The sequence below is a fragment of the Mustela lutreola genome, chromosome 7, assembly GCF_030435805.1.
Source record: "Mustela lutreola isolate mMusLut2 chromosome 7, mMusLut2.pri, whole genome shotgun sequence".
NCBI lineage: Eukaryota > Metazoa > Chordata > Mammalia > Carnivora > Mustelidae > Mustela > Mustela lutreola.
Window position 1 is genome coordinate 143,845,872 of NC_081296.1, and position 144,179 is coordinate 143,990,050.

Genomic DNA, 144,179 nt, shown 5'->3' on the forward strand with positions numbered 1-144,179 from the left:
TTCGACTGGCTTGTTCCTTGTCCGGGAGGCCACTGAGTCCAGAGTCCGGAGTCCGGCAGCCTGGTGGGGGGCAGGGGGCAGCTGGGACCCCAGGGCGCCTGCCCACTCCTCACGGCTCCGAGCAGATAACCTCCCGCAGCAAGGGGACCTACCCAAGATCTCACAGCAAGGGCGTGTTTGCCCCCCTGTTAGTTTGCTTAGATATTTGCCATCACTCCTTGAATGCACCCCAATTCTTTAAGGAAGCCGTTCCATCCAGATATGAGGCTCGGGGACAGGACCAAGGTCATCAGGTGCCCGGGCTCCGGATTCCTTAATTAGAGACAAAAGGCTCTTGGGAAAGTCTTTGCCGGGTCCTGGATGACTGCTCTCCAGGCAAGGTCCTTGGTCTGGAAAGGCGGCTGGCGGTTGAGGGACAAGCACGGTGTTGTCCAAATGGGGGATCCCAGAACACGCCCGTCTCCCAGAGGAGTTCTGTCCAGTTCGCAGATGGGGTGAGGCCAAGAGAACCCAGACTTCTGGTCTGGGTGGGTGTGAGCGCGTACCCTTCTCTCCCCTCACTTATGCAAGGAAAAGCCGCCAAGGGGCATTGAAACTCAGCCGTGCCTTCACCCCTCGGCCCGCTTGGGGACCCACGAGGGGAGTCCATTCTGGCAGAGGCCTGCTCGGGTTACATTCCAGCAAAACCATCTTGGCACCCGGAGAGGGGGTTGTTGGAGGGGCGGGGGCGGCGCCGGTGGGCAGGAGGAGGCGGCCTGCCCTCTGTCTGCTTGCCCAGACCCACCAGCCCGCAGTCAGAGAACGTCTCTGGCTGGACTCGGACGCAGTGGCAGCCAGTGCACCCCAGAGGTCTCCAGAAGCTGCCCTGCCCCAAATTTCGCCACCTAAGATGTTCAGCAAGGTCAGCTCAGGGCAGAGGCACCCGTGGAAACCGCTGTCCTCATGTTTTCCCAGGCAGAGGCCTCTCTCCTGTGCCTGCCACATTCGAGCAGCCACCTGTCATGTGGGAAGAAATCCTGGGCCCCAGAATGGAGACTAGATGGAGTGTTCCTTCTGTGCCAGATTTCTTTCCTGTTGACTGAGCGACGTGGCCCTGCCCTCTGGTGCCCACGATCACTGCTGTGACAGGTGCCAAGGAGGAAAAGCATGGGGCACGTGGGCGCAGTCGTCAGGGAAAGCCTGGTCTGATCTGGGGCCCCTGGGGGCCTCCCGGGGGAAGAGGCATCTCAGTTGCTCTCCTGCATCAGTTGCTACTGAGCAGGAGAAAGCAGCAGGTGGGGAAGGTGTGCGGGGGAGGAACTGCGTGGACAAGCATGCCGGGAGGGAAGGGCATGGACCGGGGGAGGCTAGGGCCCGCCGAGCAGTGAGTGGGAACTGGTGGGGTGGGCTGACTCAGACAGGCCTCCAGGCCTCAGAAAAGACTTGGGGCCTTCTGTGAAGATGGGGTCAGAGGGTAGGGGCCCTGAGGGTTAAGCCAGAGCCTGGCTTGGTGGAATTAAGGGTATTTGCTGTCGTTCTGGCAACTGAGTGGAGAGAGGCTTCGAGGAGGCAGGTCTGGGAGGGGACGGGAGAGCTTCAGGGCGCCTTAGAGTTGCCCAGGCAAGAGGCAGAAGAGACAAGCCATGGGGGAGGAGTGACAACAGGCCTCCTGCCTTCCTGGCCTGGGGGACCAGGCCAGGGTCGCGGGGGGTGCGGTCAGGAAACAGAAGGATCCTGGGGGATGCCAGGTTTCTTCCTGGAGCCCCTGTCAGCAGTGGAGGAAGACATGTCGGGGGGCCCCTGAAGTCCAGAATGTTCTCTTCTTGACAATGGCACCTGCAGTCACCAGGTTGGGCGCGCTTGGCCAGCTCCTGTGGGAAGCCCAGCGGAGCCCAGAGGCAGGGGAGCCAGTGCAGCCACCCCACCGTGCGGCGCCCCCCGCAGTAGCCCTGCGCCTCTCCCTGCACCGTGCCGGTCACCAGACATCCTGGTCAAATGCACGTTCTCACTCTGCAGGTCTGGGGAAGGTCCCAGAATCCACAGGCTCACAGACCGTGGCTGCAGGTCCACAACTAACCCAGGAGCAAGGGGTTATGGAGACTCTGCCTGGGCTCTGGCTCAGAGACTTGATGGCCCTGTGCCTGGGGGAGGACCTCTTGCCTGTCCCCCCTTGAAGGCAGGATCCCGGCATCTCTCCCTCCCTGCCGTCCTCGGCTCCCCCGAGGAATCCTGGTGTCGTTGACTTGCTCAGGACCACGTTCTCTCGGACCCCGGATGGCATCTGCCATTTTCCGGCTCACCGGCTCCAGGATCCAGTGGTTTCCGCCGGGCCACCTCAAGGGCACGGCCTGGCCCTGCTGCAGGGAAGCTAAGCTGGAAGGGCCCAAGGGGTGGCCCGGGGGACACCCACGTGGCATTCAGCTTTGTGTGGGACTAGAGCCCAGAGAGCCGCGGGTGGGAGCGCACGATGAAGGGACCTTAGCAGAGGCCCTGGGGAGGGACCGGCACGTTCGTTTCCGAGGGAGGCCACCATGAAAACCACAAACCGGGCAGCTCGACCCAACAGAAATGTAATCAGTCACAGTGCCGGACGCTGGAAGTCCAAAGTCAGGGTGTCAGCCGGACCGTGCTCTGACGGCTCTAGGATAGAACACTTCCTCGCCTCTTCTGGTTCATGCGGGTCCTGGGGGTCACGACCGTCCTTGGCTTGTGACGGCGCGACCCCAGCTCTGTACCCCCGGTCATGTGGGCCTCTCCACTGCGGTGTGTCTGTGTCCTCAGATGGCCACCTTACTGGGACATCAGGCGTAACTGACTAGGGTCCATCTTCCTGACCTTGCCTCCATCCGCAAATACCCGATTTCCAAGGAAGCCTCCTGTTGCCAGGTACCTGGTTCAGGACTTGAACGTACCTTTCGAGGGGACACAGTTCAACGCACAACGACGGGGGAATCCCAAGAGAGTGTGTACAGCGAGGCCAGAGCCAGCGGCCTCCCAGCGCTGCCCAGTGCGGTGGCCCCCTGGGCCTGCACACCCCCCGTCGGCTCCCCGCGTGTGAGGAGGGATGAGCTGTCGCCCCCTCGGCGGCCTCCCCGGGCCGCTCGGCACTGAGGTCTCTGCCTGTAAACCGGGCTCCATTGGCTGTAAACTGTTTGTAAGGTTTTAAATAAACAGCCCTGGTCCTTCTGAAGTCTGGTGGCTTACCGCGCAGCCCGGGCTTTGGCAGCTGTCGGCAAACTCCGCGGGCCCAGACTCTGCAAGCAAACCGATGGGCAGAGCCACCCACAGCGGCCGGCAAGGAGGCTCCCGCGGCCACAGGCCACACCGGGGCACCTCCCACCGCCCCGCGGGGGCCCGGCGGCCCTGGAGGCCCGGGAGAGGTGGGCTCGTCTCTGGCTCACATGCTGTCTGCAGGGTGGGAACTCGGCACACTCTCTCCCCGTCTGCCTCAGTTTCCCCAGCGGAGGGGTGGGGTACAGGGAGGTGCGGCTCAGCTTTAGGCCGGGATACTTCAGTGGGAAGATTTCACCCCCTGAGGCAGGCTGGGCCCCGGGAACAGGTCCCTCCCTTTACCACAGTGGAAGTTGGGGGACCTTGGTTCCCCCGTGGGAAAGACAGACAGATGGCCCATTCATCCTCGTGGCCTCCAGCGGCCATTGCTTCACCGCCTGGCCAGCGGGCAAAAGGCAGCCTCGGCAGGGGGTTAACCGGGCCCCCAAAAGGTGGATTTTCAATGAGTGAGAGCAGCGGCCCGTATTTCAAGGTGGGGAGATTTCACAAGAGGGATCTGGATTTCGAGCTGCTCCTTGGAAAGCCCACGTGGCAGCGTGCAGCCCACACTGCCTTCGGGAAGGGAGGCCGCTGGCACTCACTCCGGGGCTTCTGTCTCCTTCTAGCATGCTCCAAGGTGGTGAGCTGGCCCTTGTGCCTGATATTTAGCCAGCGGGAAAATCAGAGTTAAAAAGGCCAAGTGTTTAAAAAAGAGCAGTGAGACCTATGCGGAATTTAAGAAACAAAACAGATGAACATAGGGGACGGGAAGGAAAAATAAAATAAGATGAAAATTGAGAGGGAGGCAAACCAGAAGAGACTGTTAACTAGGGCTGCTGGGGGGAAGGGGGCGGGTGACATGGTAACTGGGTGACAGGCGCTAGGGAGGGCACATGATTCCATGAGCCCTGCGGTGTCGCATGCAACCAATGAATCACTAAATTCTACTTCTGAAACCAGTAATACAGACATACATACACACACAAACACACAAGTATCAGATGTGTTAGTGCGTTGGAAGTTTGATAGTTCTGCTTTCTTTCAGAACACTCACAGTCACCTGATCTATGGATATTTGTTGAATATAATTATTTGCTTTGCCTGAAGAGATTTTAGAGTTTGCATTATAAAAATAACTGACTCCAAGAAAATAAAGCTCAATAACACTGAAAAAAGGGAAAAAAAAAAAAAAAGCAGTGAGACATGAGGGATGGCCTAGAGATGTGCGGGGCTCATTGGACTCCTTAGCATCCGCCTGGCCCACCCAGACCTCCTGGATTATAGTCCACCAGTGCTTTCCTCAGAGAAAAGCTTCTGGAAGTTTCCACCAAAGCGCACCAACTAACATGACTACTTGCCTAGAGGTTAGAGCACGAGCGCCAGACTCTTCCAGAGCTGGAATCCCAGCATGGCGCTCCTGAGCTGTGAAGCCTGGGGAAGCCCTGTAGCCTCCCTCAGCCTCAGGACCCTCATCTGGAAATAGAGCTCCTGCTGGGAAACGAAAGGTTAAGGGAGGATGATGCGTGAAAAATGATTAGTGTGCTAATTGGAATCTAGGTTTATTGTTGTCATGGTTGCTTCTCCTGCTGCTGTTGGTGGTGGGTGTCTCGTGTCTCAGGTTCATTCTCCCAGAAACAGACTCTGAGGCCAGGAGGTGCAGAGGTTTGTTTGTGGGAGAGGAAGGACCCCAGGACACACCGTCAGGGAGCTGGGAGTATGGGACAAGGACGGGAAGGTAGCCGAGCAAGCGGATGTGGACGAGCTTATCACCACTGTGGGCAACGGCCCCCAGGCCTGCTGGGGCCTCTGGAGCCAATGCAGCCCACATACCTCAGAGCTGACCTGCCTCGAGCTTACACGCCTCAGAGCCCGTACACCTCAGAGCTTATGTACCACAAAGCCCGCACACCTCAGAGCCTACACACCTCAGAGCTGATATACATCGGAGCTTACACACCTCAGAGCCTATGCATTCTCTGAGAGTATATACCTTAGCCCACGCACATCAGAGCCCACACACCACAGAGCCCACACACCTCAGAACTCACACCCCTCAGAGCTCACACACTGCAGAGCTCACACACCTCAGAACCCACACACCTCAGAGCTCACACATCTCAGAGCCCACACACCACAGAGCCCACACACCTCAGAACTCACACCCCTCAGAGCTCACACACTGCAGAGCTCACACACCTCAGAACCCACACCCCTCCGAGCTCACACATCTCAGAGCTCACACACCTCAGAGCCCACACACCTCAGAGCTATCCATCTACCGTGCCCCCTACCCCTATGAACATGGAAGCTGCAGCCCTGGTACACCAGCTATAGTCACTCATTGGCTAAGGGCTGTCGGCAGAGGCTGGTCACCTCCTGGCCCCCAGGCCAGCACCGGGTAGGAGGAGTGAGCTCCAGCAGCCACAGAAATGCTGGTGTCAGCATTTGGGAGATAAGTGGTAAGACCTGAGGTCCTCTGGGTGAGGAGATGTGGGCAGGCCACCAAGGGAGTCAGCCAGAGCTCATGTTTCTCTTTTACATGGATGAAAAATCTGCATTTGATTCCATGATATGTCCATGTCTGTTTTAAGACAGAAATACACTGGAAAAATAAGATGATAGATAAACAGACAGACATTGGACCTTAAGAATTGACTAAAAGTAATATTATAAGAATGTGCTTCATGTTTACACTGCAATTCTTTGTACTCCCTAGCACGTGAACACACACACACACACACACTTACATGCTGAGATGGCCAGGACCCCATTGGTGAAATCAAACATTCGCGACTTCACTCAAACCTCACAATAATCCTGTGCATGAAACACATATTATCCCCATTTTACAGATGAGGAAATCAAGGCCCAGGGTGACGAGTGACTTGCTTGGACCTAGTCTGATAAGTAGATGAGAAGCACTGGAAGGTGGCCCTTCAGCGGTGAGACCCCCTGGAGCACAAGCTTCAGAGGGGCTCCCTATGCACTCTACGCAGGGACATAGCCCAGAGGACCAGAGGTCTCCTGGAAGTGAGGGGGTGGGGTAGAATCAGACTTGCATTTCGGCAAGATCACTGTGGCAACGTGCAGAGGAGTCTGGAAAGGAGGAAGCGAGAGCAGGAGAGCAGTGGTGAGGCTGCTGAGGTGGGCCCTGGTGGGGCTGAGCAGAAGCTCTAAGAGAAGAACTGGCAGGGTCAGGGCTCCCTGGGAGGCAGGTGAGGGGATAGGGAGGGAGGTGACAAGCATGACTCCCAGGTTTCTGGTTTGGACGACTGGGTGGAAGGTGGTACCTTTTACTAAGACAGGACGCAAAGGGCAAGGAGTGACTTCAGAGAGCCCGAGAAGATGATCTGTTCTCAATGAGATGATATTGAGGGCCATCCGAGGGGGAGTCAGGGGATGGACGGATATGCCAGAGCAGAAGTGAGCACGACCAGTCCGGACTGGAGATTTCGATCTGGGGAGCCATCTGCACCTACAGCCATCAAGGCCATGGGACTAGAAGGTGTCACCCAGAGAGAATGAGGAGAGGGGAGGAGGGGGAGCAGCACCCAGGGCAGAGCTCAGAGAACGCTCACATCAGAAGAAGAGCCAGTGCAGGAGACCGAGCTGCGGTCACAGAGGCCAAGGGAGAACATCTGAGAAAGGAAGACATGGCGGCCAAGGGCAGAATGGTAGGAGCCTGCCGCCTCCCTGGGGCGGGCTCACAGGAGGCGCTCTAAGAAGACTTTCCTGATTGAAGGCGCACACGAATGAATGGCATTTCCTTAGCTCCTTGCAGCTTGCAAAGTTCCACCACCGCTCTGGACCCTCGTGACCCTCGTAAGAGGTGAGCGAGGCTGACCCCATGCTACAGGTCGAAAGTCTGAGCCGTCAAAAACTTTGGCAGTGGGCGGAGAACTGAACTTGTAGGTTCTTCATGGGGTAATTTCTCTCCCCTGGCTCCCCATGGCTCTGTCTGGCCCTCAGGGCAACTAATTGGTGCCCTGGGGTTAAGCGCTTTCCCAGAGCCCCCCTGTACCCCTCCCACTGCCTCTCAAAGCCCTAAACACCAGGCTGGTTGCCTGCACCAAGCAGGGATATTTGGTGCGTGAGAGTTGATTGGTTTTTGACAAATCCAGCTTGGCCTCTTTTTAGCACCTACTCATCCCCCAGGGGCTGGAAACCTGATATTTTAATGATTTGCTCCAGACCCTTTGGGGGTGGGGCAGAGATTCCATGAGGCCAAATTCGGTGGAGGCAGGCCTGGGAGATGTAATTAGCAGGTGAGGACTCACTGGGCTGGGAAATAAGGTACAGTCCGCGCACAGTGGGTTGTGTCATGCACCTATCTCCGTTCCAGCAGGAGCAACTCTGGGTCCCCCAGAAGCGGAGGGACAGCTTTCCCAGGCCAGCGGGGAGAGAGACTTCAGGAGAGGTCGCTCATCTGTCTGGTGACCCAACAAATATTTCCGTCTGTCCCTGTTTGGTCCCAATGAAGTTCCACCTCTTTGTTTTATAAATGGAGAAACTGAGATCCAGTGCAGATACAAGTCTCATGCCAGGTCACACAGTGAGTTAATGATATCATTATCATCCTCACCATTGTCCTTGTCATCTCCACCACCACCACCATCATCATCACCACTAACACAAGCACCATCACCATTATTGCCATCACTGCCATCAACATAATCACTATCATTACCATTATCGCCACCATGATCATCTCCACCACCACCATCATCACCGTCACCATATACCGTCATCACTACCACCATCATTACCATCACCCTCATCTCCATCATTACCAACATCACCACCACTACCATCAACAAAATCACTATCATTACCACCATCACCACCACCACCATCATCACCACCAGCACCACCACCACCATCATCATCACCACCACTGCCATCAACATAATTGCTATCATTACCATTATCACCACCATGATCACAACCACCATGACCACCACCACCATCACCACTGCCATCAACATGATCACTATCATTACTACCGTTACCACCATGATCACAAAGACTACCATCATCACCACCACCATCAGACCATCACCACCACCACCACCATCACTGCCATCACCATCATTACCACTACCACCATTACCACCACCATCAAACAGGCCTCTTACTGAGTCCCATCAGTGTCCTGAAGACGATTACACATCAGCTGCCCATTAGGCCCCACCTAAAGTGAGAGGAAGTGGTACTGCTCTTAGCTTCAGCCCCATTATTCCTTTCCCTGAAAGGAAATTCAGACCTTAGAGGCATGAACACCAGAGTAGTTAGGAATCACCAGGCCAGACTGGAGATTGATTGCTGGTCCATGGCATGGCAAGGCATGGCAAGGCCACTGGATGTCCCCTGGATGTCATCATTGTCATGGCCTCGCCTCCTCATAACTGCTTCCTGGAAGGCCCCCGTGCTGGGCATGGAGTGTGCTGGAGATTCTCTCTCCCTCTGCCCCTCCAGGGTGTGTGTCTGGCCCTGTGCTAAGAAACAGAAGAATCGGACTGTGGTGTGGCCATGGTGACTTTGGTGCGAGAAGGTCATACAGCTGCTAAGTGGCACGATCCGGGTTCAAACCCAGTCCTGCCGGACTCTCCTCAAGACTTAACCCACGGCTGCGAAAGCCAATGAAATAAATGGGGATGTGCTAGTAAATACCTTCCCTGCATCTCTTAAGTCTTTGAGCTGGAGGGAGGTGGAGGACGGGGGAAGGAAGGAGCGGGAGCCAGGTGACGGCTGCGCTGGGCCCACTGAGGAGCCAAGTGAAGACGGTGCAAAGCAGGGAGTAGAGAAGGACGGGAGGACCAAGCCACCTGAGGCCTGGGCGCGGTCTGAGCTCTTTTTGTCCCACAGCGGCACAGGACAGGACTGGCAGGACAGGAAGGCCGAAGATGGGGCTGCCACCTAGGGGGCATGAGAAAGGTCCAGGCAGGCCAGGAGGAGAGGCAGAAGCCGGACACGCAGAGATGGCCAGGAGAGAAAATTCTAAGGGAGAGGCGAGCAAAAGGGAGGAGGAGGAAGGGGGCCTGACATTTCTAGAGGAGAAAAGCAGGTGCAGCAGCCCAGCAAAGAAAAGCAGAGGGAACGAGTCCACTGCGCCCGGGCTCGGCTTGGGGAAAGCCAGGCAGCGTCGGGAAAATCAGTGCGGTCTTAGTCAGAGCGGGAGCGACGACTCAGGATCCGCTCTGCACATTCGGCATTATTCATTCATTGAATTAATTCTTACTGAAAACCTCCAGTTTCGGGCTCTGGACCACACACCCAGGGAGGCAATGATGGTTCGTAATGGTCCTGGCAACGCGGGAGTGCGGACTGACGCCATCCCGAGCACCAGGGATGATGGTGAAGTGGTTCCTCACCTTGTTCCTCTGATAAGATCCAGGATGCCCCTCGCCACCTTGTGCGCTTGCTCGCGTTCTCTCTCTCTCTCTCTCGGAAGGAAGGAAGGAAGGAAGGAAGGGAGGGAAGAAAAGATTATTCGGAAGGTCTGCATGCTCTCTATGGCTGTCACCCTGCGTGGTTCCAAGAGCATGAGGATTAGGGAGGAGGGAGGAAGGTCTGGTCTGGGCATTCCCTGAAGAGGGCAGAGGAAACACTCATCACAGCCGCAGCCCCTAAAATCTGACCAATCTGGGAGTCTGGGCTGCATCTCCACATTCCGCTGGGGGATTAGGGTTTTAGCCGCCAACTCTGCTGACAGGCCACTCCTTCTTCCAGATGCCTCTCTCTGGAGCCCCTTAGGTGGAGTCCGGCATGCAGGCTCGAGCATGTGAGGTCCCAGTGCCCTAATCTCCACGAGGACAGCCGCACTGGCAGTGTTCCCTTCAGGATGTGCTCTCCTAGGCAAGCTCCTGAGTATGTGATTCCCCAGCCTCCCCTCTTTCAGTCCACGGCCCCCTTGCCATATCCTCTTCCTCACCCCCCACGCCCCCCAACACTACTGGTTTGCCATTTGCAGCCTGACACTTTGAAATGCAGGTCCAACTTCAGCTGGCTTTGACCAGAAAATATCCACCCATCACAGCTGCACCTTGGGAAGGGGAATGAAATTCGCAAATCCTCCTCCAAGAACCTCCCAGCAAGGAAGAAGGCTGCCTTTGCTTGAGTGACAAGCGAAGGGACACAGATGACTTCAAGTCATCCAAGGGCCCTCATGCCTGGCAGAGTGACTCTGACAACACAGGCAGCACAGGGTACCTTCCCCACCACCATTATCACCACCACCACCATCACCACTACCACCACCATCACCACCACTGCCATCAATATAATCATTATCACCACCAGGACCACCACGACCAGCACCATCATGGCTGCCGTCAACATGATCATTAACATTACCACCATCACCTCCAACTCTTTGGTCCAGGTGTGCTGTTTGCCTCTGTGCACCACCCCCCACAGCTGGACTGGCATCACCTCCATGGCAGGAGCCACCAACCCCAGCAGGATCCATTGTACAGATGTTCAGCAACCAAATAAGATACGGTTGATTATTATACTTACCAGTTATTTAATAAAGATATTCATCGTCAAATAACCATTAAATCATTCCAAGTTCCAATTAAACATAAAAATCAAGCAACCTAACTTTTGAAACGTGTGGATGGAGCTTTGGGATCTGCTCCTTCATTCTACCTTCTAAGTCGTTCGACAGACTGTGGCCGCCCCAGGTGAATCAGAGATGATCCAGAGCTCGGCCCTGAGTGGCTCACAGCAGGGCTTCAGGAATGCAGAGTGAGACTGATAACATGTGCAGATGTACATGGTACACAAACCCAGGAGACAGTTCCACCAAGATGAGGAATCCAGGAAGGCTTCCTAGAGAAGGGATGGCCTTGAATGCCGGGAAAAAAGTGGGCCACATGGAGAGAGAAGGTAGTTCAGCAGAGCAGGAGCGGGGAGATTGAGGCCATGACAGCGGGAGTGTTGTCGGGAGGCTGGAGTATATAGGTTTGCTTGTTTGGGGTCTGGTGGGGACAACGACCAACCCATTCATAATTCACGGACCAAACTGGGCAGAGGAGCTGGGCAGTTTGCTGGAGGAGGCGGCCACACTCTCGGAAGGCTAACTAGGAGGTAGTGAGACAAGGGAGGGACGAGCGAGGGAGTCAGGCAGAAAGTGGCACAAGGCTGGAGGCATGTTCGGATCAAGATGGGAAGTTCGGGTCAGGGTGGGGGTGCGGTGGGGGGTGGCTGCCGAGGACACGGAATTCCTAGGGCTGGATCAGACCGACCACCAGTGCAGTGGCCAAGAAGGTAAGTGCCATCCCTCCCGGCCCCGGGAACGCAGCGCACATGGGAGGCCATCGGCAGATGGTGGCTGGAGTGTTGGGGACGCGACCCTCCAGAAACACCGAGACATTGGCGAAAGGGTTTTCTAACGGACCCCACCATGAGGAGCCTCCCGGCCGGACCCAGCTTAGCCTTCCCTCTCCCCTCCTTTCCCGGGGCTCTAAGGCTGCCATCCTATCAGCCATCAGTTTCTTTTTTTCATTCATTCGTTCACTCACTGATCATTATCCTCCGCCCTTCCGGCGCTTCAGACAGGCCGTCCGTTTAATTTCATAAAACTAAACAGCGCGCTCGTTTCTCTCAGGACGCGTGATATGTTCTGGGGAATGTTTTTCAGAGCGGTGAAAAATTTAATTTTTTCCCCCAGCATCGAGATGTGTCAAACATAATTTATGCCTGGACATAATTCATCCCTAAAGATAAATACTGAAACCCAAGAGAGGAGAGACGGCTGCAGAATTTCCAGGGGCAGGCGGGTAGGAAAGGGGGTCTCCCTTCCTGATCCCACCGCCGGAGAGGTGAAAAAAGTGTAAACGAAACGAAAGTCAAGTAGCTAACTCCAGGTCTGTTCCCAGTCTCCTCCCAGAACCACGGCAGACTTTTTTTTTTTTTTTTTTTTTTAACGGGCCTCTTTTGTGTCTGTTGAACTGTTGCTCTGTCTTGCATAAAATCTCTCGCAATAGAAGTCCTCAATTAAAGTCACCTGCTGGTCTTCGTCAGCTGAGCTTGACGCTGTCAAATCACACAGAGCTCCTTAAGCCAATACAAGTCATTAAGGAGGAGGTGAATTAGAGATCCGACGTGGCGGACAGGAGCCATCCATAATCAATTGATATCTTCCTCTGCTGGAGGCGGGGTCTCGGGGAGCCCCCTCCCCACTGGCCTCCTCTGCAGGGGCCGCTACCCCTGGATCTAATTAGGCTGAGGCTCAGCAGGTCCGAGGCTGCGCTGAAAGGCCATCAGTAGGCGAGCCCATTAATAACTCGCCGGTGCCCTGCGGATTGTAATTGTCAGGCTGCAATTTACAGTAATCCTCCAATGCAAAAGCCTAAACCGCTGCAGCTGATTGGAAATTCATACACCCATTTGAAAGAGAAAAACACAAGATGCACGGGTTAAAAGGGCAAAGCATGCAAGTGTGTCTGCTGAGTGACAGACATTTTAGTACTAGCCTGGGACCATATTTTAAAAGGTCACTGAAAACTCTTGGCTTGGGCCCTCTGACAAACAATGAACGTTCCATATATTTATTTGCCATCTCTTTGTTTTTACAGCAAGCAGAATAAATGAGTTAAATGACGTTGTGCGGGCCTGCTTATTGTCAGCACAGGTTATAAGTCACTATTAAACTCCATCAAATCAAACCAAACCCGGTCAAGGCAATGAGACTAAAAGTTATTTGCATTCCTTCTGTCATAAAAAATCATATCCCCTTACTCAAGACTTTCGTTTCTTTATTAAATGCAGCCACAAGAGTATTTCAGGTCTGGCAATATAAGCTGAGGAAAGCCTTCTCGGTATAACTCAGTGTAACAGCTTAGACCCGACCCACTAAAAAGTCCCAGTTGAGCGTATCTGGGCACTCCATCAAGACATACATATTACTTTTAAATAAGATTAGCCTTTATATTTTGCTGCTTAAGTTAAAACTTTTCATGTCATTCTCTACTTTTATGTAAACTCCAACATAATTCTGTTTTAGCAAAATACTTCAAACAAATTAAAAACCTCAAGTCGAACGTGTCCTTAACAAAAACTTTCTTAATGGCATCGCAATGTGTTTGCTGACACTAAAACACTTTTAAATAAGATGGATTTTTCCCTCCATTTCCCTGCATTTGTAATTACGGCTGCGCGGAGTACGCCTTCGGTTACAATGGCAAAAGCAGCTATCTGTACTCCAAATACTATTCGACCAATAGCTTACCAGTGACCCACTGTGTGTCCTTCCCCATCTGCCTCCTGTTGGGTTCTCTGTTAGTTGTGAAATGGAAAGTGATCAACGGGGACTTCGCGGGGGGGGGGGGGGTACCGGGAAGCCACAGGGTAGGCGGGAAGGAGGGGGTCGTGGCCCCAAATGGATCTCGTGTGGGAAATCAGAGTTGTTGATCACAGTGTCTTTGGGAGGAGATCAGAATCAAAGTCAACGCCTGGACCCTGCATCCATTCCTAATCCAAAAAAGATGTTGTGGCCATTAATAGGAGTGCGGGGATTTGGAAAGGCAACTATTTTGAAAAGTGAACTGTAAGCAGTTTCAGTGCCTGCTCGGGTCGCGGATCAAATCAGAGGGGACGGCAGATTTGCCTGTGGTGTCTTCACGTTTGCAGGCGCTCGGGGACTTGGTAAGATCTTCAGACCGAAGTACAACTGCAGACTTGGAGTTCTTGGCACATCTGTGGGAGTACTCTTCACCAGGGTCCTTCCTGCCTGCCTGAGGCTTCCGGGCAAGCCCCAGACTTTCCACACATAATCTCGTCGAGGCCAACAAGATCCTTCCGAGACAGGTGGCAATTACCCTTCCCATCTGCCAGCCATTGAAGGGAAAGCTCAGAAGTACAAAGAGTATCTAAGGTCACACTTGTGGTGTTGCAGGCAGAATTCCAAGATGGCCCTGAGAACCCCCACCCCTCAGCGTACATGCTGTGGGCAGCACGATGGGATGTCACTGTCATACTTAGGTTATGTTATATGACAAAGGCGAAATGACTGTGCAGATGTAATTAAGGTCCCTAATCAGTTGACCCTAAAAGAATCAAAGGGCACATTATTCTAGGTGGGCCTGACCTAATCAGGTGAGCTTTTAAACAATAATAACCCCAAACAAAAAATGGATCCAAGTCTTCCCTGAAAAGAGACTGAAGTGGGAAAGAAGCTCTCCTATCCGCCTTGCAGAAGCAAGCTCCCAGAAGTTCTGCACCTGAAAGAAATGAATTCTGCCAACAACCATGTGAGCTTGGAAGGATCTCAGGCCCAGATGACACCTTGATCGTGGCCTTGAGGCCCTGAGCAGGGAACCCAGCTAAGCTGAGCCTAAAGAAACCTGGGGGTAACAAATGCATACTGTTCTGGGGCCATCAAATATATGTCAACCTGTTACCCAGCCATGGAAAACGAGTCCAAATGGCTCCTAATGCACTCGGGGCCTCCTGGCCACCAACCTAGGAGACACGCTCCAACATCCACACCGTGGCCATATTTCTACCCCATGTGTATGTCCTTTCTAATACCTGCAGTCCAGACATGGAATATAAGCTTACTTTTAAGTCGCTGGTATCCTCCCATTTTCTAATCCTACAATATATTCTTAAATATACTAAAATCTGCTTCTTGATGTGGCCATTACTATGAAATTGTCTAAGGGCTGTCTTATAATACAAAAAGAGAGCCTATAATACCGTTTCCTTTTTCATTTCAAAGACCCACACACAGCAGTGTACTTGACACCAATATGAATTTTTCTTGGTGAGCCCATAAAAATTAGTACCTTATGAGAAAAGTCGTACCTTTAAAAACACCTGACTAAATAGATCATAAATGCAACACACAGCAAATTCCTACAGTAGATTCACTGGATTTACAACCATCAAACTATATTAAACTTACAATATCAAGATTTATCACCTATTAAATGGAGTCTCGTTTTAGTAATATCTTGCATTTGATCCCAAAGGATCTCAAATACCTTCAACCCTTTACCAGGGCACTCCACTGTAATTCATAACAAGGTAACAGAAACCCTCACTGTAAGGCCGCCGCTGCCACATTTGGGGTTTAGCTCACCTATCAAAGAAGGGTAGCCAGATCTGGGTTGGAAGGCAGTGGCTGCTTTATGGGAGTGCAGAAACGGTACCAAGATCCAGACCGGGGGTGGGCGGGGGGACAGTCCAGGGAACCACAGATGTATCGTGGGAGGGTCCCAACAGGCAGCCCCAGGGGATTTCAAACATTCGTTTTTGGCAGTAGAACCCTTCCTTCCAACACAATGTTGTAAGAGGCCAATAAATAAAACAGATAAACCTGCACTGGGTCTGGCCGAGGTGGGAAGGAGGAGACCCCAGCCCCCGCAGCCTCCTGCAGCACACGATGGGAGACCATTTCCACTCCCACGATTCCTCACACCGGCTACAAGTCAGGATCCACCTGGCCTCACCCCAGAGATTCTGGCTTTGTTATGATTCTAGCTCAGATATGCTGGTCTGGCCTTATGTCTGAGGAACCTGAGAGACCCCGAGCAGAAGAGATGTGCTTAAGGAAGTCAAGATTTAAAACTACAGCCCAGAAAAATATAGCCTGCTCGCAGAATGTGTGCAGGGATGTCATCCTCCGCGTTGAAACTGTAAATTTGGGTTAAAATACGAGTTAATTTTGAAGATTTATAGTGACCATTTACCTTAAATAATTTCTCAGAAAGATGCAGGGCTCTGCGATGAAGACAAAGAATACCGTGGTCTACTGAAAAGACCGCACATGTCCACGGCCTCGCGGACCAACTACTGTTGGTTCTATAGAGACATCCTGTAAGAACTTCTATGCATCCCTCAACACCCAGTTCGAGCACTACCCTCCTAGCAAACCATCCTCCCTGCCGCCCCCCCCCCCCCGGCCCAATAAACCATCCTTTAATCCTCCAGCCTTTTCCTACTGTGCCTGGTCAGCTCTTCATTGGAGAGGGCACTGGATTGGAATTACTTGGTTATACACACCTGTCACCACCGTAACTTGAGCCCTGAACACAGGCCCTGTGTTTTGTTCATTTTCAGGGATGTCTTCAGCATCTCCACTTTTCTCTGTTCATCTGGGAGAGCAGCAGTAGCACGTCCTTTTCCCTGAGACACAGGGAAGGTGCTCAGAAACAGGAAGCACTTAGTAAATGATATACATCACTATTACTTAAACTTGGCCACGCCACTCTGCCTTGCATTCAAATATTACCGTTTTATTATCTTCCAAGCAAATGCCATTCTCCGAAATAATCAGCTTTCTTTGATTGAGATCTGTCTCCCCCTCCACACTCCCACCCTCCTGGGATGTAAGTGTCTGTGGCCATGAATGTGAGGGACACTCACTTCACGGTGCCCAGAGGGCCCGGGCCACAGACGGTGCTGAATCAATCAATGTTCATGGATGGATGGAAGCACAAATGATGGGTCGAGCAAAAGAGCAAGAACATGAGCTCGGCTTCTAGGAATCTACAGTCTTAACCAGGCATGATTCAAATCTCTATTGCTTCTGCTCTGCAAATTAAATGTTTGTGGCTTTGAGTATCAACAGTTAGCAGATCCCGTGGACCAATTCCTTCACTGTAGAGGAGGAGACAGTGGCCGCAGGAGACTGATGGCTTGGCTGGGTAGTGACAGATCCAGGGCAGCGATTCTGTGGTGCCAGCTCCTGGACACTGGCCGCCTGGCTCCTCTGGGCACCCCTGGTACAGGAGGGTTAAAGCTGGCTTGCCCCAGGGGTGTGTCTGGGACTCAAGAATGCCAGATGCCTCGAAATGCTCAGACCACTAGCTGACAGTACCTCCCTTTTGTCAACAAAATTGGTTTTAGGGAGCCTTACTTCTGGAAAGCCTAGATTTTCTATTTATAAACACAACCTCAAGTTGGAATTCTAGCTTGTTAAGACGACTGATTCAGCCCTTTATTCCCAAATAGGTAAATATAAGTAAAAATAACTAACCACCAAACAAAACCCAAAGTGGCCTTATGGCTCTTAGGAGAACTTAAAGCTCAAACACACTTTCCCATAAAAGAAACTTCTGTCCCACTGTGTCTGCCCACATTGGAGCCCCGGGCTCTCAAAAGGAGAAAACAAAAAGTGCCACGCCCCACCCCCTCCACCCCCCACCCCCTCCACCCCCCACCCCCTCCACCCCCCACCCCCTCCACCCCCCACCCTCCTGCCGGCGCTACGAAGTGTAGCCCTACCCATTTATCATTGTCACAATGGCCCACTGGCCTCGGCCACAAAAGCCAGTGCCAATTTTAAGGATGTGACTCAAGTGGTACCTGCCTTCTCAAGCACCACTTACTCATCTAGGTTGGCCTCACATCAAAAACTTAGTAGCTGCTTAATAAATATATCCCAGACCAAGGAGAACCAATGTGCTCACTACAGCTGGTCTCGTTCCCCAGAGAGATGGCACAGATGCCACTACAGGCCAGGGTGGAGGCACCAGGGAGGTGGAGCAGCTGTGCACACTGGGATCTGTCCCCACACAACTCTGGTGGATTTGGCCATGGCCGGTCTTCCCCACGAGGACCCACTAGAATGTAACTTCCGGTAACAAGGGCAAAATCTTCATATGCTTCCTTGCCCTGCTCCCAGCGGAAGAGTGCCTGCATACAGAAGGTGCTGGATAAATGAGTGAGTGAACAGATGAACTGGAGGTCTACCAGAAATCCGGCTCAGAGTGGCGCAGCAGTCCGAGTAAAAAGGGGACAGAGCTGCTACAACATCCAACATCTGTTTAAACCGAATCTTCCAGAAAAGCGAGGCTCTGCCAGGTGTTTCTCTGCTGGGTCTTTAACTCTAAGTGAATCAAATGTGTCCAAAGGACCAAGAAGCCCAGCCCTCACCCAAGACTAGGACACAATATTTAGGAGACCCGGGTCTGGGGCACCTGGGTGGCTCAGTTGGTTAAATGGCGGATTATTGATTCTGGCTTGGGTCAGGATCTCAGAGTTGTGAGATCAAGACCTGTGTCGGGCTCCCTGAATCTCCTTGAGATTCTCTCTCCCTCCCCTTCTGTCCCTTCCCCCACTCATGCTCGCGGGCACACATGCTCACTCTAAAACGAATAAAATCTTAAAAAAGAGAGAGAGGGAGGGAGGGAGACCCAGGTCCTATTCTCCTTGGAGAAAACATGGTAAAAAGCAGGGATGTTCCCCCCGCCCCGACCCCGGATGGCGCTGGCTCCACTCCCCTACACCCACTTGCCTCCTGATCCCACACCTCATCTGTCTCCCGGAGAATCGTCTATGACGGCAGACCCAGAATAGCGCAGCCCTGAACTGAGATCAGTATCCACTGTAGCCCAGAAGCTTTTGGGACTCGAGCCACAGGGTGGTGGCTGCATTCCGGTAGCTCACAGACACCGGGAGAAGTGGTGGGAACCAAAGGATGGACACAGGCTGCGAGGCGGTGGGAAGGTGGCGTCCCGCGGGCTAGGTGCCCGGCTGTGTCGTGTTGCGGGAGCAGAGGAGGAGGTGGGAGCGCCGGGATAATTTTTAGGCAGGGTCACCTCCATCGAGAAAGGCCTCTCGAAAAGCTGCAGACTTGGGCTTAGAGGGAAGACCATGTCTATCAACCTGAAATGGGCAAGGTACACCCCTCCGAGGGAGGTGAATTTCACTACTCTGTGCCTCCTTTTCCTCATCTGAAAAGGGGGATCGCGGCAGTAACCATGAGCATTTATTATGGGCCCGTGATGTGCGGGGCACTGTGCCCAGCACTGTACATGAACTGTCACTGAATCCAAATGATGCCGAGGCAGGGACACGAGGCTAAGAGTGGCTAATGACTTACCCAAAGTCACACAATGCTGGAAATCAGGCAGGCTGACTCCGGTTCTCAGTATGAACCTCCACAAGGAGTCCATTTCCATACTTGTGGGGAGGATGAAGTAGCATAAAATGTGTACGACATTCGGCAACAACCAGGCACCAAGTTCATGTTCAGTAACCCTTGGCTGATTATCAGGGGCCCACAAGCCCTGTCCTTGAGGTCAACATGTTTTGCAACTCAGAATGTTTCAACAGAGTGAAAGGCAACTCAAAGAAAGGAAGAATATACTTGTAAATCACAAATCTGGTAAAAGGGCTTAATATCCAATATACACAGGGAACTCTCACAACTCACCGCCACCACCAAAAAACAAACAAACAAACAAATAAACAAAAACGCTCAAAAATTGACAAAGGACCTGAAGGGACATTTCTCCAAAGAAGACATACAATGGCCAAGAAGCACATGAAAAGATGTTCCATGTCACTGATAATTAGGAAAAGGCAAATCAAAACTACTGGTAAGATGCCACCTCTTACCCCTTAGCATAGAAATGACAGAAAACCAAGACACTGAAACAAGTGTCAGTGAGGCTGTGGAGAAACCGGAACCCACTCCACTGCCAAGCAGCACATCCAACGGTGCAGAAGGCTGGAAAGCAGGTTGCGGCTCCTCCAAAAGCCACAGACAGCATCCCTGTACGATCCCACAAGTCCACTTCTGGATACGGACACTGCAGCTGGCCTGAGAGCAGGCATTCGAGCAGGTATGTGTGTAGTAATATGCAAAGCAACGCTTGTCACAAAGCCGGAAGGGGGAAGCAACCCAGGCCTCCACCCGCGGCTAGATGGGCAAACAAAACGCGGTGCACGTGTATGCTGGCGTACGACTCAGCCTAAGGAAGGAAGGAAATTCCGACAGCTACTTCAGCATGGATGGACCTGGAGTGAATCAGTCAGCCAGATGCCAAAGGACAAATACTGCGTGCTCTTACTTCTATCAAGCACCTCGAGTCGTGGCATTCACAGAGACCGAAAGCAGAACAGTGGCAGGCAGGAGCTCGGGGAGGAAGGCGAGGGAAGTGTTTTGCAGATGCAAAGTTGCAGTCTGGGATGAAGAAAAAGTTCTGGGGACGGACGGCGGGGATGGCTGCCTGCGTAACATGGCCGTGTTTAACGCTACTAAACTGTTCGCTGAAAAATAGCCGAAATGTTAAGTTTCATGTCTAACTGACCACAAAACAAAAGAGGAAGAAAAAGATCGAAGGGTTCTCCCCACGTTGCCTTGCGAGCAGCTTAAAAAGCGAGCTTGTGGCTTGCCCAGCTACCCCGAGTGCACGCCCTTGCTCCCAGCGTCTTCGCAAGGACCCCAAGTCTGGCCGGCCGTGACCCGGCATCTTCCATCCCATCTAAGAGCATGCACTGTGTTCTGCATAAGGATCTGAAAAAAGAAAACACTCTGCTTCCATCTGGATTCTTTTCATGCCCATCATGACCAGCAAGCTGATCTGCCTGGCCCGGCTGCGTTCTCTGTCACCGGCCAGAGGAAGGCAGGGGCACGGTGGCAGGAAAGCACTGTGGCACCGACACGCGGCCCACACTATCCAGTGACTTCTGGGTCATAACGCCAGCACGCTCAAGACTGTGGTGCTGTACCAAATTCCTCAGGATTCAAATACACAGACTTTTTCTCCTTTAGTTTAGAGAAGCTGGAAGGGAGGAAAAGGAAGGGATTAATCGGGACTTGGAACAGAAGAAAACTGAAAACTTTTTTCTCCTTCTAAGAGACTTCTTACTAACCAATCTTGTTCCTACAGCCAAGTCCTTTCTATTAGTCCTCAATTTACTAAGTCACAAAAAGGCTGGGTCAAATCTTGGGAGACAGAATTCTTGCTTAACCAATAATATCAGGAATACATCCTAAAAACCTGGAAGCTGAGCATTCTGTCCACTCGATTTTAGAATAACCAAATTCACTTAAAGAATGTGTCAAATGTCTCATGTATAATCCAGGACCTGGAACGCATCAGTCAATGTGGCAAAATTTCAGAAAAACACACTTATTATTTAAATCTCAAAAAGAAAAAGGCAACCACTACTATACAACGCTACCAGTAAACGTGAAGGAAAACTCGGTCAGCAAAATTTTTATCGTATTAAAATGGGCATTTTCATACGACCATGGAGCTAGAACACGTGGAAGATCCTGTCTGCTACAACCACTTCGGTGTTATCACCCTCTTGAACAGAACCAAAATGGGAAAAGAAAAAGATAGAAGGACACGGAATGAACAGACCATAACTTTATTGGAGCTTGACTCTGCTACAATTATTACAAAACAAACAACTAAAGGTAATCAGGGCCCGTAAGGTGTAGGCTCCACGGTCCCGCAGCACAGTTACTGGAGGGATGGGTTACAGTACGTTCCTTAGAACAGCTGCAGCATGTGATGGGAAATAGGCTACTGTCAATCAAATTATGTTAGTTTTCCTTGATTTTAGTCATTTTCCTTCACTCTATTTACAGCAGAAAAGCCAGAAAGTTTACTCGCTTTTCATCTCTGTGTTTTTGCTGGGCAACCTGCTGATGCAGTGAATTCTGAGTGCATCTAGAAAATTTAAATTCTCTGTGGTGGTTGTCCAAAGAAAAATAGACCAGGGGGGAAAAAAAAAAAAAACAACACTTAATGATTGCAATATATTTACAAGTTAGTTCTGAAAGACCATTTTCACTGCTAGTGGAAACCACAACACTAGTCTCAATGCAAGTTCCCGTGAGATAACTCCTGGCGGCTCCGACAACTGGTAAATTTGCGTTAATACGCTTGGTCTTAAACATATCTTAAAAGCTTTTCATGTACAATATAAAATAAAGAAACTTATTTGGAAATAATTAAATTCCTGAAAAGTAATCAGTGGTTGAAAAAATATATCTACTGCAATGCAATTAAACTGACCATCTAGGTGGACCGCTGGGAACATGAGCTGGGCGAGGGCTCGGACGGACTCTCAGATGCGGTTTCAATAGAGATACCCAGGACTCAGGTTGGTGGCTTAGGTCCCGTGTGGATTAAATACTCTATGAGAGGAAGACGGAGAGATTGCCACTGGCTGGGCCCCCAGACAGCACCATGGGAGGGCTGGGTATGGGGCACTCTGGGCACCCCAGTCTCCATCATACTGGGAATGACCTAGAAGGGTGCGGTGCTGGGCGAAGGGCCATCTTTATGAGCCGCTGAGCAGCCTCGGGCCTCGCTAGTTAGGGAGGGAAGTCTGATCATTCTGAGGACAAGCTATTACAAAGAACGTTAAACTACTAGTAGTTTAAGAGATCATTACAGGAGTGTTAGAGATTATTCTAAATTTAATCACTTCACATGACGTAAAAGAAAGAAAAAATAAGTAACAAAACATTAAAAAAAACATAAGAGTTCGGTTAACAAATCTTTGTCATACTTTCACAAACAGTAAAAAATGCCACAGACAAAAATGACCTATTTAAGTTGTGCAAGGATATGACACATTGCAGGCATTATAATTATCTTTTTCAAATCCGGTAAATCAAAACAGCAGCGAGGCCAAACCACATTTTTTTCCTCTCCGTTAAGCATATTTTCCTTTGAATGAGGTAAAGCATGGTACCAAGTGCAATGCTTATCTGTGCTACACGAACAGAACAAAGGGGGACAAAGCTATTACACAACGCAGCATAGTTAGGACTATTGAAAGTATATTATAAAAGAAATAAAAAATCTTTACAATGAAGGTTCATGCCGATTAACCTCCACACAATCATCATAAGGAACTCCGGAGCTGCTTCTTCAAGACACACTTCCCCAGTCCTGCACACACGTGCCCGCGGCACCACCACACCTCCCACCAGCGGGGCCTCCGTATTACATTCGGTCTCACGTTGCAGTCACAGGAACAAAAGGATGACACAGGGGCGGAAAGGGGGCCACACAGAGTGATTTTCTTCCTTAGTTAATGGATGCAAAACATTTCAACAAGCTAGACTGGGGGAACTCTACAGCATTAAAAATCAGCAGCACAAAAGCGTTCATAACCATCTCGTATGTCTCAGAGTTTTTATTTTTTAACTTAGCAACCAGGGGATCACAGAATGCATCCAAGTGCGAGTCACAAATTAAAATTAGCTATCTTTCTCCAACAACAAAAAAAAATGAAATAGCTAAAGTTTGCCGTTGATAAAACATTTTGAATGGTAGCAGGAAATCTGAACCCCTGAGAATGTATGACCTAATCTTATCCAAGTCTGAACGTTTTCGTATTAACAAAAAATACTCTTCTTAAGATTACAAAATATATTGAGGCATTTTTCTCCCAACGGGAATTGTAACTGTGAAACAATCTGGTTTTGGTGCCAGGAGGCGAGAGAATCCCTTAACACTGGGATTGGTGCATTAGACGCAATGCAAAGCCCTAAGCTCCTGGCATCAGGTAGTTTATAAATTAAGAAGAGATTTGCGATCTAACTTGATCACAAATCACCCTCGCAAGTAAAATTCACATCCAGCCTTACTTGTTAATTGTACATGTTTACAGTTAATATAATTCAAGAATTGCTTGGTTAACTTGCTAGGAGATCTTATGCTGAGGTTGTTGTTTTTTGTTTTTAAAAAAAAAAAAAAAAAGAAAGAAAGAAAGAAAGAAAGAAATCGACGGTTCCCAATCAGAAATATTTTTAAAATGAGTCTACCCAAATTAATTTGCTCAAAAACTCATTTAATAATTTAGATCGCAATTTAAATATAAGTTTGGAGAAAACAAATAACGTTGGAGAAGCTTAACATCCCCTTCACTCGGGTCTCCTTAGAAAGTGGAGCTGACGGTTTTCTCTGTGCACACGTGCAGAGGTGTTTCTCTGGGGGTGGGGAGTGCAGATAAAGCAAGAAGTACAGTATTCAACTGTAACCGAAAATGAAAAATGCAGCATTACATGAAGCATAGAGTTCAGAACGATATGCTGGAAAACACTAGCCACCTCTGCTCGGCTTGCTTAAACTTCAAGCATAATTAATGGGGCAAAATGCAGCAAACCTCTACTGGTATGTTGGTGGGAGTGCAAGACCGACCCACAGCTTTGAAAAAGGTAAATTAAGAGGTATTATAGTTACAGTGCAAAAAAAAAAAATTAAAATTTCAAGCATAATACACAAACATAGCACCAAACAGGGGGAAAACGCATGCAAAAGAAAAGAAGAACTGAGGTATTTAGGTGAAGAGTGCCTACAAGTCTAACAAAAGAAACTTCGGCAAATGCCTACAAATGTCTTTTTTATCTCTTTTCCAAAGATGGAAATCATGAGCTTGTTTCCCTCCATTAATGAGCTCAATCACAGACGTGTCGCGATGATGGCAGTCTGTCGCAAACGTTACACTCCCACGGCATTAGTGGCGCGGCTTTGGTAGGTGAAGAACGCACGCAACAGTGTGACAAGTACAGTGAGACACTTAAGTGACAAGACTAAGGGTAAAGGTGCTCTGTTTTGCTTCAAACTAACCAATCAGTTATAAAATCTGCAGCATATTTTAGGTGTGATATGTCTAGAGTTTATCTTGTTAGAGCAACAGCCTACCGGGCAGAACTGCCACGAACAATCTCCGTCAGTGGAACGACCTGGCAGGAGGATTTTAGCAAAATTGGGTATTTAGCCAAAGATTTTTATTACGGTGCTTTAAAAAATCCATAGACTACATATATAATATTCTGGTTTTCAAAATGCCTTCAGGACACATATGACAGGAACTCTAACATAATCCTGTAATAAGTTACGTCACGACTACACTAGTGAGTTGCAAATACCGCTCTAGCTCATCATCTAAATGCATAATAAAAGGAAGGGAATGTAAAATAGTTTGTTCCAAAAAGATCAGAAATGAAAGAATATCCATGAGGGTTTTACTTTTAAGGCAAGAACCTTTTGTATGCAAGACTATGTGGCATGAGAAAACGAAGACCTGATTCACCAACATGCCAGCCAGAGTTCATTAAAAACCTGTCCCTTACTCTATCAAGTGCAATGGCGACCGGGAGACATCCTCTTATGCAACAGAACTGGAAAGAAAAGACGGTGTGGGCACGCTTCTCCTCTCGCAAGCCACGCCGGTCTCCTGGGCGCAGCGGCCACGGCGAGACCGGCGCCGGCGCCCACGCTGACCAAGGGAGGGCGCTCCCCGGAATCTAGGGGCTGTCTTAGCGGTAACCTCCTTGGCCTCCTAACGCTAAGCAGAGCAGACAGAAATGAAACTAAAAAACTAAAACAAAACCCCAAAACAAAGCAAAGCTAAATAACTGTCAATAGTTCTCTTGAACACTTGCTAAATGTCATCGTTAAAGCACTCTCGTGATTTAAACAAAGCAGAAGTGAGGAAAGAAGACAAGATTGTGTTTGCGCAAAAAACTAAAAACTACAATTAGTTCCAAAATTTTTATATATATGTTAAATGTTTTATTCTGTAATCTATCTTGTTATCAAACAAACTTTAAATTCTGCCTTCGATTCATTCCCCTCACTATAGACTTGAAACCATCCTTCTCGATTTAAATAGTTTTCCCCTTAATTCTGCTTTTTGTATTTTTTGTTTGTTTTTGTTTTTTCGCTGTAAAAAGGGGTTTCAGCTGTTGGGAACCTGAGGTTGATTGGCTTTGAGGCTGCGTAGGGCTCTTCTTGCTGCTGCAGACTTGGCGATCCTGTAGCTCCGGCCGACGCCTTTAAACTTCCCCTTCCCCACCACTTCCACCGTGACTCTGACCTTGCCGTCATACGTCCTCTCAGCCGGGCTGTAAAAAAGCCAAACAGCTTGAATCCGAAGTCAGAAGTATTTATTATTATTGTCAATCAGGACTGAGCACGCGCTCGGAGGCAGAGGGCCGGCTACAAGCTGCCGGCACACAAAGGAAACACGCATTACACAGCGGCGTGGCCGCGGCAGACCGGCCGAGTCTCTTCTCTAACTCGGCCTTACTCTATCAAAGCAGAAGGGAAAGCCAATCCGACTACAAACGGAGAGTGCAGAGTGCGTGCCCCAGTGTAAATATTTCTCAGAATCATTAGTTTATGGCATCTTTGACAACTCTTCCCCCTCTTGTTTTTAAGGAATTTAATTTTTTCCATGCGCAGTTTTGCTTACCTAAATTTGGCAGTTTCTGGTTCCATTTCAAGCAATTCTCGCACAGGGGAACGGGGCACGTTTGCAGAAAATTTTTCTGTAATCAAAAGAAAAGTAATGTAAATAATATCCTTAGAGTTGTTTTTAATTATGACTGCTTCTTTCGAAGGGAGCAAACAGTACCTATCAGTGGCCGCATCATTGGGTAGTACACCTGCCACACCATCTCCAGGGACATCCCGCTATCCATGTAAATGGCACCAGCAAGTGACTCAAAAATGTCCCCCATGGCCTTTGGAACTTCGATGTCCTCCTCCTTCTCTTCATCCTCCTCAGACCTCCTAAGCTATTGACATAGAGAAAAGTGATTTGTAAGCAACAAGACCACCTTTAAAGGCATTCCACGGTGCTGGGTTTTTTTTTTCCTTGGCTGGGACGTTTATCACACCCTTCAACAAGGGTAATAATACGTTATGGCCATCACCTACTACACTGTAATAGGTTCTTCACAAACATCTTATCCAAAAAAAAAAAAATTTTCCCCCCAATTTCTCAAGGGATTAAAAAAATGCCTTCCCCGTTAGTATTATTACTCTACGCTGAGCAAAGGGGAAAAAAAGAGTCCTTCCAAACGAAAACAAAAGCCACACGAAATTAGAAATAGTTAATAAATGTATGAAAAAAATTTCAAATGCACTCGTAATCAAAGAACTGCATCTTAAAACAGTTCTACCCCCTAGCGGCTTGGCAAGGATTAGGCTGAATACTAACACGTACGGCACTGACAAGGGTGCGCACACAGCTTTGGCAAGTATAAATTGCCGCGTTTTCCCAGGAAAATTCTGCCGGACAACAGGCTCCTACGAGTTCCCTTTTTATGAAACCCATTAATATACACTGACTGTAGGAGAGTACCTGACACACAGTAGGTATTCAAAATACAGTAATAATGTAATATATAACATATAGTACATATGTTTATAATGTAAATATATAATATATAAAATAATGTTATATATAATGTAATAATAAATAATGTAATGTAATACAAAACTTAGATATGTATCAAATGCCTTTTAAAAGTTCCCAATTCTTTGAAGCAACAATCCCACCTTTGGGAATTTATCTTAAGCATGTACTGAATATATTTACCATGCCCATGTTTATTAAACAACATAAATACCTAGCCACAAAGGACTATCTAAATACTTTCCATCATAGCCATATATTATTGATGAAAGTGCAGCCACTGAAAGTCAAAACGCCAGAGAATACAAAGAAAGTTGTCCTCAGAATATTAAGTGAAAAAAACCACATTATGGTATACTACGCATAATATAATTCTGTTTTATGGATATTTATTGTTTATATACATTAGCAATAAAACACTACGGAATGTTTATTTTGGTTTTATCCAAGGTAGTATATTTGCAAAACTTTAATTTTTTTTTTTGCTTATTTGTATTTTCTAAAATAAACACAAAGTACTTGTGGAAGAGAAAAAAAAGAGAAAAGGGCATTGGGAGTTTTTAAAAAAATTCCAAATGGATTGTTTAGCTGCACAGAGCTCTATATAGAACACTTGTGGTGCTGGCTACAAGGAAAAAAAAGATGCTTCTTGTTCATATATCACAGTTTTGAGGTAGAAAGGAATTTTAAAACTTAACGAATTCTTTCCTTTCACGGATGAAGAAACTGAGACCCAGAGAGGTGGAGAGACTTGCGTAAGATTCAACAGGATGTTAGAAAAGCCAGACCACTGCCATTTCCAATCAGTTTCTGTAACTTCTAATACATATGCTTATATAAACAAAAGAAAGGAGAAGAATGAACAAAAATTAACAGAACCAGCATGTCCCACTGTCATCAAAAGAGAACTTAAATCTAATTTCAGCTAATTCCTCAAATTCGAAGCTTAAACATTTAGGAAGAGTAAGAGCAGAAATAGAGGGAGTACATAGGAGACGCTCTAACTCCTGGTCCCCCGGCTAACTGTCCTCCGACTTGGACCGTTACCCTTGGAGGAGGACACCCGGGGAGGAAGTGGATCCCCCTCTGGCACGTGCTCTGTCCCGCTTACAGGGAAGGACATCTTCCCTTGCAGCTCTGCCTCAGATTTCTCTCACAGCAAGTCAAGGAAAGGCATTAGTTCCCAGCCACCGTTTGGTGCATTTAAAATAAATAAACAAACAAATAAATAAATAAGTAAATAAAGCAAAGTACAAATTAAACAAAGAGGAATTAAAACAGCCACCAGAATTAAGAATAAATTCTCTGACTCCTTACGAGACATCTACACCGGGAGGACAAGTCCATCAGAACGGGGAGAAGGGAGGGAGCGGGCTCTCCTGGGTACACAGGTACGCAGGGGGACGGCAGCAAAGGGTCAGAGGAGAGGGGAGAGATCTACGGGAAATTCTTCACTACAAAACTTCAAAATAGCTCACAAACACATTAAAATTAGCTCCATCACCAAAGAACCTTTGGCTGAACTTACCACAGAAGCCTCTCAAATTCCAATGGTTAAACTTTTAGAAGGTTGGTTTTTAAATGAGATTTTCCTATTTTCAAGTAGAACAGAAAATACATTTGTGAGACTTACCTGAGATGGTACCAGCGACTGTTTTCTGACCCATTTCAACAGAAAGAAAGGCAGAATAAACCCCACGGAGCCCTCCCTGAGGTTCAAGCGCCACGGAGCAGGCGAGGGGCGGGCAGGGGCGGGCAGGACTTTTCGGGGAATGACCAGGCATCAGGAACAGAAAAGAGCCGACAGCCCCTGGCCCCCTCTCGCCCCTGGAAGGAGCGCAGGCACCACCGCGGGGGCAGTCGAGTTCTTAAAGGGCCCACCTGGAGAGCCGGCCTGCGTCCCCACCCCGGCCCCAAAGCGGAGGAAAGCGACTGCGGGCCGCATCCCCCGCAGCACACACCTCGGAGTCCATGCCCTGCATCTCGTTCTTCTCCAGCTGGAACTGCACGAAGTCGTCGATGACGTGGAAGAGCTCGGGGGAGACAGCTTTGAAGTACTTGTGGTAGTCGTACTTGACCGCCAGAGACGCGAAGATGGTGTTGTTGACCAGCGCGGACCGCAGGTCCGTCAGGACGCCCGGGGAGTGCTGCCGCGGGTCTTCATAAAGGTGCTTGGTAATGAGGTAGTCCAGAATCGCATCTCCCAGGAACTCCAGGCGCTGGTAACAATCTGCGGGCGGCCCAGGGCGCAGGCATCAGCGCGCGCCAACCCCACTCTACGCACGTGGTAACCCACCGTGAGGTCTGGCCCCAGAACCCACACCCCCACTCCTAGAATGCCACCAGGTTTCGTTTTCACCTGTATTCCTCAATGACAACCCATGTGACATGTCACACTTCCTGGAGCCTCTGGAAATTCAATTTGAATGGCAAATTAAGCCTATTTCTTATCAATGAATTGGGGTCATAAAAGCCTTCCATGGCCCAGAGGCTGCTGCTCCTGCAGACAAGACACTGGCCAGGCGGCCTCATCAGGTCAGGCCCTTCCCGCAGGCACGGTGCTGGCCAAGGGGGTGCTGGGTACTGCCGAAGCCACAGCGTTGCTCACGTGCCAGCCATCAGGGGCCTTCCGCTGCACGCGCACCCCACACTCTGCCCCCAATACACCCCGTGCACCCCGCACTCTGCCCTCGCTCCCTGCCCCCACCACCAGGGAGAGTGCACTGGGGCCACCATGCCTTGCCACTCCTGGGTCACAGCAGCCACCCGCCCATTAAGTACCAGAAAACCCCCCTGCCCACATGAGCGAGACATGCTGACTGGACACCAACCACCGCCTGGGAAAGGAGAGCTGTGGCCGTGCGCAGACCTGGGCCAGCACGGGTCAGCTGGGCAGAAGGCACCCCAAGCCGCCAGCACCCCAGCTCCTCACCCAGCCAAGCAGAGCCAGTTCAGGCCAGGAGGCTGGAGCAGGGACAGCCAAAGTGGGGCGTCCCGGGACACCCAGAGCGCCAAGGCAGGGGCATCACTCAGCAGATGGCAGGAAGGAGAAACAAAGGGAAGCAGCGCCCTTCTAGCTACCAGGGAAGGCTACCAGCCCTTCTAGCCCAGAGCCAGACCGGTTTTCACGTTTCAGTTTTACGCTTTTCTGATCATCTTAACTTTTCTTATTTTCCTTACACACTCTATACTCTGCTTTGCTATTCTAGACTTGAGCACATACTACTCTGGTAGAGAAAAAAATAACCAGGCTTTTCGTAGACCGAAGCTGACTGCAATTCCCGGCCCCTCGTCTCCCTTCACATCTGCCGGACCGGCCGCTGCTACGTAAAGCAGGAGAGACCCTGCAGGACAACCCCTAGCGGAAGGCGGCAGCAGAGCTCAAGCCAGGGCACCCAAACCTTCCCCCGAAGCTTCTTTGAGCCCACGCACCTTTAGATTTAAAATGACCTTAAGAAAGGGGCCTTTTAGTTTGGGAAGAATGACAAAAAAATGTGGAAATACATCCAGAATATACGAAATCAAGAACCATAAACAGTGCTAAACAGGCATCAGAAAGTCTCCGGGGAAGGACAAAAATGGAAAAAGCACAACAAAGTAGGAAGGCCCCAATTTCTCTAAGCGTGTAGCACGTGAAACAACCTCCCTGCGCGCAGGTCCGGCGGCCGCAATGGCAGCGACGGGCGGCGAGGAGCCGGGCGTGCTCCCAGAGCAAGAGGGAAATAAAGCTGCCCTCGTTTTTCTCTTGCTCCCCGCGCCACTGGCCATCCAAAGCACCAAGTCTGCACACGCACGGGCGGCGCTCTTCCCCACGCACGCGCGCGCACACACACACACACACACACACAGGGCAGAAAGAGTGCAGTTAACACAAGCGCGCAGCTCCCGAGCAGCGGAGTTCGGCCGGGGGCTCCTTACCCGTGATGGTGTTGTAGTGGTAGGAGGCGTGGGTAAAAGCCTGTAGAAGGTAAGCCTTATTCTTGAATCTGTAGTTGATTTTCTTTTCGAAATTTTCGAAACCGGATATAAGGTGATTCAGTGTTTTATCTGCATCGGGGTGATCAAACATGCATCTCGGGGGGATCTTCAAACACCCATACTCCAGGTCTCTCAACACCGAGGAGCGGGAGCCGGCCGCAGAGGCAGGAGCACGGCTCCCTGAAAGGTTCTTTTGTTGGCTGCTGGAATTCTCCCGAGGCGGACCCACGGCCTTCTCCCGACCAGTCCTTCTAATCACCGGGAGCACCTTGAGCCCCAGCGAGCAGAGGAAAAGCTGAGCAGCGCGCTCGCCGCAGCTGGTTAAGTAGCAGCCCAGCAGGGCCTCCACGCAGTCCGCTATGCTCTTGTCCGCAATACACTGCTCGGTGTGCAAGTCGTACGAAATGGACTGCTTCCCCGTGTCAACACCGCAGTTTTCTTCGGATGGATTCCAGAACCCCACCACAAAGTCATCCTCTTCCACAGCTTTGCTAGGATCCAGGTAGCACATTGCATCCCAAGAGCTATAGTCAAAATCCTCGAAATCGGAGGAGAAGGGCATGCTACCCAAGGAGGCCTTTTTGGGCATTTTCCACTCGTAGGCAGAATCAGTGGTTGAAAAAGGAGAGAGAGAGATTTTCTTTACAAAAGCTCCTGATCCCATTAGCATGTTATCTATAAATCTGATATGTTCCTGATCGTACTCCAGGAAATCGTCTTCGTACTCGGCGTCCTCCTTTGGAGCTCTCCACATCAGAGCCTCCTCCTCCTCGTCCTCCTCGAAGTCCTCGTCCAGCTCGCCGTTAGCCGGCATGCAGTCTTTTGTCTGAAACGAGGAGTGGGGAAGGAGGGCAGACATAGCTGCTGTTTTTAAAAGGGTTTGAAACTCAATAAAAGCAAGGGTTATGGATAATTTCAAATGACAACCACAAATACTAAAAGGCAACTTTAAAATCATGGCCATTTGTTTTCAATTAACATAAAATAAGTTATTTAATCATATAAACAAAGTAAAACATGTTCTTTGAATGTTCATTTTCTAAGTTATAAAATGACCTTTCTCCCGTGTGAAGCTTTAAGTTAAGGATTTTTGAATATGGATATAAAGTTAAAATTAATGTCCACGCGGCAAAACTTCAGCTAAGAAGTCTTACTCCCGCACACACACAGTAAGAGCACTCACATGCTGATCACAGAGGTCTTCGATTTTGCTGACAAAGTTTTAAAATGTTTCAAAAAGATTTTCAAATTAATAAAATTAAATTCCAGATGCAGAAAAGCGTTATCTGGGCAATAAGAGTATAAATACAAAAAAGACAAATTACCTTAAAAATCTGTCGAATATTAAAAATAGACAATAGGGTTTCAAGCTGAAGGTTTGTCCCCACTTCAAATCAAAGTATACTTGCTACAATGTAAAACTAGATTGCTCTACTTGAAAACTAGTGATCACTGAACTAAGTTACAAATCTGGGAAATTATGCTTTCCCCTCCACTGTGCTACAGTAATCAGAGGAACAGATTATAGCATAACTGACAAAAAAAGAAGAAAATTTAGACTAACATGAAACACAACGATCCAATTTCTGTCAGAAGATCTTTGCTAATTCCAATTTCTTTGGCAAAAGCTTATTTGTGAATGACAACCTTAATAATGGGCTAGGATTCAGTAATGATGTAACTTTTTTGCAATGCAAAAAGATGCCAAATTTCTGTTGCACAAGAAATAAAAGAAAAAAAAAAACTTTATACTTTGGGGAGAAAAAGGCAGGAGGGTGTGCTTCAATTCTGATAGGGACAACTTTCCAGAGATTTCCTGACAAAAAAGTTTTCCAGCTTTGTCAAGTATTTTTAAAACACTGCAACATTTCATTTTAAGCCAGACCCAAAAGCATAGTCTATTTGTAAAGAAGAGCAGTGAACCAAGCCATGTCTCTGTAACTATGTACCTTTACGGGTTGGCTTGGTTTTTTTTTTTTTTTAAATGAAAAAATGTTTAGAAAACTTTTCCAAGAACATGAAAAGAGACTGCAGTGGCAGATCCCTAGGAACTATTTCCTGTTAAAAATCCTATACCTTCCCAGGGTAACATGAGATGTTTTGGACTACCGTTTGGTCCTTAACATTTAAAAAGGCAACTGGAATTAAAAAAAAAAAAAAAATCAGAGTGAATAATTTTTTAATAATAAAAAATATCCTTATATGTGTTCAGTAAGATGCTACCACAGTGTAAAATTGGCAGTACAGACACACACATGCACAAAAAAATAGGTTTTATCACAAATAAGCTATGTGATCTTGGACAAAGTTCTTTAATGCCTCTGGGTTTCAGTTTCTCTATCTGCAAAATAGCGGGATTCTACCTTACTAAATGGTCTCAGAAAAAAAGGAAAAAAAAAATACTGGCATAAAATTCTTTCCTCCTGTTCAAGCCCACTTTCAACCTGAGTTATTACCACTCAGGCATTCATATGCAAAGTTTCTCTTAAACCTATCTGCTGAGGAGTGAGTCAAGCAGAACAGGAATGCAAGCCCGCTCCTTCCCGTATCATGTAAGGGCCTACTTCAGTAAGTATAAACTACCAAGTGAAAATATGAATGGTATGTTTAATGTATTCCCCAAACCAAAGTGCCAGGCCATCTGAAAAGGAAAATAAGAGATTTCTATTATATTTTTTAAGTTCTTTTTTAATGCAAAGGACTTGTCAATGTCACTTTTATGCTAATTTTTTTAAAAAGCCAATTACATTATGAAACTACAAGGCAGAATAATTACTACTGGAATGCTTTTCATAAATATGCAATATTTTCTCTAAAGTCCTCAAAATCTATACACATCCCTCTAAGCTTCTACCTATTTCTAAGTTAATAGCAAATATAATTTTTCTAACCCAGCCTGCATTAATATATTCTCTTAATGCTTTTCTGGAGCAGTTCAATTTCTGTAAAACATCGAACACTGCATGAGTTAAAAATGTACTCCATAAAGGGGAAAAAATCAAAATCGGGGTGCAGAGCAGCAGACCTGGGTAAACTTGATACGGAGAACCAGCACAGGCATGTCAGGAAGAGGACACGAAAGCCTGTCTATTTAGAAAGCGTGACCTGTGAAAAGAAACCGTGTTCTCACTGTTGGCCTGAAGGAAAAATTAAGCAACAATGATCCAGTCTCTCACTGATGCAAAATAAATGTCCACAAAATGAAAGTGGCCTAGAGATCGCCTTTAGCTCTGGGAGTGGCGCTAGTGTTTCCCAGCCGCCCAGCTCCGGACAGACAGCTTTTCCAGCTCCAAGGGCCTCCGAGGTGCCCTCTGGTGGCCTTCCAGACAAGACAAAATGAAGATGCTGCACCTACAATCTGGCCTTCAGCCACTGGTAAGATTTAAACTATTTCCAGAAAACTACAACCTTTATGATTTACTTTCTTTTCTTTTCTTTTGTTTTAAAAAGTCACCGGAGAGGACCAAGTCCTAACCGAAAAAACCCTGACCTGTAAAGCAAGGCTTTACTGAAATTAATTATTTCACAGACTGGAGATCATGGTTCATTGAAAAGTCATTGAACAGAGCTAAGGATTGAGGGAGGATGAATTGTTTTATGTAATAATAAAATGAAATGTTACGGAGTTTTGCTTTTTTTTTTTTCCCGTTTGAGTCGTGACATCATATATAGTTCTGCCTCTGAAAATGATGATATAACTGACCCCCATCAAAATTACAACACTGTTTCTAAATTCAATGAAGAGACCATTTATTTAAAGGAATTGATTCAATATATCAAATACCTACTCCATTATAAATATACTACGGAAAGAGAACACAAAAATTAATAGCACAAAATTCTCCCTTTCACCAAAAGATAAATGCTTCCAGTTACCAAAAACTTACCATTTCATCTTTTTCCCATTTATCTGTGTTACTTTTGTCTTGGTTGACTACATAACCAGGAGGAAGCCAATTCACAGGGGGATCAAATATTGATACCACCATGCGGCTGGGCAGTCCCTTCTTTTTTCCAAGCCGATACAGATTACAGTTGCTGACCTTTAGCAGAAAAAATTTATAAGATACTTATCTGCAAATGACCACAGCTAAAATTTATACCAGGCAAATAAACATACTTGTAGCTAAACGTTCTTCATATTACTACAACTGGTCATCAATTACTCTCGATGGCAAATACTGTATTCGCATATTTTCTATATCCTTCAGTGTAGTCAGATGAGAATCTGATTTTCGAAGCAGATCAGAAAACACTGATATGCCAATTCCTCGTAAAGTCAGAACAAAGGGTGCATACAATTTAAAACTTCTGCAAACACAACGTGATGACAGCAAACGCAAAGTGCCACCTGGGACTGTGAGAACAGAAAAGAACCCACAGAACAACTCTAGATGTCACAACATTCTCAGTGAAATAAAGGGGGGGGAATGCCACAAACTCTAACTATAAAGTGGAAACTGGCACTGAAGAGAGCCAAGAGAATTTTACACTCCTAGACTCTAAGCCACAAATATCATTTTAATTATACTGTTTTCTCAAATATCATTCCTTTGTTTTGGATGGCACTTCCAAGATGTTTTTGTTCAACCATTTTAAAATAGCAAAAGGTATAGCTTCATTGCTTACCCCCTGGTCTGTTTTTCCTAAGGACTCCACGTCCTCTGTAGCTCAGTCAAATCGTACCTTCTCTATCCAGAACTATCTAGTAAAAACCTGGGAGTCAGGATCTAGAACTGTCGATCTCATTTGCATTTTCTATAAACTCGGTTCCTTTTTTCTTTATTATTATTTTATTTATTTATTTGATAGAGAGAGACACGGCGAGAAAGGGAACACAGCAGGGGGAGTGGGAGAGGGAGAAGCAGGCCTCCTGCTGAGCAGGGAGCTGATGCGGGGCTTGATCCCAGGACTCTGGGATCATGACCTGAGCCGAAGGCAGCTGCTTAAGGACTGAGCCACCCAGGCGCTCCGACTCGGTTCGTTTTTATGGAAGTACTTCATGAGCCCCATTTCTGGGGAACTTGATACCACTGAACAGGCACCCACCCCGGGAGGGGCACCTGGCCGGCCATCCCTGGGAGAATGGCGTCAGCAAGACCAAGGAGCAGGCCCTGCGGACCACACAGCTGGGAGGGGACAGGTGTCTGCACACGTCACCGTGTGCAGCATGCCGTCGGAAATGGAACAACTCAGATCAACGCCAGTATCCCTGTGCCTACGAGGAGACAGCATCACGGATGGCAGGAGAGGATGAAGATGGCCATCACAGTCAAGGTCAGACGGGGGGGGGGGTTGCGGCGGGGGTGCGGCGGGACAGGATGGGTCGGGAAGAGCTCAGCGCTCCTGAGCTGCAATGCCTCATGGGCAGAACTGGACAAGTGGCAGCGGGAAGAGCCCTGAGAGAGGAACGTAGTGGGGCTGTGCGTGCCTGCAGCCTGGATGCGGACCAGAGAGGGGCTCAGGCCTGGTCAGGACGCAGGACGTGTCCGGGGCGTGAGCACGTGGAGAAGGCCGTCCTCCAAGACCAGGCTCAGGGAACAGCAATGACTCCTATAGGACTTAAGGAGTCAAGGCTTTCCCCGCAGACGAACAGATGAAATTTCTGAAATGTACGCGAATTTCTGTTACGTAACAGAGGGCACTGCTGCTTCCTACTCATCCTCAGTCTCTGACCTTCCCTTCCTGCTGTTGGGCTGGCAGGAAGGGGGCTACCAAAGATGGCGAAAGTTCCCGCCACAAGACCTGAGCTCGGACAGGAGAACAAAGGCCCAAGCAGGAATCTGAGACCCCCGCCCCGGGCTCCTGTGGACCAATGGGATCCCGATGAGCAGGCGGGATATCCAAATAAGGGAAACTTCCAAAAGACCCCTGAGCTTCCTCCGAGACCCCTTAAAAGCCCCCTCCTCCCTGCCTTGGGTGCGACTTCCGCCACTCTGCTTTCCAGAGTGGCGGAACCTCGCCCGAGGGTGCCCACCTCCTCCCGGCGCAACTTTCCTGGCTCCCCTTCTCCTGAGCCCTGAAACTTCGCTGGAGAGCGTTTTTAATAAATCTTGCCTTGCACCCACTTTGCCTGGTGTTGTGTTTATCTCGCCGGAAAAAAACCTTACACCTGCAACCAGATGATGATCACTCTTACGAAGACTGTTCCCCCAAACCGGACCTCAGTCCTAAATTCCAAGTTACCCGAACATCTCACTCAATATTCCACTTCACGTTCCATGAGGTCTGAAAAACCCCACACCTGACCCTTATTCGCACACTTGTGCCTCTGTCACCACGAGCGCCGCCGTCACCCCCAGTTCCCCAGCTTACACACGGCCACCCTGGCAGGTGTCTCGGCCCCTAATCACACCGACAGGCAGCGAGAAGGGTGGCGAAGGGTACCGGCTCTCGCCTCCAACACCTCCCCGACGCTCTGGTTAGGCAGGTGACCTTATATAAATAATTTAACTCTCTAAACTAATAAACTTTCCCCTCTGCAAAATGGGGACACATTATCTACCCCTTGGGGGTTCGCTGAGAAGCAAGGGCTGTAAATGCTCAGGCTGGTGTCTGGCTTTGCAGAGGGACTTCAGAGGTGCGGGAGACTGATGTGGGACGCAGGGGAGAGTGACGGTGTAGAGTGAGGTCTCTAAAGCCAGACCGTCTGGGCTCCGACACATCGTGCCAGGTGACCTCGGGCAAGCTGACATCTCCTGCACCAGTACCCTCCTCCGTGAGCCAGGACTACTATAAGTATACGCAACTGTAAGTAAGATTACAAACTACAGAACTAAATTAGGCGATTAATGTACGTGAGGTGGCGAGAGTGCTGTCTGCCTAAAGGAAGCACTTAGCTGAGCTACAACTCCTCTTCCCCTGACCTCCTACTCACCTCGGCCCTCTCCTCTCTGCCACAGTTCTGGAACTATCCCATTCTCTGCAGGCTTAGACGTCTTCAAAGGCCCAACGGATTGCTCAGCTCGGTTTGGTTTTGCTTTTCCACTCAGGCTGCACGCCGCTCCCAGAGCCATCCTCTAGAGCTACCAGCTCGTGGGCATGAAGAGTCCCTTAGGGGGCGCCCGGCTGGCTCAGGCAGCTGAGCACCAGGCTCCTGATTTCGGCTCAGGGTGTGATCTCAGGGTCATGAGATCGAGCCCTGCGCTGGGCTTAGCACTGGGCAGGGAGCCTGCTGGGCATTCTCTCCCACCCTCCCCCCACCGCTCTGTCTAATAAAAGAAAAAAGTCCCTGGTGCAACATTCAACATGGGTGCCAACTCCTTCGCCCAGCACTGAAGGCCGTCCCCAGCAAAGCGCCGCCCGCCATCTCAGTCTCGCCTCAGGCGCTTCCAGTCTACTCCCTGAGGGCGGACGCGCTCTGCCGGTCCTTCACTGTGCTCACACACCACGAGTGCACCTCTTCCATGAACGCCTTCTGATCACAAGCGACAGTCCTTCCTTCTGAGAGTTTAGGGCAGTTAACAGCTTTAGAAGCTATTTGTCAAGCAGGTACACGGGCACCTGTGCCACCTCTCTCCGCATCGGGTGAGCATTCTAACTTTGTGGCGCGTCCTCCTTAAACCTGAACCCGCGCTGGTTTCGGAACACACCCTTCCTCCGGGCTCTCAACCACCTGCTCGGAGCTCCGGCCACACGGGCTCCGGCCACACGGCCTTGACCGTGCAGAGTCACCAAGCTAGGGGAGGACGACTCTTTCCCTTCCTCATGCTCCAAAGCCTTGAAGATGGGCTCTTCCACGCAAGACCCGTGTTTCATCCACGCCTGCACGCCCCGTGAGCCGAGACGGCACTGTCCCGAGTAAATGGTGAACTGGATGAAATTAAACACGAGCTGCCGGAGTGACCATGCCATGCATCTCCTTACGCCCCGCTCAGGATCCAGGCAGCACACACATTCTCCCAAACCGTCCTGGTGGACCTGGATTCCTACCAGTAAGCCACACGCAGATCAGCTAATGCCCACCCAAAACCCAAGTGCTGCAGCAGTGAGAACCACACAATCCCTCATCCTCTAGAACCACTCGACACCAGAAGCCACTCGTAGGCAGCTGACCCGTTGCTCGAATTGCCCCAGATAAAAACAGCCTCTTACCTTTTTGCTTCTCATGTATGAAAGGCGGCCCTCGTGAGCATCAGGGTAAGTGCAAAAGAGATACGTGGTGATGGCGTGCTTTAAAAAGGAGTCACCGAGCATTTCAAGCCGCTCCAGGTTAAATCCATCACTAGCATTGGAAAGGGTCAAAGCCTGCAGAATAAGTCCAGGATTGGGGCCAAGAGTCCTCGAGGAGTACCCAGGACACAGGCTCTGCTCGGAGCCCATCCTGTCCTTGAGCGCTCGAACAGCTTCGGTAGTACCAGGCATCACGGCCGTCGTGGGACTTCCATCTGAGGTAGATTTGTGAGCATTTCCATCAAGGTATTTATTACTCAGTAGAGTACATTCATCGCTGGGCTTGGGCTGGTTCTCGTAATTGTATAAATTCTGAATGGGATATGAGGTAGTTGGTTGTACAGGTATTTCCTGCTTGTAGTAATTCAGCTGATTTCCTTGGCAAAAGTCTCTGTTAGCTAAATCATAACTGCCGTTGGCAAGATTTTTATTGTAAGAAAGACCATTAATTGCTGTAAGATCTGTTGAAACTTCAATTTGGAGCTTACCAGGTGACTCACTGAATACCGTCCTGCAGTTCACAGACATTTGGTCATGATTTTCTAGAGAGGAGGTTCTATTAGCACCTTGACGTGCAGCATATTCAGGGACTACAATTGTGCTGTGCTTACAGTAATTATCACTTTCAGCTGAAGAGGAGTTAGCAATTGAGATGAAAGATTTGCTGTCAATAGATTTTTTCCACCCGAAGTCTAGGTTAGGGTATCTGCAAAGACATTTTTACGACTCCGTCAGATCCTTCAGAAGGGCTAGGCTTAGAGCGAGAACAATATGCAGATGACAAATATATCAAGTAAAGATCGCTAGAAATCAGCTCCACTTCAAAAGAGAACCAAGTCTCCAAGACAGACACCAGAAGTCCTGGACTTCTGCGGTGCCCATCAGGGAGGGGCACGGGGCTTGCCGGGCTGCTATCCCAGGCCCTCCAGCTAACCAGATGCTCATTTCCAGAATGCCTCTCTGTGCCCTGGCTTCCCGCACTTGGAAGAGGGGCTAACAACCCCTACCTCCTAGGTTGTCCTAAGTGATTAAGTGACCTCATAAAGGCTCTGGCATTTAAACCAGTGTAGGACACTGTACTAAGTATTCGACAAACGCAGTTGTGACTTGTACTAGTCTATTTTCACGTTCCTTAATCCCTAGAACCATCTTGGTCTTGACTACTGGATAACCCAAATTAATCAGAGTGGGTAAGCCAGTACTTTCCTGTTGATGCAGCCACTTTCCTAGCGGGAAGAAAGTGAAAAAGACAAAGAACATATTGAGGCAAGTGCCATTTAATATATGTTTATAAAAGAGGAAGCAGCCCTAAAAGATCAGCGTGGTTACAAAGAACTGCTTCCGTTTTCACTCTGACTGGCATGCCTGGAGGAGGAGAGACCCCCTCCCCTTCTGTGACTTTACAAGGACACAGGAGTCAAAGGATGTGTTTATTGCACATATGAGACATCTGTGCTTTTCTTCTTAACCTTTTAAGAATTATTTTATATAAAATTAAAACTTGAACTGAATTCAGTTCTTTTGCAAATAGGATTTCATGACCCACGTTCTTGCCAGCTACCGGCTCAGGCATACCTAAAATCCACGGGAAGTGATCGGACTCCCACACCAGCATCGCTGGCCGTCTGGGCTCTAAGCTCCTCTGCGGTCAAAAGGCAGTGAAGGCGATAGAGTATACTAGGGAGACAGACTGCTTTTCTCCACAGTGACGCTGGAATCGGATGGATAGCACAGAGCTCTGGAACCAGTATCTTTGAATAAGGAAAAATGTGGGTAAATATAAAGCAAACACACAAAAGAATAAAAGATTAAACTTAAGGTCATTTTCACTAATCGGATAAAGACAAAAATCATAAACACTAGTAAAAATGTAATTTTTAAAAATAATCCTTTAAGACCAAATGGGATTTCTAGGATTTACAAGGACAAAATGGATCAATGAACCAAGTATAAAAGCAAACCTCTCACACTTCTACCAGAAAGACATTCAAATACAAGTTAACACACAGTATTACCTAAAACATAACACCACGCAAGGGCTGGGAAACTTACAAAAAATTCATATGTCACTCAGTTCACTTGATAATATAAAAGCCAAACTTATCCTTCAACATATTAAATTATCAAGTAACAATGAGCACATTACCTGTTTATTCTGCAGACTTTCCCACTTGGCTTTTCTCTTTTCAGCACTGCTCAGAGGAAGAGCTTTCCCCTTCTGATTCAAATGGCGTGGTGTCAAAAGATTAAGTCTGTAAGAATTTCAAAATATTTTATCAAACAAAAATAAAAGGGGTGCCTGGGTGGCTGAGTTGATTAAGCGTCTGCCTTCGGCTCAGGTCATGATCCCAGGGTCATGGGATCGAGCCCCATATCGGGCTCCCTGCTTGGCAGGAAGCCTGCTTCTTCTCCCAACTCCCCCTGCTTGTGTTCCTTCAATCACTGTCTCTCTCTCTCTCTCTCTCTCTGCAAATAAATTAAATAAATAAAATCTTAAAAAACAATAATAATCAATCAATTGATAAAATACAAGCAAGTCCCTGCTTCACAGTGGTTCCACCCCTTCAGTGTGCGGACTCTGGACCCCACACTGGGCAGTCTTGCATGTGAAGGGTCAGTCTCCCGATTTGAGAGAGTCTGTAGGTGGGGTTGTGGGGACAGCGAACCTGTACATCTGTCTACTGACCTCTACAAATAATGCCTCGCACGAGATTTCAGATGTCCTTTCTGAAACCCCCTACCTTGAAGATGTGTGGTCCACATCCAGCAGTGGCTGGTTGAGATTGGTCAGGTCAAGGTTGTACTTTGTTTTATAATATTCTGCGAAAGTTTCATACTCAGGGGAAGGAAATTTACTCAGTGGGGTAAGATCAGTGTACACATCAGCTACATAAAATCGATGAGGCTGATCAAAATTACGGTATCTACAAAAGAAAAACAATACACTTAGAGACAACTATTCTCAACAAATGTTTTTCTTATGAAAATGCAAATTATGAGTAAATTTGAAGGCTAAAAATAAGTAACTGAAAATTTCAATTCTAAATATTTCAAGTGGGTATAAGACATTTATAGTAAGTGAATACAGATGCTCTACTCTACTATTAACCACGTTCTAAATATCTGTGCTTCGCCAACACATTAATGCTAAACAGCACCTTTAAATCTCTCTTCATTTCACCACTACGCACAGGGTGGAAAACTGTCAATACCCCACCAACTGAGCAGGTACCCTGCATTCCTTATATGCTACATGTGAAAGGCACCAGCCGCACACACACACTGAGACCCCACTTCCGGTGTTCATAGTTTGATGATAGCTAACATTTAAAATACGGTTTTAACAAAGAAGAAAAAACATCAAAAAGACTAAACTACAGCCAGCACTCTAATTATGAAAAGTTCCTGTATTTAAATTTATTGCTCAAAAAGTATATTCCCTTAATTTTTACAAAATAAGAAAAAAACTATTCTGACTTACTACTTCATTGCACTTAATACCATCCATTATTCTTTATAAAAAGTTTAGGAAGCTATTATTTACAATGAAATCCTTTAAGACTTTGGGGATTAAGAGAATGAAGATGTTCAGAAAGTCTTTCGACATCACTTAGATGATCCGAGCTTCCCCAGGTGAAACCCCTCCGCCAACGTTGCTCCTTCCAGGTGTTGTTTTGTACAAGAGGAGGTCAACCAGGGAGGACAGGCCCACCAGGAAGAGACACCTAAACTTCCTACTAGTGACCTCAATGCTAGAGCCCAGTGATGTTTCCACGCGAACAAGGGAATCTCCTGAAATGAAATACCACCACCCCTTTGCTTTCCTCTTAAACACCTACCTTGGAATGATAACTGCATCCTGGTAATCTTCTAATTTAAAAACAAAGGGTGTTTCTTTTGAATACTTTGTACTGGGAATGCCTATGCGAGCTTCAGACTTCTCAATATCTTCCATGAATTTAAAGTCAATGTCCAAAGTGCTGGAGTCATTCACTTAGGGAAGGAAAAGACTAGCTTATTAAAATGTACTACAGAGAAGATTCTTACTTACACCCTCTATTCATGGATGTGCCTAAGGCAGAGCTGTCTCTTGTAAGAGAGTTCTCTGGCATCCACAATGAACTAATGGTAAGCAGACTCCCCTTACTGAGCTAGTCTCAGCGAACACCTCAGAGTCCGGGCCCTGCTTACCAACATTAAGAGGTAGAACACAGTATGCCGAATCAGCGTCTGTGGGTTTAAATTCTAGTGCAGGTTTTTCAAGCCGAAGAATATGTGAGAATATATACTGGTGAAGTCTTGTAATCAACTCAAGCATTTGTAGAGACAACGTGAAGCCAGACTTCTTCAGCTCAATGGATATGGTCACCTCTCCAGAGCGTGTGTACACAGGAAAGTGCGGGATCTTAGCAAAAACAAAACAGAGCATCCCCAAAAGTTAACAGGTATTTTACCCCGTTATAAATATTTAACCTCAGAGGAGGAATGACACTTTCAATCTAGAAAACAGAAGGGACACCTTGACTTTAAAATACTAAGTGTTCTGAGATAACAAAAAGTAGTTAGTTACTCATAAATAGCTGTTCCCTTCTTTTAAAACAGAACAAAATCAAAAAGGTATTTTTATGGGAGTCATAAGGAGCTGACTACCTGAGGTATGGGTTTGGCTGTCAGTATTCCAAAACATCTGGTGGTATCTTCAGGGGGATAGAGCTTCCGCCTTCTGAAGTTGAGTTCATCCGGCAAGGGCGTCGTCAGAACCATTCCTATCACATACAGGTAACAGGGCTGATCGGGTTTGGGATAGCTATCCCTCAGACATTCTGGAATCTAGAATCGGAAAGAAAACCTAAGCATCAAGATCACGGGTAACAGCCTCTTTTCCAGATACTGGCAAGAAAACAAATTTCTTCCTAGCTTCACTAAAAGCTGATGAGAAAAAGGTAAGAAAATACACAGGGAGAAGCCCTTCTCACCTTGGGCAGCAAGGTGGCCTGGGGTCACCTACCTCATTATGCACTGTTGACTAGATAACGAATACCAAATTATATAAAACAATCAAATCCCGCAAGGTCTCGTCTTAGAAACAGTATTCATTTGAGTTATTTCTTTTGATTAGAGAATTCTTTTTCTCCCTTGGGATTTTTAGACTCTTAACACTGTAGAGTATCAGAAACAAATGCAAAATTTAAAAGTCCTACATGAGGGGTGCCTGGGTGGCTCAGTGGGTTAAGCCGCTGCCTTCGGCTCAGGTCATGATCTCAGGGTCCTGGGATCGAGCCCCACATCGGGCTCTCTGCTCAGCAGGGAGCCTGCTTCCCTTCCTCTCTCTCTGCCTGCCTCTCTGCCTACTTGTGATCTCTCGCTGTCAAATAAATAAATAAAATCTTTAAAAAAAAAAAAAAAAGTCCTACATGATTAGACAAAGATAACCTTGATTAACTTCCGATATACTGAGCGTCCTCCCAACTTTTTCCTACATGTAAATGCAGATAAACAGATACACTAGTGTTTTTTCTGTTACCTTTGGAACGGCACAATAAAGACTGTCATCACCCGACCTTTCTCTCCAGTCGCTACAAAGAGAATATCTTTCCTCTCTGTATCATTTTTAATGGCTATCTAATTATATGAGTAAACTATAATTTAATGAATCTGAGATTCTTTCTTAAATTTTAATACTCGTACAACCCCACGCAGGGGAGTCGTGCGGTTTCTGAGGCTCAGGGACATTAGGGGTTGCATGCATAGTTAGAAGGCACAGAAACACTGCCGAGGAGACAGTTATAGTGACAGGATATCAGAGAATCCAGAATGTATCTGTAATTAAAACACTTTATTATTAATGACGATGTGCACCACATGAAACGAGTCCAGTGGTCTCTGGAGTAAATGTTAGAGTAGGAAAGCTGGGAAACAAGCATTTCAGGCAACAGGTCACATTCTTCATTCTTAAAAGAATGACATGATTCTGAATCTTGAAAATGCTCAAGTGAAAACTTTTTTAGAAGTAGTAACTCAATGCAATTGCAAAAATAAAACAAAAGAACCACACTTTTAGGCTGCTAAGATTTTTGCTTTTGTTTGCAATTCTTATGGGGAACAAATATTAGCAGATATTTTTAAAGTAAGTCCTTCAATCCAGCATGGCTCTAACTAGAAGTCGGATTCTGGGACGTCACAGTGTATGAACCCCGCCAGGAAGCCACAGATGCAGGCAGACGCCATGTGCGGGCAGGTCACAGCCCAGCTCCTGACAAAGTGTTGCTGTCCCCACGCTCATCCTAGCCGGGCTCCCCACACATGCAGCGGGCACCCTTTCACGCGCCTATTTTATCCTGCGAATCCCCTTCTTTCTCAGCCCTAAACATGAGTAAAGCAAAAACCTTACCACTGAAGTAAACGAAACAAAAACTATCTCTTTAAAAGAAACACTCATTCTGGATCGAATCCTTCTCAAAGGAGTCCACACTCCTTTTGAGAAGAAAAACGAAAGCAGTGTCCTAAGTGGGCAAGTGCCCACAGTGCAGGTGGGAAGGAGGGGCTGACTGGTCTGAGAGAAGCTGTCAGGGGAGGAAGTGAGCAGAGATCCCAAGTGGGCCAAATTACAGGGTCAGGGAAGGCAAGCAGAAGAATGTCGATTTGATGTGGCAGGAAATAAAAAGTCAGAAAGGCTAGATTTGTATTCGGTTCTAACCAATACTAACTGCTTTTGGGTAGCACTGTCTTCGTTTTGTAGAACCTGGTCTTCCTGGAACACTGGTCTCTTCTTCATCATGTAAATCAAGCTCTTCCTCATATTTAACAGTTTCTTTCCCAACTGGCATCAAATGGTCATCCAGTTCACCTAAGAAATGTAAACACAATGAACACAAACAATCCAGATGTTGCCTCTCCACGAAAGAATCCAGAGCAGTAGTATTAGAAAGCAACTAGAAAGGTAACGAAATCTAAAGCATCTGTACTTTTTGTGACACAAACTGATCGGACATGATGTGTCAGACAGTCCACTTAGGCATTCATATATTCAGCGAGCAAGGCCTCGAGTTCTAAGAGGCAAACATGGCATCTACACAAGGCACAGCACAGGGAGCGGAGTGTAGGGTACAGGGCCAGCACTCTGTGCCAACGGAGGCAGGGCGGGGTGGGGGGAGCTGCACATCTGGTGAGCAGAGCAGCCCATGGAGACTCAATGCAATCACTGAGTGGGACACCTGGAGCCAATGTACATTGTGTGTCAACTCTAGTTCAATAATACTGAAATAAAAATAGCACATAGCCACTGTTTCACAAAGTCTATGGAAAACGAGGCTTCCCATTAAAAAAAAAAAAGAGGAATCTGTAAACTAATTTGAGAGACTGACCCATTGAAACACAAGTGTCCATAATTCAGCAGTGACAAGAAGACTTCTCTGTATTGACAAGGAGTCAGGAAGGGGAACAAATACAGCACAGCCGTCTGCAGCAAGCTGCGGCCATCAGGAAGCTGGCCCATCAGAGGACCTTCAGGTGACATCAGATCTCCACCCATCTTCACCACCACCCAGTGAGAGCAACAAGGTCAGAACGCTACAAAATCCTCAGAGAACGATCAAGTCCTTGACATGCTTTTGTCTGACAATGTTTTCAACTTTATTATGTGCATGTGCTTTTCAAATGCTCTTACCAATTTTGTGCAGTTTTTCACAGCAGATGAGAGCTACAACTCTTTCAGCCAATCGGATACAACTCATTGGTGGACCCTGAAAGTAACAAAAAACATTTCCACTGTACATGCGCGTAGCCATCTATCATTAACACACAAAACTTCTATGAAACCAGAATCTTTAAAGCCAAACTTTTTATGAGAGCAAAGTGGTTTATTTTGAAAAATGCCAGCAAGTTTGTCAAAATCCTAATCTCCAGAGTTGAAACAGCCATTTTTAAAAGTCCTGCCCAGTATAACCTAGATAAGTTATAACGAAGATTTGACGATTTTAATGTATTTACATTTCAGTAAGATTTTAATGTAGCTTATTTTCACTAACCTACAAATATGAAAAAAAAAAAAGCAAAGAGATATCAAAACATGGCTGTACCATACACGTTAACAGCACTGACAACTTTTCATGTGCAACAGAAATTAGTCACCTCAGGATATCTGGAAATCAGTCCTGGGACCAAGGACAGCAGTCACACAAAGGCAGATTTTTGAGTGAACAACAAAACGGCTAGAGAAGCCCAAATATATTTAATACATTCTGTCCCTCAAGTGTCTAAGCCACAGCTGAATGTTGGTATTGGTAAGATCCTAGAGGGGACTTCTATTTATCTACTCGGACAGTCTACTGAAGGTCTGGACATGTCGCTGACCACAAGAGACTTACAAACCTATGCTTAAGAACAGATTTAAAGCTAAATTTCCCTGTAACTTGCGCTGGCGTAGAGAAGCTGAAAAACAATCCATTAATGACATACTTGAAAAGCACAATCATTTCTTTTTCTAAACTTACAACAATGGAGGCTCGGAGAGGTGAGTTAATTGGCAGATAAAGAGTTGAATAAAATGTACCATCAGGCAACTCTCGGGTTCTACATTTAGGAGCTAGATGAGTGAACGGGTCACTTGGTAATCTAGCACAGTATCTGTGAAGAAAAAGAAATGCTGATGCTAAATCTACACCTGGGAAATGGAGGAAAAATTCTGTATCGACATTCACAGCCTCAAGTTTGATTTCGCACGTCCCTCTTCCCCGCTACTGGATTGGCATTTATACGTGAAGCTTGGGCTCCACCGCTCTGAACTTGGAATAAGATGGAATAGTGCTGTCCAACAGAATCCTCGGCAGTGGTGTTCTGTGTCTACACTGTCCAACGGGCCAGCCACTGAGCACCTGACATGTGGTGAGACAGCTAGGAAACTAATTTTTAAATTTTATTTAATTTTAATTAAAATTACAACTTGAATTTCAATAGATATATGTCCAATGAAACCACAGAATACAAAAAATACGGTTCAGAATCCATTGAAAGAGAACACGCTGCTAGTCTTTGTTCCTTAATATCGGATACGCACCACAAACTCTCAGGGCCTGTGCAAGGAAGACGTCAGAAGAGGCTGGAAGGACAGCCCAGTATCGACACGACGGAAGGACAGCCCAGTATTGACACGACGGAAGGCAGGAGAGCAAGAAGACCACCCCCGCTGCCCACCACTCCCCCACAGCAGCAGCAGGCGAGTGTTACAGGGCAGGGAGCTAGCGAGCTTCAAGGATGCGGAGACTGAGCAAGAAGGTGCTGGGACAGGAAGGTCATCGATGGGGGCAGGACGCGTACATGGAAGGCACTGGAATGAGCAGCCGCCCCGTAAGGTCACAGCCTGTGCAGTAAGGGCACCCAAACACAGTAGCAGCCCTGCAGAGTAGGACACTGGCTGGATTCAGGGAGATTGGACATAAAAGTAGCAATTCTGAGGACAATGGGAGTCCAATCCCTTACTACTAAAGAAGTCAGAAATAAAGATGGAAGAGAGGAAAGCTAGAGTGAACCCTGTGGTGTGACAGGAAAAGTGAAGGGAACACCATGTAGGTAGTCAGACAGAGAATAACTGCGCACATGAATACACACGCGCACACACACAATCACACAAATGTCGCTTCTAGCTCTAAGGAGCCAGGCAGCAGCAACACTCCAGGGGCAATAAGCACACCCAGCACTGAGCGCCCAGATTCTGGTCTCTAAACACCAGTTGGCTGCCACTGAAAGAAACAAGAACCTTTTGAAGAAAGAGCCAATATTGAGGTGGGCATGGAAAAGAGAAGTTGAGGCTAAGAATCTTAGCACACCACAAAACAGGGAAGTAACAAAGAGCGATGGTGACGTACAAAGACTCGTCTGAAGGGACTCCCATTGGCCAAATGTGAGATCATTTTAACATCAAAATAAATAATAAAAGACAGTAACCAAACTACAACCCATTGAATAAAACAGAACTCCATCAGCTCCTATTAGATTAAAAAAACAAAGGGAATAACTAAGTGGAGAAAAGAGAAAGCTGTTTGTTCCAGCAGAATGCCAACAAACAGAAACAATAACAGAATTAGATCACCTCTCTGCAGACGCCACAGCAATAATCAACTCAAGGGAGAATTATCAATGGATACTTAAGCTAATGGGTGAAACCTGGAAGAGGAATAGATTTTATACTGTCTCAAACTATCTCCCCAAGAAATATGCACTGGTTATGAATGGAGCAAAGGCAACTTTACAGCGGAGAAAGCTGGCAGGCCTTTCCTAAGTGATCAGAGCCACCCCCGTGAGTAAGAGCTCCAAGTGACATCAGTGCCCCTGGGAGGACGGGATGAAGAACAAAGCATCACTTATGTGAGGAGCCGGCCCCAGGGCACACCCTGGGGCTAATTATCAGAGAATATCAGATAAAGCCAAACCAAGAGGCAGACTACAAAATGACTGGCCTATAATCTTTAAAAGTTGCAAGGTCATTCAGGTCAGGGAAAGACAAGAATGGTTCCAGGTTGAAGGAGACTAGAGAGATGAGAAAAACTCATACAGCCCTTGATCCTGGCTTGGATCCTTTCCCCACAAAAAGGCCTTCTCATGAAACTTCAGGTTCAGGGGTAAATGGGAGCTCGCAGCAGTATTCCTGCAGCACTTTAAAGCTTGCAATTGTTTCAAAGTAAAAAGTTAAACAGAAAAATCTCATGTCAGTTGCTCCTTTATTTCGCCTCCACACAATACTTATCCTGATACATAATCTAGGTATGTATGTGCTTTTCTCAGTTCTTGGAAATGTTTATTACCAATTCAGGACAAAGTAAATTAGAACATAATTAAAAATGCGAGTTAATTTGTCATAATCTTATATCCTAGCCAATGGAAAACTCAACATCCCTTAACACTCATGGCACAAAACAACAGATTTCAGAATAAAAAAATTAGCAAGCACTAGAAAATTAAGTAAAATCTCATTGAAATTAAGCATGCCTTCGTTAAGTCAGCCTTGTCCACAAAAACTAAACATTTATCACTGCACAATACTGTTTTTGCCTTCTGATCAAAAAGTAGAATGAATGGAAAAAAGCAACTTCTTTTCTTTCTCTCAACAAAACAGTACGAGCCATAAACAGAAAGACTGGAGAATATTCGCAAAAGGTAAACACTGTAATACTCACAGATTTAGACTTAAATCCTGTAATACTCCTAGGTTTTCCATGCAAATGGTTTCAAATCCTACCTATTGATGTGTCCAATAGCCGTGTTGATTGTGACTCGTGGACCACCATCATCAGGCCTCAACACGTACGGTGGGAACACATCATCATCATCTACCACAGGTTCAATGTCAGTCTCTCCAGTGTCAACTGACTTGGAACACTTGTTTCTCAAGATCTGAGTATCAAAGAAACAGGTATTATGATGAGAACGAGTATTCTCTTTGCCGTATGTCAGGAGTCTGCCTCTGTACCTACAGAAAAAGCTCCCCTGACACAACAGCTCTCTCTCCTAAAAACACTTCAATAAGTCACCCGATGCAGAAACTCCCTCCCTAAGTAGTCTCCCCAGGTTCAATCACGTGGAGACACTTGCTGTATGCGCACATGGTCTGCACAGTACTGTACCTACACGCACACCCGCATGCACACACACACACACAGGGAGGGGCTCTATCATCATGCTCCAGTCACTCCACAACTTCATCACTCAACTGACTACACCGTCCACGCTACAGGGACACTCTCAGGCCTCTCCCCCCATAATCCATCTGACCATTTTCACTGTGAGCTTTCAAACACTTTCTAGAACTACTTGATGTTCTCATAATGTACACACTGCACACCCCTGCTGAGACTACTCTCTGTAGATAAAGCTGTTTTTATCTATTTCCAGGCACATAAAAAATGACTCAGAGATATCCTATTGACTTTTGGATCTTACCTTTTCAATAGCTTTGTATGTTTTCAGGTCTTCTTCAAAACTTTTTATTTTGTCTGTATCCGCTAACATTATATAATTAGAGATCGGTGCCCTTGCTCTTCCCTTAGATTGAACATAGGATCGATACTCTGTGGGCAAATCAAATCGAACCACCAAGTTGCACTTCGGTATATCAACACCCTCTTCCACAATACTTGTTGCAATGAGGAGGTTGGTCTCATGTGCTCGAAATTTCCTAAGGACCTGAAAAAAGTCCACCAAGAAAAGCAATTCTAAGAAATTTCCAAAGCAACACTGTAGTAGAAGTAAGTGACAACTGTCTTTTTTTTTTTTTTTTTCAAGATTTTATTTATTTGCCTGTCAGAAATAGGTATGAACAGGGAGAGCTGCAAGCAGAGGGAGAAGCAGACTTCCCGCTGAGCAGGGAGCCTAATGGCAGACTTGATCCCAGGCCCCTGGAATCATGACCTGAGCCGAAGGCAGATGCCTAACCGACTGAGCCACCCAGGTGCCCCACGACTGTCATTTCTGACACATACTCTGGGTACACTAAATCTTTCGGTCCAGGCTAAGGAAGATGATGACACCACACAAAACTCAAGATGCATGAACACATGGGCAAAGAGACTCTTCTCTGATTTAATGACAGTTTCCAACTAAATAGGACTTGAAAAATCAAAGTGACTTTCTACCATACAGAAGTATGTACAAATCACAGCAAGCCTTCGGGTTGAAGAGGTTGGCTTCTTCAAGGGCCACAGGAAATCTAACCAACAAAGTGACCAAATGAATCCACTTCTGGAGTCATGTTGACACTGTGACTCTCCGTGGTAGCGTCTTATGTTTGTGAGACTGTGCCAAGAGCCCTCCAAAGAGGTCAGAACCCTTTCACTAAAATCCCTAAAATGCTTGTAACTTAAAAATTACAAGTAAGGCATTACCTATTTTCTGGCATCTTGGGACATTTTTCAACTTAAAGAATCAAAACTACTGATTAAACAGTAAAGTGGAAATTTTTTTCATATTAAATCTAAAATAACATCATTTCTCAATCCAGGATAAGTAAAGTAAGTTGGCTTCTAAAACAGATCTATCACACTGGTGGGCTATTGGACTCCCCAAACTTGGAATATTATCAAAAAGCTAGGACACACAAAATGAGCCTCAATGTGAATTATTCTACCTCTAAGTTAAATAACAAACTTCAAATAGAAAGTTTTTGTTTGCCAGCCAGAACACTGTATTAGGTTTCACGTCTTTACTATGCTGTCTCCTATATTAAAATCTTAAAATGCATGAAAAAAATTAAGCCAGAATCTTAAACATATTCAACCAAGGCAGGACTTTCAGTAGAAAACAAAACACTTTCTAGGGGAAAAAAAACATCATTTTGTTGCTCACTCACATGGAGTTGACCGGAGTTATGGTTACACGTGCTTTGCTTTTCTGTGAAATGCCAACAGTCCAATAAAGGAGAATGAAATGGCTGATGGCAATTAAGAGAAAATTGATTTACCAGACCGCTCTTCTAATTCTGAACATGTGAATCACTACATAGCTACTTCATAGGAGACAGCCAGTCTATCTATAAGAAATACTCTATATTACAAAAAAAATACCAAGCAACCATGAAGAAAGGGAGTTCCAATGAGCAGAGTTTATATATACTCTGAAAACTGTTATTGTACAATTATTTCAACTTAAGTTACCTCTTCCTGTTTTCTGAATTCGGCTTCCATCTGTTTGTTACGAGGCTGATTCTTTCCAATGCCATGTCCAGTTATAAAATTGCTGCTGATGTAAGCCAGCTCTGGATCTTGTTTGCCAGCTTCCTTTATCAATCTAAGAAAATTATATACATTTGGAAGTTAAGCACTGCTGAGGGAAAAAAATTTAAACTTTTGTTTGTAAGGTCTCCCTGAAAATAGAAATACATGTATGTTTTGCCAACATACCTAACAAAACGGTCTTGGTGCTTTTTTCCAACTAGCTTAAACAGAAATCACTGCCACTCTTCCCTATGTGGATCTGTGGACCAAACACTCACAACCCCAGAGAGAGGGCTGATTTATACTGACAAACAAAATGGTCACAGTACTTCAAACTGTCTAATTTGGCCGTGACGACTTACTAGAAACATGGCCCTGTAGGGGACAGAGCAAGGCAGAGAGAAACATGGCCTCCTCATTTCCTTGGTTTCAAGCCAGGATCTATCATGAAAAAGCCACACACTCCTCTGCAGCTCACTGAACTTCTCTCCACACACACACAACTTGGGGCGGCCGCTGCCGTCCTTGTCTCCACGGCCAAGTTTATACAGTGTGAGTACCAACACCCAATGCCAAGGGGCGACTCTACAGCAAGGGAAACTCATTCCCCTGCTACATGGACGAAGAGAGCTCCTGCCGTGTGGGGAAAATAGCACCGTTATTTCTTTTAGTCTTACTCTGATGCCCTTTTTATCAGGGGATGCAGAGCTCAGGGCAAGAAATGCCTGTCTACTGGGAAGCACCTCCATTCCCAACGCTTTCCTGCCCCCAGGCCGCCGACCAGGGCAATGCCAGAGTCCCCATTCCGTCATGAAAGAGAAGCTTCCCAGCTCGTCCCTCTTCCTGCCTGTTCTTCTGTATTAATCCAGAACGTGAGTAACCTAAAGCTAGCCTTCTAGCTAAGAAATGGAAAAGAGCTACAGGGTGGTATCACATTACACGAGGACAGAAGGTGAACAGTTAGTGTTGCCATTACAGCTATTTTGGAAATCTCCACATTCAAAGACTCAGCACACAGGATAAATGGTCCCACACCTGACATAAGTGATTCCAGACGGCTCTTCTGAAGTCACATGCATAGTATAAATTCCTAATAGAAAATTGCATTTTTAAGTCAAACCGTTCTTTTTTTTTTTTTTTAATACATGAAACAGACTAATATCAAAGAGTTGGAAGAAACCTTGAGTGGCCATCTAGAATATCTTCCTGCCTCCAAATCAGCCAAACACTTGCATGTCTAGATTAGTTTAAGAGTCTGTTCTACATTCAAATACTTAAAATGTTCAGAATCAGGAACTTTTTTAATATGTTCCAAGTTTGTTTAGTTATTAAAATAAAACATGATGTCAGTAGCAGAAAGCAATGTTACATGCAAAAAAAAAAAAAAAAATGCCCCAAAGTCTAAATTATGAAATTATCTTAGAAATATGTACTTCCAAATGTGAGTTTTTGGAAATAAGCATCAATGTGAATACAACAGAGGCTTAAAAAAAATGCATTTCATGGCAAGCATTAGGCAAATTAATTAGTTCAATTAGGCAAAGAATGTGTTTTACTTTGCCAAAATGATCAGTCTAGCAGATTTCAATTAAGTAAGAAGCAGAAGCACTAAGAGTAAATGCATTTCCCCTTAATGAAACTCACATCAATACTGCAGAGAAGAGACAATATGCACATTAACAAACCCAGTCTCTTGTAAGCAGTAATTAAATGCTATATACCCATGCTGGTGATGTTTAGAGAAAAAAATGCCTTTTTCTGATCAATTAAGGGATGTCTAACCACAGTCCTCAGACAAAGCCATAGGCTTCCAGAGAAACAACAAGGTCTACAGTGGTTATGGGGCTTACAAGTGAGTAACACAAACTGCTTATAGATTTCACGGTACCCTGAACGGATAGGACAAAGCCTTACTTGTTTCTTTTGACTTTTACACTGAGTTTATGTGAACAACTCCACCAGCAAGCGATTTGACAAACCCAGCTGATCTCCTGTGCACAGGGCTCTGAAACTATCAGCAGCTAGAACCACTTTTTTTTTTCTCTAATTTTAAATCCATCAGAGACCAGCATTTTACTAAAATTCCATGAAAATCTACAAAGAAAATGAAACCAAAAAGCATTCAAATTCAAGATTCAATCATATTATATTCAGGAGACAGAGCTCACTGTCCAAAGTAAGAGCGTCTGGATGTTCACCCTCGATGTCTGTAGCTCACTTGCTCAGCTGGCGGCAGGGCCCAGATCGCGGGGTGCGCGCACATGGCTTCCCCAGCTACGCCGGACACAGCAGATATGGACGCAGAACTAGGAGATGTACCACAGGGAACCGGAATTTGACTAAATGTTCATAGTATCCTTACTCCTTGTACTTCCTTATCAACGTGAGAAAATCAAATGTAATTCCTCTGTGATCTCACCAGAAAAACTATCACTGATAGTTATAGTACACGGATCCCATATGCCCCAAATGTGTGCATAAAGCCCGTAAGAAAACAGCACCTACTGAATTCGGTGATAAAACAGCCATTTTGTTGTGAAGAGACGGAGACTATCACTAGTTTACAAATGAAGACCCTGAGAAGTTAAAAAAAAAAAAACCTTTCACAAAATAGACATTTAAAAAAGAGGGTTGACATGAAAGGAACAGGGCTCCTTAGAGAAATGGTGGATTCTACAGCTGGAGCAACAAAAATACGAGAGCCTGGAGCATCTATTAGAGCTAGAAAGTCAGGAAATGCTCCAAAAGATTAAAAAAAAAAAAATCCAGGATGAGGGCCCAAGGGACACAGAGCTAACCTCAAAGAGCACCTCCCCCCGCCCCCCGCCAGCCCCATGGCCCAGAGTGGAACAAGGTGAACAAAACAAATCACCTACTACCAGATTATAACCCAAGTGTAAAATAAGCAAATGCAAGTCAATAAATATCAATAAATGAGATCAAAGAGGCAGCTGTCCTTGCAGGAGAGCTCCAGTGATACCGTAAATACCCCTCCCTCCAGGAATGGCGGTTCAACCCTCCCTCCCGGGACGCGCTGCACTTGGTGATCTGCTTCCAAAGAAAGTGAGGAATGACACAGTAACAAGGTCCCGGTGGAGAAGGGCAAACGCCATGTGACGAAGTATCCCACAAGCAGGGACAAGCAGGGACGTCTCACATCCAGACCAGGAGGCCCCCGGACGGAATGTGACGAGAAAGGCACTTCCTCCCTGCGGTGTTCTTCCATTCTAAAACCCTGTTTTAATCCTGAGAAAAACATCAGACAAGTCCAAACTGAGAGCCATTCTACAGAACACCTGACCAGTATGCTCTAAACCGTGGAGGGCATCAAAGCCAAGGAAAATCAGAAAACACAGAAGACCAGAGGAGATCAAAGACACGCAACCACGAGACACAACAGGACACCCGGGATTAAGAGGACGACAGTAAGGGGAAAACGGATACATGCAAATACAGCCTGAAGTCTGGTTAACAGGGACACACTGAAGTCAGTCTCCAGGTTGTGACGGAGGGACACAGGTTAACAGGTGGAGGAAGCCCCACAAGGTAGATAGTAGAGCGCTCTACTCTCTCTGCAACTTTTCTGTAAACAAAGTCAGGAGGCAAATAGAGGGGGATGGGTAGACAGAGGTGCTGAACCCTGGCTTGTTCAGGCTTGACAATCCAGGCTTGTTGCACATACACAGTGAAAAAAGACCACCAGACTTGGGAGACCAAAAACCCTTTTCTGCCTCTTGATATCTGTGTGATTTGGGGCGGGTCACAAACTGAGTCTTGGTTTCCGCATCCATAATAGAGTGAAAACATGTGCCTTCCTCCCTCATGGAGTGTTGTTTAAGACTTAAAAAGGTATCTAAAGGTAAGTTATAAACCATAAAGCAAGGCAAAAGGGAACACTATAAACATAAGACTGTACACATAGCTACATTATTTACAGAAGTAGCTATGATTTATTTTTTTAATTAGGAGAGGACAAAACTGCCCATGTATCACAATAGCTCAGATTCCCATGAAACTGTTCACTGAGGGGTTTTCCTCCTATTAAACTGATGGAAGGAAAGACTCTGGATTTCAGGAAGTTTTTCTAAGCTTATTAAAAAGCCTACTGGAACAAGACTTCTATTGTATATTTAATTAGCTGCCCATAAAGTCAACCCTCAAACCGCTCTTGATTCATCATCCAACACTAAATTCCAGCCCCATTTTATGAAAGTTGATCACAATTAATCTGATCCTCAAAGTCAACAGGAAATAACTGATTGATTTTTGATAAAGATTTTCAGGCTAATATTCGTGCCATGAAAACCAGCACATCTCTACATTTAAGAATGCATGTAGAGAAGAGAGAAAAGAAGTTAATACACCATTTCTTCTTTCTAAGCACCATAAGATGTATTTGATTCTTAAACCATTCTGTATGGGGGCAAGGGAGCATGTCTATAACGAGGCTGGGAACTATGCTGATATTAGACTTCTCTGACCCCTGAAATGCCTTTCCCCCCATTCTAAGAAATAATCCTGACGGTCAGGCTCTCCCTGGTCTGTCTCCTGGCCGTCTTCCGCATGGATTTTTAGTGTTCTCTGACACCCAGGGGCACTATGACTGCAGAAGGACCTGGAAACTAGGATGTAGGATATCAGGATTCTAGAATTGTCTCTGCCACTGCCTAGCAATTTAACTCAGAGCAAATCACTTTTCCTCCTGAGGCCCTTTCTTTTTTTTATAAAAATAAGTGGGCTGGATTAGATAGTCAATGAGTCCCTTTCCAACCTTAAACTTCTGATTCCAATGTAATTCACTACCTAAAGTCATTTTACTTTGTATTCATCATAGGGATCAGGCCCAATGACTATGAAAATTACCAGACTAAAAACTGCCAGATGACTACCCCAGAGTCCAATTTCTCATTACTCCAGTAAGTTTTCAAAGCCCCCAAACAGTCAGAAGCAGTTTAGGAAAAGAAAAAAAAAATCCCAAATTACCACAGGAACCAAAACTGAATTTCTCCTCAGAGATCACTCTGTGCACAACTGGCGCTTAGAGATCAACTCTGGCCAATTAATGGATCTCACAGAGAAACAGATCATTGTCTAAAGGACAAACTGAGGACCCATTGTGGCCTTATATACCACAGCCTCTGTACACACACCAGAAGAGCCATGCATCCTCTGACCATGTGACACAAATCTGGGAGTACAGCTCTTTGGCCAGGTCTGTGTTCTGGAAAAATCAACTTCTACGGAAGAAGCAGGTGGACATGGAAACCCACAGCCTAACTTGGAGGAACTGTTCTCTTTTGCCAGTATTCTCTGAATTCTTCCCTAACCTTCTTATTTTCTTCTGTTTCAGAAAATTTTAATATATAGTCTATGGACCAACCCAAAACGCAAACCCAACTGTTCTGAACTTTTTCCACTTCGGACTTGCAAAACCTGAATCAATATTGGTTAAGATAAAAAAAAGTTAACAACAACAACAAAGACAGCCACAATAATTCCTACGTAAAATTTATCCTAAGATTACCTGAAGGAGAAAGCTTGGTGTGAAATGGCTCAACACAATGCCTAACACACAGTCACAGATGAACCGCATATGAATTGAATTCAAAAAAAAAGCAAAACAAAACAACAATTGCTTTCCCTTAATATAACTTCATCTTTCTACACTTACTCTGTATTTTAAATGTATTAGAATAGATTATCCACCTTTAAGGGGAAAAAAAAAAAAAATCCCAGGTCCCGCCAAATCTAGCCTTTCGGGAAAGCTCCAGTCCCACAAATGTCCTCCCTGAAGATTCCCGCACAGCGTGACGGTGAATTACAGTGGTGCCGAACAGAGGACGCTCGCCTAAGCCTTCTGCCAGGTTCAAAGCTGTTATTACAGCACAGTCCTTCACAGAACCAAACGCTGCCCTATTCTACTAGGGGAAAGGATGTCCATCAACCTCAAGAGATTTACCTGTTTAAGACAACAGCTGTGTATCTTCTTTCCACAAAAATGATTCCGCATAAAATATTGGTAAACGGAGAAGGAAAATTTGTCTCCGGCTTTTCCTTTTCTTCAATTTCTTCATCCTCGTCATCATCCTCAGAATCACTCCAAGACACATAATTATCCTGATTCCGATTATTGTACCACTCAACACTCTCAAACTGCTGCCGCTCGTACGGTTTGTATTTGCGTAAGATTTCAAGGAGTTTTATTACTTTAGGAGTCACAAATTTCAGGTCAAGTGAGGCAGGAGAGAAGTGCTCTTCACACAGAGCGTGTATTTTCCTCAGGAAGGTGTCTGTAAACAAGAGAAATTTCCTGTGCAGCTCCTCTTGCTCGTGCTTGATGTATTTCTGCAATTCTCTTACCATCATTCCAGCGACTTTATCTGCACACCAGGGGCCCAGAACCACCAACACTGCGCGGCAGTCTGAGAGGATCTACAAAAAAAGTAAAGAGCCAAATGCTAAACAGTAATCAGGCAGCATTTTCATACGAGGTGTAACTGGGATTTAAGCTGTCTTCCATCTGCACCTTCAAAATAAATGTTCGCCGCTAGCATAAACACTGAGGTCAATTCCTCAAGTTCGGGGGCGGGTAATAGCCAGTGGTCATTTCAATCTCTACTTTTTCATCCATATATATGCATGCATACGTATATATATATATATATATATATATATATGTGTGTGTGTGTGTGTGTGTGTGTGTGTGTGTGTGTGTGTGTGTACACACACACACACACACACACACACACACACACACACATATATATATATATATATATATATATATATATATACACATATATATATATATATATATATATGCCCGGGCGGGTAATAGCCAGTGGTCATTTCAATCTCTACTTTTTCATCCATATATATGCATGCATACGTGTATATGTGTGTGTGTGTGTGTGTGTGTGTGTGTGTGTGTATATGCCCGGAACCATCCTTTTGTTTTCCCCAGAAAAAATAATAATAGAAAATAAAAGATGCAACTCTATAAGGTTAATAAAATTTAATTTCAGGTCTGTCATTAGTTACAAGGAGAAATGAGTCATTTACTTCCAAGTAAATATGCAAGGAATTATGTAGCAGAGCAATTTTATTTTAGGCATCAAAGAAGTGATTTCATTTAGGCCTCACTGTATCTTACTGTAGGCACCCTTGCACCTTGCACGTGGCCTGCTACATCTTACAAGTCTAGCTCCGAGCAGAACGTAAATCCACAGCCAGGCTGTAACCGAGGAACTGTCAGCTCCACAGGCAAGTAAAAGACAAACCGGGTGTAATACAGACTTAATGAGAAATCAAGGATCGAGAAGAGTCTAGGCATTGCTCCTCCAGAGCATATCAGCAGGAAAGAAACGGAGACTCAGATTCAACAGTCTTTTTTTTTTTTTTTTTAAAGATTTATTTATTTATTTATTTGGGGGAGAGAGGTCAGAGGGAGAAGCAGACTCCCTGCAGGGAGCCCAATGTGGGATTCAATCCTGGGATGGCAGGATCATGACCTGAGTCAAAGGCAGTTGCTTAACCAACTGAGCCACCCTGGTGCCCCAGATTCAACAGTCTTGTGCACGAATGGCTGCAAAGTCCTTGGACGGTGGGTCTCAAATTTTAACGCATCGGGATAACTGGAGTACTTGTCAACTCTCAGGAAGCTGTACCCCTCCACCAGGGATCTAGCAGGTGAAGGATGGGACTCCAATCTGCTTTTCAAACAAGTTCCAGGGGGAACAGGGACACGGCTGCATTGGAGGCCACACTTTGAGGACCACTGATCTATGCGACCTCCTCCCGAAGCCGGGCCACTCAGGAAGGACACACTCCTCCCCAGTTACACACGGCATATTCGCTCAGTCCGAGTGCTCAGCAGGGACCGACTCAGGATATGAACCCCAATCCATCCCGTAAGTCAGGGAGGTCTATATTTAATAATCTGTTAGCTAACCATAAACTCAACCCAATATGCTTTGTTCAATGAGAAATGTTCAAAGAGATAAGAAGATAAGGCCTTAAATTAAAACATACTTAATAACCTCATCAGAAACATGTTTTCGTTTCGATATTAAAAAGAAACAGGGACACCTGGGTGGCTCAGTCGTTAAGTGTCTGCCTTCAGTTCGGGTCATGATCCCGGGATCCTGGGATCGAGCCCTGCATCGGCTCCCTACTCAGTGGGAGGCCTGCTTCCCCCTCTCCCACTCTCTCTGCTTGTGTTCCCTCTCCTGCTTTGTCTCTCTCTGTCAAATAAATAAACTTAAAAAAGAAAATAAAATAAACAAAAGCCTTTTATTTCGCTTTCTCTACTTACTTGTACATGCTTACCTGTTTAGAAATTAAAGTAGAATCTCTTTCCTTTGAATGCACAGATACGTTACAGTCGTTGATAAAGTTAAGTGCTTCCTCTAGCTCCACCAGCAGTCTGCCGTAGAGGCCACTTCTGTCCGTAAATGGCCCACAGTCTACCACGATCTCACACGGTTGAGAAGTGTATCTTTAACAGGGGAAACAGAAATTGTCACTGGCACCAGAAACTCACTATAGCACTATGATCCATTATGACATGTCTATGCCTTGCGATCATGGGCAGGCTCGCAGAGGTCTTCCTAATGGGGTACTCACTTTTATCTGCACCTGTGCTCACTTGGAAGGGCTCAAGGAACGACTGCCTAAGCCTGACATTCAGAGATTTCTGTGGATCTTGTCATTACCTTATTCTCTCAAGGTTTCTGTTTTAGTTTTTAAGTTTAGACTTTCGACTTCTGCCTTCTTGGGCATCAAGAAGCTCAAACAACACAATGATTACTTCTTGGAAGCAGAAACAGGGATGAGGGGGCAGATCCTAGAGGGAAGGCTGTTATCATTTAATCTATCCACTTCCATACTATTTGAAATTTTTGGCATTTGCCAATGTCAGTTTTGTTTTAATGTGTTTTTAAGGTATCCTCGTAAGGAAAGGTCACCTAATTTTCAACCAGTTATGGTATCATCCTTGGATCGCTTATGCCTTTCATAAAATATGACAACCAGAACAGCACATAGTAGTCTAAAAGCACTAATAATGATTAATAAAGACATACTTAACTACTACAGTTCACATTATTTTCAATCAGCATTTATACTTAACCAGAGTCACGCTTAGAAAACTAGGAAGTATCAGATTTAACAGATCACTTAACAGTTTTACTTAAATGTTCTAACACACCTACTTCTGAAAACTTCAAGTGTACAAGCCCACCAATCTAAATCGGGGCAGATAAAAGCAGAAGTAAAGCCTTTTACCTCCACCTCAGATCATTTAGGCTCCAGAAGTCAAAAACAACATGTCCAAAAGGTGCTGAGATTTGTTCGTCCTACGGCATTGGAATCCTTAAGTTCCATGAATCTGAAACCTTCCTTTTCATCTCATTCTACAAAGAGAACTTTCCCCAAGCTTCTATTTTTTAATAGAAGAGATCTTCTCTTCTAAATGGCGATGTGGCAGGCACATCGCCATTTTTAATGAGACTGATCATCAAAGAATCCCCTGAAACCACTGTCCGCGCCATTTTCTAGGGTCTGGGAGACCATAAGATGCCCCCTCAGTGGCTTCGGTTAGTGGCCTCCAGTTAGCAGCTTCAAAGCTTCAAAGCCCAGATTGATTGAAGTCCACATCCTCAGAAATCAGCTCCTCTAGTTGTAAGTGTTCTAAGAGCCACCACCTGATCATCTTTAGCCCTGCTGAAAACCATATCTAATAAGGATACTTGACTATGAACTGAATTATACTGATTTAAAAACCGAACTTCTTTAGGCTCCCTTCCACCAACTCAAGTCAATGTGTGCATGTGTGCGCATTCTACTGAAACTCGAAACAGCCACCTTCTCAAAGACATGAACCTAGAAAGCACACATAGCTTTCTCAGACACTCACACCCATTTTCCACACTACAGGGTGTTTCCAATCATTTTAAAACATATTGTAAAATACTGAATTCTGCCAGTAAAGGAGTGCTCTTTCAAAGGATCCCGTGGGACACTTAGGCAGGAACCACCAAGCATACATGGACAGAAAAGCACACCAATTTCCTGTCTGAGTTCCAGGTCCTCGTCAATGTCCACAAACAGTTGGGGCCCACGCTTCTACAACCTTCTCTTGGAGTGAAGAAACCCCTCCATCCACTGGTCTCTGTGAACACAGGGTTAGATCCTTGCCCTCTTGGGCAACTGTCCCGATAGAACTCTCTAACTCACTTGCTCTGCTCACCTGAACTGGCGCCGGCCAGGAGAGCCTACAGAGGGATGAGGGCAGAGCTGGGTGCTGGCCACGGGAAGGCCGCTGAGCCCCAGTGCCTACCTGTCCAAGACTACCAGGTCAGTTGCGGTTTCAGCATTACTCTTCAGAATTTTCTCCAGTTTCTGAATCTTTTCTTCCAATTCCTCAGGATCGCATTTCCCATTTAAAATGGAAGCAGTCAGTCCCAAAATACGAGGACACGACGGACAATTTTCACAGAGCTAACACAACAAAAGATACTGACGGTCAGTAATTCATTCCTGGTTTGGGGAAAATCAGCCATAAATAAGGAAGTTGGTGAAATATCTATGATATTTCATTATCATAGATTTAAGTAAAAATTAATTTAATATTCATTCATTCATTTATGGAACCAAGTTGGGGAACCAAGTTCCCCAATCTGGTAACTAATATTACAGTTTTTGATATATAAAAACACTCCTTAAGCTCAGTAATTTGACTTGAATTAAGACTGATAACATCTAAAACTTTACCTTCATAATTTCTTGGTAGGGGTGGTCTAGGATTGCAAGATGACACTCATCAAACACCAAAAGGTTAATGTCTGACAGTGATAAGTAACCATTTTTCAAAACATTCAAGGCGACAGAGCAAGTCATAACGAGAACCTAAAAGAAAATGGCATCAGCATAAAAATGTGCCCTTCACCAGCCTGGATACACTTAGACTAAATCAGATTACGGAAACATCATATTTGGGTGAAATTAAGAAATTCATTAGTCAAAACAAAATCTAAATGTATGGAGGCTTACACTTTGGAGTCAAGAAGCAGAATTTTGAAAATACAGAAAGAGATTATGAGAAAAAAAATCCTTGACAACAGAGACTATGTTGTTAATGATAACTCTACTAAGTACTTCAGGTTTTTAGGGTCCAACAGCCATACTTTGACTGATAAGACCTATCAGTTTAATCAACTCACAAAACAATTCACCTTGTTTTCCTCTTTTTTCCCATTAAACGGAGAAGATTTTCTGGATGAAGGTGCAGACTCGATATTCTTTTATAGTGTCGTCACTCATCACCGCGCGGACATTTAACTGTTTTATGGATGAGGACTCAGCCCCACAGGTGAGACACACTCGTCCTTATGGACAGCTCCCGGCTGGTGAGGAAGCCCCTCCTAACCACGTCACCCACCGACACCCAAGAGTAGCTCAACTCGTGCCGCCTCCACAGAAACGGATCACTGAGAAGAAGTCTCTCAAAGACCCAGAGATCTCAACCAAGAAATACCTCCAGTTTCAAGACCTTCAACTCAAGCATAAATTTTCTGAAAAGCAGGTTATCTACAAGTGGGAAATAGGTCACCAGAAATTGCATTTTTTCAAACAAGTACATCACAGTATAGAGCTGATTCTCTTCTATGAAGTAAGACAAAGAGGATGTAAGGGCTAGATTTTAGGCTGACAAAGTACAGGGCAGTACAGGAAAGTACAGTTTTTGAGGTTACAGGTGATCTCACAAATGTGAGATCTCGTGATCTCACGAACGAAGCCAAGGATCTGCAGGGATCTGAAAAGTGAAATTTCTCTAGGAGTCTCACCTGGTGCTTAGCAAACTCTTGGTTCCATTTCTCTTTTGTCCAAGATGCGTTTACTTCTAGGTTTGAGTACTCCCCAACCTTGAGATCTGAATGCGTTCTGACAGCTGACACTTGTTGAGCAACCTGGTTTGCTGAAGACAAATATAATATTTCATGTAAATATGAAAAATCGTATCTAGGAGGTTCTCCAGGCTACCAGTGATTAAGACAGCTAAGGAAATCTTTATTACTATATATCACAGCTAATCCCAATTTTTCAGATAGCCAATTGAAAATCCTGTTTCCAAGTTCATCCTCCAGAACGCACTCACTAGATCTAGATTCAAGACCCCACCCTCTGTCATTCCCTTCAGAGAACCTTTCACCAACTTCCTTATTTATGGCTGATTTTCCCCAAACCAGGAATGTAACTTCTAGGCTAGAATGGTAACTACTCCAGATCTACCCTCCTGTTTTCTTCAGTAAAATCAGGTCGTTTCACTAAGAAATATATGTTTAAAGTACATCACACACCGAAACAATCTAAAAAAAAAAAAACAAACAAAAGGAGAGCAGCGGCAGGGTAATACTCACGCCCTACGAGCAGCTGGTACTCTTAATACATAATGCCAAACCCATACAAACCAGTATCATAAAGTCTTACTGAATATCTAACTCTTAAGAAGCATCCAACTTCCCTTCTGTAACTGGCATAGCAAAGTCATAAATCAAAAAGTCACTGCTCTCATAATCAAGCACCCTTTGACATACTTTGCAAAGCTAAAACATCAAGAGCAAAAATAACTGCCAAGGTTTAGATTCGATGATGTTCCAAAAAGTCACTCAAGCAAAGAATGCAGAATCAGAATTAAATGCAATTACGTTTAATGGGGCGCCTGGGTGGCTCAGTGGGTTAAAGCCTCTGCCTTCAGCTCAGGTCATGATCTCGGGGTCCTGGGATTGAGCCTGGCATCAGGCTCTCTTCTCAGCAGGGAGTCTGCCTTCCCCCCTCTCTCTCTGCCTGCCTCTCTGCCTACTTATGATTTCTGTCACATAAAATTTAAAAAAAAAGAATCTTAAAAAAAAAATGCAATTACATTTAAAGAAAAAGCTGAAGTCTAACCCCCATAGAATAAAATGCTAACACTTAAAAAAGAGGCCTGCTACAAAGTTAAGAAAAAAGTCAAAAGGATGTCTCTGCTACCACAATTTCAACAAAGACATTATTTCTCGAACTCTCTATACTTTGAATAATCTAACTGAATGCCCACAGAGAAAATGGGCTTCACCATAAACTCTCATGCAATTTCCTCCACGCAATTTTATAAAATAATTTTTTTATTACCAGAGTTGACCAAGAACACCGTCCTTTTTCCATTTCTGTTGAAGTCTCCCCTGATCTGATAGGACAGCTCTTTAGTGAGTAGTACTGCGATAAACGTCTTCCCTGAGCCAGTGTTTAAACAGACGATGGTGTTATGATCCAGAGCTGCTTCAAGCAGTTCAACCTAGAAATACAGCGGGGGGAAAAGATTATACACTTCTTACCGAAGTACAAGGTTGGGAAAATCGGATTTTCTTTTAATCCAGGAAACGTCACTGTTTTCTACAATCTCCCTCCGATGAATCTGCCAAGAAACAGACCTTCTGTATCTGTACATAAGAGTCATCTTAGGCCTGTGACTGTGGGGAGCCTGCGTGGCTCAGTGGGCTAAAGCCTCTGCCTTCGGCTCAGGTCATGGTCTCAGGGTCCTAGGATGGAGCTCCCTGCTCAGCAGGGAGCCTGCCTCCTCCTCTCTCTCTGCCTGCCTCTCTGTCTACTTGTGATTTCTCTCTCTGTCAAATAAATAAATAAAATCTTTTTTAAAAAAAAGTCTGTGACTGTGCAGCTGTGTTGTGTAAACATGCAAGGATGTTTTTCAGGGGGACAAAAAACTTCCCAAGAATCTGAATGACTGAGTTTACAGTGACCGGGGTCCCGCCAGCTCATGGTTGTTCAAACCAATGTCAATTCCTGTGCAGCTCGTGAGGACAGACACACCCAAGTGGGTATTAAGGAGAGGGGAGGTTTTCAGAGGGGAAAAAAAAATAAGGATGTTCACAAATAAAACTATCGAATCAATCACCCGGCAGCTGTTAGAAAAGAAAAGGGCTATGCTATTAAGAACAAAATTATCCGGAATGAGAAAATTAATCAGAGGAGGAGAGCTTGAAAAGGTGAAAGGGTTTTATAGAAGTCGCGTCAACGATATGCTGATTTATTCGATTTTAGTGAAAATGCTCCGGTATTAGTGTTCTCATTAGTACCTGATATTTCCTTGGCGTGTAAATGTTATCATGAATTGCTTCTTGTTGCCATGGCAGTCCAAAGAAAGGACCCATTGGTGAGGAGGCAGGGGTCATGAGCTGCAGGCCTGCCATGCTGAGGGGCTGCAAAGCAGGGCTTTTCACTCATCCAGTGCTTCTTTCATTGCCTTCTGCTCTAGCACAGCTTACTACAAAAGGGAAAAAGAAGACCATTACACCACCATGCAGGGTTAAGAACAAAAGAAAGCACAGAACAAGAGAAACATCAGCATATCATTCCTATGGACCCTTTCACACTTTTCCTATAATTGTTTTCGTTTTTTCTTGATCTAAGAGGATCATTTTAAAAAGTCAAGTGTTCCACACTCTCCAACCCAGCAATTCTACATCTAAAAAGTTATCTGAAAGAACTAGGCGACTACACAGACACAAGTACACAAGTATATATTGCTGCATTATTCCTTGAAAGCAAGAAACACCTTCGAATGTACGAACAAAAACGCGAGCTATGTCAATCATGGTACAGTTACACAACGGAATCCTTTGAACCCCCGAAGAAAATCCGTGTCTATATTTAGTGATAGAGAACTATGCCTTTTCTCATACAGCTTTAAACACAATATGAACATGATGCCTTTTTAAACATATACGTACATACGAAGCACAGTTGATAGGCACTTAAATACATTTCAAACATTCTTTGTCAATTCTTTGATGCCATTATTGATAAACTTATGAGATAATGGATGGAGGGCGCTTATCACTGCGCACTGTGCCTGCACATAAGAAAGATTCAAAAGCCTGCCAACATTTTATCGTTTTATCAATAGCCCATAAACACACAAGGTCTTTTTCTCAATTGACAGCCTATCACAATGGCACAACTGACCAAATATTTAAATATGTACCTTTAAAATTACACACGTACTACATAAATTAAAGCCAACGCACCATTCTGTAAGTTTTTCATGGTACGTAAGCACTTTTTGTGTTTCATGCACGCTTTCCCAATGAGAAATTCGATTCTGTAAAATGACAGACTAAACAGGAGTCTCTCCTAACCTGCAGATAGAGGGTTAAGGTCTCAAACCTCACCATGAAAGTCTATCAGCTTCTGACTGCCAGCAGAATTTACTTGCCCCTCAAGGAAGTTTTCACCCTCATCCTGCTTCGGAGCGCTCATTGTTACCACTCTGCGAAACCGGAAGGAAAGAAGCCCACTCTGTTCCTTGACATGAACCTCTGACTCTCCTGACATGTGAAATGCACAACCGTGACACAGCAGAGTGACCGAAGCTGTCCCACCTGATCACAAGGAGTCTCAAGTTCCTGTCACAAGGCACAGGAACGATACCACGTCCGATTCCAGGGATTAGCTCAGCTGACAACTCAGCATCCAGCTAACGGCAGCGAGATCCTAAGCCAGCAGCAGGGGGCCCAGGGCTGCGGTGGACCAGGACCTCCGCGGGGCAGGTGCCACTGGACCAGACAGCACAACCTTCCTCGTCACCCTTCTCAGAGGGAGATGGCAAGCCAAGGATTCTGGAGTCCACGCTGACAGCTACCATTCTCCTAGAGACACAACGTGCTCTTTGTCTACTCAACCGAAGCCCAACAGCCATCTTTTTACCCCACACCTGGCGTCCACTTTGCTCAACTCCTCAGGCCCATTGGTGGCGCCCGCCAGCTCATGGTTGTTCAAACCAATCTCAATTCCTCCGCGGCTGGTGAGGACAGACACACCCAAGTGGGTATTAAGGAGCAATGAGGTTCATCAGTCAAGCTTTTTACTCCACACGGCTGCACAGAACCCGAAGTCAGACCCACCACACCTACCCCCCAGAGACGCAGCAGGTCATTCTGGAGGCCCCCAGCCAACACAGCGGGCGCTTCCCACCTGACCTCCAGCCCGGTGATACCTCTCGACATCTTCGTTGCGACAGGCTGCCCACTGTCTGGAATGATTCATGCTCAAGCCTGACCAGCTCACTTTTGGTCCAAGCCAAATGCTAATCCAAGACCATCTAAAACATGGCAAAAGGTGTCAGGAATAAGGCTACATCCTGGCAGCTGGCGAGAATAAAATAGGAAGAAGGCAGCAATGCAAATCCCCAAAGACCTCTTCCTCCACCTCCAACACCACATACAGCCAGGAACCCGCAGCACCCCTCCTCCAGCCACTGTCACCGCTGTCACCACTTCATCTCACAGGGGTAACAGCAGTAATAATAACAACTAATTGCTCCAGAGAGGCAGTCTAAAAAAGACTATTTTAAAAAATAGTCCATTTTTTAAAAGAGAATCTATAGACTTCAAAAAGGAATAAAACATAAAGAAAAACTACAGAAGTCCTCCAAATTAAAGAAGACTACAAAGAGGCACAAGAGCTAAATGTAGCGAGCGATCTCCGACTGGGTCCTGTACTACAGGAAACGCCATCAAGGGCATCACAGAGCCCCTCACGAAACTGTTCAGGTCAGTGAAGCCGGTAACTGCGCTATGGCTGTTAACAAAGTATCCTTATTCCTAAGAAATACACCCCAAAGCACCTTGGGGTAAAGAGCCATGAGATGGATGCCACACATTCTCAGATGGGTCAGAAAAAGAAACCACACACACACAGAGAAGTGTGCAAAGCGAATGGGGCAGAGCACATGTTCTTTCTCCTATGCTTACTCTTGTAATTTGGCCTGTACGTTTGAAGTTATTTCCAAATAAAGACTTTTAAAAAGCCAATAAACAAAAATGACTGGCTGGACTGGGATTTCCTTGCGTACAGGAGCTGTAGGTCTCATGGGGATGACTTGGGTCATACTGTATCCAACCAAACCCAGAACATGGTAAACAAGCAGGGCAACTATGCAGGATAAAAAGTGTCATAAAAACCTTCCAATCAGAGGGCAGGGCAGGGGGCTGGGTCGGCTGAGCAGCCGCCTTCAGCTCAGGCCATGATCTCGGGGTCCTGGGATGAAGCCCCACGTCTGGCTCCCCGCTCAGCAGGCAAGTCTGCTTCTCCCTCTGCCTCTCCTCCTGCTCATTCTCTCTCTCAAATAAATAAGATCTTGGGGGAAAAAAAAAAAAGCTTCCAAGAGCTTCTGTCTGCCTTTCAAATTTTGTCATCTTGCACATATATGCACAGAGAGACACACACATACACGCTTTATCCTTCTCCAGCGCACGTGCTACCTAAGAGCAAGATGCACGTCTCATTGTCTGCAGCTCCTCAATCTCCTGCTAAACACGCCGTACGTGCATTTATGTAAGTATCTGATGAACTCAACGAGAGATTCATGAGTGTCACCCAACAACTGTGGACTGGTCACAGTTCAAAAGCCAGTTCTCTATGTTTTGGAAATCCATGCCCTCCCAAACCGGAGGGCGGGGTGGCGGGGTGGCGAGGAGATGGGCCGGAGAGGACCTGCAAGGCAGGGGAGGACGGTGACTGAACCCTCAGTGAACGTCTCCATCATGTCGTAACTGCTAAGTTAATCCTCATTCATTTCATATATAGTGGCTGGCCCCAGAGATACACTTCCTATTTCTATTCCTAGAAAACACAAATCCATGATGAAAAAATTGAGACGGTTATCCAATAATGTGGAAACAGAAAAATCTACAATTTTGCCATTTTTTATTTTCTCTGACATGTTCAAATAGATTTTTTTTTTTCCTTAACTCGTTCTTAATGAGAAGTTCTGAATCCCCGCTGGTCAGCAGAAGTCCTGCAGTCTCGCAGAAGAACTCACTATCAGGTGAGCAGCTTTCATGGAGCCAATAGACAACTCCTCCCAACTAGTTTTCAATCACAGATCTTAACTTTCTGGCCAATCTACATTCATGAAACCGGTGAGGCTGTTTTGTAATTTCCATCTGTTATTCACTCAGAAATAATGGAGTAAAACACATGAATAAACACTCTTCCTCCTCCGCATATGATAAGTCACAGATTTACCGTGTTAATGTTTGCGATCTCTGTGTTGCTGTTGTCTGAACTGCACTTTGACATTGTGATAGCGGTTTATTGGAAAATCACAGCATGCCCAAGCTTCTGCTCTAAAAATAAATGCAAAAATAGCCAAATGTAAGATTCCTGCACTTAAACAAGAATACAAACACATCTTATAAGAAAGCCCTATTGGCATGAGGAGTTAAATAAAAGACCACTATTTTGTATTAAATTTTACACAAAAGACATCTGGGTTGTTGCTCTCTGAACACAGAACGAGAGGACGCGCTATGACAAGCGCATGCCTAATTTCCAGAGCTCGGGGGGGAGAGAAAAAGCTGGACGCAAGTCCAAGAAAAGATTTCCAAATGGATACAGGGAAATCTAAAGATAGTGCCGGGACAATGGGGGGGGGAAAAAAAGAAGACAAGCATGTGTTATTTCCTAAATTTACACACACGAAAGAAATAAAGATCACCAGGAGAGGCACTCGGCAGAGAAATCCCAATCACTCGATACACGGACGCAATTGGTCAGTGATTTCAGTGTCTCAAGATGGAATTAAAAATGCCACGGTTAAACCCATACCATGGCCTCTTTTACAGAACACATTCGCAAATAAAAGAATGCAGAACAGAGCTCAACAATACTGTTATAAATGCATACAAATGTAGTGTGGTTCTCCTCAGAGACTACAGTTCAGAGAGAAGGGAAGCGTGAAGCCCTGAGCCAGAAAGCTTAACTGAGTCACCAGGTGCTGATCCGGTCAGATGTGACCCCCACTCAGGCTCGTGCTCAACACCCTGGATGGCTTCGCTACCAGCAGCTCAGGGGGGAGCAGCTGTCACACGCATCTCCGTCTGGGTCTCGTCCAGACCGCGTGAGGACAAGGACATGCTCTGGTTACACTTTCTCACTTCAGAGACAAGTTTGATTTGCTAGAAGGTTAACAAAGCAGAATGGGGAAACCTTAGCACTATTTTAATATGTACATATTTACCTCAAAATGCTGATTCTAAGTTCTTTCAGTTTCCAAGTCTGTATTAATTCATACCCTAGGTAACCTAAAAGCAATCAGAGAGAGTATTTTAGAACACACAACTCATTTTTTAAAACCAACTTTAAGAATATTCCTATTTGACAAAATTTTCACATTTAACTTATCAGAACAGGATTCCCGAAAACTCATTTTTCTACCAAAAGTGTCAAGAAAATAGTACATGTCTCAAAGAGCTGCCTTTAAAATTAGTATTTATTATGTTCTAATACAAATGAAAACGTTTGAAAGTTGTTAGCACAATCCGGTGAGCTATACGGGAGAATCCCTGAAAGTACGTGACATTTTCCCCCAGTAAAATCTGGCTTTTGAAGTCCCTGAACACTATGTAAGTCAGTACCATGTTCCGTGCGCGCAGACCTTCCCTCTCCCGGGGTCAGTCTGCATTTCTGAAGCTCCCTCCCTACTTGGAGGCTTAATTCCATTCTATGTTGCCACCTACGCAGATGCAAACTCAAGACACCAACAAGGCCTGATGTGTCCTGCTCTACACTGTTCCAATCCACGTTCGCGTCTTTTCTAGAAACACCCTAACTAAAATAAGAACACTGATATTCCTTTAAACATCAATGCAATTCCACTATTACAAAATTACTGCTGAGTTATCCGAATTATTTCCCCAGACTACTCTGTACAGAGATACATCAGGGAGTTAACACACCAAGTACAAGGACAACTTATTTCATGTGTTCATGAATACAGAACCAACAGGCCAAGTTCTTTCACTTTAACTGATGACCGTAACTTCTATTACAGACATGCAAACTCCTGTCTGATAAGCCCCTTTAAGATGACTGGAAAAGACGTGCCACATCCCAGACACTCAGCCAAGTTTTAGTACAAACCAGCAGACTTCACCCACATTAGCATCTAAATCCGGTATGCAGCTGTAGCCCTTCAGACAAAGGCTTGTAACAACAGACAGCTCAACCCTGCTTATCTTATGTCTAAAAGCATCTAGAGCTTCTTGGTACACATTTCTAAAACTGGCAACAAAACTCCCAACTTAGTCTTTTTATTACTACGTGTCACAGATGCTGATACTGTTAACTTCACAAGTATCACTGTCCAAGATTTCCATCCTACTCCCATGAAGCCCAAGCAGGACTACTATAAAGTCCCGCGTCCTGAGCAAAAGACAAAACACACAAACACACACACAACAGTAACACCGAGACATTAAAACAGCGTCTAAAGTACTTCTGTAAGCTAACAAATGAAAGTAAGAAATGTTTGAAAAGCCTTTAGAGGTCCTAGTAACAAATATGCTATGGAGATCTAGGGCATTATTTTAACCAACCAACCCTAAAATCATTTAAGGGAATCCTCGGCGATACATGCAAACAGGTTAATACAATTACTGGCATAAAGGCAAATTAAAAATAAAAGGCTTGATTCTCCCAGGCAATAATAAAGGGAAAAGCCTCCTTCCCTCTTCCTTTTGTTCACAATTTCTCAAATCTTCTCCAAATGTAAGTGAATCTTTTTAAAGGCTAAATAGCCTCTTCCCAGTGTCACATCTCAGGAACGTCTCCCTAAGGACCTGAAAGCCATGCCTGAAACAGAATCATTGAGAAAGACAATGCCTGATCTCCCAGTTTCCTAGGAAGAGATGGGCCTAATTGGTCACTTGACTCCCCCCAGTCATAAAGATGCAAGGAAATGAGCAATTCTGCCTTGAAAAACATGGGTGTCAAGTGTCTAACCAATTAGCTATACAAAAGAGTCTCTTCTGGGGACAGCTTGTGATGCACATCACACTCTGGTTTCACGCTTACTAGCAATAGGACTGCTTTCTTCCCTCTACTTCTGTGGATAGGTTTTCTGGGGCAGGGAAGATATTCCGTTTTTAATTCTATTTCCTCAAGACTGGTCTTAAAAAAAAAAAAAAAAAAAAAGGACATAAACTATATCCTCAAATAAAATTCATGCCAAAGAACAAATTTCCATTTCTTGGAATCTGAATACTGGAGAAATCTTAGAATATGCTGCCCAGCTACAGGAGGGAGACAAGCTTTTAAAAGGAAGATAGAGCTAAGTGGGCAAACACTTAACTACATTAAGAAGGAACCTGCACACAGAAAGGATCCAAGTCGTCTAAAAATCACTCCCACCAGACTCTTCTCTAAATCAAAGTTGGAGCAGGAGGAATCCCAGCTGTTTTTCCCTTCAGAAGCCAAGATGGCGTCCTCATCCCTCAGTGCTTTCCCAGTCACCCCTCAGAGAGGCCCGCCGTGGGTAAGGGGCACAGAGCAAGACCACCAGGGATCTGGAGAGCAGACCTTTTTTTTTTTTTAAAGTATCTTTCATTTAAAAAATCGTCTGAAAACAGGCAAAGGGTCCAATGTCAAGACAAGGGCTAATCAAGCTACCTCTAATCCTTGCCTGTTAAATAACCCCGGGCTATCAAGAGAACTCAGTAAGACCACGTCTGTTAAGCTTGGTAGAAAGAAGTTCCCCCAACACAGAAAACTCTCAATATATGGTAGTATTTACAAAACTATACCCCCACCTCTATCCAAAACCTTTGTTTTCAGGCAATTCCTAAGACTTTATTAATCCTAAGATTTGGCATAGGAAACACATTATCATATACATTTAAAGTATACAAAACTTTATACAGTATTTTTAACCAGATGAACCTGAAAACCACAAACCACCTAGTCATCATGAATTTACAGTAGAATGAAAATCAAACATTTAAGTCACAGAATTCGGTAAACAGTGTGAAATAAAATTAAATAGCTTTGTGTCCACTAGTTCTCTTTAAAAGCAAAAACCAAGGGGCGCCTGGGTGGCTCAGTGGGTTAAAGCCTCTGCCTTCGGCTTGGGTCATGATCCCAGGGTCCTGGGATGGAGCCCCACATAGGGCTCTCTGCTCAGCATCCCCCTCTCTCTCGGCCTGCCTCTCTGCGATCTCTGTCAAATAAATAAGTAAAATCTTAAAAAAAAAAAAAAAAGCATACTATACCTACTTCTGTCTGGCTCCACAAACATCACTGAAAACATTACTTCACTTAGCCATTTCTCACACAATGAAATGCTACATGATGGGAAAGAAATCATCATCAAATGGATAAAGTCTGAGAATATAAAAATACCCCAAAAGATAGGAAATAAGCCAAACACCCATGGTATATAAAATAAGTATTTCAAGGATTTCTCAACTACCATTCGGTAAATATAGATTATGAAAAGACTAAGGTGGAAAGACCGGATCGAAAGACCGAAGAGAAAAGAAAAGGGATAATAATTTCAAGAATATAAGCACCGGCATCTTCAGAAAATGAAATACACAGTACAAGAGAAATACTTCCATTTTTACTGTTAATTGTTAGGTAGGGGCCAAGGATAGGCCGCCCCCAAGATGGGCTACTTTGGCATGGAGATTCTTTTGAGCTGAAGGCAAGGAGACCCTGTGGGCTCCAAAGAAACTTCTGCCCTTCCATTAAGCACATAAAAGAATCTAAATCAAGGGTCTTTCCCGGAATAAGAGCTATTAGCAGAGATCAATTTTATTTAAGTGACCCATCTCTAAGGCAGAGCAAACATCTAATCCCCAAACATCTGCTCTTCTCCTTATGGCCCCGTGAAGTGCTTTCCTTTCCTCTGCGGTCCCAGACCCTCTGCCCTTCCCCTTAGTTCTGGATGACCCACAGACTCTCGCTATGCCCGCCCATCTTTGGAAGGTCCACGTCCGCATGGTCTCCCTGTACTTACGCTATTACATTTGATTTTCTCCTGTCAATCTCTCAGCCAGTTTGAGCCTCAGCCCAGTTGCAAGGACCTGGAAGAGGACAGGAATTCTTGCTCCCTGACTGTTACATCTGTCGTTATTAATTTACAATCCTTGCATACCAATCTATCGTGAAATATTAATACACACACACACACACACAACCCTCATACAGAAATGCTCTCCTCCTCATTACCATCTATAAATAGCAAAAAATGCCCCATGTCTAAGACCAAATGAGGGGATGGTGTGGTGGACTGTGGTTCATCTTACATGATACAATTCAACTAAGCCATTAAAAATGATGGCAGCTCATAACAAAAATGGTTACGGTATGGCATACAATGGGAAAGAAAAAAAAACAGTAGAGCATTTCTATTTACAAGAAGACCATGACTAAGTCAAGTTAAAAACTAAAGAAGAAAAGGAGGAATGGAGAGAAAATTCAGCCCGAAATTCAGGATGGGACTGGATTACTGCCACGAGCGATTCCTTTCTTCTTAAAACTCTTCTGCATTCTAAAATTTCCTACAATTTGAACAATTTATTACATTTAGAATTGGAAAACAAACTTTCATACTGAGGATAACTTGTAGGATGACAATAGTTTAGATAGAAATGATTCTGGGGGCACCTGGTCAGGTCAGCCGACGGGGCACGCAACTCTTAATCTCAGGGTTGTGAGTCTGAGCCCCATGTTGGGTGTAGAGATGACTTAAATAAATCCATCTAAAGAGCAATGATTTCGCTTTAGGTTAAAAACAAACGAAACAACAAAGAAAACAACAAACAAAAAAAAAGCAGTTTTTAAAACTCCCTTAAGCCATCAGATGTAGTTAAAACTTACCCCAGTTTCTATGACTTAAACCACAAATTCATTAGCCTTCTTTTCTTGTACTACTCTGTAAACCAGATAAATTTCTGGGTTTCTGTAAATCTGTAACAAACATATTATGTTTATACTTCAATGTCATTATGCCTAAAATTAGATTTATCCAAAACTGAAACTGAATACAGGTCAAAGAGCATTTTAACAAGTATCACCCATCAAAATCTGTGTATAAAAAGTATCTCTAGGCTGCCAGCCAATGGCCCACGTACTTGGAATACTTCCTAAAAAGACAACATTCCAACATACCAAAATGGCAGCCAGAACCATCCCTCCCCTTCGAGTGACCTACAGTGGCATTTACCCTTCAGTTTTGTTTCAAGAGAGGCAAACGCTTAATAAACCACCGACTTTCAAGGTCAGTTTTCAGGTTAGTGTTTGATTCCACGTTTCTGTACTTTACTCAATAAAAACACTGCTATACTAGAATGTACTCCATTCATGACCACGTTCTAGCCTATCTTTTATATGCCCTGTAAGAACATCCATGAAGGAAAAGAGGCCATAATTTTCTACATTAGCTGTTCTAACACAATATAATGCATGTATATTGTAATACCAAAGAGAGGTTAGTCCTGAGACAAAATGAGTCTGAGAGACTGCTGAACACGAGGAGTCTGGAAAGTAAACACCTTAAAAGTTCCAGGCAAGGGGTAAAGCGCCACACTACAGCTATGTGCAAGACCCCCAGCCACTCACGTTATTTGCTTTCCCTTTTCCCTAGAGAGCTGTGACAAATATATCCCAACCTTCAAATGAGCCTCTGTTTCTGGGCCCCCGCCCCCCTCTGTTTCTGGGCACAGATTCCCTGCAAATCCTCATGAAAACGGATATAGTCACACTATATAGTCACACTAAACCTGACAGACACCACCCTCCACCAAAGTGACCTCATCAGTACCGGGACAGCCTGACATGTACTTCCTAAGTGTGATGAACTGAGAAGGAAGTATCATTTATGCACTTTTCTTGCCGAAAGTGAGAACCCAGAATCTAATCATGGGTTAGCATCAAAACCGAATCTGAGATGCATTTTACAAAACAACTGGCTTGTGCTCTTCAAAAATGTCAGCTGTCATAAAAGCTGAAAGCTGCCCAGCAATTCCAGATTAAGAGAGTGAACACACATGACCACTACACACAATGCACATTGCTGGATCAGAGAAGGAGCGCCACTGCGAGGGACGTGACCGGCTGAAGGGTGAGCACACAGGCCACCTGAAAACACGCCGCCCTGCCGTAAGGGTTATTCTGAGCTGAAGGCAACAGAGAAATAGCAGATACAGGAAAAATTCTCTGCCCTTTCCCTTTCTGCCTACAAGCGGGACGTAAGTGTTGCTTTTGTGAGTGTCCCTCGTCCCCACTTCAGCACCAGGAGGAGGAGATGACAATTACCACTAAAGACACCCCTGACTTGCACCTGCACAAACCCCGTTACCAACCCCTACTGTCTTCTGTCATCTGTTCACCTTCCCACAACCTACACCCCGAAAAGCCCAAACTCCCCCATTCCTTTGCCTTGTCATTTGTCCACAATACATGGCCCTTTAGTAAAATGGTACAGAAGCTCTCCAGTCCAGCCACTTCCTTGGGTTTCCACTCCGTCGGGGGAATCTCCAGGGTGCACACAAGATAAATCTTTTCTCTTGTTCATCTGTCCATTGTTGATTTAATTCACAGGCTCCACCCACGAAGAGCACAGAGGGAAACCTTTCTCCCTCCCCCTACAGGGACACTGGGGCAATTGAATTATCATCAATGAATGCTAAATTCTCTGAATTCAATAACTATATTGTGATCATGTAAGAGAATGCTCTTGTTCTTTAAAAACAGACCTTGAAAATATTCAGTAGTGAAGAGCATAATGCCTGCTACTTATTCTTAAAAAGTTCAGAAAAATAACAACTATATGCAGGGGGTGTGGGGGGGAGAGAGAACACCCAAGTGTGGAAAATAATAACTATTGGTAAATGTAGCTATCGGTATAGGAATTCTTCATACTATTCTTACAACTCATAAGCTTGAAAATATTTTAAAACAATATTAAAAATAAAACTCTACTACAAACTGATACATATGTTTGACTATCAGAACACAGAAAAATGGAAATTGTCCAACTGTACTTCTGGGCAGTCTAAAGAGTAACACTTAAGGTGATTTTCCCTATTTAAATGAGCTTTAAGTCCTGCCCCTTAAAATCATTCATTCATTCAACAAATACTTAACGAGCAAGACATACATACTACAAACCTGTCTTCTGGAGAAGGTGAGGACCGGACTGGAGGTCAGTTCGAAGGACCAGCAGTACCAGCCCCATCAGGGAGGAGACGGTGACAGGGCATCACAGGGGTGAGGAGACAGTAACAGGACACCACGGGGGTGAGGGCATGTGGAGAAGCACAAAAGGACACAGGCGAGTCAAGCTGCAGAAATTACAAGCAGTGTGCCAAGGCACCGTTCTCATTCGAGTGTGGCAAAACAGTGCAACAGGTTAAGACAAGGCAGGGCCACATCCTAAAGGACCTTAGCACACAGCTCCACGAGGCTCCGACTCTCATCCTGGGGAATTCAAGCGAGACTGGGGCCCCTGCTTCTCTATTCTCAGCATCCAAAAAGGGCTCTCCCCTAGTTCATCTCAGCCGAGAACAAATCTCTATACGAGGCAGGAACAGTGCAAGAAAAGACAAGAGGCTCCTGAAGATTCCTCTCTCCATGAGAAGACATTCCTCTTCCTGGTTATAATCCTGAATTATGCCGGAACTGCCCGTCTGCACACTGAGAGTCCCCTGTGCCAGGTACTGTCCACAGACTTATCCCGACCCTAGAGGAACCAGAAGGGTTGGTCACATTTCCAGCTACAATTCTCTATCCTTGGGGGCCAATTGCATATTTCCACTTGGAAACAGATCCACACTTAGCTATCAAGGGAACTTGGGGCTGTTCCCAAAACTAAACTAATCTAATAAGAAAGATGAAGATTCACTACTGCTAAATATAATTTCCAAAACTATATCCATTACAGGAATTAGAAAGAGCTTTCAAAAAAGAGAAGAAACGTCAGAATAAACACAGCCTCCTAAGGTAACCACCCTTGTTTCGCTCAATTATGTCACAATTAAACCCTGGACACACACATTACAGAAAGAATCCAGATGAAAGAGGAAAAAGAAGTGGGCTCCAAAGTCAGAGCGGTGACAGAATCCTTCGGTGAGTACAAGATCTTGGGCAAATGACCTTGTCTGCCTTTCCATGTAAGCCCCATTTCTACCACAGGACCCACAAAGATGTTGGCCTCTGGCTCCTCTTCCTCCCCTACACAATCCCACAACATACACACTGAGTTCATTAGTTAAGTCAAATCTGCAGATCACTAAAAAGACAGGTCTGCTGTTGGCTGTGAGAGGAGAACTTTGTGTACTGGAGGCGGCGCGGGGGGGGGGGGGGTGCGCTGGAGAACACTGCGCTGGAGGCACGGTGAAGAGTGTGAGATGTCACTGACACATGTGGGGATTACAAAGGATGGGAAAGGAGCAGGAACAACTACAACTGGAGGGTCATATCTCCCAGAGCATTTATAACCCTTTAAAAAACAGAGAGAGAAAGAAAAAGAAAACACAGGAAAGAATCCATAGTAGACCGAAGGCCCAAACTGGCAGCCACCATACCTTGCAAAGCCAGGGTGCAGTTAACATCCTATGCTGTCTGAACATGAGCAAAGCCTAAGACACGCAATAGGTTTCAGAATCTTCCACATCTGCTTACACCTTACTGCATGGGTAAAGTCTGGCACGCGTAAGGGACCGATATCGTGAGTAAACTGTCAGAATGACAAGGGACGATGTGATACACAATATGAACGCTAAAGGCAGAAGTAAATATTTGTCATTTGCCAGACCCAAGCTCTTGCCCAGGATTACCAACAAGCACGAGTCCCAGAAAAAAAAACAAAGTGATTAAGAACAGAAGAAGAATACTAACAGAGCTCAAAGCAGTGCGCAACTAGGTTTGAGGAAAACATGAGTCAAACCAGTATAGCAAGACGGCTCAAAACCTTCACTGGACTCCCCCAGCACTCAGGCTAGAATCCAAAATCCGTACTACATATGGCCCTGCATCTATCTCTAACTGGGATTGTGTAACTCTGCCACCTCCCAACAGCCGTGAGGACCTCTCAGCACCTCCACCAATGCCTTTCTACCCCAGAGCCTTTGCACATGCTATCACCTAGCTAAGTGCCCCTCAACCTGTAGGTCTCAGAGCCACTTTTTCAGAAAGTCAACAGTTTCAGTGAAAAGACAGTAAATCTGTACATCCAGAACCAATTGGGGTGCCAGGCACAAGCTGAATTTTTTTAATAAATGAATACATGCTGACAATTCTCACCAATAATAAGCAAAACTTAAAGAGAGATTAATTGAATACTGGCTTCCCCCCTCTGAAAGAATTATTAAGATACTATTATTTCATACTTTAATCACTTTTTTTATGTTTATTATCCCTTAGAAACAATCTTACAAGGCACAACCAAAGAACATGTTAAATTACAATTCACTAGTCTAATCCAAAATGAATGCAAGTCTTTAGAAAACAATAAATCCAAAATTAATCCAAAATGGAGCAAAGTTAAAAATTTAGCTCCAAGGGGCACCTGGGTGGCTCAGTCAGTTAAGTGTCCAACTCTTGATTTCAGCTCACGTCATTTTCTCAGGGTTGTGAGACTAAGCCCCGTGTGGGGCTCTGTACTGTGTACAGAGCCTGCTTAAGATTCTCTCTCTCCCTAGCCTGCTGCCCCTCCCCCCTCCTCTCTAATTAAAAAAGAAAAAAAAAGCTCCAAATCTAATTACATATTTCACATAGCAAAAGCCTTTGAATATAATTTGTTTTCAGGGAACTAACTTTGACCATGTAAATCACACTAGAAAAAAAAAAACCTAATTCAAGCAGCATTAACCACTGTTAATTCTCCCACAAACAACAATGAAGAATATTCCTCATATTAAATCAGTTAACAATGTCTAAAAAAAAGTTGCAGTTTTCCAAATGGAGCCAAGTTTTACCTGGTTATTTCTATTTTTAGTATCAATTAGTTCTTAGTAGCCACTCAAGATAGTATTTTAGAAGTGGGCAAATTCTTTGAAAAATATAACCTACCAAAATTAACATCTGAAGAAAAAGAACATTTGAAAAGGCCTATAGGTTTTAAAGAAAACAGATTATTAAAAACCCCCAAGCCCAGATGGCTTCACTAGAGTGAATTCTTCTAAACATTTAAAGGAAGAACTAGAATCTTAAACCCTTCAGTAAGACTGAAATGAGAGGGAATACTTCCCACCTCTTTCCAGGAGACCAGCATAAACTTAACACCAAAACCCAACAAGGACACTACAGTAAAGGAAAATTATAGACCTATCTCTCAAACTAGAAATGCAAAAATACTAATCAAAATATGCAAATAATCCAAGAACATGCAAAAAGGAGAATGCATTAACACCCATTTTGCTTTATCACAGCAATGCAAGGATGGCTTAACATGCAAAAGTCAACTGACTTTCACCAGTACTCAGTATAAAGCATCAATACTTAAGACAGGGTGGGTAATGACACAAGAAAAGACAATGCAACAGAACACACTATGGAAACAGACCCACACATATAAGGTTATTTAATTAGTGACAAAAACAATACTGCACTGTGGTACAGAAAAAGATGATCTTTTCAAGTAACAACCAGGTTAACTATGTATCCAGATGGAAAAAGCAAGTGTTGACTCATTCCTCAAGTCATACACAAAAGTCAACTCCAGTTGGACTGCAGATCTAAAGGTGTAAACTAAAACAAAGAAGTGTTTAGAAAACAACCTAAGAAGTGTGCCTGGGTGGCTCAGGGTTAAGCATCTGCCTCCAGCTCAGGTCATGATCCCAGAGTCCCAGGATCTAGCCCTGCATCCCCACCTCAGGCTCCCCGCAGAGACAGGAGCCCGCTTCTCCCACTGCCCCTCCCCCTGCACATGTGCGCGCACACGTGCATGCTCTCTCCCTCTCTCTCCCATTCTCTCTCAAATAAATAAAATCTTTAAAAAAAAAAAAAAAAAAAAAGGAAACAAGATAATACCTCCATGTCCTTCAAATGAGCAAAATTTCTTAGAGGAGACATTAAAAGCACTCATGATAAAGGGGAAAGAATGGACAAACTGGACTAGATTAAAATTTAAAATGTCTGTTGGTTACATGACCTGATTACAAAAGCGAAAAGGCGAGCCAGGGTAGAAGATACATGAACAATTTCTACAGATCAATAAGGAACAAACAAGTAAATGAACAGTGGACAGGGGACTTCACCACACAGGATATCCAACGGTGAGTACTCTTCAAATGCAGTTAGAAGGATGCAAATTAAACCACAAAGAGCCACTACCACACCCATCAAAATGGCCAAAATGAAGAGGACACAAGTGTGAGAACCAGGTGGAGCTGCGAGAACTCTCCTACACAGCTGGGAGAACGGTCAAGGGGAAGTGTATGTTCTGGACATGCACATACCCAATAACGGATACTCCATTCTATGTGCACACCCGACAGAAATACACATATATTCACCAGAAAACATGCACAAGAACTGCAATATCCATAACAGCCCAAACCAAAAGCAAGGTGTATGTCCACCCACAATGCAACAGACAAGGAAAGACTGACATATTCATGTAACAGAACTCTACGGACCCCCAGATGATACAACGGAATGAACCTGACCCACCTAAGATGTTCAGGGAAGAAACCCAACACGAAACCATACAACTTCCACTATACAGAGTTAAAAATAAGAAAAAGTCGGGGGCACCTGGGTGGCTCAGTGGGTTAAAGCTTCTGCCTTCAGCTCAGGTCATGGTTGGGATCGAGCCCAGCATCCGTCTCTCTGCTCAGCAGGGAGCCTGCTTCCTCCTTGCTCTCTGCCTGCCTCTCTGCCTACTTGTGATCTCTGCCTATCAAATAAATAGATAAAATCTTAAAGAAAAAAAAAAATAAGGAAAAGTCGGCATGGTGTTTTTGGCCAGGGGCTGAGGGGGCGTAATTGCCTGGAAACACTTTGTGTATCCTTGCGATTTATGTACTTTCCGGTTTATCAGTTGAAACTGATGCCACTTAAAGTTTATTTTGAAAGATAAGTAAGCAATCCTTAATACAATATGTAAAACTTCCTCATTTGCCATGGTGCACATGTGAGACAGCAGGGAGAAGGTTTACCTTTACTGAGCACTCAAATTCTATTATCTCATTTCATCCTCAAAACACCCCTGAAACAAGGGTCATTTCCATTTTACAGGGATTTGAAAACACTTACCCAGGGCCATATTCCCCAATAAATGGGAGAGATGGAATTCTACTTAAATTCTGACTCCAAACTTATTTCTGTAATATACAATTACCCTCTACGGTATTTACACTAAATCTATTTACACTGATTTGCCTGTCAAAATAAGCTCCTTCTGGATATGTTCCTTTTGATCTCATGACAGGGGTGAAAAAGAGTAAATGCAATTTAACATTAACAGAAGCAAACTAATATTTTAATTTTAGCTCAATCTGTACACACACATAAGTAAATATTCCTTTAATTTTAAAGCCTGTGGCAACCCAAATCAGCCCTGCCCACGGACATTTCCCTTGGCCTTTCTAGTCTAAAAGCATAGATGCTCAATAAATACACAGTAACTTACTATACATCTCACCATTTTTTCTAGTATCTCTATTCCATTCAGCTGATGACTAAATGGTGATGCACTACTGGCTACAAATACTACATAACGACTTCTTTAGTAAAACAGAAAGTACTACCTTCAAAGAGATTACAATCAGAGGGGGTTCAGACACAGTGAAATAAACTAGATAATATTTCAGAAACTACAACGTTCTGTGTAATTTTGTCTTCACTCAACTCAGACGACACAAGTAAGTATTTTACCTGAGCATCTGCCACAGATACACAGCAAATACAGATGTCATACATGTACATAGGGATTGTGTGTGCACATATGCACGTATGTGTGCGTGCACAGGTGCACGTGCTTTAAAAAGGCTTTAAGAAAATTATTTGTTTCCCTATTCTCGGCCAAAGTACAGACGGAACTCAGGTTTAAAAAAACAAAAAACAAACAACTTCCCAGAATTCTCCCAATGTTTAGCAATACAAAAGCCACGTGTTTACATAAACTGCGTAAAACCAATATCCTCCTTCAGAACCGCATCATATGTCCGTGGAGATTTTCTACAAACACATCCCAAAAGGACAGTGCTATTTGGCAATACCTTATTTCACATAATTAATTGAAGAAGGGCTGGAAACTAAAGGCCGTATATTGGAAAAGCCAAAAAGAATGATTCCTTTGAAGCTACTAATTGCATTTAGACAAGAAATTACAGCTGGCCTGAATTCCTATTCAATTTACAAACGACATTCAAATGCCTAATTTTAGGTTGTTTTATCACTTATTCTCATATTTTTATCAACAAAATTTTGCCTTTTCCTTAAAACACCCAAAATTATGTTTGGTCTAAGATTAATAAACAGTTTATTAGATGCAGGAGGTACATATAAAGATTCAGAAGTCAGGGATTTCTCCTCTGTAATACTTAGCCATACAAGACTGAGAAAAGTTAAGTAATCTCAGTACAGTCTTATGTACAAAAGAAAAGCCTTTAAAATTAAATTAGCAGGGTCTCTATTAGACACTTTAACCCTCAGTCACAGGACCAGAGGTGTCTTGATGGGTTACCTGCTTGTCACCATACTGATCAGATAGAAGTCTTTAAACAGTTTGTTGGATTTTCCCTAACAGGCATTTATCAAGCTGCACTAGGAACAGAGACAGAAAATGAAAAAAGACTCCACAGTCTCTGATTCTGCCCTCTGTTCAAGGCAAAACTGGCTCTCTCTACTTTTCAAGACGATTTCCCAGGGGTTTTCATCTTATGTTCCCCCTGCTCAGAAGAGCTGACAAGGCCATGGTTTCCTTTCTCACGGTCACTGTGCACAAACCTTAATGGGCAAAAAAATGCAGCCTATTTCATGCCTCATGTTTAGTAAAGAATCTCAGCTTGAAACAGAGAGGTCTGAGAACGATATGGATGCTTCAAAGACAACTGACTCTAAGATATTTAGGGACCTGTAAATGTTCTCAATATTACTAGAGAGAAAATTAAAGCTAAGTCCAGAAAGGCCAAGGTGGCCTGCCCTTAGCCTGCAGCTAGTTATTTAGAAGTAAAGCCCATCTAGAGCAGAGGTTTCTTAACCACACAGTCTTGGCCCTATTCATTCCATTCCATCAATCAGGTGGAACTTATGCCTCTATCACCCAGAAGAGTGTCACTATTCCTCAGTTAACCTATTATTTCTCTTTATATGCGTAGACATAGCCTAATCAAGCATCTACAGATAGGATTCAGGAAAGGTCCCTGCACCTCCGATAATTTAATGTAAAATTATGAGCATATATATTTTTCTGGGAATAAGATTCACATCTTTCATCAAATCAACAGTCTGCAAAGAGTAAGAACCACTGGCCCACACCAAAGACGGGAGACAGATACACAGAAAGTTCATACTGGTTTGAAATATAGACAAAGGACGATGTATTTATTCATGCATAAGAGAAGAATAATGGTTATTTAGGGAGAGCTAGCAATATTAAGGCATTATTACACTTGACATCACTATTGCAGAGACCCAATGAGACAGCTGAACCATTAGACACAATGTAGAACATTTTCAGTATAGAACTTCACCTATGAAATAACTGCTCTCCAGCCCTCCTCTCTTTCACCATCCATTATAAATGTATTGGACATCCATCCCTACAGCAATAACTTTGGGCGGGGGGGATCATAACATAACCACATTTAACATAAGTAAGATTTTCTCAATGCAGATAAAGGAAAAACAATATCTGCTAAATGTTATCAAAGAGTAATTATGTGCCAGAAGTGGGATGGGAGTTTAAGAAACTCATTTTTTTCCCCTCACAACCTCAAACAGGTAGTCTTATGACCAGTTTACCAACGAGGAAGCGGACACTCGGCAAGTTTGCTACATGGGGGACTCAGCATCTGAACCCTGCTCTCTCTCACATCAGACATTTGCTCTACAAAGCTCTGATAAAATATTAATATTTAATTTTGCAAGGTGGAAAAAGCTTAAAATACCACTGATCAGAGCTCCTCCCGAGCGACCGCTGTGCAGGAGGCTGTGTAAGAGAAGGCGAGGCCCTTCAAACCATTGGGATCATCATGTTAATTTTGCCTTCCTGGGCTGTTACCAGTAGGAAGACAAAAATTCTGGAATCTCAAAGTATCAGACAAGTCTACTACCTTTCTTTCCCCTTCAAGTATGTTACTGATCTAACTTAGAGAACCTTTCTAACATTTCAAAGATCAATTTTTAAATTGAGATCCTGCTTTCCTTATTCGAGTTCTGTAAATACATTATTTTTAAAATTCCGAACTGGTTTGCTGACATTTTCTAATTCCCAGAAGACTTTCCAAACCTGTTTTGTTTTTTTTGTTTTTTTTTTTTGTTTTTTTATTTATTTGACAGACAGAGATTACAAGTAGACAGAGAAGCAGGCAGAAAGAGAGGAAGGGAAGCAGGCCCCCTGCTGAGCAGAGAGCCCGATGCGGGACTCGATCCCAGGACTCCGAGATCATGACCCGAGCCGAAGGCAGCGGCCCAACCCACTGAGCCACCCAGGCGCCCCCCAAACCTGTTTTTTAAATCACTGCTTTACTGTATACACTGAATTGTCAGCTGAAACAGAACTACCACGACAACTACCAGAGTGAGGTTGCTTCAATACTGAGGTTGCTTTCAATAGAAAGCTTTCTATACCAGAAGAACTTTCAATTTTTATAGCACTTTTCTTTTTATTTAAAGATTTTACTTATTTACTTGAGAGAGACAGCGAGCATTAGCGGGGAGAGGATACAGAGAGAGATGGAGAGGGAACAGACTCTCCACCAAGTGGGAGCCCGATGCGGGGCTCAACCCAGAACCCTGGGATCATGACCTGAGCCGAAGGCAGACGCTTAACCAACTGAGCCACCCAGGCGCCCAGCACTCTTCTTCTATGAAATTCTTAAAACTTCTCTCAGCCCACAATGTTTCTATGCACCTAGTCATAGGGAACCTCACAAATGGAGGAGAATCAAGAATCAGACAGCATGACTGGTCCAAAATCAGAAGGGTGATGATATTTTTAAAAGCCTTAATATACATGCAATATTATTCTCCAAAAATCTACCTCAGCTTCTAAAATTTCAAAAATTAAATATAAACTAATCTATTCATTCCACAAACCTGAGCACCTTCTGCTCTGTCCGGCACTATTCCATCCTTACTCTCATAAACCCTTATACAGCCAAGACACTGAATATCACCAAGAACCTCAAAAATGAAAACACGAGGACCAACGTGTCATTACTTTACGTCTTCTTTCTAGTACCAGTCCTGCTGACATCCTCGGACAGTGTTTTCTTGTGACACCTTCTCAGTCACTTATTTAAAATGTAAAGAAACTTTGTATTTTAAAAGAGTACCAACAATTCATTGACAATTTCAGATAAACAGGAAAGTCACTTTGTACTCGGGTTTATTTTAACAAAGGCCTTTTTACAGGACTGAAAATTTAAATATCATCAGCTAGGCTTCTCGACCACTTCTCTCTCTGTATTCGTTCACAGAGTCTACACCACCCCGTAAGAAATAAAGACAGGCCCAGAGAATCCTGACCGCCTGTGCTGCGCAGAAAAGAGTTCATTTGCGAATGGACTGTTACTCAGCAACTGTCAAAAGCCTGAATGAGACAATTGATATTTCAAGGGCATTAGCCTAAAGATAAATTAACTAGCTCTATGGAATCAAATTACCACAACGAAGCACACCTGTATTACTAAAGCTTTTCTATTATGCCAGATGCTTGTATCCACTGCCTCTAAAATGGCATGCGAAAAATGTTTCCCTATCATTTGTAAAATGTAAAACATTTTTTCCATATATTGTTAATATCGTTTTATGCAAGAATCCAAACGATTACTCTTCATACAAGAGAAAAGTCTGTTTCTCTTGGTATACTTCCTCTCATTAATCACTGCCAACTATAGTCTTGTTTCCTCTTTTGCTCTAACAAAAATTTAAAAAAGAAAAAAAAAAACCTTTAGTTACACACAGAGGCTGAGCCATCCTTGCCGTAAGCCTCTCTTCTAATTCCCTCTAGCAACTTCCATACTCTATGCCTCAACCTCCGCCATCCCCTTCAGTCTTCTCAAACCTGTCATTGTAAGACAATCTCAAATCCTTTCTCAAGTAGACAAATTATAAAGTAACACACAGTTGTCTCTACATCGCTGTACTAATATTAGAATCCCTTTCACAGAAATTAGTTGCAACTAAAAATCACCCTGGGTCATGCAAAAGATTTGGTGAACATCAAAGAATCAGAAGATAAGAACTAAAAGATCCACCTCACAGGCTAAGCAGGTAGACTCCCTAAGATCCTGGTCTACTTTGGCAAGTCCTAAGTGCATATTACAAGGAAACCGGTGAATACGAGTTAGTTTAATACATATCCGTCCCCTGGGGTTTCCTGAATGAAGGAAACTCCTGAATGTCCAAAAAGCTGAGCACAAGGTGAACAAGATAAACCACTTAGCTTCAACTTAGTATTTAAGCAAGTTCAACATGTGCCTTCCCAGTCTCCTCCTCTAGCACCCACCGGAGCGCAAAGGAGCCCCAGATGAAGCAATGGAATGACCTCAGATACCTGAACATCCAATGGGCAGTGGAAGGAAGCAAGATCATAAAAATGAGCAAATCCTGGGCATCAAGGAGATTAAAGTCTTTTATTGGCACAGAGGAGTTATTTACAGGATAGTATCACTGCCTGGAACAACCCTCAGAAAACTCACAGTGCAATAAATACTGAATTTTTTGTGTGTTTTGATGACCAAGAAACAGTCTGACCTCTTCCGAGTTTATACCCAAAAGAAGTAAAAGCGGGGGCTCAGACACCTATACATCTATGTTCAGAGTGGCGTTATTCACGAAGCCTAAGGGCAGAAGCAACCCAAGTGTCCATTCACATCAAAACAGGTAAACAAAATGTGTGTGTGTGTGTGTGTTGAATATTATTTGGGCTTAAAAAAGAAGGAAGTGCTGACGTATGCTACAACATGAATGATCCCTGAGGACTATGGTAGGTGAAATAAGCCAGTCACGAAAGGACAAATACTGTATGACTCCAGTGATAACGAGGTTCCTAGAGCAGTCAGATCCACAGAGACAGAAGAATGAGGGTGCCCAGGTCTGAGAGATGGGTAGAATGGGACGTCAGTGTTTAACGGGAACAGAGCCCCCCTGAAGATAAAGGGAAAGTTTTGAAGATGTCCGGATGGCGATGACAGTCACAAAACAACGCGCACACACGTACTGTCACTGAACTGCACGCTTAAGAACGGTTAAAATGGTAAATTTTGTGCTGCATGCTTTACCACAAGAAAGGGGGAAAAAATCTAAATTATTTATCAGATAATCAAAGGTCCCCCGAATATTTAGAGAGTTTCTTTCTTTCAACAAATACTAAGGGCTCACCTGCATTTATGCAGGTTTTCCTCCTAAAATCCACTTGGCACAACAATGCAGTTCAATGCAATGCAGAGGATCCACACAGAGGCCCCTGAAATCAAACCATGACCGAATCCTGACTGCCACTTTCAGGTTCCTAACTCGGGTCAATAACCTGAGTCTTCGTTTCCTTACATGTAAAATAAGGACAATACTGAGTTCACCTCAGGATCACAGTGAGGAAATGAGAATGTATATAAAAGCAACTGAAACATCTTGGTACATAATAAGGGGGCACTTTTCATTAATGAATGTGTCCCTTCTTTCCTTTGCCACAAGGAATGACCACAGGATGTTAAGGTCACGAGTGAGAGGACCTCTGTAAAACACCTGCTTTCTCAAATGAAGCCAGCATCTCTCACCTGCCAGACAGTGGCAGGGAGTAAATCATCTCAATGCCATAACAGTCATTCTTCCTAGAAGGCAGCACTACGCCAAAAGAGCTACCAGCTATGAAACACCACAAAATCGCTATCAAATAAGAATCACGAGCCCCATCGAAAGACAACGTCTTCCTACAACCAAGACAAGAAAACTTAGCAATGGCCAAACCTCGCTGTACAACTCACACAAGAGCCACAGGCAAAATACAGTAGACGGTCTTAACCTTCAAAGACGAGATGACAGCATAAACCGAAAATCATGGCAGGAAAAGAAGATCTTTTCTCCCCAAATTAAACTAATACATCTTTTCTAAGAACTGCATGTTGAGGCCATGAATACATCCATTAACCCACGTCACCATTTAAATGTACACAGTGACCATTTTAAAGACAGTCTTTATAGTATTTCTCATCTGTAAACAGAGTAAGTTTGACATGGTCTAAAATAAAATTCTACAATTATATGCATGTATGTGTGTGTGTGTGTGTGTGTGTGTGCGCGCGCGTCATACACTCACAGGCAGTAGCTGGCTCTGAAAACAACACTATGCCAAATAAACTTATTATTCCAGAGCCTAGATCCTAATAATAGTCCCCAAAACATTAATAGGGCTAAAATCACTATTCCCTAGCAGTCAGTCTCATTCAGACCTCTAATATAAAGTTCTGGAGCTCTTGGTTAAGATGTGCTCTTATTTAGGAAATTTAACGTCTACAACAATACATGTTCAACGGAGCGAACCTGTTTCTGAAAGCACATTTTAAAATATATATTTTCCAAGTTACTTAAGTCCCCACTCCTGCCCTTTTCCATTCACTGAGCGTGCTGCACCTAACTCGAAAAACAAGCAACGGAAGACAATTGAAAATCGGGATTGTAACGATTGAGAAAATTCAAAGCCAGAAGCGCCTCCAAGCAGCACAGACTTCAAAGTAATTCCTCTTTAATGAGACGAATGCTTTTTAAGTGTGATAGTTCTAAGAATGCTTAGACTCCTCATATGGTTCGGTAACGTGTGGCTGAGAGAAGGACTTCCTTCACAAAAGCACGGGCTGAGCACTGTAGAGCGCACTCATCCCCGTTTTTACAAATCTCCATGCTATTAGAGACGCATTACGTGGTTTTGTTAAGCTCGGCTGCGGGCAAAGCCTTCGGGGCAGCTCGGCTTTTCTAGACAATCCACATCAATCTGGTGTGCTAACCTAAAACATACACTCACTTCCCGAAGATTAAAAACCCTCTAGAAAGGCTCCTCGGCAGGGTTCCGGCGTTCCGGCAACAAAAACACCGGAGGGGAGGGGCGAAAAGATGGCCTCGGCCACCCGCCCCGGGGGACCCAGAGCTGGTCACCTGCCAGTAAACACGAACAATCCTCCCCGGGCGGGACCCGAAGGCTCGCGCTTCCCCGTCAGCCCCGACAGCCGGCCTTCCTGCGCGGCGAGGGGGCCTCGCGCCGGGGGCCCCACCGCCGCCGCCGGTCCCGAGGATGCTCCCGGGACGCCGCCGCGGGGCCCGCACCGCTCCCGCGTGCCTAACCGGACCTGTCAAAGCCCGCTCTCCTCCAGCCCGGCGGGCGGCAGGCTCGGCTCCATGCCCGCTGCGGACGCGCCCGCGGCCCCGGCCGCCGCCAGCGCCACCGCACCGAGTCCCCCAGAGGCGCCGACTCCGGAGGGGCGCCGGGGTCGGGGCAGTGCGGAGCCCGGCGCGGGGGCAGCCCGGCACGCAGGCCGCGCCGCCGGGGACCAGGCGAGGCGGCGCCATCTGGCCGCGCCGGCTCCCCTCCCCGGCGGGTCCGGGCCCGGGCGCCCACGCGGGCCTCGGCGCGGGGGCCGGGCGGAGCCGCTCCCCGCCCCGCACACAAAGCGGCTCCGCGGGAGCCCGCCTCACCTGCAGCACGGGGCGCCGCGGGCCTTCGAGAACCATCGGACCCCGCTCCGGCGCGCGCGTCACAGCCCAGGCCTCCCGGTGCCGCCCGGCGCCGCCGCCGCCGCCGCCATTTCCTCCCGCTCGCCGTCGCCTCGTCCCCGCTGTCAGGTTACTCCATTCACCTGGGCCTGGAGCCGCCTGCGCCGCGCCGCGCCTCCGCCTCGACCCCTCCCGCCGGCGCCTGCGGAGACTGCGCAGAGCCCGGCTCGCCCGCAGCCCGCGCACGGCCCGCGGCAACGGCGCACCGCGGCTTGGAGAATCCCACCGGCGCCCGCGCCGCCCCCTCCGCGCCCCCACGCTCCGCTCGCTCTGCTCGCCCCGCGCCGGCATGAGAGCGAGCCTGTGATTGGACAGAGTGCGGCGGTGAAAGGTTAATCCTGGCCCCGCAGCCACTCAGGAGCCGGGAGACAGCGGGCGCGGGAGGCGGAAGCCAGGCGGCGTTTGCGGCCCAGCGCCGGGAGTGGGCCGGGGCGATCCGCTGCCCGTGGCCGGGCGCTCCCGGGTCCGCGCGCCGAGACTGTGGGCGCTCGCCCGGCTTGGCAGTATCCCCCGGTTCTCAGAATTCGTCCGCCTCCATTGTTGCCCCTCTGGCGCCCACCGCCCCCAAAACGCGGCTCTTCCCCACGGCCGGAATTGTCCTCCGGAGGCTCAGCGCTCCTCTTACCACCGCCTCCCCCTTTTTAAAGGGCCTCCCCACTCGCCTGCTTCTCCCCCGCGGTGGTGGTGCACGGCCCTCCACATTTGGGGAGACAACAGACCCCACCCCCACCCCCGCCCCGGAACTGGGATAACCGGATAATGGGATGGAGACGGCAGCCCCACTATGTAAATTGCTCGTTTGCATAGGTCGCAACCCTCTGCCAAACCTCGTGGCTGTGAATTAAAGTATGGGTGGAGGTCAAGTAGTGATTGGCTTACAGAGAATCCTATGAATTTATCCCAAAATGTAGGCATCCCTGGCAGAGCACTGCCGGTGAAAGACCGGTGTGCTCCAGAGGAGGTACGGTGACAGACCCCCTGCTCCAGATCTCACGGTAGCCCTGAGTGCCTACTACGTGCCCGAGACACGGTTCCCTGCAGCAGCCACCAGCCCCATGCCGCTACTGAGCACTTAAAAATTGGCTAGTCCCCATTGAGATGTGCTGGTTGGAACCCAGATGTATGCGTTGTTTAAAAAAAAAAAAAAAAAAAAAAAAAAACAATGTAAGACAAGACACTGAGCATTTATGGATTGCAAACTGAAGTGGTAATATTTTTATATGTTGGGATAAACATTAATTTCTTTTGTTTCTTTTTCTTTTTCGAATGTGAGTGCTGGAAGACTTTTAATTTTACTGTCTTGTGTGGCCCACATTCTACTGAGGTTGGACAGGCTGCTCTAGGGCTCACAGGCCCGTGATATTAATACGGATCCTCTGAGGTGGGCGTTGTAACTGCCCGGGTTTTAACAGCTGAAGAAACTGACAGGCCTCCAGCCTGTAAACTAAAAAGTGAACGACTGAGATTAGAACCCCAGGTAGTCTAGCTTTGGGATTGGTGGGTTGTGAGTCACTACCGTGCTCCAATTTTGATCATCTGTCTACCTTAAATTCGCTTGAAGTTTCACTTGAACATAGAATGTTCATGGGCAACATTAGCAAGTAAAACGCTTTGGGCAGAGATCTCCATAAAAGCGTTTCTTATATGTTCAGTACTGTGGGCAACAGACCTCCCCCAGGAACACACATTAGAGCTTTTTCGGAGATAATCCTTTGTGAGAAGGATGGCTTCTCAGGGTGAAGATAGGCAGCCGTCCACTAGCAGTGAGAATCTGTGGGCAGGTCAAATTTCTAGTCCCTCCTGCTGCCTTTTCAATCTGTCAAGACTACCTAAGCAGATTTGTCTGATTTTCACCAATTTTTTTTTTTTTAAATTTTAAAAATAGGTGGTACAAGGGGCGTCTGGGTGGCTCAGCAGAAGAAAGCCTCTGCCTTTGGCTCAGGTCATGGTCCCAGGGTCCTGGGATCGATCCCCTCATCGGGCTCTCTGCTCAGCAGGGAGCCTGCTTCCCCTCTCTCTCTGCCTGCCTCTCTGCCTACTTGTGATCTCTGTCTGTCAAATAAATGAAAAATCTTAAAAAAAAAAAAAAAGGTGGTACAAACATATGGTTCATCCATCAAACAGTATAAAAATGTACATAGCAAAAAAAAAAAAATGTACATAGCACAAAGAATCTCTCTCACACACCTGTTCCCCCAACAGGTAACCAGTGTTTCTTACTCTTCTGCAGAATTTTTTTGTGCAGATACAAGCCAAGACTTCCTCATTAACAAAAGTGGTAACATGCTACACGTACCTACTATACCTTGTTTTTTTTACATCCTATATCCAGAAAATATTTTATAGCAATACATACAGAGCTCCTTGCTATTTTTTTTTTCAATCCCCATAACATTTATTGCTGGGATGTGCTGTTAAGTTTCTTAACCAATTCTCTATTGGTGGACATTTAGACTCCCAGTCTTTTGCAATTAAACATGGAACCATTTGGAACTGATTCAGTATATGGGATAAGGGATGGATCCAAATTTTTTTTTTTCCAGATGGCTACACAGTTGGCCATTTATTGGCCATTTGCTAAAGAGTTCACTTCTATGCTCTGCATTTCGTTCCAGTGAACCATCTATCCATGCTCCAGTTGCTGGTTTGTTTTTAAATCCGGAGACCTAAACTCTTACAAGGGATAGAGTTTCACACTTTGTTTGGATCACTAGAAATCTTAGAGCTAATATTTCAGCCCATGTTAAGCAACAGTACAGTACCATGTGGTATGCATTTTCTGTGGGCTAATTTCTATTTTCCCTTTGCCCTGATTATTTCCACAATTTGTTTTATTTTTTTTCTTTATAGAACAAGCCAGGATATAAATACACCTTTGTTTAAGACTCTCTGTTTGCAAGTAACAGAAACCACCCTGAAATAGCTTAACCAAAAAGGAAGAATTTTATCATTGGTTGTAGGACCTCTCACAAAGCTGGGAGCAGGAATAGAGCTACAGCAAAGACCTAGACCCAGGAGCTGGAAAGCTTTCAGGAACTCAAAGGTATTCTCTGTGTTCTTCTTCTAGGGTTTTTTTTTTTTTTCCCTCTATATTTGCTTATCTGTGTATCTTTCTCTACTAACTGGTTCTCTCTGCTTTTCCAGAAACACAGGAGAATATAGTCATTCCCCTATTCATCTAGAAAGTCAGCCAAGGGTGGAGGTCAGAGGCCAGAGCCCAGAAGGGAAGGTGGGGTGCAGTCCTGCAAAGTCAGGTGGCTGAATATATACACAAGGGAACTACACAAATTAAAAACTATATTGAGGATAATGGAAGCCAGATTTCTCACTATTGGAGAACGGGGTTACAAATTTAGAAAGGGGACAAGCGAGAAGGCTTGAGTAGTCAGATTGGAATTGGAGGTTTTGATGTGAACATAAGGTTTCTGGTGTATACATAAAAGCATATATATGGGATGCCTGGGTGGCTCAGTTGGTTAAGTATCTGCCTTTGGCTCAGGTCATGATCCAGGGGCCCTGGGATGGAGCCCCGCATTGGGCTCCTTGCTCAGCAGGGAACCTGCTTCTCCTTCTGCCTGCAGCTCCCTGATTGTGTGTGCTCACACTCTCTCTCTCACAAATAAATAAATAAAATCTTTTTATTTAAAAGTATGTATACGTATATATACTTTCTAGCTCTCTCCACTGAAAGGGCTTTGGATTAGCACTAAACAGCCGGGAGAACACCTCACACCCAGATCTAAATAACATTTTCCACTGAAAAGAACCAGGGCTCCTTGAAGAAAGATCTGATTTCAGGGTCAGGACAGAGAAAGTATAAGATGATCCTGGAACTTCTTATTGGGCCAGAAAATAGGAAAATGCCCAAAGAGTGAAGGAGGCATTTTGAAAGGACAAAGAAGTTAGCATGAAGGGGCTCATGCTGGCCAAATCTGGGAAACTGGAACATCAAAATAAATGATGATAGTAAGAGATTATGTCTCATGGAGTAAAGTAGAATCCATGAGTCCATGCTGATGTGTTTGTTGTGTTTTTTTAAATGAGTAAATAAATGAGGGGAAGAGACAGGTCATCCTTATACTAGAATGTAACTAATAAATTTAGAAGGAATAATGGAATTAGAAAATTACCATTTAGGGAATGCAAACTGGGGAAGCCACTCTGGAAAACAGTATGGAGTTTCCTCAGAAAGGTAAAAAGAGAACTACCCTACGATCCAACAATTACACTATTAGGTATTTATCCAAAGGATACAAAAATACAAATTTAAAGGGGTATAGGTACCCCGAATGTTGATAGCAACACTATCAACAATAGCCAAACTAAGGAAAGAGCCTAAATGTCCATCAACTGATGAATGGATAAAGAAGATGGGTTGTGTGTTTGTATGTGTATATGTATATATACAGTGGAAAATTACTCAACCATCAAAAAAATGAAATTTTGACATTCACAATGACATGGCTAGAGCCAGAGTGTATTATGCTGAGTAAAATAAGTCAGTCAGAGAAAAATAAATACCATAGGATTTCACTCTTGGGTGGAATTTAAGAAATAAAACAGGTGAACATATGGAAGGGGACAAAAAGGGAAAAACATAATTAACTCCTTAAGAAAGAGTACAAACAGGGTTGGTGGTGGGAGGTGGGCAGGGGACGGGCATTAAGGAGGGCATTGGCTGTGATGAGCATTAGGTGTTGTATGTAAGTGATGAACCACTGAATTCTACTCCTGAAACCAATATCGCATTGTAGGTTAACTAACTAGAATCTAAATAAAAATTTGAAAAAAAAATCACCATTTGCCAATCATCAGAGAAGAACAAGCCGTGTTTGCTAAATCTAGTGGGTAAAAGCTGGACGAGGAAAGTGATATTACATAGGCTCAAAGCATCTCCCCATAAAACCCTCATTTTAAAACAAGAACATTACTTAAGGGAATCTAATAGACATCGCCTTACTCAAATATTCAATATTAACGGTCATGCAGAAGGTCATAGACACCCCCCCCCCAGTGCTACATGGTACAGCTATAATATGAGCTTTATTGAGGGAAGCTTAAACACACACATACACACTGTCACTACGACACAGCACAGGCCAAGCACAACTATTACGTGTGTACCATGTCAAAGGTTCCTACAGGATGAAGCCTGCTTCAGCCAGCGGCCAGGGATAAAACAAACAGAGCCATAGTCCAAGACAGAATGTGGGCCTTCCCCACACGGCATTACATGCTTACATGCTAGCCTAGTTGGGGCTGGAAAATTCCTAGTTTCTCCAGATAGTAAGAAATATATCAAGGAAAATCCCAGATAGGGTGCTAGGGAACAAGCATACCAAGGACCAAGGTCTGCTCAGAAGGCCCTGGGAACAGCCTTGCTCCCCAGGAACACTCCCCTGGCCCAAGGTCTTGTCTCTCCACTAGCCTGCTTGGTCCAGCTCACAAGCTCTTAGCTCTGCTACCAAAAGAGGGAAGGAAATGAGCTTCCAGAGCCATAGAAGTATGTCTCTTATCAGTCTTACTGCCAGCAAGGCAATAAATTAACATCAGGAGCTACAGCATCACTTCTGTAATCTTTCTCCCAAAAATGGGTGTCTTGAACCTTATGAGGAAGCATCAGAAAAGTCCGAGTTGAGGGACAGCCTACAAAATTACTGGCCTATAATCTGGAAAATTTTTAAGATTATGAAGGCCAAAGAAGAACTAAAGAACAATTTCAGAATGAAAGAAACATAAATGCAATATGTAATCCTGGCATGGTTTGGATCTTTTTGCCCTAAAAGATATCGTTGGTATAACTGTTGAAAAGTGAATGAAGTTTTAGGGTGAAGGGCATATGGGAGGTCTTTGTACTTTTGTATTAGTCAGTGTTCTCCAGGGAAACAGAACCAGTGGGTATAGGAGAGAATTGTAAGAGGAGATTTATTTATTTATTTATTCATTTATTGGAGAGAGAGTGTGTGTGTGCACATGTGCATGTGCTTGGGGGGGTGCTTGACCTATAGATTCTATGCAATTCCAATCAAAATCCCAGCAGAATTTTTTGGTAGAAACTTACAAGTTGATAAGTTGAAAGATGCAAGTACTTAACTTTGAGATTTACTATAAAGTTACAATTATCCAGATGGTATGGTACTGACGTAAGGACAAACACAGATCAATGGAAAATAATCAAATATCAAAATATTTAAAAAATCTATTCAATATAAAAAAATCTATTCATACATATATGGTCAATTGATTTTCTGCCAAAGATAGCAAGGCTCTAGAAAGGATAGTCTTTTCGACAATGGTGTTGGAACAATTAGATACTAATGTGCAGAAGAAAGAGAAGGAGGAGAAGAACCTCAAATCATACCCTGTATTCATACAGTTAACTCAAAATGGCTCATAAGCCCAAATGTAAAACCTACAAATGTAAGAGTTCTCTAAAAACTATAGGAGAAAATCTTTGTAAGCTTGGGTTAGGCAAGTGTGTCTTTGATAGGAACAAAAAGTATGAACCAGAAATTTTTTTTAATTGATAAACTAAATTTGGACTTCACCAAATTAAAAATTTCTGCTCTTTGGAAAAAAAAACACACACACACACTGCTAAGAAAATTAAAAGCACAGACCGGTAGACAATATTTTCAAAATATTTATCTGATAAATCACTTGTATCCAGAATTTATAAAGAACTTACAACTCAGTATAAAAACACAACCCAAGGGCGCCTGGGTGGCTCAGTGGGTTAAAGCCTCTGCCTCCGGCTCAGGTCGTGGTCCCGGGGTCCTGGGATCGAGCCCCGCATTGGGCTCTCTGCTCCGTGGAGAGCCTGCTTCCTCCTGTCTCTCTGCCTGCCTCTCTGCCTACTTGTCATCTCTATCAGATGAATAAATAAAATCTTAAAAAAAAAAAAAACACAACCCAATTTTTTGAAAGATTTTATTAATTTGAGAGTGGGGGTAGTGGCAGAGGGAGAGGGAGCAAGAAATTCAAGCAGACTCCACTCTGATTGTGGAGTTCAACATGGGGCTCCATCTCAAGAGATCATGACCTGAACTGAAATCCAGAGTCGGGACACTTAACTGACTGTGCCACCCAGGCACCCCAACACAACCCAATTTTTAAATATGAGTAAAAGATTTGAACAGATACCTTACCAGTGAACATATACAGAGCACAAATAAACATGAAAAATTTTCCTTGATATCATTAGTTATTTCAAAAAATGCAAATTAAAACTACAGTGCATACCTTCTAGAATGGCCACAAAGATTGAGCTTATAGAGTGCTGACCAGGTATAGAATAATGGAACTCTCATGCATTGCTGATACAACGCAAATAACAACACTGGAAAATACTTTGGTTGTTTCTTGTTAAGTTAAATATATACTTTTCTTATAAACCTAGCAATCTCAATCCTAGATATTTACCTTTACAAATGAAAACAAATGTCCACACAAAGACCTTTATATGAATGTTTATAGCAAGTCTCTTCACAATCACCCAAAACTGGAAACAACCCAATTGTCATCACTTGGTGAATGGGGAAACAAATTGTGGTACGTCCATACAACGGAAAACTACCCGACAATAAAAAAGGAATGAAATATTGATATAAGCGCCAATGCTGTTGAATCTCAAAAGTATTTCACCAAAAAAAAAAAAAAAAAAAAAAAAAAAAAGTATTTCACCAAGTGAAAGGAGCCAGACAGGAAAAGTTACATGCTATAGGGGATTCCATTTACATAATATTCTGGAAAAAAAAAAAACTACAATATAGGGAAAGAAATCAGATCAGTCGTTGCTAGGGGCAAAGGATGAAGGGAAGGGATTGGTTACATAAAGGTATTAGAGAACTTTGGGGGGAGAGGGAAATGGCCTCTCTCCTAATCGTTGTAGGAATAATCCACTGTTTATACTTGACAAAACTCATTGAATTTTTCACTTAATTTTAATGAATTCAAATTAGACCTCAACAAACCTAACTTTAAACCGGAATCTACTCCACAGAGGGGTAGACTCCCTTCCACGACTTCACTCCACTCTACTCCACGACTCCGTGGTGGATCTCACTTACCTCCTCATGGTCACCCTAGGCTCTGGGCAACTAATGTACACACCACCTTTGCCTTGTACTACCGACAAGGAACCCAGCCTTGCCTCCATTTCCCCCGCAGGCTCCTTCACACTCCTCAAGTATAATGCCCCAAATGCCGCGCGCTGTGCGGAGGCCGGCCGGGAGGAGGGTGAGGCAGAGGAAGAGGCTTTGCCTCTTAATCTGTGAAATCAGCTTCCGCCCAACAGAAGGCACGGTCATCCTCAAAATGACTTCTGAACCTCGCTGCAGAGCTCCCTAGTGTCTTCACCTTGCTCACCTCTGTCCCTGTCTCCTCTTTGGTGGCATTTCTGTTCATCTCTTGGGGTCTGAGAATAAAACCTCTCCCCCTCCACCCTCTCAGAACAACCGATTGTTTTCTCGAGCACCGCACGTGACTCCCAGAGACAGTCTAAATCAGATCCGCTCCTCGTGAGCACATGTGCTGCCGAAAACTGGCCAGAGACAGCCCTACTTTCTGCAAGTCAGTGAGCTTCGGTCCCATAACCGCTTCTCCAGAGCTACTGATCCATCAATCCCTAGACACTCTGGGTTCTGAAAGTGCCATCTCTGAACTCCACACTTCCAAAGGCCCGTTGAAGATCAGCAGTTTGCTCTGACCTGAAAGCCGGTGCCACATGCAGCTCTCCGTGTCTCTACGCAAACAGTAAGTTCAGCTCTTTAGTTCAGATGGTGAGAGGCGGGCTCTTCCTCAAACAGGTTTTAGTGCTTGTGCACATTCAGAACTAGCAAGGGCTCACCCGCCCTCTTCAGTTTCCTCAGACTATTGTTCTGGGAAGAGAGTTCCTTTCCAAAGAGGAATTCTGAGTATCAGCTGTTGCAATATTTTTTTCTTACTTTATTAAAAACATGTATTCACGAAATATTCATTGAGCACTTCCTTTACAGGAGGCACTATTTCGGTGCAAGAGCTACAGAATTGAAAAAAGGTAGACATGGTTCCTATTCTCATGGAACTTACATTCCAACAGGGTAGAAGATCAAATAATATCAATAATAATATCAATGATCGCTTTAATGGCCCATGCCTTTGGGTAGGAGACCAGACAATAGGGGACCCTAACTTAGTTCATGGGGTCAAGGACATTCTTCCTAAATAAGAAATCTGCTTATAAGCGGAGACCTGAAGTACGAGCAGCCAGGTAAAGCGTAGGGGGATTTCCAGGTAGAAGGAACAGGATGCCGGAACCCAGAGGCAAGGAGGTATGGCTCATTCTAGGAACCGAAAGAAGTCCAGTATTGACCCACACATAAAGCAAGAGATGAGGAAAGACAAGAAAATGGCTCCAGAACACAGAGGAACGTGGGTATCTTGTTAAGGATTTACTGCTTCATCTCAAAGATGGAGAAGCCATAGAAAGGTTTTTAAGCCAAAGTGGTAAGACCTATATCGTTTAAAGTTAACTCCAGCCAGTGTAGAAATGAAGAACAAAATGGGAGTGTTTGTTTGCAATAGGGTTAAAAGACGTGATGGTTTTGACCAGGATCGTCCTGGGGCAGAGAGATGGACCTGAATTAGAGATATGTAAAAGGGAAAAATGTGTGCATTTCACTCTCTTTTATAGTTACGGTTTCAAGCTCACCAAGAGCCTGTTTTCTGGAAAGTAGAAGGTACCGTTTGGACAGAGCACTGCTGGGCATTGGAGCTTTGTGATCTGAACAAAGGGGCTTATCAACTGGGATTGAGATTAGCAGTCTTGGGGTGCCTGGGTGGCTCAGTGGGTTAAAGCCTCTGCCTTCAGCTCAGGTTATGATCCCAGGGTCCTGGGTTGGAGCCCCGCATCGGGCTCTCTGCTCAGCAGGGAGCCTGCTTCCCCCCCTCTCTCTCTCTCTGCCTGCCTCTCTGCCTGCTTGTGATCTTTGTCTGTCAAATAAATAAATAAAATCTTAAAAAAAATTTTTTTTTGTTAAAAAAAAGAAATGAAAAGGAAAAAACTCCATCAGTCAGGCACACTCCATACCCTTTTCCACTGTCCCAGATCCTCATTGTATCAGTCTTCTCTTTCCACTCGAATAAAATGAAGTCAGTATTTCTTAACATCTCCTTTTTCGGGATGACTTTTGCTCAGTCAGGTCTTTTGCCCTCACCTCAGTACTGAATCCCTGAGGCTTGTTTAATTTAGAAGGAAAGAACCCCAACCGTCAGACTATTCCGTATTTTACCAGGGCAAGTTACCCAAAACTACTTGCTGCTTTTCCCAGTGCCCCGAATAGCTCCCTTACAGAGTTCCAGTATCTTGTCACTCTGACAGGGGAAAACAAAACCACAGAAAGATTACAGCCATGTGGTTACCCTATCCGCATCTCAGTAGTTGACTGACTTCCCCTCCCCCACTGGACGACAAGTTTCCCATATCTTGGCATTAGCTCTTCATCATTTGGGAAAAGTATATAGTATACTCTTAATTTGTATTGAATTATTACTCGGTTAACCACATTCACAAGGCATTAGTACTTGCATTAAGCAATTTTTAAAATAGTTTAGAATGATAAAATCAGGTATACCCAGATATTTTTTTTAATGTTAAGCTTAGTTAAACAGAGCTGTAGACTTCAACATCGATTTTCGGTGGGTATATTGTCCATTCCTTCTCCCTACAACCATTCACCTACCTGTTTGTTTTCCTGGACAAACCCAAATTAGCAGGGGTTCAGCTTTCCCAGGCAATATGAGCCAAGCCAGTCAAAAAAAGGTAACTGTACAGAGTCACTCTTTGCTCTGGTCTGGAGATTTGGGTCCCCCAAATCTAGATGTTGAAACCCTAAATCCCAAGGTGATGGTATAGGAGGTGGGGCCTCTGGGAGGTGATTAGGTCATGAGGGTAGAGCCCCTCTGCATGAGGCTCATGCCCTTGTAAAAGGAACCCCAGAGAGCTGCTCGCCCATCCCACCATGTAAGGACACTGCAATAGAGTCAGTGGTCTACAACCTGGAAGACAGCTTTCCCCAGAAGCTGGCCATGCTGACATCTGCTTTTGGGTCCAGCCTGCAGACCTTGGAGAAATAAATTGGAGCTACTAATACCGATTTGTGGAATTTTGTTATAACAGCCTGAACAGACTAGGACACTCCCTACCAACAACCAGCATCTGGAGGGCTTGGGCACACTGACTGGATTAGCTCTGCTAGTTTGTTGGAATTAAATTCCACAGACTGGCAGGAGGGGTGGGGGGGGCAACAGAAATTAATTTTCTCAGAGTCTTGAAGCTGGAGGTCTGAGATCAAGGTGGTAGCAGGGCTGGTTTCTTTCGAGGCCTCCCTCCTTGGCTCGTAGACCCCGTCCTCGCCCTGTGTCTTCACGTGGTCTTCCCTTTTCACGCTCACATCCCTGATGTCTTTCTGGGCCTCTGTCTTTCCTCTTCTTATAAGGACATGCTGGATTAGGACCCACCCATATGATCTCTTTCGAATCACCTTTTTAAAGGCTTTTTCTCCACAGACAGTCACATTCTGAGGTTGGCAATGAAGGCTTCAACATGTGAATTTTGTGGGGACCCAACACAGCCCATAACACTCCACAGTGCTTCTGCCCTCACGGGGCTCTCCGGGTGCCTCCAACTGACAGCCGGAGTATCACCCCAAGCTGAACACTGGTGGGAGCCACGGTCCTTGCTTGCCTCCTGTCCACTTATGACCTTCTCCTTAACCTAATAATTCAAAGGAAAAAGAGAGGCTGTTAGGTATGACTCTCTCAGACTGGTTCATTCCACCGTTCAGAATCTTCCGTTGCCCTCATCCAAGCTTATGCGCTCAAGCTCCCGCATAACCCAGCCTCCACCAGGGTTTCGGTCTCACGGCTTGCTGGTCTCTGCTCTCTGATCTGCGGGCCCCTGTGCTCTGGGCACACCGGCCTCCTGGGGCTGCCATGAAAACACTCTTCTTTCCAGCGGCAGGATGCCGGGGCCCCTCTGTTTTGCCTTGAGTTTGCAACATAGTTATATTTACACCTCTTGGCTGGAAACCCTCCCCTTGTCCTTGCCTGCGGGGCTCCTTGTCCTTCATTCTTTATTCAAATACCGCTTCATCATGTCGTGGCCCCTGATTCCTCTCCCGCGAAGAGAGTTCATGTCCACGCTTGGTTTTCTCCCAGCAACTTCGCCTCTGAGGGTACAGCACTGATCACACTGCGTTTTCTCCGGTCTCTGCCTCCCTGCCTTCATGCCCGGGGCCTCGTCCGCGCTCAGCAGAGCTTCTGGAGGGCTCCAGTACGGTGTCTGTGTCACACCCATCGCTACGTCTCCACTGTGCGCATGGAGCAAAAGTAAAAAGGGGGAAAGAGAGAGGGGGAGGAAGGAGGAAGAGAGGGAGAGGGAGAACAAAACGCAGGACTGAGTGATTCCCCGTGATTGCAACACAGTCGCCTATCACACCACTAGTGCGAAGATCCTTCCCTCCGCTCAGAGTTTAGCTAAACACACCTTCTTCAGGCACTTTCAAGGCAAGTTACACCGACAGCCGCCTCCGGAGGACCCGGTGGTTCCTGTCTATGGAGCAGGCGCACACATTGTTTTGTCTGTCCTGGTGCAGCACACGCTTTCTTAAAAAGGAATTTCTTTCTCCTCCCCCCCGCCCCCCACCCCTGCGATCCCACCTCTGACCTTGCAGTTCTCCAGGAGGGCGAGGCACAGACCCCTCCCTTAACCTTGGGGCGGGGTGTGTGAAGGCCGGACCAATCACTGTTCACATTTCTCCTGGCCACGTGACATCATCTTGGCCAATCAGAAACCTCCCCTAGGATTTTTGTGGCTGGTTTTGGTGAAGATGAATCCCTTTGCCTCTCTAGTCAATGTGTTGTAAGTGCATGGTCCTGGAGGCAGCTGGCAGCCAAGTGTTCCCCAGGTGTGGAGAGAGCCCATGTCAGGGGAGGCAAACGACACCAAAGAAACCCGGGAAAAAAACCGAGATGAGAGGTGGAGACAGGGAGTGGAGGAGGAAGGAGAGAGACCAGAGATGGAGACACGGTAAGACCTCCCTGAAGCCAGCTTCATCCCATCTTGCCCCCAATACTTTTAAAACCATTTGAATTGCATCTCTGTCCTTGCAAGTAAAATGATGAAAAATAGTAAGCTTGACTTTTCATTGAACCTTAGCAAATTTTCTGTAAAATGTGGTCCAAGGTTGGTATCTATGAGAGGGAGGTCAGGCTATTTCCAGATAATAGAGATTAGAGCCCAAGCTCTGTCTCTTACTTCTTCACCTTACTAAGCTTCAGTTCTGAATTCCATAAAGTGTAAATAATAATAGTAGCCTTGCCTTGGAGTTGAGAGAACTCAATGAAATATTGTATGTAAAGTGAGTAGCACATAATCAGCATTCCATGGGTTGTAGTTATCAGGAATGTTAGAGACATGTGGGAAGAGTCATTGAAATCAATGAAACAGAAGCAGCAATATTTGAGTACATCCTAAATATGAGGATTCTCAACCCTCATAATCCCGTGCTGGGCACCCTGGGGAAGGAGAGAATTGCTCACGGTCTGAGCAATTCCTAGAGAAGCAGCCTGTTTCTGTGTGTCTCCCACCTGGTGATTGGCCCCTGAGATCAGGAAATGTGCCAGATCCTCTTTATACCGCATGCACTTAGCTGCACCCCGGGCACAAAGTAGTAGTTCAATAAACGTCTGCTGGATGAATGAGCCCTAACGCAAAAGACACCTGTTTTTTGGAAGTCACTGTCACTGAAATGACTTTTGAATGGATGCCAAAGAATGTAAAATATGCAAGTTACAGAAACAAATGCTCCGGCCCCAGGTTTCAGCTACAATGTTCTCTCTTAAAGTGTTCACACTTGGGGTGTGCCTGGGTGGCTCAGTGGATGAAAGCCTCTATGTTCGGCTCAAGTTATCATCTCAGGGTCCTGGGATCGAGGCCCGCATTGGGCTCTTTGCTCGGCAGGAAGCCTGCTTCCCTTCCTCTCTCTCTCTCTGCCTGCCTCTCTGCCTACTTGCGATGTCTGTCTGTCAAATAAATAAATATAATCTTAAAAATAAATAAAGTGTTCACACTTGGTAGAGCTAGATCACATGCCAAAGCAAGTGTGAGATTTTTAGACTGAACTATTCAGGTTTTTGTATTTCTCCCAGAAGTTTGGCAACTGGGCAGTGAGACTGTTTCTTCTGTCGCCCCCTCCCACCCCCACCCTCACGGCCCTTGCCACCAAAATCAACCACAATCTCTTACTAAAAATCCAGGAATGTGTCAAGAACATGCAACTCAACTCAGAATGGCATTTTTGGGGGCTCCCCCTTAAAAATGAGCTGCCTCACTTTGACTGTGCCAGGCCAGGGTGACTGGTCTTCTCAGCTGCCCTGGTGCTTTGGTCTGTGCATGGTTCAATTGTGCTGCGGAGCATCTTCTCAGGGACCATTGCTGTCTGCTTTAAAGTCACAAAAGCCCAAATCAGTGCTGCCACAAAGGCTGCAATCCAGTGGCTTGTTGCAGACCACCAGTTTTCTTAGTTGATTGTTGATTACAGCTTGTCCGTATTGATCGATTTCTTGGAGTAACAATCAACCCAAACCAAAGCCAGCTACCTTAACCGATAAAGGGATTTTGTTGGAAGAATACTGTTAAATCTTACAATAGATCTCCCTGTTATAATCTGGGGTGAGTTGAATAATTCCAGGCAAGGGCATGAAGCAGGAGCAGCATTAATACCTGTAAGTCTAGAATAAAATTCATATGCCTGGGAGGAAGAATCCGATTGGTCCAGCTTAGGTCATGTATCAAGTCTTAGACCAAGTGAAAGAAATAAGGCTGCTGAAATAAGTCATGGAGATGTAATATACAGCAGGGTGACTACAGTTAATAATATATTATTGCACACTGGAAAGTTGCTAAGAGGAGATCTTAACAAGTTCTCATTACAGGAAAAAAAGCATCTTGCAGGTACGGATGGTGATAGAAGTGAACGACTTACTGTAGTGATCATTTTGCCATACATACAAATACCAAGCCATTACGTTGTACCCCTGAAACTAATGTAGTGCTACATGTCAATTACATGTCGATAGAAAAAAGAAATAAATATGGTGGTCCAGAAACTCCCACTGTGGGCAAGTGTCTTCCTTTCCTGTAGTTACTGTAATGGATTACCACAGCAGTGGTTTCGAACATCAGAAATGTATTCTGTTACAGTTCTGGAGGTCAAAACTCTGACAAAAGTTTCATTGGGCTGGTTCCTTCTGAAAGCTCTGAGGGGAGAATCCATTTCCTTGCCTTTTCCCACACCTAGTGGCTGCGTGTGTTCTCTGGCTTGAGGTCCCTTCCTCCTTCTTCAAAGAACAAGGTTCTGCTTCCAACACTAGATCACCTTCTACTCTTCCGGAGTCAAATCTGTCTCTGCCTTCCTCTTACAAGGACTTGGCAATCACCCCTCACATTTACCTGGATGATTCAGATAATCCTCCCATCCCAGGAGCCTTGACTTAATCTCATCTGCAAAGTGCCTTTTGCCAATAAGACAACATTCATGGGTTCCAGGGGTTGGACATAACTGTCTTTTTTTTTTTTTTTAAAGATTTTATTTATTTATTTGACAGAGAGAGATCACAAGTAGGCAGAGAGGCAGGCAGAGAGAGAGGGGGGAGAAAGCAGGCTCCCTGCTGAGCAGAGAGCCCGATGCGGGGCTCGATCCCAGGACCCTGAGATCATGACCTGAGCCGAAGGCAGCGGCTTAACCCACTGAGCCACCCAGGCGCCCAGACATGGCTGTCTTTGAGCATCATCCTTACTCGGCCTACTTTACTTTACTACTTTACTTTACCCGGCCTTCCTACCAGTGGGGCAGGAAGTTTTCAGAGAAGGACCGATGAAGAACCAGTCCCTAAAATACCCACTACTGATTACCCGCAATGAACTTAAGGGATTGCTGTGCCCCAAGCGTTATGCTAAATACCCTACCCACACTAATGGTTCTACTCTTTAGTGTGACTTGAAAGTGGATGTTCCTGTTACCCTAGTTTTACAAATAAAGACACAAAGAGACAAGCGACACAGATTATCGATAGAAACCTCAGGAGATAAGGGACACAGTCACATATCAGTTAGCAGTGAATCTGCTTAAATCCAAGACTGAATGACTGGCTTCGAGGCCTGTGTCACTAGGTTTGTGCTGTGAGGGTAGGGTCCCCAAAATGCAAACTGTACTCTTTAGAGGCCCACTGACAGGTGAGAGGCTAAAACACACAGGGAGATTTGTCAAGGCAGGTTCTAGAGTCAACAAAGCTTGTCTGCGACACTCTCCATTGCATTTCTCTTCTCTGACAACTGTTCCTCAATACATCACACTGCTTCCCAGTAAATTCCATCCGTTCTCCAGATTTCCCTTCCCCCAAATGAAAACACATGCCCCAGACCCATCCCACTTAGTTAAGTGACTGAATATTGTCTAAACCTAGGCCAGAGGGAAATAGGATACTATGAAAAATAATATCGGGGGGCGCCTGGGTGGCTCAGTCAGTTAAGTGTCTGCCTTCGGCTCAGGTCATGATCCTGGAGTCCTGGGATCGAGCCTCGCATCAGGCTCCCTGCTCAGTGGGGAGTCTGCTTCTCCCTCTGCCTCTCCCCCCAACTCGTGCTCTCCCTCTCTCCCCCTCCTCAAATAAATAAAATCTTCACAAAAATAATATTGGGATGGCACACATAACCTTGAACTGTCCCAGGCAAGCCGGATGTGTAGTTGAGCCACACTTAGATGTTTTGGGACTTACCTCCTCAGGCCCCATTCGCAGACAGCTTATTAAAAGCGAGGAGTAAATAAAACATTGTTAAGTGCTACTAGGTCATAATGGCTTGTTATTTCTCTCTCAGGGGTATGTATGAGCAGCTGAAAGAGACTTCTGTAATCACAATGATTTTAACTCCAAAAGGAAAAAAATCACAAATGGTACTATTTCCAGTATTGAGGGAGCCTGGAGCTAAGATATGTGTGTCGGGGCTGGAGAACAAGGGGGCAGGGAATGAAAGGAAAGAAGAAACTTTTCGGTGGAGGATTTTCTAGACTCTTCACGTGATGGGGAGGGGGCGCCTGGGTGGCTCAGGTGGTTAAGAGGCCAACTCTTGATTTCTACTCAGATCATAATCCTGGGGTCTTGGGATTGAGCCCTGCATTGAGCTCTAGGCTCAGCGGGGGGTCAGCTTGGGGAATTTCTCCCCCTCTCTCTCTGCCCACTTTGTGCTCTCTCTCTCTCTCTCATAAATAATCCTTTTTTAGAAAAAAACCCAAAACAAAACTTCTCATCGTAGGAACCATGTCTACGTGCCCCTAAAGCTAGTCTTAGTCTTCCCACTTTTGCTGTTCGCCATCTGAAGAAATTAACCCCAAGTCATCATGGGTCTCAGCAGTGCACCAGCAGGAAAGGGCAGAGACTAGTAACTGGATGGGGCTTTGGGAGACTAAGGCCCTTGGAAACCAGAGTCAGCAAGGTTCCCAGGATCCAAAAGATGTTGACAGATCTGGGCTTGGTCCAAGAAGGCTCAGTCTGTTGCGTAGGACCCCGTAGCAAATGAGCTTCTTAGAAAACATCACAACTGTGATAAGATTCCATCTGCTAAGGGAAGATACTTGGGTAAAAACTTGGGGCTCCAAGGAATGAGCTAGATAAGGCTGAGCTAAGTATCCAGGTTCCAGCCCCCTAGTCAAGATTCAGAGCCATTCTTGAATCTTTGCTTAGAGAACTAGGAGACAACCAAGAACTTGGAAAGCAGCACCAGACCACCAATTGAGAAAACAAGGCTGAAGCAAGGAGGAAAGTTGCAAATTGGTGGTCATACCAGGGCCACTGACCAGCCATCAGGTTTGAAGCATCACCAGTTACAGTGGGGCAGGCAGAGTGTGCAGCACCTGGCTTGCACAGTGCCAGTGCCTTCCCTGGTGTGCAGGGAAGGTGGCTTCCCTAGAATCTGGATGCTGCAGTATACAGCACCCAGCACATTTTACCCAGCACCCAGCACCCCACGGCTTCCACTGGTGGTTTCATAGTGCCAGCAGCAAGATGCCTCACCAGGAATGGCTTTCCCCAGCAGCTAGAGGATGAACTTCCAGCAAGTTCCGCCAGCAACTACCCTGTTATCCAGTAAGCCATGTCCTGCCTTCTGACAATGTCAGTCCTCAGTTCTCTTTCCATCTTCAATTCTTATATTCTTTAGAGCTCTCTTTACTTCCTACTAGTCAATTCCTCCATCCATGTTATAGTTAAGAATTATATTAAACTTTTCCCTTTCTTTGTTTTAAAGATTTATTTATTTTAGAGAGAGAGCATGAGCGGGAGGAGCAGAGGGAGAGGGAGAGAGAAAACCTAAGCAGACTCCGTGCTGAGCATGGGCTACTTTTCCCTTTCAAATGTCTCTATGGTTTTGGTCTCCTTGTGCACCCTGTCTACTACAGACAGCATTGACTCCAGAGCCCGGGTGTGAATGGGAATATGGAGTGTGGCCCATACTATGAGTGCCCCCCAGTGTCCCTTCATCTTATGCTATTACTGGGGATGCATAAAGGAGGTCTGCAGACTCCAAGAAGCCTTTGGATAGAATTCGGTGTGTTCGTGAACCAGAATAAGGAAAAAAAAAATACATCTTTGTTTTAAGTAATGTCTAAGTGAAATTTATCATTTCCTTCAATTACAGATGTAATAGAGGTGATGGTCACAGTAAGTTACAGCAGTGATTAGGTCTGCTGCCAGACTTGTTAATGCAATAAGAAGCACAAATGCAAATTCTTCGCTATGATTTTTAATGTAAAATTTTTTTGTTTGTTTAAAGATTTTATTTATTTATTTGACAGACCAAGATCACAAGTAGGCAGAGAGGCAGGCAGAGAGAGAGAGAGAGAGGAGGAAGCAGGCTCCCTGATGAACAGAGAGCCTGATGTGGGGCTCCATCCCAGGACTCTGAGATCATGACCTGAGCTGAAGGCAGAGGCTTTAACCCACGGAGCCACCCAGATCCCCTTTAATGTAAATAATTTTAACGGTTTTTTTGGTTTTGTTTTTGTTTTGTTTGTTTTTGTTTTTTACTTAGATCCTGAGAATTCTGAGAAGTTTCAATAGATGGCCAAAGGGATCCATGGTCTGAGAAAGGTGAAGGGTCTCGTTCTGTAGCGATGGAAGCTGCAGGTGCCCCCACTGGGAACCCGCTAGATGCTTCATCTCCCAGCACGCCTGGGACCCACGGTGGGCACTTGACCAGCTTTGGCTAATGCAATGCCTGCAACTTCTGGGTCGTGCCCTTAAAATGAAGATGTCCTCCTGCCCTCTTTTCTCCCTTTCCTGAGGCTGGAATAAGGATACGGTGGTGGGGAGTTGGATCTGTCATGTCAGACGAGGTCCTAAAAGCTGCCTGTTGATTATGCAAGAGCCACAAAATAGAAAGAACTTGGAATCCCAACAGCTTGGAGCCACCGTAAGAGCCTAAAACTCTCAGGTGGGAAACATGACCTTGTTTAAATCCCTACTAGTGGGGCGCCTGGGTGGCTCAATGGGTTAAAGCCTCTGCCTTCAGCTCAGGTCATGATCTCGGGGTCCTGGGATCGAGCCCCACATCGGGCTCTCTGTTCAGCAGGGAGCCTGCTTCCTCCTCTCTCTCTCTCTGCCTCTCTCTCTCTGTCTGCCTCTCTGCCTACTTGTGATCTCTGTCAAATAAATAAATAACATCTTTAAAAATAAATAAATAAATTCCTAGTAGCTGGGGTTCTGTACCTACATAATATGCTCATACAAGAGGTCTGTGAAGTGGGGCGCCTGGGGGGCTCAGTTAGGTGTCTGCCTCAGCTCAGGTCATAACCTTAGGGTCCTGGGATCGAATCCCGCATGAGGCTCCTTGTTCAGCAGGGAGTCTGCTTCTACCTCTCCCTCTGTGTTCTCTCTGTCCCTCTCTCAAATAATTAAATAAAAATCTTAAGGTCTGTGAAGTGTGCAGAAAATCTGAACGATAATAGAAACTGAACCCAAATTATTTGGGCTAAAACCTGTCCTCTTTGACGAGTCTATGTAGCGAGAAAACAGTTCTGGAGAGGGGTGCTTGTGGGTGGCTGGACTTTAGCTGCCTCTGGGTGGAAGGAGAAATGGCCCTTCTTCACCACGGATTCCAGTGTGGCTAAGTGCATCTGCCAGGAGTCCATTCTACTCGTCCCCTGCCTGGGTCATTTAGGCCATTTCCAAGTATGATACACATTATATTTGGTCCAAAAGAAGGGATTTCTTTTCCCCCTGATTTCATTCTGTTGTTGCCTCACCTGTTCTCATGCATTTCTTCCTTCATTCTTTATTTGGGAACACTGGTCGTGACCATGCTCGAAGATCTCCCATAGAGTGTGGGGACATGAAGGCAAATAAGTTGGCGTCTGACTTGTGGATGCTCTTGGTCCAGTGTGAGGGCAGGAGACAGAGGAAGAGCAGGTGGGGTGACATCGTAACGCTGTCTTCCTTGAGCTGCTCCATGAGCAACATCGAGTAGACTAAGTGACCAACGTTCTGATCTAAGGGTTAATATTCTTAAATGCAGTAATACTTTTTCTAGAAATCCCTGGTATTTTGCTTACTACGAAGAAATTTAATTATGTAACTTTTCTAAAAACTGTCCATGAAAATGAGTATCCGAAAAAACTTAGCAAATGATGACTCCGTTTTTGAGACATATAATAGTAATAATAATAAATAACACGGATGGAATACTTTTCTGTGTTTGTGGGTGAATATTAATCAAATGCCGGATCAACCCTTCGCTCAATGTCCTTGTCTTCGTGAGAGATGCCACGCAAGTCCAGCTAATGGCCCCATACTGTCCCTTCCAAAGACAAATTTGAACTTCCCCTTGTGATCTGTTTCCTCCTCTTCATATGGCCACTGTCCCAGTTGTGATCTTCCATTTCTCTTCCAAACTCGTTCCAACAGCTTCCTAACCTCTTTCTAACATCTTCCGAACCTCTCTGACCTCCAAGTCTTAACGCACTACAATCCACTCTGTTTTGCTTCCAGACGATGGTTCTCTTGTCTCTGCCCTGCCTCAAACTTCCGGCTGTCTGCAGCATTTTCGCCCGGAAGCTTACGGTCCTCCAGAAGCTGGCCCCCGCTTATGTAACTTCTTGTCCTGACATCTTACAAAGCTTTAGCTACACCAGGCTGCCCTGTTTCCTAAAGACATGATGAAATTTCACACCTCGATGCAGATGTGTGCGCTGTTTCCCTCCCCCTGAAATGCTCTTCCTCTCTTTCCGTGCCCCTGGAAATCCTACCGTTCCGTGTTTATCTCACCTGCTTCCTCCTCCATGAGGTCGCCTGTGGGACACCTGGTGCCCCACTACTCCTGACCTTGCTCCCCGCAGCAAAGGGAATGTCTGCCTTCTCTCTACTGTCAAGGCATATTGCAAACACGCACGCTTATTTCAACACCCAACACCCACCACAGGGTGTGGTTCTTGCTTGGGCATCTTTTTCATCTACTAAGCACTATTGCTTGATGGTTCTTCTGGTTCCGAACATGCTGTCTGGTCTGTGCAAGGCACACCTGCTCTGAACAAATGACCTTGTCCTTCATGGAAGGACCTTGCTTCTGTGTCTTCCATTGACTTGAAATGCTGGTCAGCTAAGGATAAAGAGAGCATCACTGGCTGCTTTCTCCTTGCCCTTGGCCCTCCATTTCCCTACCCATACCTCCAACCCTTCCCAGAAGTCCTTTCCTCTCTTGTCACATAACTTCACTGCCTTCCCCCAGTGACTGCAGCTTTAGAGAAAGCAGAATAATTCCTCTTAGAACCTAAAATCAGTCCTTCTAAGGCGGAACTGGGTCAGCAGGTCACCAGATGTCAGCCTGGGTTAAGGGCGGCCTTGAAACCATTCAGCAAGGATGGGGCACCTGGGTGGCTCAGTTGGTTAAACACATGGAGCCCCCGACTCAGCCGTGAGCCTGCTTCTCCCTCTCCCTCTGCCCCTCCCCACTGCTTGTGCACATGAGTGCTCTCTCTCTCTCCAATAAATAAAATCTTAAAAAATCATCTAGGAGACCCAAGGGCAGCATCCTTTTGTTAATTATGTTTAAATCCCTTATGGTCTAGCAAAATGCTCGGAGCCTGACATCGCTTGCAAAACTCCCAAGTTAAAGTCGGGATGAAAATAAACTAAGGACCATGAAGTACAAAACCCAGAGATATCCAGTTCAAAGTCCTTACAGTAGATGGAGCTATGTATTTCATGGTGATCTATTCTGTATTTCAGAAATTATTAACATTTTGGTGTCTATTAATCAGTTCATATTTTTTGCTTAAATTTATTAAAAAGTCATGGGATTCACTTGCCCTGGTTATCCTTGTTAGCTACACATTGTCAGAAAATGTTTAATTAAAGAGTTTCCTTAAAAATTGTACTGTGATTGAAAGCAATTGGTACAAGTAATAGAGATTATTAAAAGCCAGAGATAAGCTCTAACGCAAACCATGAACTTTGGGCTGATGAAAATGTGTCACTGTACGTTCATCAGTTGTAACAAATGTCCCACTCTGTTGATGGGGGATGTTGATAATGGATGGGTTAACTGTGTGGGGAGACAGGGTGGGAAATCTCTGTATTTTCCCCTCAATCTTGCTGTGATCGTAAAACTGCTTTAAACAAATGAAGCCTGAAGAAAACAAACAAACAAACAACAAAAAAACAAAGAGCCACAGACACAATGACATCTTCAAGACCCTGATAGATAATGTGTGCAAAGGACAGGTACATTTCATAGAAGGGCAGTCAACTTTCAAATAAAGAGGTCAACCCCCTTTGTAATCTTAAAAAAGCAAAAAAAAAAAAAAATTCAATAAATATATTTCTAAAACATATTTTCTAAGTTAACCAAAAATGTATGTGAAAATGCCCAGATGTGGTGACATTCTGTTAAAACTGCTGTATTCCCAGTAGTAAGAATTGGTGCAATTTTTCTGGAAATCAACTTACTGGGAAACATAAAAATAATCACTCCTTGAACTGGTGATTATATTCTTAGGAAATTTTGCTAAGAAATACTGCAAAAGGGAAAGGTGGAAGTTGTTTATTATAACAGGTTTATTTTTTAAATCATAGTAAAATATTCAAAACAACCTAAATAACAAATGTTAAGACAGTAACTAAGCAAAATATGCGATCAGAAATGATGAAATATTTTGCAGCCATCTAAATACATTTTCTCTCCATATAAAAATATGAAAAATGCTTGAGTGAAAGAAGAGTTGGACCAAATATTTCCAAGTATAATATTATATATATGCTCTGGTTAGGTTTCGTAAAAATTGTACATAAATATAAATAAGGACTAAATTAAATGGAAAATTTTAAGTAATATATGTATTAGGTGATTACCAGTGGAACTGTCTCTTCTAAAATATTTTCTGTTCTTATAATGTTTTTGCAGGTAAAAAAATTATGAATAGTGACTCCATTCTTTTACTGCTAGATTGAAGCAGGCGAAGATATGCGGAGATTCAGGATTTTATATCTAATCAGAAATAATAGCATTATGCTTGGCCTGGGATAGAGCTATTTTTCATCAATAGTGCACATATTTCTGTCTTCAATCTCATGTAAATTAAATCACCCAACTAGAAGCTACTGCCCCCTACCTCTTCACACACATTCTTTTTTTTTTTTTTTTTTCATAACTTTTTCCAAATAAGAGGTGTATTTGGTGCCTACACTTTGTTCTTCTATTCTTTAGTTCCCTGAGATTTCACTTTCATAACTCTGTGGGAGATAGTCCTTAATTCATTTGGGGAGGTGTGTGGAGAGATGAGTGAAATAGATAAAGGGGATGAAGAAGTATAATATTCCAGTTATAAAATAAGTCATGGAGATGAAAATTATAGCATAGGAAATATGGTCAGCAATATTGTTGGGATGTCTGGGTGACTCAGTGAGTTGAGCATCAGACTCTTGGTTTTGGCTCAGGTCATGATCTCAGGGTCATGAGATAGAGCTCCATAATTAGGCTCCTTGCTCCGTAGGGAGTCTGCTTCTCTCCCTCTCCTTTTGCCCCTCCCCTGCTTGTGTGCTCACTCTCTGTCTTTCTCTCAAATAAATAAATCTTAAAAAAAATAATGTTGTAATAATGTACAGATGTACAGATGACAGATGTTAACCACACTTACCATGGTGAACACTGAACAATGTACAAATTTGTCATATCAATATACTGTATACCTGAAATTATTATGACATTAAAAAAAAAAAATAAAATAAATCACCCAACTACATGATCTTTAAAAGAGGGAGAAATAATGCCTTATTAATTTGTTTTCTCCAGACCTGCACAGTGCTTGGCACATAGTAGATGCTGCCTACAAATTTTTCAGAGTCTGTTTTCACTGAGGAAGTGGCTAAGAACGTCCCCGAATAAGCCGACACTAAAAGTTCCTAGCCTGTGTCTGCGAAGTTCACGGATGCCCTGTGATTTATGGCACCTAAACGAAGCCGGTGAGAGTGTGTTCAGTGAGTGACTTCCGAATGAAGGCCCACTTGAGGTAGTCCTAGAAACTGGTCCTGAAATGATCCGGGGAGATGAAGTATCCTTCACTCTTACTCTCACACAATGTAGAATGAACTTCTCCGATGAGAGACAACAAAAAGGTCAGGATTCCTTGGTTCCTTCTGACTTCCCCCAGGATAGCTGTGAAAAATGGCAAAGATCAGGAAAACAGGTGTACATGGAGTTTTGTTTTGTTTTGTTTTTAAAGCAAGACTCATGAACAGCATGTGTCACGTGTCACTTTCTCGTATTGGTCAGAACTTCATCACACGGCAACACCCCGCCGCAAAGAGGCCTGGGAAATGGAGTCTTTACTAGGCAACTAGGTGCCCAGATAACTATCTAGAAAAAGTAGTAAGGTACAACTAATAATCTACTGAAATGGGATAGTTTAAAACTTTTTATTATGGAAAATTTTAAGCATACAAAAATGTATAATAAATATCAATGTACCCATCATAAATCTTCAGCCACCATCAACATTTACTAATCTTATTTCATTCCCACACCCCTCTTCCCCACCACTACATATATTTATGGATTTTAGAAAATCATGGTAAAATATACATATCATAAAAGTTGGATTATTTTCAGCATGACATCTTACCTATAAATACTTGAAAATGCTTCTTTCTAACACTGACTTTTTAAAACAATCATCTGCCACTCTTTACCTTACAAAATTAACAATGACTTGTCAATATCACCTCATTTCCAGTCCATGTTAAAATTTCTCCATAAGTCTAAAAAGAATCTTCTTATAATTCATTCAAATCAGAGTCCAGACAAAGTCTATATATTGCATTTGGTTGTTAAGTCTTCTAAGTCTCTTCTATCCTGTAACATCTCGCCCCACCCACTTTTTAAAATGTCATCAATGTATTGGAGACACCAGGGCATTTCTCGTGAACAATAATATTCCTCAATAGGTTTGTAACTTCTGTAGAATTGGGTTCTCAGCAAACTTTCCTTAGAATGAATTTCTAGAATTTTCTGGTCAAAATACATGAGCATCTTGCTCAGCACGCCAGCGAACGGAAGTGTTTATCAAGTAGACTCCCACTAGCGGGAAATTATCCTATCACACTCCTCACAGCTTTGCAAACGCCAGGTGGCATTTAAAATTGTATGCTGATGTAGCGTGTGTAAAATAGCACTTCGATTTGCATTCTGTGAATTTAAAATGTGCAAAGTGGTACTTTTAACTTACATTTCTTTAGCTGTCATTTTCCCCCATGTGTTCCTGTAAGTTTGTTCTTTGTCTTATGTGACTTGACTTTTCAGATCTCTCCTCTGAGACAAGCAGTGTACCTCTAACCCCTAGAGGTAATTCTGGAATAACTTCCTGTTATAATCATGGTTACCATTCATATTTTTTTTTTTTTCGTTAAGCTAAAAAAAAAATTGAAAAGACGTCATGTGTAGAGCTGTTTTAGGCTTAAGGAAAAACTGCACAGAAAGTTCCCGGGTGCACTATGCCCCGATTCTACAATTTTGCTCTTTTTCACAATCTTGCATTAATGGGGTACCTTTGTTATAATCGCCTAACCTGCACTTCACACATCATGATCACCCGAAGTCCGTGCTTTATGGGAAGGTTCACTGTGTTGGGTAGGGCTGGGGGTTCTGACAAAGTCATAATGACAGGTACCCACGATTACAGAATCGTACAGAATAGTTTCACTAAAAATCCCTGCTCTGCCAATTCATCCCTCCCACTCTCCCCTGCAAACCTAGGAGACCACAGATCTTTCTACTGTCTCCATAGCTTTACCTTTTTCAGAATGTCATGTAGTATAGTTGGAATCATAAGGTGTGTAGCCTTTTCATTCTGGCTTTCTTCATTTACTAATCTGCATTTAAGGTTCCTCCATGTATTTCCATGACTTGATAGCAGATGTCTTTGTATCGCTGAATAATGTCTCATTGTATAAATGTACCACGGTTTGTTGATCTACTCACCTGTTGAGGAAATCTTGGTTGCTTCCAAGGTTAGGCACTTCAGAATAAAACTGCTGTAAGCATCCGTGTATGGGTTTTTGTATGGGTTTTTGTATGGGCAGAAGTTTCAACTCATTTGGATAAATACCAAGAAGCATGATTGCTGGATCATTTGGTAAGACAATTGTTACAAAAGAAAGAACAAACCCAAATTGGAGTCTTTCGCCCCCCACCACAGCAAATGAAGATTTCTCTACAGTTTCAACCTCTTCCAAGAATATGACCTTTTAAGTCCCCGGGACATTTCGGATCAGCTGTGGTGAGATCATCTGTGTGATACAAACCCTGCCGTTCCCTCCCCTCCCCCAACAAAAGAAGATGTTCTGACTGAAACAATCCTTTCTTTTCTTCTGCTAATAACTTCTTGCGTCACCCTCCTGCCTTTGAAAACCTTCCCTTTGGTACAACTCTGAGCATCTCTCTACTTGCTTCATGGGCTGCTACCCCATTCTTCAGTTGCTCAATAAGGCCAACTGGATCTTCAAATTTACTCAGTTGAATTTTTTTCTTTTTTAACATGATGCTTAGCTTTGTGGGAAACTGCTAAATTGTCTTCCAAGGTGGTGATACTGTTTTTGCATTCCCAACAGCAATGGATGGGTTTCTGTTGCCCTGTATCTTCACTGGCATTTGGGATTGGCAGCGTTCTGGATGTTGGCTTCTCTAATAGATGTGAAGGGCGATCCCATTTTAATTTGCAATTCCCTAATGATCTACGATGTTAAGCCTCCTATTAAATGCTTACTTGCCATCTGTATATTTCTGTCGGTGGTGTATCTGTTCGGATCTTTTTCTTTTTAATTGGGTTGTTTTCTTATTAAGTTTTAAGAGGGTTTGTTTTTTGTTTTGTTTTGTTTTGGTTTTTTTTTTGGATACATGTCCTTTTTTTACAGATACGTCTTTCAAATATTTTCCCCCAGTCTGTGGCTTGTCTTTTCATTCTAGTCACAATCTTTCATAGTTAAACTTTTTATTTTGAGATAACTATAGATTCACAGGTTGTTGCAAGAAATTGCAGGGCTCAATGCCAGGCTACCCCAAAATGTGCCTTTTTTGGCATATTGGTTACTTTAAATAAAAGTCATTTAAGAGACAACCCGTACAAGAAGGACAATCAGAACTTCGTCCATCCTCTTGAAAGCAGTAAATAAACGTCACATGTGAAAGGTCCCCTTCTTGTGCGGGAGGTAGAGAGCCATCCTTATCAGCAGAGATGGGAAATTTAGAACCAGGAAGCTTGTTTAGATAACCCTTGTTACTTTTTGCTAATTGACTACCCCAGCCCAAACTAGAATTTCCTACTAATGAGTGCTCTCAAAGTTTTCTGTGGGCACGTAATAAAACTTTGTGTTTTTTCTCCTGTGTATCTGTCTCATGTAAATTTAATTCTCAGTCCAGCTGGAAGACCTTGAGGGTTGAGAAGAAACTTTCCTTTCCTTTCAAGATAATACAGAGACCCTGGGTACCTTTTACACAGTTTCCCCCAACAGTACCATCCTGCAAATGTATAGTAACATATCAGGACAAGGATGGTGACATCGATACAGTCTAACACAGAACATTTCCATCACCACAGGGTCCCTTAGTCCATCATCTTCTGAATAGTCTTCCATACTTAGAGAAATTTCTGCTAGTGGAGTCCCGACTCCCTGTATGAGATGTGGTGGTGGAGGGCACCTGGTTTTCGGGGAGGCATTGGTAGTAGAGGTTTGCGAAGTTGAGCTCCTGGTGCTGAAAGGGCATCAGAGGGGTACTGCTAGTGCCTTTCCCTGGGGCTGGAAGGGGCAGGGTAAGTGCAGAGATTTTCTCATCCGACTTGGGTATTGTTCTCGAAGCTTTAGCTTCAAATTCCTTTCCCATATCCTTTTATTTACTTATTTAGTTGATTTGGTGAGAAGGCATAGCCTTTGATTACACAAACAATAAATAAACAAACACACTCCAGCATTATTAACTTCCACCTCTATCCTTTTCATTGACTTTTTTCTGCTTCATCATCTAGCGTCAATTTCTTTTGCTTGGAAGGAAGCATTTTGGCTGATCAGTTTCTTGAGACCCAAGTTCCCTTGGACCTCAAGAAACAGAGGTTAACTTCCAAGCATTTGTTTATAGGAGCATGTGTTTATAGGAGTTTTGGTACAAAAATATTTATGGGAACCAAAAATAATGCAGATGGCCATCTGAGACTGGATACCAGATTGTTTGTATCAGTGAGTGAACCCAGGGGACAGGCAGCTGAGGAGCAAGCGGAAAACAAAAGATGCTGAATTTAGAAGAATGATCTTCAGTGTGAAAAATCTCTCAGCCTCAGCCCTTCCTCTGAGGCACTCATCATGCTGTGTACTGGGCTATAGCAGAAAGTTCGATTTTAAGGAGACCTCAAGAGTTAAGATTTAGATCTTCTCATCTATTGCCTAGGTGATGCCTTGGACAAGACCCTCGACACCTCTCAGCCTCTATTTCTTCATCTATAAAATGGGGATGATAGGGATGCCTGGGTGGCTCAGTTGGTTAAGTGGCCAACTCTTGATTTCAGTTCAGGTCATGATCTCAGGGTCCTGGGATTGAACTCTGAGTCGGGCTCTGAGCTCAGCTGGGAGTCTGCTTGGGATTCTCTTTCTCCCTCTCTGTCGGCTCCTCCCCTCCATTCTCTCTTTCTCTCTGTCTCAAATCAATCAATCAATCTTTAAAAAATAATAAATAAGGGATGCCTGGGTAGCTCAGTCAGTTAAGCATCTGCCTTTAGCTCATGTCATGATCCCAGGGTCCTGGGACCGAGCCTTCTGTCACACTCCCTGATCAGCAGGGAGCCTGCTTCTTCATCTCCCGCTCCACCTGCTCTGTCTCTCTCTTTCACATAAATAAATAAAATCTTTAAAAATAATGAAATAAAATGGGGATGATAATAATCTACCTTCAGGGTTATTGCAAAGATTGACAAACTTCCAAGCTCATAATAGATACTTAATAAGCAGTCATTATTATTTGGTGTTCCATTGCAAAAGAATGAGCTAACCCATTCCCCAAGATGGACAAGGGGATGCAGGAGCAGACACAACCAGCAGCTTCCCCGCTGTTCATCTCCTCCTTCTTCTCTGTTCACAGACACGTCCTTCTTTTGCAAGGGCAGCAACAGTCTTAACTACAGAACTACATTTCCCAACCTCCGTTGCTGCCCAGGGCTGGTCATATCCACAGTGTCAGCCAAGGGGACTTACATGGAAGTCTACCAGGATGGCTTTACCTTCTCCTTGGGGCTTCCTTCTGCAGTTCTGGCACAGAGATGGGAGGCTGGAGCTGTAGAGACCATCTTTTGACCAGAAGAGACCATGAGGGCAAAACCCACATGCTAAGAGTGGCAGAAGAGAATAAATCCTGAGATACTGGTGACATCATAGAGCCACTGCCCCTCAGGACCACCTATTTCAATGGCCTGTGGGAGAAATTAAAGCCTATGTGGTGAGCTCCTGTGGCTAGGTTTCTATAACATGCAGCTGAATGGATTCCCTGATGGAGACCCCAGGTGTAAATTAGCTTTTAGTAACAACTTTAAACCACAAGTTCTAGAATGTACTGGGGAGGAAGGGCAACTTAGACTTTTATCCCACTTATCACGTACATAGTAAGAGTGAAAGCTGTTATTTTTTATATAAGTTTAGAAAAGTTGGGTGTTTTCCATAGCATCACGTGATGGGGTGTCTCTGGCTTGAGGTCTCATGGGTCCCTGGAATGCAGTGCCAGCCACCATTTCACATGCTGTACATAGGATGATATTTGGAGATTTGTCCCCCGTCCCCAAATTGTCCAGGGCTTCTGGAGTGTTTGAAAGAGGAAGAAGTCTGATTTGGTTCAGTCCTGTCTGGTGCTTTGATGATGTTGGAGGATACAGGCTTCCTGAAGCCAGGTACTCACCTGTGTCCACATGGTGACAGCTGGACAAGACCTCCTGCACCCCCGGCAGCCACAGGCCCTTGACAGTCTCTTTCCTTGGCTGGAGTATTCTTCCAGTGGCATGTGGGCCTGCCTGCCAAGGGCTGTGCTCAATGAAGAAGGCTTGAAGCTGAACTGGTCAAGGCCAGTTGGGAGAAAGCACTTATGATTCTGTGGGGGAGGAGAAATTTCTTTCTACTCTTCAAGGTTCTTACATGAAACAGATTTAAAAGGAGGAAAAAAAGAACAACAAAGTATACTTTCTCACGCAGAGAGGCCCAACAATGAAATGGGGACTTAAAGAAATGACAAAGGCAGGCAGTTTTTATATTTTTTAGACAAAGACAATATGTTTGTGAGGAACTGATGGGACAAAGAAAACTTAACTTTGGGAGGTTCCTTCAGTAAAGAATCCTGAACAGAATTTGGGCTGGAGTAGTAAATTCATAAAAAGAAACAAGGGTTACTAACTCTGGTGATAAGGATGTCTCTTTACCTCCTGGCACAGGGAGGGTGCCTTTCATTTGGGACATTTACGTCCAGCTTTCAAGAGGACAGAGGGCGTTCTGAGTGTCCTCCTTGCACTGGCTGTCTCTTAAGTGACTTCTATTTAAAATAACCAATAGGCACATTTTGGGGCAGTCCGCAATTCTCTCCCCAACCACTTTCCAGGGCACGTGGGCAGCCCTTTGTGGTGGAGATGGGCCCGATGGGTGCCAGCACCTTGGGTGTGGGCTGCAGTGGGGCTCTCTGACCCTTCCCCCTCATCACCAAATGACCTTTCTCAGTTCAGTTTTCCCCTCCGTACCACAAGAAAGATCACACGCCTTTAGGAAACACAGAGGGATACCAAGAACATGAAACTAAACCATGTGTTGGCAGGTGCCTTGTACCCTCTGCAAGCAAACTGAACCTTCTAGGAAGTACACCGAGCAGCTGTGATGCGCGGGTTCAGGTAAGTGGTATCTGTTTAGCTAATAATGATGGGGTTGCATAAGACAAAAACTAAGACGATCATTTCCCTTTTGAAGGTGGAAGGTGCAGGTGGTTTATGACGATGCTACTCAAACTGTGGGCCCTGGCTTGCTGCATGTCCTTGGGCCTCTGTGAGGTTGAGTTCAAAAGCTGAGAACATCCAGATATTTTTTAGGGATGCGACAGCTTACCTGTATGTCCACTGACTCTAATAACATAAAATTGGGGCTTCTATTTTTTATGTCTTTATAAAATTTCATTTCTTGGTTATTAATTTATACCATAGGGTACAAAAGTTGTTCTATGACAGATTGGAAATACATTTTTTTAAAAGAGATGTCTTTCTCCCAAGTAGTCTGGGGAGACCTCTCGTTGAGAGTTTCTCCCCACAGACTTGGACTTTAGGGAACTCTGTCCCCAGGTAGGCAAGGCTCCAGCCCACAGTCATAGCTAAGCTCTGTCTTCGAATGCACATTTCCCCAAGGAGTGCCACACGGGATCCTCTGAGGGTCTCCAGGGACTGAGCTAAGGCTTCTTAGCAAGTAATTTTGCTTAAAATGGCACCTATGTGATTTGAAAGTTCACATTACCTAAACCCCAACTCCACATAGACTATTAGGAGGAGGAGATTAAAACTATGCTCAGCCTCTAGTTTTTCCTGTGGTCACTCCAGGGAGGTCTGTCTTTCACCGAGGAAGGCTGGGTGACTTTCCACAGGGGTTCCCCATCTGTTGGCAGAGGTGGAGCCCCCTGTGGGAATTAATTCTACTCTTTCACGCTAATTTCAGTAGATGGGGCATTGCCACTTGGGCCGGACAGAACCTTAGTGTGAAATGCTGCTGTCTGTCTAGAACATTGATGGCTGTCAGGACATCCTGAGGGTTACAGCAATGGGACACAAAGTCCACAGATGACGAATATTGGCTAAGAGGGGGTTAAGTTCTAAGCAAATATAATGGGAGCTTTGACTCTGTTGTTTAGGAGGGAAAGAAATAAGGGCGCTATTCTAATAATATGAACATCTGTCCTTGGGTCATTTCTTGGGGATTTTCACAGAGAAGTCGCTCATTTCAATCCTCACAATGGGCCTGTTACTATTTTCCATTTCGCATCTGAAGATCTGAGGCCTGGGAAAGTTAAAGACTTCCCTGAGGTGAACCGACCCAGGAGAACTTCCCCCAGGAGAACCGACCCCTTGGTGCCAGGTAGCAAGGGAAGCTGTCCTAGCCAGTTTTCTTGCCCGTGGCAAGCTGTGGGCCTCCAACCAGAATCCTGGGGGCTGTTCTTTCTGGGAGCAGCCATGGATCCCAGGCCCCAGGTCACGTCCTCTTGTTGGGGGGTGGGCTACAGCTGGGGTCACGGAAGGGAGGCTGATATAGTACACAAAGCCTGGCAACTCCAAGTTCTTATTCTAACTCTGCTGGGCAGCATGTGAGTGAATTTATTTTATCCAGCCTCAGCCTTTGCATGGGCAGGACAGGCGCCATCTCCCTCCTGGGTTGTTGTGAGTTTGATGACCGTGTCAAGGGTCTCTTTGGCCCTGGGGGAGTTCTCAAGAATTGGTAGCCAATGGCAGCCATATACACTGCTTTGCTCTCCAGCTACTCTCGGTCCCCTTCCAGGGCTGGACTTGACCTTATTCCTGCCCTTATCCCCAACACTGAGCCTGTGCACCCAGGATGCCTTCCATACAAGCGCATTTAACGAAGAAGCTGCACCCAGGATGCCCAACCTGACCGCCAGGACTTAAGCAAGGGTCACCGAGGCTGCTAGTTGCCTGTCCCTAGTTACATCCCCGCTCCTGTTAGAAGTCTGTGTAGCCGTGTTCAGCCAAAGGACACCTGTCCTGACCACCTAGCAGCCATGTGCGTGACCAAGCTCAGTGATCCCAGGAGAGATGGTGTGTTGTCTGCTTCTTCCGGGGAGTCATAAAGGCAGGATGGCCAACTTCCGCTCCTTCTGCCATCCTACAGCATGGAACTGCCTGGGTCATTTGGGGGGACAGACAGCATTTTGGAGTGTGAGGAAAAGGACGTCGGTCTAGGGATGATGCAGAGAGAGTGCTGTGAGCAGGGAGGACAGAGAAGGGGCTGAGCCAACCCTGGACTGACGGCCTCTCTCCTACAAGAGACATTAAAACCTTGGTCGTGTTTAATCCCGTGTTGTCACGGGCTTTCTGTCGAAGGCAACTGAAATCAATCCTAAATGTTACAGCTATTCATGGGAAGGAAAATGTCTTCACGTTTGACCTTTTCACGGCACAGGTGTGCCATCCAACATTAGGTAGAACGTCAAGTTGGAACAAGATGGCGCAGCTGGTTGAAGGCTTTGGTGAGCCAAGCGTGGGATCTATCTTCCCGGCATGGGCCCCTGGTTCTTACTGTGGCCAGATAGTTGGATGTGTTTTCACCCTGCATTTTCTCCTTGCCTCTGATCAAGCAGGGAGCAGGCCTCGCATGAGGTCAGGAGATCAGAGATTAAACCATGTTTGGAAGAGGAAAAATGCAAAGACAGCAATGGGGGAGGGCAGAATGCCCATGTGGGGAGCAGGGAGCACAAAGTGGAGGATCCTTGGGATTCCAGTGGGAATGGCTGGTCGGGGTGCGGGGGACCTGGTGTCCAAACCCCATTGGAGATGCCCAAGCCTCAAGGCAGTGCAGCAGCAGAGCTTCAAAGGGGCTGTGCCCAGGGCTGACTGATGATGGGTCACCCAGGGCGCTCCCCGCACCGTGCGTTGAGGATCCTTGGGCAAGGAGAGAGGAGGGGGACGTCCAACAGGCATCAACTTAACAAATTCAGACTCTAAACCTGCCCCTTCCACACACCCCCACCTCGGCACATAGCGTATCCCCTGCTCCAGCCACTCAGGCCAAACCTCGGAGTCTTTCTTGACCCTCTTCTTCTCTTCCAATTATTAGCATTGGATTTTCCTCAATGCATTTTCCTCAATCCATTAGCAACTCCAGAGGGTTTGCTTCCAAAATACACCCCAGTTCAGGTGCTGCTCACCACGGTGGTCCGTAGCTGTGTCCTCTCTTCCCGAGCTGGCTCTGTGCTCTGCCCTTGACCCTCAGCACCTACTCTGATGGCGGCTGCCCAAGCCAGCTTAAGTCCCATGCGCTCCAACCCTCCAGAGGGCCCCAGCTCACTTTTTTCCCCAGAGGAAAAGCCGAAGCCCTTATGACATCCTACGAGGCCCTGCCTGACCTCATGCAGTGAGCCCCGACCTCTCCTCCAACCCCCAACTCACTGCTTTGGCCCCATGGGACCCTTAAGAACACTGGCCGTGGGCCCAGCTCAGTGCCTCTGTCACCACTGCTCCCTCTGCCTGGAGAGATCTTCCTCAGACATTTGAGGGACTTATCCCTGCATCTCCTTTGGGCCTTTATTCAAACGTCCCCCTAAGAGGCCTCCTTGACTATGCATAGTTCCCCTCCCCACCTGCTCTCAACCTGATCCCCCTTCCCTGACTTTTCTTCGAGCCCTCATGGATACGTATGGGACATGCTGTGTATTCTACTTATTTTGTTCATGTCTCTCTCCCTCCACTGAGACTGGAAACTTCAGGGGCATCTGCATGGCTCAGTCGGTTAAGCAACCGATTCGAGCTCAGGTCAGGTCATGATCTCAGAGTCCTGGGATTGAGCCCTGCGTTGGACTCCGTGCTTAGTGCTCCGGGATTCTCCCTCTCTCCCTCTGTCCTGCCCCTGCTCGCTCTAAAATAAATAAATCTTACCCAAAAACCCAACCAACAAACAAAAATGTAAGCTCCATGACTACAAGCCCCACAAGTACAAGACTTTGGTTTCATTTACCGCTGGATTTTCAGCAATTAGAATAGCACCTGAGACCCCGCAGACGTGTGATAAATATGGTACCTGGCCTTTAATTTGCTTTCCCTCTTTCCCTTGCATCCCTCTTGCTGCCCTGGGCTGTCCTCACCCCGCGGCAGTGCACTGGCACATTAAGTTTCACTCGACCTCTCTTTTCTGGGGAGCCCAGGGTACCAGAGTCCCTTGCTGTGGGTCCAAGGGCTGGTAAGAGACAGCTTCAAGTTCAGGTAGTGTTAAAGACAGAGTCATGTAGCTATTACTGGGTTGCCTAGTAATATTGAGGTGTCTTCTAGGAGCTTCGTGTGCCAAGGCTCACACTCCCAACAACCTCTACAGCTCGAAAGCCAACTGGCTTCACGCTTACTGGGACCATAGTCTTGGTGATTGGGATGTGGGAAAGACAGTGCGATTTCTGACTGGCAAAGGCACCGACACGCAGGGAAATAAAAATTATCAAGGACATGGACAGTTGGTGAAATTTATACTTAAAAATTTTCTTAAGAATACATGGGATTTTCCAAGACCATTCATCATAGCAATGAGCCTACCATTCCTTAATAGAAAACGGTCAAATAGCAAATACTCCAGTTAATTTCCCATAGGTATAAATTATGCAAATAGTCATTTATCTTCATTTACAATAATCAATAAATAAGAGGGCACATACATACAATTTTTTTTTTTTTTTTTTACAAAGATCCCTTTTTACAAAGCTACGGCTATATATATATACTCAGTAGACAAAATAATCCTTGTTCTACAAAATAACATTTCACTTTTTTTTCCCATAGTTCTCTTGGCGCTCTCCATACAAATGTTCCGATATTGTCCCTGAAGCTCTGGCCTGATGTTAAAAGAAACAGTAGCAGTGAATCTGTTAAACATATTTACAGATCTTGAAACAAACTCCTATCATCATTCACTAGAACAGGCTCCTGAAAAACCATTGCCTGGCTGTCATCTGTCCAGACGACACAAGGGAGGGAACAACCATTTCTCCTATTTGTCTTTGGCTGTAAGGCAGGTGATGCCGGCACTGTCTTACGGTGTGAGCTCAAGCACAAAAGGCAGACCTCCTCCTCCTCACAGCGCCCCGCCCCGCAGGTGCGATGCTCATTCTGGGACATTTTCCACAAACGTGCCAGCCTTCGGCGGAAGGGACCCGGTGTTCCCACACAAACACCCGACATGAGTGGGATTTCTGTACCTGGGGATTTTGAGTCTGCTAGGGGAAGGGGGGAAAGATGGGAAGGGTAGGAAGGGCCTGTTTAAAGTTCTTTGTTCCTAGTGCTGAACTTGGGCATTTGGGACAGATTTCTCTGGCAAAGTGAGGAGACCGGTTTCGTTCCGGGAGCCCAAGGCAGTAGAGCTCGTCAATTCTGCTCCAACGTTCATCCCCACAACCTCCCACAGACTATGCTTTGTTTTACCAAGCCCTTTCTGAAGGCACCTTTATCAGATACGAAAGCCGGAAGGAATGTTCTGACAGCTTTGGCTTTCACTTAGAAATACAGACATGCACTGACTTTAAGCAAATAGGTCACTTACTGAGATTTAAACAAAAAAAATCTATCTTGTTAACTGTTGGCTTTTTAAACATAGGAAGGACTTTTTAAAAGATTTTCCAACTTCCAACCCAGAGAGGTCAATGAATTATTCAAGATGTCACAGCAGGTGAGCCAAAGCCCCCATGTGGCTTCCTGATGCTCAGGCCAGTGTTGTCCTACTCTGGAACAATGTCAACTCTCTAGGTTACAGAAACGCCCAGTTTCCTTTAAAGAAGTGGTTCGAGCCTCAGGGGACACTTAGAATACAGGCCTTTGTGCCTCTCCTGCCTCCTAGCACAGCACATGCTCTTACTGACTCCAGGTGGGACTAAAAGAAGCGGGTGCTACCACAAATGCAATAAACCCGTCAAAAGATTTTTTTTTTTTTTTTTTTTTTTTTGCAATAGTGCAAAATTCCCAACTTGTAAACTTAAAGGATACAGAAGTATTACTAGCCCACAGACCAACCGATCACGGCTTCATCCAAGTAATCCAAATCCTCCCTCCCTATTTTCATTGTGTTCTGCCCAGCCCAGTGAAGTGTCTTCCTGTTTTGAAGGAGAGCGCTTGATTTCCTGCTCTGAAAAAGCACGTGCTGGAGTGCGCCCGGGTGGCTCAGTCGGTTGGGCGTCTGACTCTTGGTTCCCGCTCAAGCTGTGAGACGAAGCCCCACATCAGGCTCCATGCTCAGTGAGACCCTTGCCTGAGATTCTTTCTCTCTGTCCCTCCCCCAACTCGCGCTTGCTCTAAGAAATAAATAAATCTTAAAAAAAAAAAAAAAAAAAAAAGCATGTGTTGGGGGTGGAGAGGTGATTAGCCGAGGCGGGATGACTAGTCAAGTGGTGGCTGAAGTTTTTGAGGTCAGATGCCGAGATTTTGCTGCTAGAGGTTCTTTACAGGCAGTGATTTCGGTTGCAAATTTGCAAGCAGAGACGAAAACATGAATCTGGGTAACCTTCAGGCATTTTTATGCAAGCAGGAAGGAGACATCTGAGTAGTTTCGGTATGGGGTTGGGAGTGGTGTGCAGAATTCTGGGAGGGGGGAGAAGGATGCGTGGTGGGGAACGGCGATCTGACGAACCAAATTCACCACCTTCCCAGCTCTGGGACTCTCCACCCACAGATGCCAATGTGGCCAAAGTCATCAAGAATCAGAACCTCCTTAAGGTGTAACTTTTATCTTCTAAGCAGTGAAGTCCAGGGTGAAAATCAGCATTTGAAATCAGCATAGAGGGGCACCTGGGGGGCTCAGTTGTTAACGGTCTGTTTTCAGCTCAGGTTATGATCCGAGGGTCCTGAAATGGCGCCCCGCATCAGGCTCCCAGCTCAGGGCAGAGTCTGCTTCTCCCTCTCCCACTCCCCCTGCTTGTGTTCCTTCTCTCACTGTTTCTCTCTGTCAAATAAATAAATCTTAAAAAAAAAAAAAAAATGAAATCAGCAAGGAGCCCAATGTGGGGCCTGAACTCATGACCCTGTGATTAAGACGAGCTGAGACCAAGAGCTGATCGCGCCACTGCTCGAGTCCCCCAGGTGCCCCACAAATTCCTCTTAAAAGGTTTGGTTAGATTTGAGACAGAGCAGCTAGTGCAGATGGTGGGCTGGAGAGGCTGGAGGAAAGGAGGCATCTGCAAAGCTCAAGAGGAGAGGAATTCAGAGCAGGGGATGCGGACACTCGACAGCTTCTGGGCAAGCTTGCAAGAAAGCATTCATTCAGTGAGGATGTATGTAGGGTCTGCTCCGCGCAGAAGACACTGGGAGAACTTCATGATCATCCGGATACCAGATGAGAGCAGGGACTCAGACCTAGATCTGGCTGATTCCCAAACCTGTGCTTTCTGGGTGCCAGGATACCTCCCGGAGGAGGAGGAGGAGGAGGAAGGGAGTCATGATGTAAGGAAAATGGTTTCAGTTACAGAACCCTATGGGATGGAAGCTAGACTTGGTTTCTGGGTGTCAGGTATTGGAAAGTTCCCAGTGGGATCGGGCCCCGGATGGTTGAGTAGTGCTGTATTTAAGAACAACGTGGTCGAACAGCATAAAGTATTCGTTGTCTCTTCACCATACACGAGGATGTTCCCTGGCTTGTGCACGTGGCCGCCCTGGGCCGGTGAGAACTTCCTGCCCAGTGTGTTTTCATCAAGGTGCTTGGAGCAAACTGTAAACACAAGGAAGTCAGTCTCTCGGGCTCTGTAGGGTCTGTGGATCACAGGATGGGCCGGGCGCCCAGGAACTCGCATGGGCCTCCACCGGCTCTTGAAGCAGGAGCTCCGTCTCTAAGCCTTTGCTCAATGACTCGGCCAAGCTCACCCCAAGCCCACGCAGGAGAGATGACAAGGCCTGACGGTCAGTGGGGAGCTCGGAAAAATTGGAGCCAGGAGGGCTGAGTGTTCACGTGGAGCTTAAACTCACCGAGTCTGCACCCGATGGAAATGGAAGCTCTGGGGCCCAGCTCACCCCAAGCCCGGGCTTCTCAAGTACCAGGCTCGCTCCCCTGAACTGTCCTCCCTCAAGGAAATGCCTGATGAGCCAGACTCGAGAGATCTGTGCACTCAGTGTCCAGCAAAGAAGCTACATCTCCTTTCTGGGCTCCCTCCCTCGGCTGACTGTGAGGGCACACTCTGCAGCAATTTTCAGCAAACAAGCATGATATCACCCCTACCTACCAACTCTCAGCTGTTGGTGGCTCACCCCTGCTTTTGGCCCTCGTCCTCGGAGGTGCCCTGCTCACCGGCTCAAGGGCTGGATGGATAACCTACTGTTCAGCGGGATTCCCATGGCAGCTGCAGGCCCAGGATGTTAAACCTCCCCTTAAAGGCAGTTTCAGCTGCGGTGAGGCAACGTCGGGGAAAGAGAAAAAACACAGCTGGACCTGGAGAGCTTTACGGGCTCGTTTTCTGGCGAGAGCACTGCCGAGAAAGTTCTGAGAAGCCACGCTGGCCGGAAACTCCGACACAAACCATTCTGGGGACTTCAGGATGTAAAGCTGAGTACAGGTGGGGGAGGCGGCAGAGACCCGTGACGAAGGTCTCTAAGCAGAAAGAGAGAGAGGCCACATGTCAAAACTCCAGTGGGCCAAGATTCAAGAAAAACTGAGCTTGCAAGAAAAGCGTCCTGTCGTGGGACTGCACTCCGGTGACGTCACCACGGGAAGATTAGAGTTCTTACCCCAGAAGCTCTGATGCATTGATACTCAGTAAAAACCTTTTTTACTGGTTTACTCACATTTGTGTTTGAGAGATGAGCTTCATGGCATTCTGAGTCCTCGGCAAGGAGGGAGGAACAGGGTAGCTTCAGGAACTGGAGGGTGAAGTTTTGGAGAAAACGTCATTGGTAATCAAGATGACCACACTGGGGTCACTCAGTAGCAGTGTGGGATGAGTCACGTCCCCTTCCTGACCTTCAGCGTTCTCATCGCTCAGAAGGAGTTTAAGACCCATAAGAGATCCCTAAGATTATCAAATATTCTATGATTTACAAAGCTTGACCAAAGAGGCGGCCTCTAAATGCTTCTGCTTTCTGAAACGCATGTACTGTGCGAGGGGAGACGACTGGTGGGCGTTTGTTGCACCCCAGAAAGGGAGCGGCTGTCCTGGGCAGTGCAGGTTCCAAGTCCTGGTGGGAACCCGTCTCCCTACGGAGGCCAGCTCGGAGCACGACAGGAAGTGACGCTCAGGTTCCCCGCAGCTCACCAGCAGAGAGAGAAGCCCCCTTTGCTGGCAAACATGAGCATGGGCTACCTGTTTCCTACGTGAAGCCAGGGTGGTGAGGGAAACCTGGAAACTGTTAGACACCTCAGACTAGAACTTGTGGGGAGGTGGGGGATCCGAGTGTCTGGGGGCAAGGTGTGAACACAGAGGAAATAAAGAAGGATCGCTTCTTACTTGGGGCCTCCTAGCTGAGCTTCTGCAAGCCTTTCAACCCTCTCCGGCAGCGGGCACCATGCAAAGGCACTTGGCCATGGCTCAGCCGGATGGCCATTGCCACGGCCCCAGCTAGACTCGGGGAGGGTTCACAGACAGGTGAACGGAGCGGTGAGCCACCCTGTCAAGCGGTGAGCCTTCTGTGGGATCTGTGGTTCAGGATGGCGTGCTGAACACATGGGCTCCTCCCATCCCTCGTGAAAGCCCATGAAAATAAGAGCAAAGACAGACAGACAATGGGGTAATAAAGGGTGACAGCAGGCAAGAGATGCCAACCCACGTGTAGCGGGGCAGAGGTCCCGACTGCCCCACACCAGCATAGACATGCCACCGAGTGGCCACAGCGGCGGTACTACCCCACAGGGGAGTCAGAGGAGCTCTATTTCAGGGGGATGCCGGGCACAGCAAGGCAGGAGCAATTCAGCGAGTCTCAGTACTGATCGTGATGAACTTGCCTGCTTGGGTCAGGACATGAGCACTCACATGTGTGCTAGGATCTCTGGGTACAGCTCTACAGTCTGCGCACTGAACAAAGGCACTTGGCTAAGGGAAGAGTTGGTAGTAAAAATCTAGTCCTTGCTCCGCTACTCAAGTCTTGCCCAAGCTCAGGTCTACATCCCACTGGAGAAAGGGGCAAGAGAGGCCACCTGCCAGTCAAGCCAAGTGCCTATGGGTGGCTTCTGCCCATGGGGGCATCTTTCTCTAAGTCAGCCATCGAGAGGGAAGGCCTTTTCTCGAAATTATATGAGGACTCTACATAGGCCAGTAGCAGCTCTATGGATGTCCTGCTTTCCCGGGCAGGAGAGAAGTGAAAATATCTTGAAAGAAACACAATGAGTTCCCCTCCCATGGGGGGTCCAGGTGCCAATGCCATGACTTTAGAGTAAATCCCACCAGTTGATACACAGAGCTTCCAGTCTGTTTTCTGATGGCTCACCCTTCAATATGAACAGATCCAGAGAACCCCCAGCCTGTGATGTGAAAGACAGAGCCTCAGACTGACCAAGAGAAAGGGTACTCAGAGGAGACAAAGCCAGTACGGGGAGCAGAAGGAACTTCCCCAAAGCCACTCTCCTGGGCATCCACAGGGAGAGAAGAGCTCCATCCCTGCAAGGAGAATAGGACATGATAAAACAGGAACAAGAGAACAGCAACAGAATATTCCGGAAACCAAGCATTAAACATCCATCAGGTATGTGAGAAGATAAAACTGAAGACCTCTCCCTAAGATCAGATCCCCAAAATAAAGAGGCCACACACAGAAAAGATATAAAATATTAAAGGATTATAGCTCAGAAGATCCAACACTCGGATAATGGGTGGTTCAGAAAGAATGTGAATCATTAGAAGATTTATGGGTTGTCTGGGTGGCTCAGTCAGTTAAGCGTCTGCCTTCAGCTCAGATCATGATCCCAGGGTCCTGGGATCGAGCCCCACGTTGGGCTCCCTGCTCAGTGGGGAGTTTGCTTCTGCCTCTGTGCTCACTTGCTCTCTTTCTTTCTTAAATAAAATCTTGACAAAAAAATTACAGAGTTTTCCATGAAACCAAGCATGACATTCATAGCATCGAAGATGCACCACCATCAGGACATCAGGACAGCTAGGAACACTAAGAAGTAAGGGATCTTGAACGCTTCCGGAGAGATGGGGAGAAACCCAAGTCCCATCTTAGAGGTTCGGAAATCTGGATGGTGCCAGAAGTCTCCACAACTAGGCTGGGGGGCAGCAGGAGGGAGTTACTCTCCACCGGCAATCCTATACCCAGCTACACTGGGGGACGGGTGGCATCAAGACATCTTAAGGTATGCAAAATCTCAAGAAATTTGTAAGATTGACTTCCCATGTCACTTTCCTTAGGAAGTTACTAGACAACATGCCACACCAAAAAATAAAAATAAAAAAATAAAAAACCCAAAAAACAAAGATTATCAAACCAAGGGGGATCACTTTGGCAAGAAAGGGCGTGCTACACAGTACACTACTTGCCTACACTGAAGAGACATGTATGAAATAATGTGATGTAAGCACATCAGGGACACAAAGTGGGGGACCGAGAAGGGTGAGACCCACCCCATCTACCATAATAGAAGTTGCAGGTGCTTCTAATTTAAAACAGGAAAATAAGCATAAGCATGTTATGCAGCAAAGCAAAGGTAAATGATAAGCAATAGTTAAAAGCTCTGAAAGTGTTGCTTCCAGGGAACCAGACTTAGGGGACTGCTAGTTTTCATGAAAAGCCATATGGTACTTGTTTCTTCATAAACTATGAATATGCATTACTTGGATAAGAATTAAGAGTCAGTTCTTAAAAAAAAAAAAAAAAAAAAAAAAACAACACTCAAAGCCATGGGGTGGTCTGTCCTGCAGGCTTCTCTAGACACCTTTGATACCCAACTTCCTCTCTCATGGAAGCCTAGACCCAAATGAGAATTTTTTTTTGCCTTCAAAGAAGAAATCTGTTTACAGCCAACTGGAACCAAACGATTTTTAGGCAACGGGCCAATGGGTGGTTCTACACAGTACTACATGTTGTAACGGGTGGGAGAAGCAGCCTGTAGAGATTTTTTGGAACAAGGTCTAGCCCCATAAAATGGAATGATTCATGTTTGGGTCAGCTTCTCCCTGGCTCTTCCAGCATCTAGTTTAGACAAGGACCGCGTGCTGTGCGGGGTTATGAAATACCACACACGTCATCTGTACTATCCGTATCTCTGAGCTTTCAATGATGCCAAGGGAGCTCAGTAATTAGCCCGTTCTCCACGGGACGCTTGGCCTTTAAGATGGAACCACTCCAAGCTCTTGACAGCTTTCGACAAGGAAGGCTCAGATTTGTTCTAAGAACCAAGGAAGCGAGAAGGCAGGCTATAACCAGAATGGGATTTTGGCTGTCATTGATCAAAATATGCTATGTAAATTCTTTTGGCCATGCTGGAATTCTGTAAACTTGAAGCCCGCTGCCTGAAATTTTAAGCAAGCTTCTCGCCTTGCTTGGAGAGAGCTCTGATTTCAGGAGGAGGAACAATTACCAGCGTGGTAGCCAACCGGCTGTCCCAGCGGTCAAGGGCACTCCAGAGGTCACAGGGGCCAGGCATGAAAATGAATGCAGCTTCTTCACTGGGAAAATACGAGCGCAAAGCAAAGATTGTAGTTGGCCCCAGTTTTTGGTTTTGTTTAAATGAGGACATCTTTATCTAATCATTTAATTTTTTTTTTTTTTTTTAACGACACTCATGGATGGACCCGAGACAGGTTTCATTAAAGAGGGGCCGGCTCTGGACCAGACATCAGGTGGCACAGATGCCCTTGCAAGCCTGTTCCTGGCTGGCTGTGTGACCCTGGTCAACCTGCTCTGCCTCTTTGGGTTCAGCAGACAAGAGGCTGTTTGAGGTCCCCTCCTGACCTATCGGTTTGTACCTCCTTGACCTACTGGTATGTGATTTTTAGAAGTATGGCTAAGGCCATGGAGGAGGAAGTAAGACGAGGGCCCCAGGGCCTGCAACTTGGCTTGCAACGGGGGTAGGAGGCTGGTGCAGGGCAGAAGGAAGATGGGAGGGTGGGTGGAGGTCTCCCCACAAACTGCCTGCTCCAGTCTACTTTTCCAGGTACCTTCCAGAATGTCTTTTCAAGAATCCCAGTATGACCAGCCACGAAGGCTGTCCGTGCTGACGCCCCAGCTCCAACATCAGCCGCAACTTGTCCTGAGCCCAGCCATTCCTGCACTCCTCCTCCGAGAGTCTCCCCTGGCTAAGACCTCATTTGAAAGGAGGGTTCCATGGGTGGAAAACATTTGAAAATCACAGCTTTAACCTCAATCCAATCAATGCCAAATTGAACGTCCACCCTCTCTTCCCCTGCTCCCTCCAAAAATATTAGGGGGACAGAGTGCACCCTAGCTCCCTACACAACCCCCACTTTCCTCCTTGGGTTTGCTGTTCCGGAAGACAGCAGCTTTGTGCTGCTCCGATATAACCAACAGCCAGGCCACAACAGGTGCACGGACACCCAGCACCTTCACTCAAACCCCCCTCTGGGAGGAATACGGGGCAGTTTTCTTCCCCATGGAGGTCCCCCGTGGGGCATCCCCCCAGCTGTTCCCGTCAGGAGGATGTCCTCTGTAGAGTCAGGTCACTCGAGTCCATCCGGACCCTAAACACCTGGATGGGGGATGGGCTACGACCCAGCTCATGGCTAGATAGGAGCAAGGACGCTTCCTACCTGACGACGCAGGCACGCAGGATCCAACGCCACCTGACGCTCTAGTCTGACACACACCTGCATGTCGAGGACACAGCCAGGGAGAAAAGCACGCTCAGCACTTAACAGGACAGAAAGGAAACCGGGGAGAAGCAGGGAGAAGGGGGGCTGTTTCCCTGCAGCCCTCTACTGTCTGCACAGGTGCCCCCCTCCAGCCCCGAATAACAGTGAAGGAGGAAAAGCTCCCGCCCCCTGCTCAGGGGCCTGTGGATTTTTATTATGCAGACACGCGCATCAGAGTCTGTTGACGTCCAGCTGTGGGAACAGCAGCAGGCAGTAAACCAGGAGCCAGAGGAAGAGAATAAAATACATCATATCCGGCTGCTGGACAAACTGTGTCAGAGAGTCGCTCTGGGGCCTCTGGCTCTCTAGCAATGTGGCTTCGCCAGAGTTGTTGGCCCTCCTGCAGGACGGAAGACACAGGCAAGGCAGTTACACACGGGTCCCGGGTTGGAGGACTCCCCCGCCCTGCCTCCCCCGCCTGTAACCTCACTGCCCAACGGGAGAGCCCAGGGCTTCCCAGCCAGCCGGTCAAGAGGCCCCTCGGGGCAGGTGCCGACCCAAGAAGAGGGCCGGGGTCCCGGGAGAGCGCTGCGTTTTTGCGCAGGCTCAGTTCATCCGCACAACCCTAGGAGGGCTGGGCCATCAGCCCCATTCTGCAGATGGGCATACCGAGACTCACGGGGGGCCGTGGCTGGCTTGCTCAAGGCCACATAGTGACTAAACCCCCCCACCCCCCTCATCCAGGACACCTTCCTTTATGCCACGGTGTCCTTAACGCAGAGCTGGACACTGACGGCACTCTGCCATCTGTCACTAACAGAGGGGACGTCATAAGTCATCTAAAGGAATAGAGTGCCCTGATTACAGATCATTTAAAAACAGCCATTGGAGACACAGGCACGCCCCGCCCCCCACCGCCCGGCTTTGGATTTTGGCTTTGGAACAGAACCTTGAAGATAATGACTAGACTTGACTTTGGTCTGACTAGTCTTTCTTCTTTTGTGTTACAGAGGGTGTCCCAATGTGATGTTTCACTTTGGCTCGGTGGATAAAACCTACGAGGGTGAGGTGGTGACCAACCACAGCTCCCAGTTCCGGCCAAGGAAAGGGCTGGGGGCATCATCTGACCGGAAGGGGGTTGGGGGCTTCTGCTTAGACCTGCATTTATGGAAAACTCAAGTGTGAGCTTCTTAGGGTCATCTGGGGCGGGCAGTGGCGATTATGAGGAGGGAAAACCACCTCTTCCCTGATCCGTGTCCTGATGCAGAGTCGAGGCCAACAAGGGGTTAAACCATGGCCTTTTGGTCTAGGGACTCATTCACATATGACAACGGACAGAATTTTTCTTTCTTAAAACTTAAAAAAAGATTTAAACTCTATTTATTACAAAGGTAATAAATGCTCCAAAACATTGGGAAAGCATGACTGCATTTCTTCATCTTCTAGTTTAAATTGTCAAAGTCTCTATCTCCTGAAAGAGAAAAGCACTACTTTCCTAAGGAGTCTGTCATGCCCGGCGGACAACATGAATTAATATTTCCATTTTACGGCAGAGGAGGGAAACAGGTCTTGCCTCTGGCCAGAGAGACAGGCTTCTAAGGGTCACACTCATGGGTGTTGGGCGATATTCAGAGAGGCTTTTCCACTCCAATAATCTAAGTCCTTCCAAGCCAACCAAAATCCGTGGCAAATATTAAAAAAAAAAAAAATCGAGACAATTAAATGATTCGGTAACTTTAACACGGATAGGGGAATCTCTGGATTGCCCGAGTTTGGGGGATTTCTCTGGGCTCCTGTGTTCTACATGGGCTGAGATTCAGCAAGATCTGACTAGGTCATCTAGTTCTCGAACAGCAAGAAATACTTTCATAGACATCCTGGCATGTTTGTACTCCCTCTTCATGTCTGCTCTGATGCCATAAAACTGTAAAATCAGCTCAGTGAGCTTCTGAGTATTGTACCTGCAGTGGCGACACAGAATGAACACGGGGTCAGGGGCGACTGGGTGGAGACCACACCCAGCATCACATCTCTCCTGCCCCACTCTACCCCTCCCCTGCTGCACCGCATAAATGCAGCTATGGGCTCATGACCCTGATCTGGCTTCAAACGGAAGCCTTATCTGAACCCTGCCCCCCCCCCCCCGGTGTCCATCAATTTCCACTCTCCCTCCTGCTTATATCCAGTTTCCATTCATTTGCTCTGCACCAGATATCTCCTCGCACGAGCTCAGGTGATGACTATGGCCATCTACCAACGAGAGGTGGAGAAGAGCCACCCCACAAGGTAGACTGCATCATGGAAAAAGAAAAAAAAATATATATCTATAGACCCCACAAAACTTGCGAGGAAAGACACCAACCTGGTTAACGTTCGGTTTCTTCTGTCATCCAGATCTGCTGCGTTCCTCAACTGAACATAGCTAACATGATCCTACAGTGAAATTTATAAACAAAACCCCCGCAACCCAATTAGTAAAGATGAAATCTCTGAAACAGAAAATAAAATGATTTTAAATATACAAAGCCGAGCATGCAGCACTGTTCTCAACATTGCAAACATTCAGTTCCCAAATCAAGTTGCTAACTGAAATTCTACAGCATTCTAACTTCTCCCCCAACCCCCGCCTAGTGAATCAGACAGGCACCACCACCCGCCACCCGAGTTGGGGTGCGGACCACGGTGCTCTGGGTCCCAACACAGCCCATGCTAAGAGTTGCTGCCTTAAAGTGTTGCACGGATATCTCCGAGGGTGGGCTTTCTAGGCGTGGGCACCAGGGTAGGGTTGGGGGTCTTGGGTGCACAAAGAGGCCTTCGGGCTTTACCATCATTTTTTATCACTTTATTTAGTCACACCCCCTACTGCCCACACTGGACATCCCACTGGACTACGCTTAACCACAAGGTTTGAACTTGCTTCTCTTCTATCCAAAAGTCTATCTGTTGCACATCAGTGATTTCAAAGCTCTGGGCTGAGGAGGAAGGATGGAAATGAACTGATTAGCAGGGCTCGTGCAGAAGAAGAAATTCACATACTAACCGATTCCAAAGACCTGTTAGTATGTCGTCGAATGTAAATGCTGGAGTCACTGTGACTAGTCCTGAAAAACAAACACATGTTTTGAATTGGTTGCCACCAAGGGCTCTTCGCGGCTCAGCTGTCTGGTCACCCCCATCCCGAGTCCTCCACCTGCGGATTTAAGGCAAGCTAGGATTTCGGACCCAGCAACGGAAATCTTATCCAATATGTTGGGTTGGGGTGTGCTTACAAATAATGGGATGGGTATTAGAGACACACTGTGGCCTCATCTACAGGAAAAAAAAAAAAAAAAAAAAAAAGCAAAAATAACAGTGACAAAGAATTTTAAATAGAAAGCAGACCACATATTTTTCAAAGTCCCAGGGTTTCAGGGAAGGAAGGGAGGTCCTTCTCCCAACAGCCCCAAATCTGGGAATTGCTGGAGGTCCTCTGCTAATATCAGATCCAGGCTGAGACTGGCCATCCAGACTCCCTCTCTAGTGCTCCTTTCTGGGCAGAGCGCTGCTGTCTGACTGTCCAGCTCTGGGGTATGCCACCTCTTTTCCTTTCATGCCCGAGGATGCTCATTTCCTGACTGTATCTTTGAGGCTGTTGTATGTCTGATCATCTACTAGAGCTGGTTCACACGGGGCTGAGGCAAAAGATACCCAGCCAAGCAGCCTGGGCTCCTGATTAATTGGCCATCTTAGTCACATATTGTAGGTCTCTGATCAGTTTTCCTCATCTGTAAAATGGGTCATCATTCCTTCCCCAGCTACTTCGTGGAGCTGCAGTGCTGGTGGTAAGAACAGTATACTCCAGGTCCCAAGGGCCCCGTCTTGCCGCTCGACAGAACTAGGGGTTGGGTGTCAGAGAGAGCCACCTCAGTTTCCTTAAGGCAAACCTCCCACGTGGCATCTGGGGCTCCAAGAAAAAGGCATCTGACCCAAGAGTTTATTTCCTGGGAATTCATACCTGGCAGCCTTGGTAATCCTGCCCGCTGCCATCCCAAAGCTTCACCAACCTCTTCCCCTGCCTTGGCATGTTTCCAGCTAATAGGTATTGAGTACCTACTATGTGCCAGGCTCTGGGTGTGGCCCTGGGAAACTTCAGTCCGCGTCCTCAATGCAAAGCCTGTGCTAGTTTCCCCAGCAGGTATCACAGCACAGGAACGAGACAAAATGTATCACGAAAATGGATCACAAAATGACAGCCTCAGGTGTCAGGGACCCAGCACTGTCCCACTTCACGGGAGTGCCCAGAGACGAAGGGAAGCCCGACCTGCTCATAGTATTTTCTAGTAAGAAAAGCACATCTGCTTCAGGAAGGGCCCCTGTCCTTCTCCTGCCCTCTCTTTTTCCGCCTGTTTTCCTGCAGGTGGTTTTTGTCTTCTAGGACCGTCAGGCTTCCCTCCTGAACCTCATTCTTTCACCAGACATTATCAAGAGCCTACTGTGTGCCAGGCACTGGGCTTGGTGCTGAGCCCACCCACCACAGCCTGAGAGAGCAACCTGACTCATTCGTCATCCACCCGAAGAAGAGTTCTTATTAGAGGCCAGCTGTGAGCCAGGCGTGGCGCTAAGTGCCAGGACGGCTGTGCGCCCTCCCTGCCTCCGGGAAGCTGCTTCCCCGTCTCAGGGAACAGCAGATGATAAACAGAGCCTTACACAGACGACAGGAGAAAGGACTATTTTGAGAGATGCTGTGAAGAAAGAGAGTAGGATTGTGAGAACAGATGAAGGGGGATTAAAAAGAGCCCAGAGCAATCCAAGAAGGCTACCTGGAGGAAGTGGGAGTGGAGCCCGAAACCCAGGGAAGGAAGTCAGGGAACGTGCAGGGGACAGAAGGGGTCCTCAAAGGCAAAGGAGCTTGGGGGGCATTCAATGATTTCAATGAAGGCCAAAGGGCTTGGCAGGCTGGGGAGGAAGGCAGAGGTGACCCAGAGCAGACACGGATGAGCCTGGACAGACAGGTCCTCCAGAGGTCCCACAGGCTCTGGGACAATGGGCCTTTCTGCCTAGACCAATGGGAAGTGCCAGGGGGGACCAAGTCAAGGTACAGTCAGGAAAACAGGCTGTGTCTGGCAGGGAAAGTGCCCGGGGCTCAGTCCCCTGCAGGATAGCTTTAGGCCAGGCACTGACTTTTTTGAACTCATTTTCTCAGTTGTCAAAGGGGGCGGTGGCCCCCTCTGCATTGCAGGGGGCAGGGGAGATGACGTGGTGCACGGGAGGGGCTCCAGGGCTCCTCACTCATTGCCTCCAAAGAGCGCACCTCTGTCCATCTGCTGAACGGCTGCTAAGAGCTGACCGCAGCTAGAATGCAAGGCAATACCGATAGCTTTGCCCCGGGGTGGGATAGGAGGGGTGATGCCCGCCGCTCCAAGTAGATCCGTCAGATCTTTGCCGGGAAAAGCCAACTGGGCCTCCTTCCCGTACACACACCAAGATGACATCCCCTTCCAACACCGACCCGCTGTGTCTCCTCTTGCCTGGGACGGGTTTTGTGGGCATGGCTAGATGCAGCTGGTGTCCAACATGCTCAATCTGCACAAGGCTCCCCCTGCTCCTCCTGACCCCCTCGCTAACATGTCCTGTGTGACTGCTACCGGCTCGGGCTGTCTCCTCCACTCGGGATGCCTTCTCTCCTCGCCCCCAAATCCAGACCCCGCTATCCCTCCGTGCTGAGCTCAAAGAACATTGCACACTTTCCCTCCCGCTTGCCCGAGCCCCCGGGGGCTGGGGCCGTGCCCACGTCACCACTGAGGCTGACCTCTTCCCAGAGTGACTGGTCAAGGAGCACTACCAGCTGCCCTGTTTAGTTCTCCCGAACTAGATGACTAGTGGCCCCTCCCTGAGCTGGGGGGAACGAGATGGCAGCCCGGGCACCTGCCTACTAAGTCATGGATGTCTGCTGGATGGTCATGACCATGTCGCTATAGGGAGAGGGATTCTGGAGTCACGTGCAAAGTGGGCGGCAGTATTTTGCCCCTCACCTGGGCTCCCGTCTAGCCGCCTTTTATCCTCTGTAGAGCTGGTGCAGGAGTAGAGCGGAAGGGAGATGGAAAGCAGGACCCCTGCCAGCCCTTCCTCCGGGTCCCCCTGCCCTGGCTTCTCCCCACTCTCTCCCTAAATGCTGATCTCAATGATTTCCCTTTTGCAGCCAGTGTGGCTCACCGACCACAGGCCAGGAAGGCTCAAAGAGAGAATGTGGGTCACGGAGTCTGACAAGTCTGCATCCGAGACTCTAGCTCTGCCGTCCCCCAGGCTGGGTGGCACCCCCAGAGCCTCTGTGCCCACCGTGG

The 144,179-nt window shown here is 45.7% G+C and overlaps 2 protein-coding genes across 10 annotated transcripts in view; both read right to left on the reverse strand.

Annotated features, from left to right (window-relative positions):
• Nucleotides 1-23,136: 23,136 nt before the first annotated feature.
• On the reverse strand, nt 23,137-93,038 carry DICER1 (dicer 1, ribonuclease III). 4 transcript variants are annotated; one of them, XM_059183020.1, is made up of 29 exons: nt 92,879-93,037; nt 72,097-72,160; nt 71,103-71,203; nt 67,151-67,338; nt 66,189-66,351; nt 64,865-64,995; nt 63,792-63,926; nt 63,358-63,518; nt 61,347-61,515; nt 58,978-59,450; nt 52,959-53,091; nt 51,250-51,492; nt 50,549-50,703; nt 47,808-47,940; nt 46,982-47,057; nt 46,023-46,162; nt 43,966-44,145; nt 43,507-43,720; nt 43,155-43,308; nt 42,057-42,239; nt 41,462-41,567; nt 40,891-41,066; nt 39,238-40,021; nt 35,031-35,186; nt 31,084-31,969; nt 29,127-29,395; nt 26,380-26,542; nt 26,218-26,293; nt 23,137-25,867 (listed from the first exon to the last, which is right to left on the reverse strand). In XM_059183020.1, the coding sequence occupies exons 4-29, from the start codon at nt 67,262-67,264 to the stop codon at nt 25,702-25,704; spliced, it is 5,739 nt and encodes a 1,912-aa protein (XP_059039003.1). In that variant the 5' UTR covers nt 67,265-67,338; nt 71,103-71,203; nt 72,097-72,160; nt 92,879-93,037; the 3' UTR covers nt 23,137-25,701. The 4 variants fall into 4 exon arrangements, with proteins under 4 accessions (XP_059039003.1, XP_059039002.1, XP_059039005.1 ...); XM_059183019.1 differs by having other exon boundaries at nt 92,718-93,037; XM_059183022.1 differs by lacking the exons at nt 71,103-71,203; nt 72,097-72,160 and having other exon boundaries at nt 92,879-93,038.
• A 44,996-nt stretch (nt 93,039-138,034) lies between these two features.
• The window catches only part of CLMN (calmin), a 105,993-nt gene continuing 99,848 nt past the window's right edge, over nt 138,035-144,179 (reverse strand). For 4 of the 6 annotated variants that reach the window (XM_059183024.1, XM_059183029.1, XM_059183023.1 and 1 more), the window contains 3 exons: nt 140,900-140,960; nt 140,222-140,292; nt 138,035-138,259 (listed from right to left, as the gene is read on the reverse strand). In XM_059183024.1, the coding sequence (XP_059039007.1) occupies nt 138,091-138,259; nt 140,222-140,292; nt 140,900-140,960 (301 nt within the window). In that variant the 3' untranslated portion in view covers nt 138,035-138,090. Of the gene's footprint in view, nt 138,260-138,771; nt 139,821-140,221; nt 140,349-140,899; nt 140,961-144,179 lie in introns of those variants that run through there. The other 2 variants (XM_059183026.1, XM_059183028.1) reach the window with 2 other exon arrangements.

What these genes read in the sequence shown, in the direction of transcription:
- DICER1 (XM_059183022.1), bottom strand. Translation starts at nt 67,264, where the DNA reads ATGGCAGGCCTGCAGCTCATGACCCCTGCCTCCTCACCAATGGGTCCT. An exon ending in AATGGGAAAAAGATGAAATG is followed by an intron (nt 31,970 to 35,030) that starts GTAAGTTTTTGG and finishes TCCTCGTTTCAG; the next exon opens with ACAAAAGACTGCATGCCGGC. An exon ending in TGCAGGGCATGGACTCCGAG is followed by an intron (nt 26,543 to 29,126) that starts GTGTGTGCTGCG and finishes CTATGTCAATAG; the next exon opens with CTTAGGAGGTCTGAGGAGGA.